The sequence below is a fragment of the Tiliqua scincoides genome, chromosome 1 (assembly GCF_035046505.1).
Source record: "Tiliqua scincoides isolate rTilSci1 chromosome 1, rTilSci1.hap2, whole genome shotgun sequence".
In the NCBI taxonomy this organism is placed as follows: Eukaryota; Metazoa; Chordata; class Lepidosauria; order Squamata; family Scincidae; genus Tiliqua; species Tiliqua scincoides.
In genome coordinates this window covers 19,271,994-19,416,172 of record NC_089821.1, presented here as the reverse complement: position 1 = coordinate 19,416,172, position 144,179 = coordinate 19,271,994, and the positions used below count along the sequence as shown (strand labels likewise).

Sequence of the window (144,179 nt, the reverse complement as noted above, 5' to 3'; positions counted from 1 at the left end):
AAGAAGTCCTGATTGGCAGTTCGGTCTCTTTCCCAGTGCAAAATGCTTCCGCAATGCTTTCTGGTGTGATGCAGGATCAAGGAAGTGGGAGGGAGCCTCAGCACAACCCAGAAAATGCTTCCAGGAGTGCCATAAACTGCCCTCTAGCCCTCCAGCTTGCAGCGCTAAGGGGAGCTTTTTCACTTTTCCCCATATTTTTAAAGGGACTGATTTTTTTTAAAAGACAAATATGTGGGTTCTAACCCGCAGATTCAAAGGATGGACTGTATACTCTCTCTCACAATCATCCACAGAGGCTGTTACAACATAAGCAAACAAATGTAATGTTAAAAAAACTTACTGCATGAATTCATAGTCATAAAGAGAAACGGAAAATAGGATTAAATAAGTTCCATTCCAAACCCTGGAAATAGGAAGGCTGTTGTCCCTCGAACAGCCCTGAAACAGCAAATCATTAATCAGGCATATTTTTTTCTTTTAATTTGCACAAATATGAGAAAAAGCTGCACCAGGGCAATGCCAGTCTATCGTTCGTTCTCCGAGCTCTTACATGGGGAAAAAAAGCTCTGTCAGTTTGGCACCTTTGTAATCCTGCATAGAAAAGGCCTGTACAAGCTGTACAAAGGTGATATGAAGAGAGACCCTGTTCCTCTGTCAGCATCTTCACAATATCCCCAAGTGTCTGGAAATGATGCTGCCTCAGTCTGACTCAAAACAGAAACCCAAACTATTCCATCAGCAATTGCAGAACCTCAAACTATTCCCTTCTCAGCTGACTTCAGGAAAATGTGGAGCCGAATTAATATGGAACAGGCACAGAGGAACCTGAGCTTTACAGGAAAAAAATAGCCCAGCAGAACAAAAACAAAATTGGGACTCGGTGACTTGCCTGGTGACGTCGCTTGACTTATTTAAAGGTTTGTGGTTTCAGAAATTCTTAAGCAATGGTTCTTGCACCAAATCTTTTCTGTTAACTGTAAGCATGATGACATTTTATTAATGAAGGCTTCCTTTCTCCAAAGTCTGACTTCTTATTATGATCTATTGCCATGCAGTCAAAGACTGATGGCTTTTTAAAAATAGATCTTTAGGAGCAAGAAGAGAGGGCCAAACTGAAATGCGGCTAACTTTTTAAAGTATTTCCTGCATCCACCAAACGAGCCCCCTTAGTATCACCTGGGTTTCAAAACTGCTTTCTCTAGCTATTATCAAACTATTTCTCCCCTTGGGATGCCTCAATCTGCAGGTGAACTGTTGCACTGCTGTCACCATTAGGAGATGGGAAAGCAGTAGTGCCACAGAAACTGATGAAAGCCCTCTACAGATCAGTGCAAAATAACTCTTCAGCATATCAGAACCACTTGGGAGGACCAGTGCATGCTGCACCTGTAAACAATCTCTATTAGAGATCAACTGATGACATGAGATTGAGCGATTGGTTGCTTAGCTAAGCTTACAAGCCAACAGTGCTTCATGTTCTGCATTTCCCTGTAAACCAGGGGTGCCCAAAACCCGGCCCTGGGGCCACTTGCGGCCCTCTAGGCCTCTCAATGCGGCCCTCAGGGAGTCCCCAGTCTTTGGTCCTCCGGAGGTTTGTTGGAGCCCGCACTGGCCCAATGCAACTGCTCTTAGCATGAGGGCAACTGTTTGACCTCTCGCGTGAGCTGTGGGATGAGGGCTCCCTCCACTGCTTGTTGTTTCACGTCTGTGATGCAGTAGCAGCAGCAAAGGAAAGGTCAGCCTTGCTTTGTACAAGGCCTTTTATAGGCCTTGAAGTATTGCAAGACCTTCATTCATTCATATAAGTTCGTCTTTGATATATTCATTTATGTAAACGTGTGTAAATTTATTCAAATTTAAAATGTAAATTAATTCTTTTTTAACCCCGGCCCCCCACACAGTGTCAGAGAGATGATGTGGCCCTCCTGCTAAAAACTTTGGACACCCCTGCTGTAAACTAAAGTGCACTTACAAACAGGAAACCCACATTCCACATGGAATGGAATAAGTACAATACATGGTAGCCCTTCTTCAAGTCAGTGAAGGAGCTAACACTCAAATACAGCATCCCTATAAGGCAACATGTTCCTATATTGTAATGGATGGGCTCTGGTTCAGAGAACGCAAAGCATCTCAGGCTCAGTCCCTGCAATCTCCAGGTCAGGCTGAGAATATCTCCTGAGAATATCCCTAGAAAGCCACCACATAAACTATACTGATCTAGATAGATCAACGGAATGACTTCATAAAAGACAGCTACCTGCGCTCCTGTATGCTCTACTTTAGAAAAAAAATCATATAAAGTTAGACCTCAGATTAAATGAACTTAGGCCACCTTGAACCTCTCAGGTGAAATGTCTCATTGATTTCCCCATAGTCTATTTCTCCTCTTTCTTTCAAATCTAGGTTACCTCTGATTAATTTCAGAGGATGCACAAGGGACTGCCCTATTTCAGTAAAGATTCTGGAACTACTGAATTTCTTATGTCACAGAGGCACTTACTAAATGCCCTTACACAAAGTCTCACTCAGTTTTATTCAAGAAGGGTCCTCTTTAGGTAGGTAGGTAGATCAGGAGAATGCACTCGCCGTGCCAGAAGCATGACTAGAGGGTCTTCCACAGTGCAAGTCGGAATAATATCAAAATGTGTAGCTCAGTAACTAAAGATGTCCCCAAAGAGATCCCCTGATTTCCAATCAGGCATATGCTAGGAGAGATCTCTAGCGTAATAATAAAAAGGCCCCAGAGATTAGAAGCAGAATGCTTTCTGTGAGGACAGAACCACACTGACAGAGACAGTCTTCAGAAAAAGTGAAGGGGCTGCTTTCTATTAAGCCTCTCAAGGTTTCCTTTTACTGCCAGTACCCAAGTTTTTACTCCCTAGGCTCACAGTAATTATGTGTTATATTCTGCCAAGCTAGAGTTCTCAAAAGCCCAAGGCAAAGCAGCCAACAGGGTTTTAAACCTTTAAATTTCAGATCGCATTTGTAATTAAAACATTGTTCCTTGCAAATGCTCCATGCTACCTAGAATGAAATTTACTCAAATTGGCACGTAAGCTCCCAAGCAATGATCCATAGGAATCTCTAATGAAAAACTGAAGGAAATACCCGTTCTGTCCCCGAAGACACATGTACCACATAAAGCAAAATTCTCTGATACCATTGAAAAAAATGCCAAGAATAAAGGCTACTATGGTACCTGGGAAAGGATGCTACATCAAGTTCATTCCCATGTATAGCCCAAGCCAAAACAGGTTCGATACCAAATAAGTCCACTGTGATCGATGTTTACTCCATGGTACATGAGCAATCTTATCCACATCTAGAAGGAAGCAGGGCATGCATAACTGTGACACAACCCCCCCCCCCCCCAAGGAATGGGTGCAGTTAAAACACCCATCTAATCTGCTCAGCCAACAATGCAAGAACAAATTCAGAGAAGGCAAACTTGAATCCAAGCCTGAAGAAATGTCCATTCAAAACAGGCTGAATCTCTATCCGTTGCACACATACTAAACCATGTGGGAGCCGCTTCTACCATAGGTGCATGACTGTCTTCCAACCATACAGGTAGGGCAAATCCCACCAGCCTTTCCCATTCAATCTGGCAATTCCATGCATCTGGCCAGGTTAGCCTCTGATTAGGAAACCTTCATGATCGGCACTGCTGTCGCAGCATTCCCATACAGTAAGTAGCATGTAGAGTTCTTACAAGGAGAGGTGACTACCATTCAGCTAAGGGCCTCATAAGAAAAGGAATGAGTGTCCTATAGACAGATCACAGTAAAACATGAAGAAGATTAGCAGTAAATGACTAACAGAGCAGAGGCAGAAGCCTGCTAGTCATGACCTAGGCAGAACACTGTGGAACAGAGGCCTCTGTTGCAGCTGACGGGAAACCGCTTCCTTCAGAATTCCAGGGTAAGGAGCATGGTAGTCTTCATTTTTTCCCCTGAACTGCACTGTTCCACGTGCCTTGTGGTTAGTGGTTTAACATTTTTTTTATTGCAATCTCACGTTGTATTAAAGTGAGGCAGAACATAAACATATTTTAAATAAATGCAGAAAACACAGAATTGCATATGGACATGAATGAGCAGGGGACCACTTTTGGAACCAACCCCAGCCTCCCTAAACACACACACACACTCAACCAAAGACTGCCAGGAAGTGTTGCACCTCAAAATGTGGAGTTTAAAAACAAACACACCAGTTCTATAGCCTTATTGAGTGACTTATCACATGTCAAGTCTTCTCCAGATTTTGCACAGGGAAAATTTGCCTCTAGCAACAGCAAATTTAAGAGAACTGCAGATCACTGCAAAATAATGTGTGGCAGGCAGAATGAGCACTTTATAGGCCAGCATGGCCGCTGTGAGCTTCTATTTAGCCCCAAACCACAGCTGAATTTGATGGTACAATTATTTCATTGGGAACTGCTGAATGATGGCAGCTCATATGAGTAAAGAGGTCTCTAAGGGAGGGCCACCAATGAGGAGCTTGGAGTCCTCCAGGGATTCAGGTGTGACCTTCGCAAGTCTTCTGCTCCCCATTTAGACAGATTGGAATTTGTCCTGAAAAATGTTTCTTTCTTAGCCAGGTGGTTTGAAATAGACCCTGGGTAATGCTTCCTGAGCCTTACAGACTTATTTGAGGCACAGCTCAGTGATACAATACACACGTTACATGCAGAAGGTCCCAGGTTCAATCCCTGACATTTCCAGATAAGAAGGCTAGGGAAGACCTGCATGAGATCTTATTATTGTCTATTCTGAGCTGTTGCCATCTACAGTAGACAACACTAGGCTACATAGGCCAAAGTCCTCAGGAAAAAAAAAACTGCTTCATGGACATGCAGCACTGCTTTCTTCAAAAGAAAGTTATAAACATCTTTCAAAAAAGTAGTAATTCCTAGAACTTGCTGAGAAGAAGAGTATGCTGCAATGTATGCGCTACATCAAAGCACCCTCACTAAGTCACCACTCAGGTACAAATTTCCCTTGTGTTATAAACTTTCACTCTCCTAGGCCCAAATCCTAACCAATTTTCCAGCACTGGCATAGCTGTGAGAAATGGGTTGTGTGCTGCATCCTGCAGTTGGGTGGCAGTCAGGGAGGCCTCTTCAAAGTAAAGGAATGTTTGTTCCCTTACCTTGGAGCTGCATTGCCCTTATGTCAGTGCTGGAAAGTGGGTTAGGATTGTGTCTGTAGTCCTCCTAACACTGTCAATTGTATTTCTTAAGTTCCTGTGGCTCACACTCCCTTAGCCCACCTTGGAGTCATTGCTACCATGATGTCTTGCTGCAACATAGAAAGATCTGTTAACAGGGTGATAACTTGGACTATGCTCCCAGATATCAACTCATCGGTTAGTCAAGATTTTGGTATACAAATGAGTGTGTGTGGTATATTGACTGTCACTGGGAAACACACTTCAGGATCTTTATTTACAAGGCATTTGGCTTAGCCATTATATCAGATCAAAATAATTACTTCCTTGCCAGAATTAACTACTAGTTCACCAATTAATTGAAGAAGAGGAAGAAAAAACACACACTTTAGAAGAGTTAAGCTAAGACTTTGCTGCTTCTGCTGCTGCTACCGCTGCTGCTCCTGGAAAGACTTGGAATCTTCCCATGGCCGGGGTCCTCTGATGTTCTTCCAGTCATCAAGGCTGGAATCTTTCAACTTCTGTAGGGAAAAACACAACAGAAAAATAAAAAATATACTATACAAACTGGAACACATTACCTGAACATGAAATCTCCAAGACGTTCTTCAGTTTTATCTACGATATACAGGTTGAGTCTCATTATTCACCAGGGTTCCATTCCCAGAATTCACATGGATGGCAAAAATCGCATTAAAGCAAATCCATTTAAAAAACAATGTCCCTTTGCGAGGCAATTTAAAAACAGCCTTGCTTGTCTTTGTGATGTAAGACAGAGTCATTAGGCAGACAATCCAACAATCAGCCTTGCTCCAGACACTTAGAAAGGCTTCACTCCAAGCCAACAACCCGTCCCTTCACCCAGAGCAAAGTGATATCTTTCTTTTTCCACAGGTGAAAAATCCATGGATAATTAGGTTGTACCATGGATAAACCACTTGCATGACTGTCTCTCTACAACAGTAAGAAAAGCAGTTTTTTAAACTGTGATTTTAAAGGGATGCATTTTTTCCCCTTCTCCAGGGATCAGCACATTGCTTCTCATTTGCAGTGGCCATTCGTGCTGAGTCAAATCCGTGTATAAAAAATTCGTGTATAACAAGGTTGGACCTGTAGTAACATTTCCTTTATGAACTGCAGTACCAGTGGGAGTGCCCATCACACTGGGGCATGCAGCAATCTGGTGCTGGCACTAAGTGGGATCTGTCAAATTAGAGGGTCCAGGTACAAGCCTCCAATTCCAATCTTTTTTTGCAGCTTTTCCAGTACATTTGTTAATTTTTTTCCTGTCTCTTGCTTTTGACTTCACTGACTTCTAAGTGAAGCAATATTTGCATGGGATACCAGAAGAAGCACCCTTCTGCTGTTCCCAGGAACAGTATCCCTCTGGAGTGGCCTGGCACAGTGCCAGCACAGCTGGTATGACTGGACGAGGGGAAACCATGTGTGAATGCACACAGTTGTACGAGGATGTTTTTTGTGAGTTGGGCCCAATGGCCAGATTTAAACTGGGTTATGTGGCCTCCTCATTAAAACAGAAATAAGAGTCTTGTTGATTGTTTTATTGGCCGCATACCTTATACTTGTCTGCATTCTGGAACAACTGCTGAGAAGGCAAGACTTTCTAAAATTTAGGTCACAGCCCTATTGCACAGCACAATACATTGTAGCATAGTCCAGTTCTGCCTTTTCCTTCCCTCGAGATGGAGGGTTGGATGGAGAGGAGAAGGAGAAATAGCCTTAGATGGCAATAAAGATAACTGCACAATTTATTCTAAGGAAATTTCTTTGATTGTCATCTTAATACTGCATTAAACTTTGTATGAACAAGTTTCTGTCTTTCGCCAATACTAAAGAGGAACTTCTTCTCAAGACAGCTGAATAAACTGAGGTGGGGGTACAAACTATGAGAAATGATTCTTCATTTCTGCTGGAAGTTTAATGTTCATGCAGCCTTTTTTAGCAGATATATTGTCAACTTAAAAGAGAAAATAACTGAAACTCCCCCTCTGCTATGTCCTGCCCATTGGTCTTCGTCTATGGCAGCCATTTTCAACCACTGTGCCGTGGCACACTGGTGTGGTCCCCAGGTGTGCCACAGGAATTTGGTGGAAGGTCATTTATTAATAGGGACAATGGGAGATGTGAGCCCCCACTGGCAGCAAGGTGTGCCTTGTCAATTGTCAAAAACCTGGTGGTGTGCCTTGACCATTTTTAGTGCCTTGCCAGTGTGCCATGAGATGAAAAAGATTGAAAATCACTGGTCTATAGGTCAAACACTACAAGAGATCCTGAGCAGATGGAAGCAAAGCAGCAAAGAAAGATAATACTGCTAATGAAAATTTAAGAAAAAAAATCAATTCACTATAACAAATACTATGGATTAGAAATTAGGGGTACCTAAAAAATGGAAAGTTGGTCCTCATGGTTTGAAAATATCTAGATGAAGTTTCATAAAAGGCATCCACCTACAATGTTGGTATTGTCCCCTAGACAGTGTTTCTCAAAGAGAGCTCCTAGGAGCCCTGGGCTCCCTGAAAAACCTTTAGGGGTTCCACAAGCACACCATAAGGGGCCGTCAAATTCCCCTTGCCTGGTTTGGTCATCCCTCTCTCCCACCTTCCATGTTTGTTGCTCCCCTTCCTTGTTCACCCCGTTCTGGCTCTTTGCCAGTATTTGGTATTGGGCCTGGCACTGCACCACTCCATGCACATGCTGGAGCTCTGGTGATCCATGAGACCACGCATGCACTAAACAGGTCGCTTGGAACTCCTTTTAGGAATGTAAAGAGCTCCAGAAACCAACAGTTTTAGAACGGTTTTCCTAGAGATATTAAATATTCAATATGGGCAGGAGGTCTGGTTTAGAGAGTAGAGCCTCCGTTAGCCCAAAGATAACATCAGAAGGTCGCCAGTTCAAGGACACCGGCAGCTACCTGAACGGCTGAGAATGGGGAGACCTTGAAGCAGATGACAAGCCGAGCTGAGTGATTCCACCTGCTCTTGGTGTGAGCAAGAAGCATCTTGGCTGTCCTCCATTTGAGAGATGGAGCTGCTTGTCAGCCTGCGTGGGAGAACTGGAGGCCAGAAGTGAGACCAGACCAGGAAGATCCATTCTGAAATGGTGTTGGTTCTTGAAAGAGAGAACCTCTATGATTGTAAAAATCCCCTTGAGGGATTTAGAAACGCCTGCCTACGTAAACTGCCTTGAATAAAGTCAGAGGAGTAAGCCGATGACCAGAAAGTTATTTATCTATTTTTCCAAATGCGAAAAAATGAGTGAGTGTATAAACTTTCAGTCACTAGAGCAATAACAATAAAGGGAGGAGGAAAGTACGGAAGAACCTACCAAGTGTCTCCATTTTTCTCAGGTTAGTCATATAGGATGGGGTTCACCCCACCCCTGTCCTATTTAAATAGCAAATCTATTTAAAACAGTCAGAAAAAGGGTAGGAAAGGCAGTCCAAGTTGGGCCAGTCTCCCAGTGATCCAGCAACATCACCTTCTAGTACCTATAAGGAGGGAAGGGGTATTCTAAACCCCAGCAAAATTGGGGGTTGGAAACAAATGACCATGTCTCCATTTGCTACAGCCTTATACAGTCTTTATACAATGAAAACACAATACAAGTTCCTCTGAGTACCACTGACTGAAATAGATAGAGATAAGCCATGGCCTGACAGTATACTTGACAGAACTGACACTGTGGGGGGAAGTCTATGCAAGCCTCTGAGACAGGTGAGAATCCAGTAGAGGCAGGACTCAAACATCATCCTAAAGTGGGTTAGCTTATAGATTCATTACAAGTAAAGGATTGTTAGTTGCAAGGAGGAGGAATCACCTCTGTCCAGGGAGACCCTAGTGTATTTTGTACTTTGTAAGTCAACAGACAGCACAGAGTCAGGTGCCATGCAGTCACAGTGGCATTATACCATACTATACTATTTCAACTCAAAACAAAAGGACTCAGGAATTAATGACTTATTTTTGTTGCCTCTTCTCCAAGTTTTCAGAAATGTAGGACAGCCTTTTTTTCCCCATGAGACATTCTCTTCATAGGCAACAGTCCTAGATTCTTAAGGTTTCTTTATGAAATGTGTTGATCCACACATTTGCAGGTTCAGATAGAATGAATGAGAAAAAAGGCAGTCAATGCTTTCGCCAAGACAGAATCAGGGCAGGCCCCAGAGTCCAACATGCTTGTTGCTAAAGTTTCCACCTACCCCAAAGAAAGAGTTACCTGGTCTATCTTTTCCAGTGTAAATTGGTCTACATTTTCCTTAGAACTGTTGCAGTTTTCCCATTATTAATTTTCTTATAGGAAAACCGATGGAAAAATGGAAGAGACTATACTCAAAACACAAAAAATGCAATTCATTAGAAATTTTAAAGGTGAGACATTTGGGAAGTGTTCAAGCATGTTACTTCTGTAAGGCTCTGCTGAGAAAGGCACAAAACTGGCAGGAAAAAGTGGGGGCTAAGACATACCCAGCCTACTGATGTAATATGTAAATTTACATGTAATATGTAAATTTACTAAGTACCCTGCATTTCAGAGAATGAGATATATAAAAAATAGAGAGTTGTAAAAAAAGAGAGTTTAAAAAATAGAGTAAAAAATATAGAGAGAAAGAATGAAGAGTTTTCTTTATTATTTAAAGCAAATGGTACAATACGGGCAAATATATTCCATATACCTGCCTTGCTTTATCCCACCTCATATAATGGACCACAGGGTCTTAGCATAAAATTCTATGCTTTGCATTTTTACAATCAGCATTACAAGGTGCATCCCAGAAGTGGAGCTACTTTCCCATTAATTCTGGTGGCACACAGAAACAGCAATGATTTATTAGGCAAATGGGACAGCAAGGTCTAGCTAGCTGCATGAGAACATACATGTGTGAGCAGAATTCTTAAACAGTGGGGAGTACTGAGGGGGGAAGTAGCTTAGTCCCAGAACACGAGAGACAGACAGAACTCATGACAGACCTGAAAGTGCAGTAATTTGGTATATAAATATATGCGCCAACTGAAGCCTCGCTAGGGACCTTGAGAGAACATCAATATTGGAAGCAATGTTGTATGGATAAACAGAACACCACACACCTTATACAATGCAGCTTTGTAATTATTCAGCAGCAGCAGCTCCTTCTTGAAATACATGCCTCTAATACTAAGTTGGAACTGTCGTTTCCTCTCTCTATTTGCCATCTCCCACCTCCTGCTCAGTTCAAAAAGGAAGCTTTAAGCCAACATTCTATTCCGATATGGGTGGTGCTATCAGCACACTGATGTTCTACTTAGGTAAGGGGGTGGCGGTGTCAGTGTGAACGATGGTATCAATACAGATAAGAGCTATATTAATGTAAGTTTCTTATAAAGAGAAGCTAAAAAGAAAGTTCAGCAATCATCTAGAGCAGTGGTGTCCAAATTTTTTGGCAGAAGGGCCACATAATCTCTCTGACACTGTGTCAGGGGCCAGAGAAAAAAAAGAATTAATTTACATTTCAAATTTGGATAAATTTAAATAAATGAATATATTAGAGATGGAACATATGAATGAATGGAGGTCTTGGAATAGTTCAAGGCCTATAAAAGTCCTTGCACAAGGCAAAGCCAGCCTTTCCTTTGCTGTTGCTGCTGCATCACAGATGTGAAACAGCAAGCAGTGGAGGGAGCCCTCATCCCACAGTTCACATGAGAGGTCAAACAGTTGACTGAGAGCTGAGAGCAGTTGCATCAGGCCAGTGTGGGCTCCAGCAAGTCTCTGGAGGGCCAGAGGCTCATTGGAGACTGGGGCATCCCTGAGGGCCACATTGGGAATCCTCAAGGGCCGTAAGTGGCCCCAGGGTCGGTGTTTGGGCACCCCTGATCTAGAGGGTGTGAGGATCCTATCTTGATGCTGCATCTGCATCTCAAGATGCAGTATACGCATGCCCCAAGAGCCATAGTTTCTAGTCTCACTCAGTAAAACTGCAAAAATGGCACTGAAGAAGTTTTTCCCACAAGTGTACAAATGCAAGAGGGATCTGAAGGCCTTAGGAGTGGACTTCAACAAGTGGGAAACCCTGGCCTCTGAGCGGCCCGCTTGAAGGCAGGCTGTGCAGCATGGCCTTTCCCAGTTTGAAGAGACACTTGGCCAACAGTCTGAGGCAAAGAGGCAAAGAAGGAAGGCCCATAGCCAGGGAGACAGACCAGGGACAGACTGCACTTGCTCCCAGTGTGGAAGGGATTGTCACTCCCGAACTGGCCTTTTCAGCCACACTAGACGATGTTCCAGAACCACCATTCAGAGCGCGATACCATAGTCTTTCGAGACTGAAGGTTGCCTACTGAATACTGAATGTACACATTGGGGGGGGGGGGGAGTGAGAGCGAGAAACTTCCAGTTCTTGCTTCCAATAAGAACTGGAAGCTTACCTTACTGCTGGACCTTACTGCAGGACTGTCTATTGAAGAATTCTAATATTACTGCAACAATACTAAACAGTAAATATTTTCTGTTGAAAAGTTATATATAAATACGTACCTTTATTAGACTGTTGGAAATTTGCTTCTGACCTTTAACAAGGACTACTACTAAAAGTAGTAAGTCTATCTACTCAATAAATGAGAATGGGATTGAACAAAGTAGTTTCATTTAAAAAATTTTTTTACAGCAACTTTAAATATAATTTACTTATGCAGTAACAAGGTGTGGTAGATTATCAAACCAGCATGCATTCTACGTACCAAGCATAGATGTATGTTTCTGGCTTCTACTGGAAATCTTCCCTTTGCCACTTAAGGCCCAGTCCAAGTATTTTAAGAGGTAATGGAACTTCCACAGCCCAATATTCTACCCCAGGTATGATTTCTCCCAATGTTAAGCTGGTATCGATTGCACAGGAAACTTGCACAACCCTGTGTTTTTTGTCCATCTGATGCAAAATTACTAATTTTCAGACTTACTTGGAGAGCATCTTCAACCACACGTTTACCAATTTTGAGTTTTCTAATGTGCTAAGCATGTGGGGCTTGACTTCATGCCTTCCTTTGAGGGTCAGAGCTATTTAGAAAAACTCTTAGATACCAGTTTCTGGCAAGAGTGGGGCCCTGTGTGGGTGAGAACACATCGTCCATAAAAGAAAATTCCCTGCTTGAAATGAGAGAGGACTTTGACAGTAGCAGGCAAAATACTGAGAAGTTCACTATGAACTAATATTTTCTCTCATGTTTCATCTGTACTGTGGGGCAAGAAAATTAAATATGTCCAACATCTTGTGGGTTTATAACTCAACTTCAATGTATCTGCCTGAATCCTCTTGATGCCAAGGCACACTCAAATCTGGAACAATTCCCCTCTACTTTGAGAGATGTTCGAGTTTGCCCTTAGTGGATTACAGCAGAGCATAAGAATCCTTTTGCCACTTCTGTGCATAAGGTACAGCTCTTGTAAGAGTAACCTGACTGGACCTTTAATATTTTGCTATGCCATTTTGCCATCATTGCTATTGGTTTTCCCACAAGATTCAAACATAATTCTGGCAATTTAAATAGTGTAATTCAAGCAGCTACTTAAACAGGGTAGGGAGAAAGCACTGCATATCTTGAGTACACACAACATTCTGAGTCAAGTTTAAAAAGCGAGAGACATTCTTCTTTTCATTACACGATGATTCCTTCACATAAATAAATCATGGCAGAATTACAAAATGAACAAGGGAGAAAAGACAAAAGGCTCCCCAAAGGCAAACAGAACTGTGTTAATGGAATTGTGACTTATGGGTCTGGAGCAGGCATTTTCAGTCCACTTACTAGAATAACAGTTTCTGTTACCAGAATAATGCAGAATGAGTATCTTCTTAAGGACAGCAATGCCCCAGACTAAGCTATAATTGTGCGGTTATATTTTTCTCCGTCAAAGTAAGCTGATAGTAGATATCAAGGGTTTTGATTTTTTGAAAGGCTACTCTATAGAAAGAATATGCAAAAGTAGATGAGCACTGGGTTGGCATTACTGTGTACGCCTCTATTGCCGATTGCGCTCTGGGGTCTAGACTTAAACAATGAAGAGGATGGAAAAACAAGACAACTGTCCAAGTACAGAAAAAGGCTAAAGACCTATCCTTTTTTTTTAGAAAGGAAACAAAACTCTTTTCTAGTTCTAGAGGCTTACAAGTAATAATTAGTAGAACAATCCTAACTTCTTAGTAATATTCATATACTAAATAAATGAAAAAAATTTATTTCATTGCAAAGGTACATATTTCATATGTACATATTTCAATGTTGTGTGCTGGAGCCATAAAATCTGAAGTGCCACAAGCAGTCAGAGAGGTTGATAAATTAACAGCCGGTGTCACGAAGGCCATCATCTGGTTCTGCAATTAGCCACATGGATCCCATCAAAAAGGCTCGCAATATAAATGGAGACACATGTACATTCCAGCCGAGACCTGCAATTCTTTCATAAACTAACCACAGGAACAGTAAAATTGCATTTGCAGGTTGTACTTGGCAGACGGTCATCAAAGAAGGGGTGTGCCTTGCATGGCTTTGAACATTCAAAGCCCTTCTTTTGGCAGAAACAGTCTGCTTTTACTGGATGGCAATGAATCAAAGCCATGGCTGGTTTAATTTTAGTTATGGGCAGAAACACCATATTATCACTAGGGCAGGATGAAAAAGAAATTGCTTCAGTACCAGAGCAGGCAATGAACTATACCTCATATTCTGATTCCAGTGTCACTTGATTCTTTTTTATTCTCTCTTCCAAAGCTGGGTCAACCTGCAAAATCCATTAAAAGAAAATATATATAAATGTACACATTATCAAATGCATTGAAAGTTTGATGACAAAAACAAAAGGTTAGATTCTGAGTATTCCACAAATATAAATGCTGTTCATGCAAGCAGATGGGGCAATTTTTTGCCAATCACCACTTCCTGCTGCATTACACTCAGTTCTGGAGCAGATATTTAGGAAGTGCAGAGGGGGAGGGGCAGATGTGTACAAATTGTGCCCTCCACATGTGGATGAAATTCCATATGCAGAAGAAATACATAGTAATCAACTCAAAATTTTTGAAGATTTTCACAGCAAGAAATGCTTCCTCGATTCCACCGTAATGTGCACCAAGGGACCAAAAGAAGAGCTGAATCCCTGCAGGGTCTAATTCTATGTGATGGGCTGGCATAGAATTCCAACTGGCTCTTTGACTCATAGATTCTGGCAAGATCTGTAGACCAGAGAGGCTCGTGAGGAATGCTCCTCAGTGTGGAGGTTTGTGCTTTGTCACCTTGATTAACTCAAGCAGTCTCAAAACACCACAAGGGCAAGAAAGAGGACAGCAGCAATTTTCAACCTTTTTAATCTCACGACACACTGACAAGGTGCTAAATTGTCAAGGCACACCATCCGTTCTCTGACAATTGACAAGGCTCACTGCACCCCTAGTGGGTGGCCTCACATCCCCCAATGGCCCTACTAATAAATGACCCTCCTGCGACACATCTGTAGACCACTGGTGGCACACCAATGTGCCAAGGCTAGGGGCAGTCTAAAATTTGCTAAACACCATGACTTAAAACGAAACTGGGTTTTGAAAGTCACAAAATGCTCTCTTTAATCCAAGAAATAAGCCGAAATTTACCTTCTTATTGCCTGCTGATCATCTGCAAAGCGTCTGCAGATGGTCTTTAATGCTTGTACAATTTCCAAGCCTTTAATTACCCTTGCAGCGGTGCTTTTCTCCATTTGTTTTCCATTTCATTGTTTACATCTGTCGGCTGCTATCTTTTCTGAGAATGCTCTTTATCTCCCAATCCGGAAGAGCCTCTTTGTAACCTTACACTGCAGAGGGCAGTATAAAAGCTTGTATTGCAGGTTGTTGTTTATTTTGTTGCTGTTGTTTTTGAGGTAAGCTGGTTTTCAAGTGCTTCTGCATGTATTTTGGAAGGTTTTGTATTTTAAAAGTGCTAATGATTATTTATTTATTTATTTATTTATATCCTGCCTTCCCATGCCAAAACAAATGCCAAGGTGGCTTACAAAGCATTATAATAAAGTACAAAGTATCACAACAGGTAAAAAGAAAAGAAAAATCAAACAAGGCATTAAAACAATAATTTTAACATTACATACTGAAACGTAAACCAACAGAGAGCAAAATCTAATAAATATCATTGGGCCAATGGGGGACAAATTAGTCTAGGGAAGCAGTCAAGTCACAGCCATTTTTCAAAGACAAATGCCACAGGGCAAATATCCACTCAGCAACCGAATTCCAGATAAAACAGGTATGTTTTGAGCCTTTGCCAAGAAGCCATGAGGGAGAGAGTTGTTCTCAGTTCCCCTGGAAGGGAATTCCATAGTCGTGGTGCCACTACAGAGGTTTGTCCCCAAGCTGCCATCCCCTCTCACTTGGACAGAGGCATCACTTGTAGAATAGCCCTGTCAGATGACCTAAGAGAGCAGGCTGGAATGTATGGAAGAAGGTGGTCTTTCAGATAGCCTGGACCCAGATCATGGAGGGCCTTATATGTTAGAACTAGCACCTTGAATTGGGATCAGAAGCAAATGGGCAGCCAGTGTAGCTGCTGAAGCAGTGGTCCAGCAGAGTCATATCATCTAGACCCTGTAATCACCCAAGCCACTGCATTCTGTACTAATTGCACTTTCCGAACAGTTTTATAGGGTAGCCCCACACAGAGTACATTGCAGTAGTCCTTGAAGTTACTAAAGCATGGGTCACTGTAGCCAGGTTCCAACAGCTCAAGCATGGTCTCAGTTGGCACACCAGCCTCAGCTGGGTGGATGCACTTCTAGCAACTGCTGCAACCTGGTTCTCCAGAGAGAGCTGAGAGTCCAGAACTCCCAAGCTGTGCATCCATTCTTGCAAGGGAATGCAGCTCTGCTTAAAGTGGGTAGATGATTTAGTACCTGCAAAGAGGATTTATTGAACAGGAGAACCTCTGTCTTTTCTGGATTCAGTTTCAGGTTATTGGCTTTCATCAGTCCCTAGTCACATTCAGACGGCGCCCCAGGACTTCCACAGTGATAGCAAGGAGAAATACAGTAGGGTGTTGTCTGCATGTTGGTGGCACCGCACTCGAAATTCCCAGATGATCTCCCCTAGCAGTTTCATGTAGATGTTAAAAAGCAAGGGGGATAGGATAGACACCTGTGGCATCCCAAACTGTAAGAGCCAGGTTGCTGAATAGGTGTCTCCCAGCATCACCATCTGGGACCTGTTAGATAGGAAAGAGTAGAAGCATTGCAGAGCAGTGCCCCCAAGCCCCATTTTGGCCAGCTGATCCAGGAGGATACTGTGGTCGATGGTGTTGAAAGCTGCTGAAAGGTCCATCAGGACCAGAATGGATGCACTACACCTATGTAAGCTCTGGCGAGGTCATCTATCAGAGCTCTAGCTCTGTCCCAAAACCTACCCTGAAGCCAGAGTGGAAGAGGTCCAGATAGTCCTTCTCATCCAGGAACCCCTGGAGCTATGACGCTCAGAAGTGATCACCCCAGGAGGACAAACATCCCAGTTCTGTAAAGACCCAGGCCCTCTAAATGGCACACTGGAACTTTAAGAAAAGTTTGTAGAAAAGCCTGGCGCCTAAAAGATGGCACACATTCAAACGCTATGGGCCAAACTTTGCATTACAATGGAGATCCATAAATTTAACTCCTGTCACAGTTTTGTTCTGCTAAGAAGTGGCCACAGAGGTGGGGAGTGACTTAGATTAAGATTATGACATATGTGGGTGAATGTTAATATCCCAGTGACAATAATCACACACATATCCTGAAACTGCTATTAGTTGAAGGGGCAAAGACTTACAAACACAATATGGGTGCCTGTAGGTTTGCCCCTCTATGACTCATAGTAGCTTGGAGGGGTGATTTTCATTGTGGAATTGGTGCAGGAGGGGGCCAAGGATAATCATTCGCCCTTATGTTATGGCCCCAATCCAGACATCTCCTTACAGCTACTTTTAAGCAGAAGAAAAATATGATGAAGATCCATCACAGATCCACATAGTGTGTAGATGGCTGAAACACTATGGTAGCAGTTCATCTTAGTCCAAGAATAATGTAATCACAAAGCAATGCCTAAATGGCATGAATGGAAGTCACTGTTCTCTGGTGGAAAATAGCTTTGGAGAAACAGAAGGGGAAAACACACAGACACAGAATGCAGGACTCCAAAGTAGACTGGCAGTGTCACTATCATTTAGCAATCAGAAAGAAATGTTTGTCTGAAGTCAGACGAGGGATTTTTAAGGGCAGCATTTCCATCAACCATTGCACTGAATTCATCCTGTGTTGTAAAAAACACTGCACAGCCACAATGTATTTTTAGATACTAGTCGGTAAGCACACATTTTTGAGGGGGGGAAATGACTGAGAGTCACAACAAAGCTAGTCTGATGTGTTTGGCTCTAGTATTGATATCCCAGAACATAGTACAAAAAGAAATATAGTCAAGAAGGTCAACCATCTCCTGCTCCTAACTAGATACCCCCCTCCCCCCCCCCCGTCCAAATCAAGTCATTTCAGTAGACTTTGGATTGCTGTCAAGTCAGCTGGCAACTTTCAAACCAGAGGCTGGCAATCACTCATCAAATATTTGTATTACAGAACTTGATGCTGTAAAACTAATTATACTGCTGGACATTTTCAGAACATTAAGAACAGTTATTTACTCACCAAAAATAATTATTTATAAATGGTGCTATTTAAAAAAGAAATTCTGCTTCCTTCCATCATATGCAAATATAAAAATGAGCATGAAAATGAATCCAGTTTTCACCCTGGAAATGGAGGGTGAAAGTCTTTCTTTAAAGCCTTTCCTTGCTCCAGTACAATGTCAATGGAAGCATACACAGAGTGTGTGGGAGCGTATCTTAGGACTCAGCAGAGACAGCTATTACAGTGTGCTTTTTATCTCAAGGTTTGGTTTTGGGGAGCCTGGCACAAATGGGAACATGACAAGGATGGAAAAATACAGTAAGCAGAGACAAAAGTTGTCAAGGGACCTTTTTCAACTCAAATTGGGCACTTCAGCCACCTTGGGCATGTATTCCAGCAAGGGAAAGATGGGGTATAAATCTTTTAAATAAATAAATAGGGAAGGGGCAAGAGATTTCTCAAATCCACACCACTCTCCACTTGTTCTTTTTTTTTTTCCACTGCCAATTTTATTGCTCTCCTAGATCTTCTTTCCAGTCTCTCCAAAGATTCTTCTGTACCTCTTTTTTCCTCCAAGAGAGAAGTGCTGCTTCCTTCTCCCACCCCTTCATTACTGTAATGGTGAAGATCTTGGTGAAGTCCAGTCCTAAGCTCCCCAGAGGTGCCGGGTACAGCGACATCAAAATGGCTAAATCTGCAGCAACTATTTTGCAGCCTGACTTAGGGCATAGGATCTGGTGGAGGAGGCCTCTGCCGATCAAACCCCAATCCTGGGCCAGTCCCACCTCCGCCTTTCCCCCACTCTGGAACGCATCCCCACCCCCTGAAAAGTCACATTGCCAGGTGTGCATTGCTGACCACCGGCAGCTTGTCACAGGCATCCTCCTTGCACTGAGGTCCAGCACTTACTCATGCTGACCCAGCACCAGTGCTCCTTCCTCCCCAAGTCCCACAAACATGCTTTATGTGTTTGTTGCACCCAGAGCCAGTGGTATACCAGCACTGAGGAAATAGGAATGGACCCAAAGCAAATACAAAATGTGGTTGGTTTGTTGTTGGTCTATTTATTGTTTTTACCTTAAGGCATGTCCATTTTCATCTTCATTCATTCACCTTTAAAGAGCCCATCATAGCATTCCACCTGCAAATTCTATGTTCAGCACGCATCTTTCCAAGACCCCTTGTAGGACTTCTATGTTTTCCATTCTCCCATCAGGTTGAGGCAATGAATAATAGTAGCTGAATATTATCTTTTAAATGTAGTGAGCACGAAGCACTTAATTGCAAGCTTAATCATTCAAAGCAACTCCATATCATTTTCACTCACAATGAACATAATTTTACCAGCCGACTACTGCTATCCCAAATATGCATGACCCAAAGTTCAGCAGATCATCTTTCTTATATTTTGTGAACCTAGTAATACGATTGAGTTAAAACAGCTTGTTTATAGAGTACAGATGATAGACTGATTTTTCTTCACCAAAATACCCAAGTCCTCCTAAGAAAAAAGGGTAAAACTTGAATGTGTCCTAAATATTAATAAATTCCACAGTGTATCATTTTTCTATGTCATACTTAGCTAGAGTTTTCTGTTTTCTGTTGCATGGTGCAGAGTTGTCGATCCGCTTGTCGGTTTTCACCCTAAGCCCCATGCACCCCATGAGGTTAACAGACCGTGGCGAGGCAACACCTTACTGGCTGCGGACTGCCCAGCTTAAGGCGGACAGTAGCTGCCCAATGAGATGCAATGATCTCTCCCACCGTCGGAAGCAGCCCCTGGCATCACGTTCTACGTCAATCGAGCGAAGACTTATAACCGGTAAACTGCTGCTTCCCGTGTTGTGCCGACGCCGTATGGCGAAGTTGGAGTGTCCTCTCCAGTGCGCGAAGCCTGGTAAAGAAGGTATGGAGGATATGCTGTTACCCTTGCAGCAAATCCCCCCTCTCCAAGTTGCTGGAATGGTCCAATGGAAAGGCAGAAGCCAATACGGTTGGTTCCAGCAGCGGCGCAGGAGTTGCCAGAATGTTCAGCCATGTGTTCAGCCATGAAGTGTTCAGGGACTCCGGCTCCGGATTTTGCCTCGAGGTTGACTCCTGAAGCCTTTTCCATAACTGGATGTAGCCACAAGGCAGTGGAGATTTGGGATCAGAGTTTTCCTTCTCTCAGATGAGCTGCCTTCCCAGGCTGACCAGTCCCATCTACCCGGTGGCTGTTTAGTCGCCTCTTACGGCACGTACAGCCAAACTGAGGGTCTGTTCTTATCCCCAGCCCCTGGGGGATGACGCAGGAGTGGAGGGGCAGAAAGGAAGATTGTGGAAGCAGGGATGGTGCTAATGGAGGGTTGCAGAGAGAGACGGAGCAGGGATGGGGCTAATGGACGATTGCAGAGAGAGAGGAAGCAGGGGTGGGACTAATGGATGATTGCCATGAACATTTCAAGAATACTGTTTACAACACCTTGTTCATATTTGGCAAGAAGACCAACAAGACGGCAGATTGGTTTGAAGCCCACTCTGAGGAGTTGACACCAGTCATGGAGGAAAAGAGGAGAGCTCAAGCAGCATACAAGACCTGTCCCAGTGAGTGCAACCTGCAGGTCCTCCGAGCTGCTCGCAGCAAAGTCCAGCAGGCTGCCAGGAGATGTGCCAACGACTACTGGCTCCAGCTCTGTTCCGAGATACAGATAGCAGCTGACACGGGCAACATCAAGGGGATGTATGACGGTATCAAGCAGGCCCTAGGTCCAACACAGAAGAAAATTGCCCCTCTGAAGTCTGCAGCAGGCGAGGTCATCCAGGATCGGGCGCAGCAGATGGAACACTGGGTGCAGCACTACTCTGAGCTATATTCCAGAGAAAATGTAGTCACCGAAGAAGCGCTGAACAACATTGAGTGCCTGCCTGTGCTGGAGGAGCTTGACAGTGAACCAACCCTAGAAGAACTTCACGTGGCCCTGGACTCCCTTGCCTTTGGCAAGGCACCAGGAGAAGACAGCATCCCTGCTGAAGTCCTAAAGTGCTGCAAAGAGATCATCGTCACTGAGCTGCATGAAATCCTCTGTCTTTGCTGGAGAGAAGGTGGAGTACCTCAAGACATGAGGGATGCAAACATCATCACGCTGCACAAGAACAAAGGCGACAGAGGTGACTGCAACAACTACCGCGGCATCTCTCTCCTTAGCGTAGTAGGAAAGCTGTTTGCCCGAGTTGTACTAAAGAGGCTCCAGGTACTTGCAGAGAGCGTCTATCCAGAATCGCAGTGCGGATTCCAAGCCAACAGGTCCACCACTGATATGGTATTCTCCCTTTGACAACTGCAGGAGAAATGCAGGGAACAACGACAGCCACTCTTTATAGCCTTCATAGATCTCACAAAGGCTTTCGACCTGGTCAGCAGGGACGGACTCTTCAAGATTCACCCCAAGATTGGATGTCCACCCAGGCTCCTCAGCATCATCAGATCTTTCCACAAGGACATGAAAGGCACTGTTGTCTTCATGGCTCCACATCAGTCTCCTTTGACATCCGAAGCGGAGTGAAGCAGGGCTGTGTTCTTGCGCCAACCTTGTTTGGGATCTTCTTCGCTGTCCTGCTGAAGCATGCCTTTGGAACTGCAACAGAAGGCATCTATCTCCGGACCAGATCAGATGGAAAGCTCTTCAACCTCTCCAGACTTAGAGCAAAGTCCAAAGTTCAGCTGAAATGTCTGCGTGACTTCCTCTTTGCCGACGATGCAGCTGTCACTACCCACTCTGCCAAAGATCTCCAGCAGCTCATGGATCGTTTTAGCAAGGCCTGCCAAGATTTTGGACTGACAATCAGCCTGAAGAAAACACAAGTCATGGTTCAGGATGTGGACTCACCTCCCTGCATTACAATCTCTGAGCATGAACTGGAGGTTGTCCATGACTTTGTGTACCTTGGCTCAACGATCTCCGACACTCTTTCTCTCGATACCGAGCTAAACAAACGCATCGGTAAAGCAGCTACCATGTTTTTCAGACTCACAAAGAGAGTCTGGTCCAACAAGAAGCTGACGGAACATACCAAGATCCAAGTCTACAGAGCTTGCGTCCTGAGCACACTTCTGTACTGCAGCAAGTCATGGACTCTTCGCTCACAACAGGAGAGGAAACTGAACGCATTCCACATGCGCTGCCTCCGATGCATCCTCAGCATCACCTGGCAGGACAAAGTTCCAAACAACACAGTCCTGGAACAAGCTGGAATCCCTAGCATGTATGCACTGCTGAAACAGAGACGCCTGCGTTGGCTTGGTCATGTTGTGAGAATGGATGATGGCCGGATCCCAAAGGATCTCCTCTATGGAGAACTCGTGCAAGGAAACGCCCTACAGGTAGACCACAGCTGCGATACAAGGACATCTGCAAGAGGGATTTGAAGGCCTTAGGAGTGGACCTCAACAGGTGGGAAACCCTGGCCTCTGAGCGGCCCGCTTGGAGGCAGGCTGTGCAGCATGGCCTTTCCCAGTTTGAAGAGACACTTGGCCAACAGTCTGAGGCTAAGAGGCAAAGAAGGAAGGCCCATAGCCAGGGAGACAGACCAGGGACACACTACACTTGCTCCCAGTGTGGAAGGGATTGTCACTCCCGAATCGGCCTTTTCAACCACACTAGACGCTGTGCCAGAACCACCATCCAGAGCACGATACCATAGTCTTCCAAGACTGAAGGTTTCCAATCCCCTTGTTTTACGCTATGCAGAATAATGTTCTATGAGCCCTTTGTGCCTTTTTGTGCACTCTTTCATGGTTTTTCTTTTCCAACCCCAGCCAAATTGGGGGGAAGGGGGGAACAGTTAGAAACCTCAAAGGTATTAGACTACAAGTTGAGACTCATTATTCCCCAGGGTTCTGTTCCAAGAACTCATGTGGATGGCAAAAAATCCACTATAGCAGTGTTTCTCAAACTGTGGGTCAGGACTCACTAGGTGGGTCGCGAGCCCATTTCAGGTGGGTCCCCATTCATTTCAATATTTTATTTTTAATATATTAGAGTTGATGCTACCATGGTATGTGACTGTGTTGGGGGAAATGTTATAGACCTACACTTCTAACAAGCTGCTATAAATATTCTTTTGACAATTCTTTTGACAAATGGGACTTACTTGTGGGTAAGTGTGTGTAAGATAGCAGCCTAGGATTGTCAAAAATTTTCCTGCTTGATGATGTCACTTCTGGTCATGACATCACTTCCAGTGGGCCCTGACAGATTAACATTCTAAAAAAGAGGGTCCCGGTGCTAAATGTGTGAGAACCACTGCACTATAATAAATCAATTTAAAAATAAAGTCTCTTTGCTCTGGTGATTTAAAACAGCCTTGCTGACCTTTTGAAATACACACAGAGGCAATCAGTCTGTCTCTAGGCACTTTGGCTTTACTAGGAGGCCGGGGTCTCCCACTTAACCAGGAGCCCCAGCAAGGAGGAAAGTATGGAGAAGGTGATAATAGCTGCCATTTAGCCTTCTTTCACCTGATCAGGGGGAAAGGGGGAGTGAAGCCTGCAGAGAGAATGATTGATGGATTGTCAGTCGGATGCCCTCTCTGGCATTATTAAATGACTGTTTTCCTTTAATTTAAAGGGTCCTCCTCATCAGCTTTGAGATAGAAAAACCTGTGGATACTTAGGTTATACCTGTAATCACATGTATGACTCTCTCTGCAACAGTAAAAAGCAGTCTTTTAAACTGTGATTTTAAAGAGGTGCATTTTTTCCCTTCTCCAGGGATCAGCACATTCCTTCTTATTTGCAGGGGGTCATTCGTGTTGAATCAAATCCATGTATAAAAAATCTGTGTATAAATAGGCTGGACCTGTATACATGACCAGCTTTACAACTGTAAAAAGAAAGAAGGCCTGCACTACAAAAGGCAGACTAAAAATCTGACTTAGATGGAAGCTGGAACCTCCTGAGCTAGAAATTATTTTCCTTTTCAGCTTTCTTTTTTAACCCTCAGCTACACACCCAGCTTCCTGCTCTCCTCATGTATGTGGTCTTGCACTAGAAGGGTGAAAGGGGATCTACACCATAACTACAATTTAATATACACCTTTTAAACAACAAAGGTGCCAATTTACATTATAATTTAACATGCTGTGTTCCACTATCATGTACCATTATGTGTTCCATGATCATGGAAGCCACCACAAGATTTCAAACATCTTACATCTACATCTTGACTAATGGAATTTACCCTCATGGGACAACAACACAATTTTATTTCTTCATTGATTAATCCAGGCCTTCCTGCCTCTAAAGAGACCTGCCAAAGAATAAAATCACAAAAGCATACAAATCCAAAATCAACCCAAGTGAATAAAAGAAACTGATATTAAGGTTGCAATCCTATACCCACCCACCTGGGATCAAGTTTCATTATTAATGGGGCTTACTTCTGAGTAGACATACATAGGGTTGCACTATAAGGAAACCACAAACTACAACAGTGGGATTAAAATTAACAAAACCTCAACTTCATTGAAAAAGTGTTCATTAGGAGAGGAAGAACTACCAGTGATGGGACCAAATAGACCTATGACCAAAAAGTCCTTATCACAAGACACACACCCCACAACCAAACCTCAAAAAGGGGACCGTGGAGTAGGATCCCGCTGTTGAATGAAGTGTATGGGCAGAGTCATGCTTTGTTACTTCATGCAAATATTGCCCATTCTAGTGAACACATGTGCCATTAGCACTCGCTAACAACAGCTAACCTTACATGTTGAACAAGCAATGTTGTCATCATCAAGCTACAGAATGACAACAGAGAAGCTGCGCAGGGCTTGAGTTTCCAGCTGTGAGGCCACACAGCTTAGAGGGAACACTGCTTCTGAGTACAGCTGAGAAGTTCAAGCAGGATCAAGTGCAAGTCATTACAGCAGAGGACAGCTTGGCAGAGCAAAAGAGACACTGAACAAATCAATCTGCTTTGCCTTCTAGCCGCACTCAAGATGTTGAAAATCCAGATCAAAATTTGCTCCTGACAAAAGTCTTCAATTCTTCCTCTATTCGAATGAAAAACTGACAGTATTCAAATGAAAAACATGGCAGCATGGCTGAAACAATGAAGGAAAGCTTAAGCGGAAAGTGAGGATGGGGTGGCAAAATATTTATTACAATTACTGAATTGCTCCTCCTCTCCCTGGATTCAGAATGACAAAATGGAAGAGGCCTTGATTTTATTTTTCACCTTGTTGCAGCCAGCTGGTTGGCCATGCTGCAAAACCAATCTGCATCTGAGTCTCTCCCACTAAGTGTATGCACTACTAGGCAAGTAAAAGCATTGAGTGCTACTTCTGAAATTGGGGAGACTGGGCCAGAAAGAGAGCAAGGAGAAACTAAAATGGAAAAAGAGTAAAAATATAAGAACACATTTTCTTAGCATCTTAATTTACCATCTTTCCCATTCAAAGTTTCCCATTCATGACACCATCTACGCTGTTGTATGTAAAACCAAACCAGAACGGTTTTGATAAATGCACAATTGGGAATTCTGCTTTTCTTTTTGGAGCTCTGCTACTGAATCACTGGTTGATTCATCCTGAATGTAATGGAGGCAGATGGGGCAGGGGAGCAAGAAAAGTAAGATACCTATGTTTAAAATATTAAAAGACAATTCCTCAAGGTGCCTTTGTAAAGCTCTTTAATATGCTGTACCTGTTCTTTTACAAACCACTTAAATAGCCTGAAGCACAAGATTTAAAACAAAATGCCCTCAGGGCTTTGGCTAAAAAAAAGTAAATGTTATATAGCGCACCACTTCAAAATTTTCCTTCTTTTCTTCTATTCTTCAAAGAGGGTATAATTATGAAAAAAATCCACTATTTTCTGCTAAGATTTGAAGACCTTAAGATATCAAACATGCAACTTGGAATCCCATCTGCTGCATGTTTTTACAGAGGCGCTTGCTGGGTCATCATAACTAGCATGTGATAACTCTGTGTTTTAAAAACTCTGCAAATCTACTTCCTACATATTCTTGATGCTCACTAATCATTCAGGTATTTGGTCATGTGTATTCAAAGGTGTCCTTGTCTTCCAAGATTACAAATCTCTTGAGCTCCAGTTAAAAAGAACTAGACTATGTCTAGTCTATGAACAGGGCAAGTCTGTGATCAGTTAGAAATAATGGGGCAATTTCTAGGTGCCACCATGAGTTCATCAAGAACAAGTCATCTCTTTAGAGTGACTATTCCGATAGATTGTGGGAATGCCACAGGCATAGCATACCTAGGTTTCAGTAAAGTATTTGAAAAAATTTCCTATAATAATCTTGTGGATAAAATGGTGAAATGTGGGGTCAGTGGTACTATTGTTAGGTGGGTTCAAATCTTGTTGAACTATTGCTCCCAGCAAGCACTTTTAAATTGCTCTATGTCAAGCTGAGTGGAGCACTGCAGCGCTGTGTCTTGTTGCACAGGATGGGGGAAACCTGCCTTGGCAGCAGCATATGTGAAAAAGTCTAGGTGTCTTAGGACCCAAACTTTCTCACGCCACCTAATGGCTGCAAGCCTCTTACAATAGCACTGACTGCCATAAAGTAGTCAGTGCCTGTCGCAAAAGGGACTCTGACAGTATATGAATTAGCATGCTGCTGGGAGTGCCGGCGGAAAGCCTTGAATCTTCCGATCCCTGCCACCAGAGGATCCCCTGCTCACTGGAGCAGGTACAATGACGGAGAGGCAGGAAGGTGTGGCGTGAGGGTGAAACCGGGAGGGGGAAGGCGAGACGTAGACAGAGGATGGTCAGATCGGATCCTGGGAGGGGGTGGAATTGGCAGTGATAGCACAATGGATATCCTAACCTCCTTCCCAGGCTCAGTCCCGTGGCATGGGACTACACAGACTTACAACAGCTATTTAGCTGTCATAGGTCCAGGTTGACCCACCCATGCCATAGAGGCTTATCTCCGGATAAGAGAACAATTGTTCCCTTACCTAGAGGAGACCTCCTGGACTGCCCTCCTGCCATAGAATACAGCAATCGCCATTATGGTACTGCTGCATCGATGGATGGTGGGGGGATAGGATTGGGCTGTTGGTGATCCACAAACTGATCATGTGCACCAGTGTGATGAGGCAGCAAAAAAAAAAGTTAATGAGCTGCTGGACTGTATTCCCAAAAGGCACAGAGTCCAAAACTTAAGGAATAATAGTTCCACTATCTTCTACACTACTCAGACCTTGGGGTGGTGGTGGACAAGTCAATGAAAGTGTCGACCCAATGTGCAGCAGCAGTGAAGAAGGCCAATTCTATGCTTGGGATCATTAGAAAATGTATTGAGAACAAAACAGCTAATATTATAATGCCGTTGTACAAATCTATGGTAAGGCCACACCTGGAGTATTGTGTCCAGTTCTGGTCGCCACATAAAAAAAAAGGATATAGTGGAAAAGGTGCAAAAGAGGGCAATTAAGATGATTGCTGGGCTGGGGCACCTTCCTTATGAGGAAAGGCTACAGTGTTTGGGCCTCTTTAGCCTAGAAAAGAGACGCCTGAGGGGGGACATGATTGAGACATACAAAATTATGCAGGGGAAGGATAAAGTGGATAGAGAGATGCTCTTTACACTCTCACATAACATTAGAAGCAGGGGGCATCCACTGTAATTGAGTGTTGGGAGAGTTAGGACAGACAAAAGAAAATATTTCTTTACTCAGCATGTGGTTGGTCTGTGGAACTCTTTGCCACAGGATGTGGTGATGGCATCTGGGCTGGATGCCTTTAAAAGGGGATTGGACAAGTTTCTGGAGAAAAAATCCATTACAGGTTACAAGCCACGATGTGTATGTGCAACCTCCTGATTTTAGAAATGGGCTATGTCAGAATGCCAATGCAAGGGAGGGCACCAGGATGAGGTCTCTTGTTATCTGGTGTGCTCCCTGGGGCATTTGGTGGGCTGCTGTGAGATACAGGAAGCTGGACTAGATGGGCCTATGGCCTGATCCAGTGGGGCTGTTCTTATGTTCTTATGACCTCACTTGGAGCACTGCATTCAGTTTTGGACAACACGTTTTAAGACGGACTTTGATAAGCGGGGGCAGGTTCAGAGGAGAGCAACTAAGATGGTGAGAGGACTAAAAACCAAGTCCGATGATGAACAATTAAAGAAGATTGGTATGTTTAGCTTTAGAAGAGAAGACTAAGGAGAGATATGGCAAGCATTTTCAAAAATCTGAAGGGCTGTCATACAGAAGGGAAAGATTTGATCTCTATCGCTCCCAAGGACAAAACTAGAACCAAAGGGTTGAAATTACAGGAAAAGCAAATTTAGGCTAGACATGAGGAAGACCACCTTAACTGCACAAGTTATCCAGCACTGGAACAATCTACCTTGTGCAGTTGTGGGTTCTCCCCTGCTGGAGGTGTCCAAGAGAGGCTGGATCACCTTTCAGAGATGCTGCGGTTGCCAGAGCTACACAGGGGGTTCGACTAGACCCTTCCAAGAAGGACCCTTCCAAAATTCTATGTTGAAATGACACATTCCCAGGAAGCCATGCTTCTGCATGTTCACAGAAAGCCAAATAGAAAAAAATCAAGAGATTAATTATATTATCAGAACATAAATAATTACTGCAAGACACAAAGCAGCGCTACGAGGCAACCTTCATTAATTTCAACATGGTGCCAACATAGGAGCTCTTTGGAAATTTGGTTTTGCTCTGTTACATGACACATACTTAACAAATTAGGGAAATTACGTTCAGCTATCTGGTTTTGTACTGAAAAGTTGCTCAGTGCTTCAGTAAAAGTTATCAGGTCTTTAATCCAATTTCAGAACTTTACTGGAAGAAAATGCAAATTTAATTCAAGAATTTAATGCTAACAGCCAAAGCAGCTTCTACACTGACATCTAGTGAATTTCCATAGCAATATGACTGAACAATTTAGAGTGCATTCCTAAAGTGACCATAGGCCAGTGGAGGCCCCCTGTGTCCACCAAGGAGTGTTGTGAATGTACTGTAAAGTATGCTCGCAGTTACTCGAGAGCTGACTAGGTTGGTGCAAGGACATGCCCTGGTTGGCCAGCACTGAATTCTACCCTGGAGGAGTAAGCTGGAGGTGGTGAGAAGGGGTGGTGAGAAGGTGTTCTGGGGAGGGGAGAGGGCATTTCTGAGCAGGGAAAGGGTGAAACAAGGGGATCATTGGCCCGGGAGGGGAGTGGGACCAACCATGCAGCACAGGCCATATCCTAGCATCCACTCCTGGGCCCTGCAGCCTTACATGGGCTGCTCAGATTCACACTTTCACTGGTGCAGATCTGACTAGCCCCATAGAGGTGGCTAGGGGGAAAACTGTCCCCTTTCCTTGAGTTGCTCTCCAGCCATCTCCTAACCTGCACTGGATACAGTGCAGGCCACTCAGCTTGTCTGTTCCAAAGCAGGTTAGGATTGGGCTGGCCAGCATTTACACAGTGCTTTTCACACTCAAAGTACTTTATAAACATTGTCTTATAAATCTCATCCCAATTCCCTGTAAAGCAAAATGAATAAAAATGCATGTTTGTATTGCTCTATTTGTATTTGTAAAAATAACATACTTTCTTGGAAGCAATGGAAATGCCTTTTGATTTCAGTCAATATTCCAGTTACTCTGAGAGTGGCATAAGAAATACCTTGAGATCAAATAACTCAGGGCCCAATCCTACCCTTTTTGTCACCTGTCAATGCACTGGTGCCAAAATGGCGACCACTGCATCCTATGGCAAGGGGCAGTTGCAGAGGTCTCCTCTAGGTAAGGGATTGTTCCCTTACCCAATGGTAAGCTTCTTTAGTATGGAGGGGTCTATTCATGCCTGCGACAGCTATTTTTGAATGCAGGGCTTAGGATATCAGTAGCACTGGCACTACAGATCCTGACCCCTGCCAGGATCCAATCTGACCATTCCTCCCCCCTCCCCACCTTTGTGACACCACCTCCTCCTGCCTCTTCAATGACTTACCTAAGTCATCCAGGGGCAAAAGATGCACTGTCGCTGGCCTGCCTACTGACACTGCCAGCAGCACAGTGTTGGAGCATCTTCTGCAACAGGCACTGACCACTTTATGTCAGTTAGCACCACTGCAAAGGAGGAACCAACGTTGTGCAGAGCACTGCAGCAAGTATAAGACTGGGCCATTTAGTTATTTGATTTTTCTCTCTAAACCGCTTTGTGAGCTTTTGGTTGAAAAGCGGTATATAAATACTGTTAATAATAATAATAATAGGGTTGTCAATATAGCTTGCATTCAAAACATTACTGGCAAAATTGCCAACGTTGTTATATATGTTCTCAGCAGGTGCACTAGTTAAATTAGATCACCATGTTCAGCCTTTTTGAAGTTTTCTACTTATGTGAAAACAGGAGAATTGAAAAAGTATGAGACAAGTGTAGTGCCAGATTTTTATATATACAGTATATATTTGTAATAATGATGCGGAATACTGTGACCTAGAAAAGAGCAAATACCTCATTCTAGAAAAGGCGCTGAAGAACAGAGTGGTCAAGGACCCTGTCCATGACTGCAGTTGAGGATACTGCAGCACAACAGAAGGCTACTACTGTGGCTCACAAACACCAGGAAACTCCTCGCCAGTTTCCCCACTTAACAGGTGGATTATCATAGTTGGAGCCTGACAGTGTGCAAACAGTGCGGGAGCACTGTATTTAGTCTTTCTGTGAAATGCAGGGTTTGGACAGGATTCTTTAAAAACCCTGCAGGGGATAACTTTTTCTCTCTTCTAGACAGTGGGAATCAGCACCAGTCAGCCATGATGCCAGATAAAGAGTAGGATGTTTTAAAAATCACAATCCATTCTCTTGCACCTATTATCACCAGCGTCCTGAACAATTTGAGACAGTTGTTAGGGTGATTACACAGAGAAGGACAGGGCTTCTGTATCGCCACTAAGGGAGGACAGTTTGGGAGGTAGAGCTTCTCAGGCAGGTGTAAAAAAAGCCACACCCGCTGCCAAAATTCACTCGTCACACAACTAGTTGTGCTCTAGCATTGATTTACTACACTTTACTTCTAGTACTCCATGCAACAAAGTAGATTGACCCATCATAAATGTTTCTGTAATTGCAGCAGTTGGAAAAATGAGTTCTGGAATATCACCTAGGAATTCATATGCATATGGAATAGTCCTCTGTTGCAACTCCATCATCATACTGAAGTAATTTTGAGGAGTTGCTGCAAATAATGATCCATCACTAGATTATTTGAAACAGCTTCATTTTGTAGTCAAACTACAGGTCAAACCTCTTTATTCGTAGGTGTTTTGTTCCCCAAACTCCCGCTGATAAAAAAACACTCACATTAAGCAAAACCAGAAATGACGTTTTTCCAGCTGTGACAGAAACCTGCTGTAAACAAATCCCTATAACTATTTTAAACAAGAAATACATGTGCAGAGGGCAGCTTCCCTTACCTCACGCAGCAAACTGGCGGGCAGTCTCCCGGCACTCAGGGAAGCTATTTCCAAATAGCTTTGGAAGCTTTGCAGGTGGCTGGCTGGTCCTTCATCTTGTGGGTGAGGAGGAACCAGAGCCGGGCGAAGCCTCCTCACCTCAGTGTTCTTAAGGGAAGGGAGTGAGCCCCCAGGCAGGCAGGCAGGCATGTAGGCGAGGAGACTGGAGGTCTCAGCCAGTCACTTGCAGAAGCGCCCCAGGATGTCTCTTTAAACTTTGCTTCCAGTAGAGGCCGCTTGTGAGGAGGGGGCAGACCCGTGAGAGGTGCAGAGCAGCGGCAGCAGGAGTGAGGGCGAAGGGGACCGAAAGGCTTTAGGAAAGCACAGCCTGGGGGTGTGTGTGTGTGAGAGAGAGAGAGAGAGAGAGACCGACCAGCAGTAACCACAAAGCGTGGTAGCTCCTTTCATGGGGCAGTTTCCACAATGGAGGGGGGGAGCTAAACAATTTGGAAATAGCTTCCACAAGTGCTGGGAGACTGCCCACCAGCTTACTGCGTGAAGTAATGGAAGTCCACACAAACACTTATTTCTTGCTGACAAACAGTTAAAAGAACTTTTTTAGTAGCTCCACGTGGGTGGCCATACGCGTTGAGTCAAATCTGCGGAAGAAAAATCCGCTGATAGTTGGACTCGTCCTGTATTTTGACCTTTCTTCTTGTCCTTGGTTTTTTTCCTAGCTAGAAACATTAGCTGTTTACCATCTGTTCGGTTTATCATCTAAACCAGGGTTTCTCAAAGTATCACTCACCGTGTGAACTTAGCATATGTTGGTCCATCGCGCAGCGGTGATGTCATCACCACTTACTTCTGGGTTGAGAGGCCTGCAAGACTGAGACACGATACATCAAACACCGGTAAGAGGCTCAGAGCAGCCAGGCAGTCAATTTCAAGCATGCTAAAACAGCGTGCAGAAGCTCTGCCTGCAAAGGCAAGCCTCCTACTGTTGTTTGGTGCATTGCATCCTGGTCTTGCTGCCAGGCGGCAAATGTCCAGCGGTGCTGTGCATATCACCAGACACCACCTCATGTACCAGCTGCAGAGAAATGGTGATCTAAACCAAAGTTTATTCATCAGATGATCCTGAACGTGCATGGTCTTCCCTCAGCTTCCAATGCTTCCTCCTCCCTTCTTTGTTCGCCAGAAGAAGAGACTAAAAGCCCCCACTTTTTGAACTAACCACAGTTCCTCCTTATATCCAAACTCAGGAAACTGCGACTTGCTCAAACTGCACTTTCTTAACAGACCAGGATATGTAAAGACAGTTTTGCTTTTCGTTTGTTTCAAACATTTGTTTCTACCTCTGTGTATGACCTTGATTATACCAATATTTTCACACATAATGTAGAGAGACCACCACAGCTGCTTGCATGCCAAGGCAGAATGAGTGACGCAGCCCTTAGTAACAGCTACATGATGTACAAGAAGTCCATAGATTCTTTAATCCTCCCTGCTGTGGTCTAGCATGGATCAAAAGTAAGGTTCGAACAAAGTCTAGGATTGTTTCCCATAAGCAAAGCTATTTATAATATTATCCAATTCTATACCAGTCAAAATCAAAAATGTATATTAATTATACAGTTGCATCAAATCTTCTACCAATAGGACCATGCAATAAACAAACTACCCTGAAAACAAAATTTGTTTAAATTAAGCAAATTACTTTTGCTAGTACACCCTGATGAGCAACACTGAGAAGTTTTTTTGTTTTGTTTTTATGAGCACTCATAAATGTGCAATCGCTCACAAACTAAATGCTAAATGACATTATAAAATGATTCTTTAAAAAATGTTCAGGACTTGCAGCCAAGCTGACTCACGAATGTATTTAGTCTCTGAAAATCAACTTACATAGAGAAATTAGTAAAAGTTTGTCTTCATTAAAGTCAGAGCCCAGGCCTATCTGACCTGCTTAACAAGAAGGGGGTGGGAATGAAAAGTGATCATCATCAATCCCTTGCCACATGAAGTCACTGTGATTAATTTACCGAAAGTCAATTAAATGGTTAGACAAGACAGCTTAATTATTCTGTAAAGTTTAGCAATAGACACCACAATGCTTTTAATTTCCTGCAGGCAGATTTTACCCACTGCCCTAACTAGAAAGAGTTATCCATTAGAACTACTTCTTTATGAACATGTAGCTGGTCAGTCAACAGGTTGGTCTGACTGTTTATGAAATGTTTCACAGTATTAGAGAAACCTATGTAGGTTGTGCCTCATTATCCACTGGGGGTTCCATTCCAGAACCCGAAGTGGATTAAAAAAAAATCAGTAGATACCAAATCAGTGGAAAACATAGCTTTAACGACCCACTTCCAGGTTTCTTGCTTCTCCATTGATCTCTCCAGAATGCATTAGTCTAGATCAGGGGTGCTCAATACATTGATTGCGATCGACTGGTCGATCGCGAGGCACAATGAGTCGATCGCAGGCTTTCCTCCCGTCCACGCATCCCTGGGAGTGAGCCCCGTTGACTCTACTGGGGCTGACTGGTGAGTAGACCTGGAGAGGAGCCGCTGGCAGGCTTCTCTCCCATCCACGCATCCCTGGGAGTGAGCCCCGTTGACTCTACTGGGGCTGACTGGTGAGTAGACCTGGAGAGGAGCCGCTGGCAGGCTTCTCTCCCATCCACGCATCCCTGGGAGTGAGCCCTGTTGACTCTACTGGGACTGACTTACCTTTCCCCTGTTTTTGCACTGGTATGTATGGAGATCTGCCCCCCCCCCCAACTTCCATCTGTTGGTTCTGTGTGCAAGGGGTTTTGCACTGGTCTTGCTGTGATGTCTATATAGAGATCTTCCCTCCCCCACACTTTTCCCCTGTTTTTGCACTGGTCTGTATAGAGATCTGCTTCCCCCCCCCCCACACACACACACACTTGTATTGGAATCGAGGAAGATCTGGTGAGGAGGTAGATGTGGTGTCAGCGGTGGCCCCTTTAAGGGTAAGGCCTGGGCATCCAGCAGAGTGTGCTGCACAGCTGCAGCCACTTGAAGGCAATAGGGCCCTCAGGGATATAAGAGCACCTGAGGCAGGAAGGGCTCCACTTATTTATGTGAGTCAGCCTTTTCCTACATGAAGATCATTAAGTCCAAGTACCGTTCCACCATGATTGATGAACATTTGGAAGTGTGCTTGAGGCTGGCTGTCAGCAGCTACTGTCCAGACTATGCATCCTTGGCTGATTCACTTCAGTGCAAGTCATCAAAGTAAACTCAAGTAAAGTGGTGCATCGCAAGACGAATGCCTCGCACACCGAAAAACTCGCAAGACGAAAGCGTTATTGCAATTTTTCTGGTGACTCGCAAGACGAATTTTCTATGGCCGTGCTTCACAAGATGAATTTTTCTATGGCCGTGCTTCGCAAGACGAATTTTTAAAATTAAAAAGTTGAAGTTTTGTGCTTGAAATTTTTGAAATCCTCAGTACAGTATGTATGCCTTTAAAGAGCACTTAATAAACACTTTGTAAACCAAATTTGACTTTGTTCTGACTTTTTTTGCCCATAGGAACGCATTAATTAAATTTCAATGCATTCCTATGGTAAACCACGCTTCGCAAGACGAAATTTTCGCAATACGAAAAGACTTGCGGAACGAATTAATTTCGTCTTGCGAGGCACCACTGTAATTACAAAAAATGTTTATAGTTAATTATGTTGTGTTGTGCAATATTGGCTCATGCGGTTATGCAAGGTACACCAACATACATTGTACGCATAAATGTTATATGTTATGATGGCGCGAACACTGTAAAAAAACTCTGGTAGATCTCCAGGCCTTGCTGGGTTTCAAAGCAGCTCTAGAGCCAAAAAAGTGTGAGCACCCCTGATCTAGATGCTATACTGCTATACTGCATTAAGCCAATAGATGGGGTGAAGAATGGAATCTAATGGAATGAAATATCATTTCATTCACCCCATCTAGTGGCTGAATGGGGTATAGCATCTGTACTAATGCATTCTGGGGTGACGTGGAGGAGCAAGAAACCCTGAAGTGGGCCTTTAAAGCTATCTTTAATCCTGAGAAGCTTGCAACCAATGCGGTTTAGCAGCGTGAAGGTAGGAAATTGGACTTTGGTGCTTTTTCCCTTGGTACAAGACATTTAAAGATGGACCCTAGCATCAGTGGTGAATCAAATCAGTGTATGCCAAACAGTGGATAGCGAGGTCCCACCTATACCTCTTGTTGTGCCAGATCTCTTATTGCGCCAGACCATCTGTCTACCTAGCCCAGTGCTATCTACTCTGACAAGGAGCAGCTTTCCAGGGTCTCCATGAGCAATCTTTCAAGCACTTGCTACCTGATCCTTTTATCTGATGCCAAAGAGTGTGAACCTAGAACCTTCTTTATGCAAAACACTCCACCACTAAGTTTTGCCCTCAAGAATGGCATCATAGGTTGGCCAGACTAGACACTGGTGGAGAGCTCACATCCATCAGAGAGTCCACCTGGTCAGGTTGATCCTGAACAACAGTGGCAGTGATAGTACCCAAGTGGTGGATGGAGGTACTGGGGAGAGCTCAGTGAAAAACTTTGCCCCAGGACTTCTGCAAACTAGTGCTAGCACTGCGTGACCACTCTCCCTGTATACCTTATCAATGTCCAAGAACCTTCCATTTTGATAATTATTTCTTATTTCTATACTTATCACATTGTCCTCCAGGAAGCTTTGTCCATATCTTATTTTCCAAAATTTGTCAAGTTTGTCAAGTTAAAAATGACAGACAGCAACCATTTTCATACCCTTCTGGTTCATTAAACTGAACCAACTCAATCTGAAGTCAAGGCCACACAGTGCAACCTACAAACAATTTCTGAGGAGCAGCAGAGTTTAATGCAATTGGCTCTCAGAACAAAGTTCAAAATTGTGTTTTACACTCTAAGCACTGCTATAAATGCTTTCTTTTTTTCTACATCACTCTAAGAGAGCAAGGAAAGGTTTTTGTTCTTTTGAAGACTGGTCCTACAAGATTAAGTCTGGAAAAAACCAGTCAAGCCTTTTATTTCTAATTTATTATGTTTCTTTTGGACTTTACCTCTTGTGTGCACTTTTAACAGAGGTAACAGGACCTCTGTACCTTCAACAGACATACCAAGGACGAAATCAAACACACCAAAAACATTCCACTTAAGGGCACATGAAAGTCAGGGTTCTTAGCCAACCACTTGGAGTGCCCATGAAAGAATGTTTTTTTTCACCCTATACAGCAATAGTGAGAGATAATCCTCAGGTGCTTCTTCTGTTGGAATTGGGGGAGGGGCTATTTTTCCCTCTCTCTCCTTCCCTCTGCAGCCCCCTGAGCTCCCTTCAATATCTTCTCTTGAAGAAGAACAAATATTCAAGGGGAGCAGGGGACTGCAGAAGGAATGGGAGATTGGAAAATCCCTGCCCCCCCCTGTGTCATGCCAAAAAGAAGAAGCATATAGGATACAGCCAATTCTAAGCATGTATTATTTCCCACAAATGTTGGCACAACCCCACGTATGCAGTTTGTCTTGTCCCCTTAGATCAGGGGTGTCCAAAGTTTTTGGCAGGAGGGCCACATCATCTCTCTGACACCGTGTTGGGGGCCGAATTAATTTACATTTCAAATTTGAATAAATTTACATAAATGAATATATTAAAGTTGAACTTATATGAATGAATGAAGGTCTTGCAGTAGTTCAAGGCCTATAAAAGACCTTGCACAAAGCAAGGCTGCCCTTTCCTTTCCTGCTGCTACTGCATCACAGACGTGAAACAACAAGCAGTGGAGGGAGCCCTCATCCCACAGCTCACTCGAGAGGCCAAACAGTTGCCCTCACGCTGAGAGCAGTTGCATCGGGCCAGTGTGGGCTCCAACAAATTTCTGGAGGGCCAGAGGCTCATTGGAGGCTAGGGGCTTCCTGAGGGCCACATAGAGAGGCCTTGAGGGCCGCAAGTGGCTCTCGGGCTGGGGTTTGGGCACCCCTGCCTTAGATCATGTGTTTCAGTGGAAAGAAGAATTCAGTTTACCTTACAGTGGAGCTTATGCGCGTCGTAACGAATCTGGGTGAACTCACGGAGTCCAAAAGACCCACCAATTATAAGCAGCTGAAATATATGGAGGAAAAAAAAACACCACACATCAGGAAGGAGGCAAAGCAGAATGCAAAACAGTAAACATTGTTGAGAAGCTGGCCTGCTGTACAGACGTGTATATCATGAATAATATATATATATAATATCATCAAGATAATATCATGATTATTCCTCAGTATTCACGAGATAACACATGTGAAGTATTTAAGTAATCTAAAAGCTAGCATGATACAGATGTCCAATATGCTATTACAGGACAATGACTCAGACTTAGTACATACGCCATGATGGTCTTCCCAGTAAAGATATTAAAGTCAGAGCTCAATCATGAGTTAACTTAGGTTAACTCTTACTGCATATGTAAGAGGAAACAGCATGGTGGATCCTGCTCCAGGTTTGCTTGGACTACCCCTGAGCATGTAACTACGAGATTGACTAGTAACTACGTAGATTGACTAGTGGGTGAGGCATGTATAGCTTTCATTCACAAATCTATCAATGTTTCTCATTTTTGCACAAAGGACTTTAGAAATACCAAACCTTTCTAAATGTCTGCTGCTTCCAGCTAACATAACTGTTACGTTATATTTCCCACCCTTCATCCCTGTTTCTCCTTCATTTAGCAGCATTAAAGGAGCCTTAACTTCAGAGTCCTGGAAATTGTTCTCACCATTTTCAAACTTTTAACAAGTGAGGCAACAATACTCAGTAGGCTTATTCTAGTGCCAAGGTGAAAAGGACCCAATTAAGTTTTTGGAACAAGGCAGTAGATTGGAACCAGAATTCTACTGTATGTTATTATGTAGCTGGAGAAATCAATCCCTGCTGCACCTATATCTTCATTAGTTCCGTTGCTGCGGGCTCCAAACCACTGAGACTTATGAATAGGAGCAATAAAAAGGAGGCAAGGCCATCTCAGCATGAAGAAGATAATGGAGTGACTTCTTATGAAAGAAAGATGTCATAAAATGCAAATACCCTTTTTAAATTTTTGACCTTTATCAAGCCCCAAAATGCAGAGGAAAACCCAAAGATCAAAGATATTAATACCTCACTAGGGACAGATCTCCGTAATTGGGAAGTTCCATGTGTGATCAGATCTGCGAGTCATGAGAACAGCCAAAACCCATTTAACAAAGGGAGAAACGACTGACAAGTCTCCTTCTAGATTTAAACTCAAAGTGCTCAGGCAGTCCTGAATGTACTAGCCCAGTGTTTCTCAATCTGTGGGTCATGACCCACTGGTGGACCTGATGCTCACTGTAGCACTGCAAAGCATTACTGGAAGCCACTGGAGGTCACTTCCAGGTTGCACCAGGCCCACGGCTCATTTCATTGGCCTATGGCCCCCAGAATGCCATATGGAAGTGACTTTCAATTTGCTTCTGTGACTTCTGGGTTGCTTCTGCAAGGCATTCTGGGGCCCATGGAGTGGACATGGACCCAGTATGGCCTCCAGTGGCTCCCAGTAATGTTTTGTGATGTGACAGTGAGCATCAGGTTACAAGCCAGAATGAGGATGAGGTGGGTCACAGTGGAACAAAGTTTGAGAACTGCTGTATTAGTCAGTTATTTGATGAATGTGATATAACCTTTACTATTAAAAAGAACTATTTCTGTACCAAAAATATCCACTTACAAAGATTTGGTGCTACCCAGCAATGACCACCAAACAGGGTTTTAGAACAGAATATTTTTTGAGAGTATACTCTCCTTAATTTCTTTAATAGCTTGTATTGGCAACCTTCAGTCTCGAAAGACTATGGTATCGCACTCTGAAAGGTGGTTCTGGCACAGCGTCTAGTGTGGCTGAAAAGGCCAATCCGGGAGTGACAATCCCTTCCACACCGGGAGCAAGTGCAGTCTGTCCCTGGTCTGTCTCCCTGTCTATGGGCCTTCCTTCTTTGCCTCTTAGCCTCAGACTGTTGGCAAAGTGTCTCTTCAAACTGGGAAAGGCCATGCTGCACAGCCTGCCTCCAAGCGGGCCGCTCAGAGGCCAGGGTTTCCCACTTGTTGAGGTCCATCCCTAAGGCCTTCAGATCCCTCTTGCAGATGTCCTTGTATCGCAGCTGTGGTCTACCTGTAGGGCGCTTTCCTTGCACGAGTTCTCCATAGAGGAGATCCTTTGGGATCCGGCCATCATCCATTCTCACGACATGACCAAGCCAACGCACGCGTCTCTGTTTCAGCAGTGAATACATGCTAGGGATTCCAGCACGTTCCAGGACTGTGTTGTTTGGAACTTTGTCCTGCCAGGTGATGCCGAGGATGCGTCGGAGGCAGCGCATGTGGAAAGCGCTCAGTTTCCTCTCCTGTTGTGAGCGAAGAGTCCATGACTCGCTGCAGTACAGAAGTGTACTCAGGACGCAAGCTCTGTAGACCTGGATCTTGGTATGTTCCGTCAGCTTCTTGTTGGACCAGACTCTCTTTGTGAGTCTGGAAAACGTGGTAGCTGCTTTGCCGATGCGCTTGTTTAGCTCGGTATCGAGAGAATGAGTGTCAGAGATCGTTGAGCCAAGGTACACAAAGTCATGGACAACCTCCAGTTCATGCTCAGAGATTGTAATGCAGGGAGGTGAGTCCACATCCTGAACCATGACCTGTGTTTTCTTCAGGCTGATTGTCAGTCCAAAATCTTGGCAGGCCTTGCTAAAATGATCCATGAGCTGCTGGAGATCTTTGGCAGAGTGGGTAGTGACAGCTGCATCGTCGGCAAAGAGGAAGTCACGCAGACATTTCAGCTGGACTTTGGATTTTGCTCTCAGTCTGGAGAGGTTGAAGAGCTTTCCGTCTGATCTGGTCCGGAGATAGATGCCTTCTGTTGCAGTTCCAAAGGCCTGCTTCAGCAGGACAGCGAAGAAAATCCCAAACAAGGTTGGTGCAAGAACACAGCCCTGCTTCACTCCGCTTCGGATGTCAAAAGGGTCTGATGTGGAGCCATCGAAGACAACAGTGCCCTTCATGTCCTTGTGGAAAGATCTGATGATGCTGAGGAGCCTGGGTGGACATCCAATCTTGGGGAGAATCTTGAAGAGGCCGTCTCTGCTGACCAGGTCGAAAGCCTTTGTGAGATCTATGAAGGCTATAAAGAGTGGCTGTCGTTGTTCCCTGCATTTCTCCTGCAGTTGTCTAAGGGAGAATACCATATCAGTGGTGGACCTGTTGGCTCGGAATCCACACTGCGATTCTGGATAGACGCTCTCTGCAAGTACCTGGAGCCTCTTTAGTACAACTCGGGCAAACAGCTTTCCTACAACGCTAAGGAGAGAGATGCCGCGGTAGTTGTTGCAGTCACCCCTGTCGCCTTTGTTCTTGTACAGCGTGATGATGTTTGCATCCCTCATGTCTTGAGGTACTCCACCTTCTCTCCAGCAGAGACAGAGGATTTCATGCAGCTCAGTGACGATGATCTCTTTGCAGCATTTTAGGACTTCAGCAGGGATGCTGTCTTTTCCAGGTGCCTTGCCAAAGGCAAGGGAGTCCAGGGCCACGTGAAGTTCTTCTAGGGTTGGTTCACTGTCAAGCTCTTCCAGCACAGGCAGGCACTCAATGTTGTTCAGTGCTTCTTTGGTGACTACATTTACATTAATAGCTAACTATACAAATAGTGTATGCATGGTTTGTGTTCTCTTTTGATTTACTGCCCTTTATATGTTCTAGTTTACCAGAATAAAACCAAGAAGCATTTCTTTTAGTAACCCAGTCATTGGGACCGAAGCAGGTGAACTAGGAAGCTTGCCTCTAGCTTGTCTCTTGCTTCCAAATAATGAATTTGATCAGAAAGCAATGTTTAATTTTGTTAGCTCCACTAACCTCTAGCTCAGTGGTTTTCAACCTTTTTTGTCTCATGGCACACTGACAAGGGACTAAAATTGTCAAGGCACACCATCAGTTTTTTGACAATGGACAAGGCACACCACGCTGTTGGTGGGGGGCCCACATCCCCCAAAGGCCCTATTAATAAATGAACCTACCCAAACTCCCATTGCACACCTGCAGACCATTCGAGGCACACCAGTGTGCCATGGCACAGTGGTTGAAAATGGTTGCTCTAGCTTATCTCTTTCCCAGTTTGTAAAACTTGTGCTGTAGAGTCAAGCAGCCCAATCCTGAGCTGCCCTGAGCACCCAGCTTGGCAATACTGAAAACGGCTGCCGCTGCATCCTATGCGCCCCGAGCTACGATGGGCAGCACCTTAAGGGAAGCAGCCCCACAATGGGGCTACTCACGTTACCGCCAACCTTGTAAAGGTGTTAGTGTAGGGCGCCAAGCCCCGCATGAATACCTTGTATTGGGTAGAGTAGAGCTCCACGGGACCCTCTTCCCTCCCTCCCCCCAGCACGCTTTCCGCCCACCCTCTCCCCGCCTCCCGCCTCCACATCATGCCTCCTCCCCTCCCTCTCTCCACCCTCCACCTGCCTTCCCCCTCCCCGGAATGCCTCCTCTCTGCCCCCGCTTAACGTGCTGCGGCTCTGCGGTCTATGAGACCACCAAGCAGCGGAGGACAGTTGCCTGCCTGCTAGCCCAGCTCCAGCCAGTACTAGGCTAGCACGGGCGCTGGCCCAGCAGTAAGCCTCGAGGACGTGCTATATGGCACGTTTGCGACAGTGCGCTCTGGTGGAAAGCCGGAACGCCGAGCTCAGGATTGGGTTCTAAGTTCACAACAGTTTTTTCCGATTGGCTATAACGATTGGCTCTAACTCGTTAACCAATTTCACCAAATAGAAATTGACTAGACTTTTTTGTCTGGTGGCTCCCTTGAACTCCTGGGCCATTGGCCACGGCTACCCATTAGGGCTACAATCCTATAAATTTTATAGGGCAGTAGGTTTTTTGTGAGGATTCTACGACTTCCCTGGTTGGTTTCTACCGCTCACAGTTTGGGATTCATTGAAATACACCAGAGAAAATGACTTTTTGTATTATTAAAGAGCATGAAATGAAACATGGTGTGCCCAGTCCAAAGACAGTAAGGTGTGCTTAAGCCCAGGACTGGCCCAAGGCCTTGTGGCACCTGAAGCAGAATGCCACCTGCTGCCTCCCATCCCTGGTAATGAGCCTGTTTTTGTTCCTCTATCACTCTCTAACCCACTGCTCCTCTCTCCTCCACAATTCTGCTCTGTCCCCCTCTTCCTTTTCCAATTCAGGGAGTTGGAGGAAGAGGATCAGTGAAGGCAAGCAGGCAGATGGAGGTGGTCACTCCCTGCCAATCTGCTCCTTGAGATGACTGCTTCGGTTATCCTCATGGGTAGGCTGGCCCTGCTTAATTGAAGTCAGTGGGGCTTATGTCTTATTTTGGCAGTGGTTTGACCCCCTTCCAGACCTAAGATGAGCCATTCAGCTCAACAAGCAACATGGAGGTAGCCCTTGTGATTTACTGAATATGTATTGCTTCTCAATACCTACATCTGTGCTCCTTGCTTTTCTGTCTTTCTCCTTACCCCTTAAAAAAAAAATCCAAAGTGTCCTGCAACTGGTGCAAAACACTTCAGTAAGCTATATAAGAAAGAGGTAATGATCCACCAATTTATAGGCTACTAATCACTTTGGCTATCGTGCCACCTCCAAATTCAGTGGCAGTATACCCCTGAATACTAAGATATGTCTTTCTCTCCTGCTTGCAGGTTTCCCAGAGGCAGCTATGAGCCACCATGGGATGCTAGACTAGATGGGCCTTTGGCCTGATCCAGTAGGACTTTTCGTCTTATTCTCCGGACGGTTGCCATTCATTTTCTTACATCATGCCTTGCATTTAATGCCAGGTAATAAACGTAAGAATATATTCCTTGCTCTTTCACATTCTTCTGAACCACGATTGCCACTTCTTTAAGAAGCAAAAGGGGAATTGACTTTTTGCTTGTTTTCAAGTTTCATTTACAAAGTATATAGCATAAATAGCCCACTGGCTAAACAAAGATTGAGCTACAAGAAATCAGTCCAGCTGGCTAAAAGGACACAAATGGCAAATTGACAGGAAAGAACTTTCAAATGGAATCTTCCCTTAAAAGGAAGTCTTTGAGGAATTTATGCCATAACTCGAACCTAGTTCTATACAAACCATGACCATATTTACTGATGAATGTACTGGCAAGTGTACACAATAGCATCACACATCAATCATAGCCCTCCAACAATCCCTAGGAGTAGTTTTCGGGAATCTTCTCTCTATGACCCACATGGGTGCAGTCCTAACCAGTTTTCCAACACTGGCATAGCTGTGCCAGTGGGGCATGTGCTGTATGCTGCAGTTTGGGAGGACAGTCATGGAGGCCTCCTCAAGGTAAGGCAATGTTTGTTCCCTTTCCTCAGAGCTGCAATGCACTTACCTTGGTGCTAGAAATTTGGTTAGGATTGCGCCCTATGGTACTTACAAAGTTGTCATCTCACATAATCCACTTTCCCTCATCCAAGGATATAACACATTTTGTAATTTTGTGTTGCTGTAACTGTTAGCATTCTCCATCTTGGGTACCAATATGTTGGGGCTTGTCCTCCCCCCCACCTTTCAGAGAAACAATATTATGAGGGATCTGTTAAATTTTGTAGACTATGTGAAGTGCAGTAGGATAATTAAATTTTGAATTTCTTACATGCAGAACTATCTCACTTGGACTCTTATCTTGCTACTATAAAGCAACAATGACATGAGTATAATGCTGCATTTTTCCTTTTTACATCCGAAGGTCACCTTTAACAACACACAACAGTAATACTCGCACCGCTCTTTACAAACTGTACTGGAAGCAGGCCAACAGCCCTGCTATCTGAACCATCAAGATATTCAAAATGGATTTTTTTCAACATTTCAGTGAGTTCACACATATAGACACACACACCAAAAGCAACATTTTAATGAAATTATATATGCCCAGAGTGCAAGATGGAATGAAACATGGGATGTGACATCGAGGCACCATCTGTCACATATGCTCAGCAGCCTTGGTAAGTGTTTCATGCAGGAATTGACATTAATTTCTCCTTAAAAGCATTCTGAAAAGCCACTTGCAGTTCCTTCACTGAAAAAGCATGTTAAGCAAACTAGATGGCAAGGGGCCGGCTGTTCATGGAGGACATTGGTGTTCATCACCATCAAGAACCCTAAACTCTGATATTCTAAGAACTCCTTGTCCTACCATAGATTTTGACCTCTTCAAATTATTCAACACAATCTACAGCAGCCAACAAGCAGTAATTTCTCCAGTACTGCCTAGCAATTTGCTATGTGAGATCACCTCTGTTGCCAGAGAAACTCATTCTGTGCTATAGCACTGATTCTGAAAGCCAGATTACAAAATTACATTCCCTTTGTCACAAATCCCTAAATTAATCACATCACAATATTCACTGTTGGCAACACAGATCATGCACTGGTGAAAAGAAAGCAGGGGAAATGTTATGAAGTGTTTAACTCAAAGAGGGAATATGATAATTTTGAAACCTCTTCTTTTAAAACGGCTGCTACTGAAGCCTCCAGCTATGCATTCTGCAGCAGCAGAACTAGAACAGTCAAATGAAATATTCTCTTTTTACTTCACAGCGATGGTGGTGAAAGCGGTTTTGGGGTTTTCCATAAAAAGACAAACACACACCAAACTGCTGCGTGTGCAGTTTAGAGGTGGTGAAAGGTACCATTTTTGACGGCCCAGGAAACTAGAGCCTTTATTTTCCCCAGCCAAGTACAGTACAGCAGTGGCAGTAGCATTAAAAGATTCTGATACAGGTCAACCCCAGCTCCAACCCCCAAAGAGTCCCACTCTTTCAGATTAAGATTGTAGGACTTGCTTTTTAGCAAAAATAAGTGTTCCAGATGTAGCAGAATTTTTGTTTTGTGTTGGGCCATTCTCTTGCTTCAGGAACTTAAATGCCAACAAAGTATTTGTCCATGAAACTTGCCTTGTAACTGCAGAAGGCAACAGCCTTCTAGAAGTTTCCAAAGCTTGAGCACGATGAGATGAGATTTCAGAAATGTAATTATCCTCTTACCCAGTCACTTGTCTCCTTTAAATGAAGAGTGGCCAATACCTGTATTCTCAGAAGCCACTGCAGTGGTCCAATAGGCCAAAATTGTACTTTGCCATATAAGCCACGCTGAGAAGAATTACAGAGACATTATGTCCACACACAATGTTGTTAACATCATTGCCTTCCTTGTCTTATAGCACAGCCATTGAAAAAGATTACCTGTGTACAAAACCTCAGTACCACCTGTGGGGCTCTTGACTCACGCATTCATAACAAATTATATAGACAAGAAGTAGTAACAGAAAATATATAGTATTGCAGGGCATGATGAGAGGTCCACTACCTTGGAAGGCCTTGATACAAACAAAATGTGTTGTCATTCCACTCCACACCTCAACTAGAGGAGTCCTTGTTGTCAGACTGAGCTTTTATTATTTTGACCTTGAGTTATTCAAAATTCTGTGCCACATCACAAAGTCTTATTAGTTACAGAACACATTTCTCCTGATATAATGCAGGGTAAGCAGAAGTTTGGAAAAGGAAAAGCATATACGTTAAACAAGAAAGAGCTAGGTAGACCTGTCTGCCTTATTCTTGATAGTTGTTTCATCCCCAGGATCCCCTAAACACATAGTGTAAAGAAACTGGTGGGTCTGGTTTACAAGTATTTCTGAGCAAGACAAGCATGCAGCATTACTCAGGAGATCTGCTAGACCTGTGACTCCCACTAATATGAAAAAAAGTTTATTATGCTCCTGATTTCAAGAGAAGACAAGTCTAGCCAGAAGCAACCAATCCTTGAGAAACTTTAATGTAAGAAAGGGAAACATAACTGTGAATGTAACCTTGTAAGGAAAGGAATGTAACCTCTCCATCTATCTTGAATGGATAGGTGCAAACATTAGAAACTGCATATTGCTGCACATAGGACTCCATCCTGACCTGTATGTAACCTAGTTGCTTGAACTAAGGTGCAGAATGCAAACTGCATGAAGGACCGTTAACCACTAGGAGGGTTACAGTCAAGTTTTCAACATGGAAATAAAGGTGGGCAGGTATAAAACTCTATGGGAAGCACACACTTTAAAAAGTTTCCTTTGGCCAATTAGGTGTATTTCATATGGATGAGGGAGTACAAAAAAAGATATTTTGCAAAAAACAGTCTCAAAAGAGAAGGCAGCCCATATGTTCCATAGTGCAAGCGTGAGCAAAAATGGCTCCTTCAACCAGACTGTTGTCATTTTGCATTACACACAGTGCTTGCCCAGGTCAGATAACAAGGGAATTATACCAGATGCAGCTGTTTGAAGATCAAGACTGCTGTGGTGGGTCAAGAACAGCTTTCTTAAAAATAAGACTGTCTCTTTCTCCCCCAGAGCAAGTTCCGTTTTAAGAAGTGGATTATTTGTGATCCTCTTTACCTCAATTCCAAATACAACCACTCTTCTTCTTTTTTTTTAATCAAGAGCTGTTGCCATTTGAAAACTGTTATTTCTTCATACGATAAAGAAAAGAAGCACCATACGCTTCCAGGCAAGGAAGTAATATTCTCTCTTGCCATCAAATGTTCCATGTCGTGACAGGACAAGATAAAGAATTCATGTTATAGGGAGCTCACCAGCCTTGGAGTTTACAGTGTTACTGCGCCAATTCCATCTGTTAGGCAAATTAATTTCTTGGCCAGTGAGATGCACTGCATGGCAAGAGAGCAAGCTGAGGCCAACGCTGTAAAGTAGGCACATTCTGGAAGGAAAAAGGGCGCAGAAGGAGGAAGAAAGTGCAAAAGAGAGGAAAAGGGGAAAGAAAAATGGGATGACAGCTATACAAGTTCTTCTGAAAGAGAGACACTAGGGAGCAATCTTCAAGGCCCAAGAATAGCTTCTTACCAACTTACTTACCAACATTCATCTCTCTCTCTCTCTCTCTCTCTCTCTCTCTCTCTCTCTCTCTCTCTCTCTCTCTGAAAACTGGCAGAAAACCCATTAGCACCACTATCTTTGTGACATATTTGAACAGCAAGAGCATGTTGTCAGTTTTTAGCAGAAACCTGTTCCTCTGCTATGGAGCATCTTTCCCTTGGGCCCTAGGGAGTTCCTTTGTATAAACATTTTCTGGTGACAATGATCTTTCAAGTTTGTGCTAGCAACTCACTGCCAATATATAGTACTATTTCTTAATTTTTATGTTGCCTTTTTTTCTCCAGAATTCTCCACTCTGAACTTAGCTGAAAACCCAAGTAAGGTCTGACTTTAATCTTTCCTTTTCCAACAATAAATGTTGGTGTGTTTAGTGTCATACATCCCTCTGTATCCACTGTCCTTTTACAAGCTTGTCAGTTATCAATAAGTAAAAAAGACAAAACAGAAAAATTGCAAATGAAGGTCTTGCTAAATATAGGAAATAAAATGTGATCTTCAACAGTCCAATTTTTGGGGGGTGGGGGAAAAACAACGAGCAACATACATACTTTGTATGTATGTAACATACATACATAAAAGTTATTGGGACAATTTTCTGCTAGAAGAAATATCAAGTAACTGAAGTCACTGACAATGTTGAGGGAGACAAAACCTGCCAACCTGTCCTGCAAATGCCTTACATTCAGCGGGGTTTTTTCCCCATAAAAGTGAATGGCTTCCATTTGTTTTGAGTGCAAAATGACCAAACAGCAGTGTATGAGCACCCTCTTGAGGGCAAGAGAACTGCAGCAGCACTGAGAAGCTAACAAATAATCTATAGATGAGCAACTAAATATGTATGAATTCTAGTTCCCTATAGAAACCGGGAACTCGAATTCATATATATTTAGTTGCCCATCTTTAGATTATTTGTTAGCACCAAGTCTCTCTATATATGGTACTGAGGATTTTATTTGTCTGAAAGAGATTCTTTTGAACACCTTACTTAAATGATTTTACTACATCTGATATTTAATTCTACATATTTGAGGAAGGGATTCAACGTTGGTTTATTGCACTAGTACAGGGGTGCCCAAACCCTGGCCCAGGGGCCACTTGCGGCCCTCGGGGATTCCCAATGCGGCCCACGGGGAGCCCTCAGACTCCAATGAGACTCTGGCCCTCCAGAGACTTGCTGGAGCCCATGCTTGCCCGACACAAGTGCTCTAAGCATGAGGGTGACTGTTCAACCTCTTGCATGAGCTGTGGGATGAGGGCTCCCTCCACTACTTGCTGTTTCACATTTGTGATGCAGCAGTGGCAGCGAAGAAAAGACCGGCCTTGCTTTGTGCAAGGCCTTTTATAGGCCTTGAGCTATTGCAAGACCTTCATTCATTCACAGAAGTTCCATCTCTAATATATTAATTTATGTAAATTTATTCAAATTTGAAATGAATGTAAATTTATTCAAATTTATGTCAGAATGCCAGATGCAAGGGAGGGCACCAGGATGAGGTCTCTTGTTATCTGGTGTGCTCCCTGGGGCATTTGGTGGGCCGCTGTGAGATACAGGAAGCTGGACTAGATGGGCCTATGGCCTGATCCAGTGGGGCTGTTCTTATGTTCTTATTAAATGTAAATTAATTCTTTTTTTCCCTGGCCCCTGACACATTGTCAGAGAGATGATGTGGCCCTCTTGCCAAAAGTTTGCACTAGTAAAACTGCAGGTAAGTAAACAGCATTGGAGAATCAGATGTGCTATTATAAAGACTATTATGCAGCTATCAATATAAGAGGTAAAAGGAAAACTGGTCTTTCTGTCCTTTGAAACGAGGAGGAGGAATGTCAAGAGAAGGGAGAGGGAAGAAAACATGAAAATCTCATTCAGGCAGTTCAAGAGACATCCATGAGGTCATAAGAGTTCATCCCAACACCCAGATAGATGTTACCATCCTGGTGCTGCAGAACTTTACACCTGGAAGCACACAGGCTGTTAGGTGTAACACAGGTGTGTTACATCACTCACCTAAGTTCATGATGACTTATGCTACACACCGATGTCTCATACAATGCCAAGTTCATCACTAGATGTCCAGATTGGTCAGTTGTACTGCAAACCTACCACTTCTAGTTCATTTCACTAGAGCAGGGCTCTCCAGACCACAGCCCATGGGCCAGATCCAGTGCATTCAGCTCTCCCTCACATTACTGGCACTTACTGTTCCGTGGGGGAGCCTTGACAAAGTGCCTCTGTTTACCCCCAATTTAAAAAGATTATTTGAGGGGGCTGGGGATAAGAATAGGCCCTCAGTTTGGCTGTACTTGTCGTAAGAGGCGAATAAACAGCCACCGGGTAGATGGGGCTCGTCAGCCTGGGAAGGCAGCTCATCAGAGAGAAGGAAAACTCTGATCCCAAACCTCCACTGCCTTGTGGCTACATCCAGTTATGGAAAAGGCTTCAGGAGTCAACCTTGAGGCAAAATCCGGAGCCGGAGTCCCTGAGGCAGTTCATGGCTGAATACAGTCATGTTCTGGCAACTCCTGCGACGCCGCTGGAACCAACCGTATTGGCCTCTGCCTTTCCATTGGACCATTTCAGCGACGTGGAGAGGGGGGATTTGCTGCATGGGTAACAGCCTATCCTCCATACCTACTTTACCCAGGCTTCGCGCACTGGAGAGGATACTCTGTTCCAGAACCACCATTCAGAGCGTGACACCATAGTCTTCTGAGACTGAAGGATGCCAACTCAATTTGAGGCTAAGAATATACCAGCATTTTGTTTCTATTCCTGGGATGGAATTTTCCCCAAAGAGAAAAACAAGCAACTACCAAAATTTCAGCTAGTTTTTAAAAAATTAACATGTGCTATTTTTACATTAAAACACCCAAGCAGAAATTGCAAAACAATCAGCAATAATGAAAGAGTTTCCAGATAGTGTGTTTTAATTTTATTAATTGCCAATGTGTCCTTCTCTTAGTGAGCAAGCATAGGTCTCTTTTTTGGGGTCTAAACTCATAGGTTATATTAACAGGCAGTTAATGTGAAAATAAAGTTAATAGGGCTCTGACTACATTGATACAACAGTTTACTGTTATGTTGCAGTAAAATTGACAAGGACCTTTATAACTTAATTTCTCCACCAGGAATAGAGAATAGAAGTTGGGTGCATTTGAATGCTTGTTCTTTTAGGAGCTATATTGTTAAAACCTGTGTGTGGTTTAGCTGTTGCACTCTATAGAAAGCTTCTAAATAAATAATCTATTCTTATATCTTTAGAGATTAAAAAATGGTAGGGCAATGGAGAAAATTATGATTTCTAACTGATTACCCAAATCTATGGAACTGTACAAAAAGCCCACATTGTTCTGAAGTTTGATATCAAAGTCTGAGAGACCCTTTTCCTTGCCTGCAACACCCCAAAGTGACCCTGCCTGCATTGCCTCCACTGGCAGGGCTTTGGCAGGAGAGGTGCTGGGTCACAATCCTGTCCACACTTACCTAGGAGTAAGCCACATTGACTATAATGGGCTTACAAGGCTTGGTCGCACTCTTTCTTGAATACGTGAGCAGGCAAGTGATGCTTTTCTCTTCCCCCACCCCACCTCCTCCCCTCCTGCACACACATTCCCCCCTCATAACTGCAGTTAACCCCTCTCTTTCTGCCCTGCCCTCCCCTCCCTCTTCCCCACCTTCCAAAGTCCAGAGACAGTTGCCTTCCATTCTTTCTCTCTCCCCCCCCCCACCCCAGGGAATCCTGGTGTGGAATAACCACACTTTCCTGAGAGTAAGCCCAACTGAACAAAATGGAACTTGCTTCTGATTAGACCTGGTTAGGATTGTGCCCTTAGTTATATTAATTAAATTAACTGTAACATAATAATGTAATTAAAAACTAGTAGTGTGCCTTGACAACTTTAGTTCCTTGTCAGTGTGCTGTGAGCTGAAAAAGGTTAAAAATGGCTGTTTTAGAGTCTTCTACAATTCATTCATTCTTGAAAATGTTACACATATAAACACACAATAGCATGTTTGATTTTTTTCCCCAAGCAGCTTTCACCCAGTGTGTCACTACTTCCATGAACCAAATTGTATTGTATAATTATGGATTGTATTGCACTTCCCAGTGCAATTACTTTGCCACATCTGTTCTTATACTGTTCAGGGATGGTTGTGTGTTTGTACATGTACATGTGCTTTTAAGAGAGAAGGTTTTGTGCTACTTGCCTCACTGGACTACTTACAGACACTACTGTAAGAAAAAATTCCAGTACTAACAATGAAGGCAAGTTTGCAAACTGACTTGTAGAGAAAGAATTTCCCTCAATAAATGTTTGAATCTATGTATCGAGTGCGGCATCCATAGTTGCTTCCTGCCTTTGGCATCTCCCAACATCCCCAAAATTAACGGTGAAACAAGATTTTCACAAGACATTTCCATATAACAGTGGTTCTCTCTCTCTCTCTCCCCCCCCCCAAGCAATATATCCAGCCCCCCTGTTATAATTGGGTTCTCCCAGTATGATAATTGGACCTTCTCATATCTTGAAAATATGAACAAGATTTACACATTTTCTCTGCTGTTATTTGCAGCTAATGAGTTTCTAAGTGAAAACAAAGTGCTTATTACTGGCCATCATCTGCTTAATGATGTCACTTCCAGCCCTCAGTAGGTAATGTGAATTTAAATTCCGCCCTCTATATGAAACAAGTTTGACACTGCTGCTCTACCACCTCTACATGCATGAATTTGTCTCTGCTGAGACTATACCACTGATATCACCTACCTCTAGTCATGAGAAATCCCTGAAAACATGATATATGGCATGAAGTACTCCAGCCCAAAACACTATAAAACTCATTCATTTCAAAGCATGTACTGTCACATAACACATTTAGAACTGGAGTGTAATCTCCAGCAGCTGGTAGTTCTAATTGCATGCCCCCATGATTCCAGCAGGGCTTCCTTTTAAGTGAAGGCACTTGGGAGTGGCACCTGAAGCACAAAGTTGTTGTACAGGTCACCTAAAGCTCGAAGGGTTGCAAGGTTTTTTCAACTCAGAAAGCATTTTCATGTAGGAAAACATAAAACTTGTATGAAGATGCCATACGCACTGGGGAGCTTCACTGCTGATCCCCATTGCACGCACAAGCAGCAAAACAGAACATAGAGAAACCTCACATATAAGTCCTCTCTTATGACAATTCCCTAACTAGAAATAGACCCACTCCAGCTGGTGGTAAGACCAGCGATGCAATGTGACAAGCAGCAGTAAGAGGTTCAGCTCAGCATGCAGAGCTCCATAGTGCACTTGAAAAAGTCTTCCTGTCCTCCCTGAGCCTCTTACCAGTGTTTGTCGTGTTGTGCCTGGCCCCCCAATCTGGAAGTAACTGGCAATGATATCTTTGCCAATTACTTCCGGAGGTACTTCCAATAGGTGGACCATGCACAGTGGGGGAAAAACATTGAGAAACGCTGCCCTAATCCAATATTTTGTTTTAAAGCACAGTGAGCCAGATGCTTCTGGGAAGTTTGTAAGCCAGAGCATGAAGGCAGCAGCCCAAACAAATGCCAGAGACAACAAAAGCAGCGCATAAGAACATAAGAAGAGCCCTGCTGGATCAGGCCAATCTAGTCCAGCTTCCTGTATCTCACAGTGGCCCACCAGATGCCTAGGGCAGCACACAAGAGACCTGCATCCTGGTGCCCTCCCTTGCACCTGGCATTCTGAGGTAGCCTACTTCCAAAACCAGGAGGTTGCACGTACCATCACGGCTTGTAACCCTGATGGGCTTTTCCTCCAGAAGTTTGTCCAGTCCCCTTTAAAAGACATCTAGGCCAGACACCATCACCGCATCCTGTGGCAAGGAGTTCCACACTACCCAGTGGGATCCTCCACACCCACCCAGACATAAGAACCTAAGCTCTGCAGGATCAGGCCAAAGGGGACCCCCCTAGTCCAGCTTCCTGTATCCCACAGGGGCCCACCAGATGTCTCCTAGACCACACAAGACCACAAGAGACCTGCATCCTGGTGCCCTCCCTTGCACCTGGCATGTCATAAGAACACAAGAAGAGCCCTACTGGATCAATTCAAAGGCCCCTCTAGTCAAGCTTTCTGTATAACACCAGCTGCCTCAGGGAGCACACAAAACAACAAGAGACCTGCATCCTGGTGCCCTCCCTTGCACCTGGCAGTCTGAGGTAGCCTACTTCTAAAGTCAGGAAGTAGTTAAAGGCTTGTAACCTGTGCAGGACTTTTCCTCCAGAGATTTATTCAATCCCCTTTTAAAGGCATACAGGCCAGATGCTATCACCGCATCCAGTGGCAGGGAGTTCCACAGCCTAGAATTGTATTCTACAATGCTATCGCTGCATCCTGTGGCAAGGAGTTCCACAGCCTAGAATCGTATTCTACAATTCTGTCACCACATCCAGTGGCAAGGTGTTCCACAACCTAGAATCAGATTCAATGATTCTATCATCATATCCAGTGGCAAGGAGTTCCACAAACTAATGACATACTGGGTAAAGAAATGTTTTCTTGTGACTGTCCTGACACTCCATCCTAGTGGATGTCCTCCTTTTTCCCCTTCCAGAGGGGGGAGGGGACAGCTGAGCTATTCACAATAGACAGTGTCATGTTGGGGGGGGGGCCAAAGGTTGAGTTTATCCAAGCCCAGGCAACAGGATAGAAGAGGCGTCAATCAGAAGCGGAGTTATTCTCCGCCCCCTCAGAAACGCAGCTTATTATAAGGAAGGCGGGGCCATTCGAAGCTCCAGTTGCTAAGTGATGGCTGGCCAATCAGAACTCGCTCGTTCCTTTCCCCACTTCCCCTTCTTCAGCCCAGGCACGAAACAAACGGATTCTCTCTCAGCTTCTGCCACCTTGCGTCGGCGTCCACGTCACGTGACTTCAATGAAGGGCGTGGCGTGAGAAAAACCAACCGTTAGACCAACAGTCTTGTTTTGACCGTAACGGTCATGGGAGCGGGATGGGCTTACGCCTCTCTGTCAGCCCACGTGACTGCCACTGCCTGGGGCTGCGACCACCTCGGCCGATGGGAGCAACGCTCCGCCCCCTCCCTGGTTACTGAGTCTCAGTCTCACTCCCACCCGTCCACGCGCTCACCATCATGGGGACTCCGTACTGGAGCGTCTTGCTCTTCCGCAGTGCTCGCAGGGCAGCCATGACAGCTGTCCAGTATTATGAGACGCAGACACCAACGACTAGGCCCATTCCTAGAACACTTCCGGTTGCGCCTCACATTCGTGCCCGGTTGGGCGCCTGGCCCGCGGCAGCCAAGTTCCGCTGCGCAAAAGTGCAGTCTCAGAGGAGACTACCAGCTCCTCTGCCTGCAACGGGGGGAAGGGGGAGGAGCTTCTCTGTCTGAGGCGTGGCAGAAGTACTTGGTGATGAGGGTCTTATTTGTGCCAGGGTGCACCACCCTCTGAACATGTGCAGAGTACTTTCTCCATATAGTAGCCACAGCCCTGTCCACACTCACCTGGGAGTAAGCCCCACTGACTCTAATGGGACTTACTTCTGAGTAAACCTGCATAGGATTGGGCTGACAGCCAGGTCCCAGGCACTGTGGCACCCCAATGATAAAGGATGCCATGTTTAAACAGCTACATTCTTGTTATTAAAAATTAAAAACTGATGGCTGCAGTCACCATTAAGGAGCTTCTGTGGGGGGCAGACAGAGTGGATGGAGGGTGTTCTTTTCCCTCTCACCCCACACCAGAACCAGGGAACAGCCACTGAAATTGAGTGTTGGGATAGTCAGGACAGACAAAAGGAAATGTTTCTTCACTCAACATGTAGTTGGTCTGTGGAACTCCTTGCCACAGGATTGTAATGCAGGATCAAAAGAGTCCATTGACACCAAGCTAAGTTTATTAGGAGGAATGGAACCTGAATCAAACCATGGAAAGAACTTGTTTCAAATTACCCCCAAATGAGACAGGACCTAAGAACATAAGAACAGCCCCACTGGATCAGGCCATAGGCCCATCTAGTCCAGCTTCGTGTATCTCACAGTGACCCACCAAATGCCCCAGGGAGCACACCAGATAACAAGAGACCTCATCCTGGTGCCCTCCCTTGCATCTGGCATTCTGACATAACCCATTTCTAAAATCAGGAGGTTGCGCATACACATCATGGCTTGTACCCCATAATGGATTTTTCCTCCAGAAACTTGTCCAATCCCCTTTTAAAGGCGTCTAGGCTAGACGCCAGCACCACATCCTGTGGCAAGGAGTTCCACAGACCGACCACACGCTGAGTAAAGAAATATTTTCTTTTGTCTGTCCTAACTTGCCCAACACTCAATTTTAGTGGATGTCCCCTGGTTCTGGTATTATGTGAGAGTGTAAAGAGCATCTCCCTATCCACTCTGTCCATCCCCTGCATAATTTTGTATGTCTCAATCATGTCCCCCCTCAGGCGTCTCTTTTCTAGGCTGAAGAGGCCCAAACGCCATAGCCTTTCCTCATAAGGAAGGTGCCCCAGCCTCGTAATCATCTTAGTCGCTCTCTTTTGCACCTTTTCCATTTCCACTATGTCTTTTTTGAGATGCGGCGACCAGAACTGGACACAATACTCCAGGTGTGGCCTTACCATAGATTTGTACAATGGCATTATAATACTAGCCGTTTTGTTCTCAATACCCTTCCTAATGATCCCAAGCATAGAATTGGCCTTCTTCACTGCCGCCGCACATTTGGTCAACACTTTCATAGACCTGTCCACCACCACCCCAAGATCTCTCTCCTGATCTGTCACAGACAGCTCAGAACCCATCAGCCTATATCTAAAGTTTTGCTTTAGATATAGGCAGGCCAAAGGCTGGAGGCTTGATGGATGTTCCCCTCTGGTTCTCCGCTCCAGCAAAAGGCTCTCTTGGGGCTCCTTCCAGCTGCTCTGTCCTCAGCTCTCCCTCAGAGCTCAGGTTTCAACTCCTCTCTGCAGCTTGGTCTCTCCCAGCTCGCTCCTCACAGGTTCTCTTCCTAGAGGTCTCTGCAGCTTGCTTCCAGCTCCTTCTTTGCAGATGCCCCCCCCCCAGCAGCTCTTCCCTGGTGGTCTCTCATCCTGCAGCTCAATCTTAAAGCTCCTCTGGGCAACTCTTCACTTGTGGTCTCTGAGCTCTCTGTGCTGGTGCAGCCCCTTTTATAGCCTCAGTGACTCTGCACACAGCAGCCCTCTACCTGTCCTCCTGTGGTACTGCAGCCTCCCGCCCCATCCCCCCACTGCCCACTATCCACCCCCATAATGCCCCCAGCACTGTTCACTGTATTATTATTATTAATTAATAATACTGTTCACTGTAACCAAATAAATCAATGGATACCAATCAGTTTATACCGGGGTCTACCTGTATTTTTACTAAGAGAGCAGAAAAAGTTACCATGAAACCTGGAGCTAGTGAAAGCTATTTTAGCACAATTGCTAAGAACCTGAGCAGGGCTGGAACACAATCTCCTGGTTCCTGAAGGGGTAGACCAGGAGTCTTCCCCTTTACCTGCTGGTTCGCTAGTTTACCTGGTGGTGCTCTGATCTTCAACCTATTTCATTCCTGTAAGTTGTTATGACTACACAACTGAGGCTTTGCAACCCCATTGGGGTCCCAACCCCAAACTTGAAGTACACTGGTCTAAGAGCTCACTTCCACCCAGGATTAGGGTTCCAATAATACAGTATAAAGTCCAATAGATGTAGTTTTGAGGTAAGCCTGGTTCCCAGAACCTCACTCTCTTTTTTTTTTAATTAAAAATTGCCAGCAGCATTAATGTCAAAAGTGTCACTGGGTATTTGTCATATTTTTCTTGGGTTTATGGCAGGTATTAGTTTGTCTTGCACAGGCAATTTTATTTCTTTTCCCTCACTCAGATCCATGGTGGTCCTTTCCCCATTTTTGTTCTGCAGCACAGCACTTTTATTAACACAGTGTGGTGCTAAACAGGCAGTATGGATGGAAGGTTTTTACATAATAAATGCCACCTGTTTTGATCAGCAGACTTCCCGTGAAATGTGGTTTCTGAAAGCAACTTTGTATGCTGTTTCACCTCAAAAACGACTCCTATGTTGACAATTGGAAGGTTAAAAATGGACATTGAGTTCAATTTGGAGTGAAGAGAAAGCTGCAAAGTTAAGACCCCTGTGACTGCCGCAAGATCAGGGGTGGTCTAAGCGAATCAGTCACCTGAATCCACCTCTAAATTCTGCCACCCACCTTCCCAAATTCTATTTCCCTACTCCACAAACTCACGCCTTTGCTTCTTCTACCTTTGCTCCTCTGCCACTTTTTTGTATGTTGATGGCTAGGAGAATCCTTGGAGCAGAAGCTCTTTGCTCCCAACTTTTTCTTTGCTGACCACTTTACAAAAGTGATGTTGAAGTGGGAGCAGGAGGAGGTAAGCTTTCCCCATTCTCATCTTGTGCTGTTTCTGAGTGTGTGATAAGCAGATGGGGCAGGTAGGTGGTGGGTGGGTGCAGGGTACAGCGCATCCCATCCCAGCTTGCTGCCTTCTCCAGTTTGCCACCTGCCACAGAGGTTAACCACTGAGCTTCAACTTGTCTGGCAGGTGGGCTGTCCCTTCTCAGGATTTGCAAATAGTGTATATATTATTTGACTTCCTGTTACTACCTTTTCGGGTAAGTTTAATTTATTAACACTGAAGTAATAGAACCATTTTAAGAACATAAGAACAGCCCCACTGGATCAGGCCATAGACCCATCTAGTCCAGCTTCCTGTATGTCACAGTGGGCCACCAAATGCCCTAGGGAGCACACCAGATAACAAGAGACCTGCATCCTGGTGCCCTCCCTTGCATCTGGCATTCTGACATAGCCCATTTCTAGAATCAGGAGGTTGCATATACGCATCATGGCTTGTAACCCGTAATGGATTTTTCCTCCAGAAACTTGTCCAATCCCCTTTTAAAGGCGTCCAGGTCAGACGCCATAACCACATCCTGTGGCAAGGAGTTCCACAGACCAACCACACGCTGAGTAAAGAAATATTTTCTTTTGTCTGTTCTAACTCTCCCAACACTCAATTTTAGTGGATGACCCCTGGTTCTGTTGTTATGTGAGAGTGTAAAGAGCATCTCTCTATCCACTCTGTCCATCCCCTGCATAATTTTGTATGTCTCAATCATGTCCCCCCTCAGGTGCCTCTTTTCTAGGCTGAAGAGGCCCAAACGCCATAGCCTTTCCTCATAAGGAAGATGCCCCAGCCCAGTAATCATCTTAGTCGCTCTCTTTTGTATCTTTTCCATTTGCACTATGTCTTTTTTGAGATGCGGCGACCAGAACTTTGATTTTCTCCTTTGGAGAAAAGGATTTTCTCCTTTGGATCTATTTTACATTTAAGGTATATCCAAAAATATATTAGGGTGATCTATTTATGTGATGATCCCCAACTAAGATGGTAGTTTGAGTGAGTTGACAAATTGGTATGGATTGCCTTGCACCCATACCTTTTCATAAATGCCCACAGCCTGACCAACCATTGCCCCATTGTCCTCTTGTTTGTTCAAGTGAGCAAGAGGACAATGGGGCTTACTTCCTCCTCTAGCACCCCTGCCAAAAATAGCAACAACTATACTGAAGGAGGATGTAAGGGCTGCTGCGATACTGTTCCCAATGGCTTTCCAAGGAGAGCCATCTGCAAGAGGATCAATAAGTCCCAACCTCCTCTGCTGCCCATACGTCTTTAAAATAGCCTGGGTGTGGAGGATCTTGAAAGTGAAAGAGAACCTCTTAGTCCCTGCCTAACCAGTTTTGAAATGTGGACAATGGAGTGGTGGCAAAGGGAGGCTGGGCTCCTGCCCATAGGCAGGAGTGTGCAGGCACCCAAAACAGAGTGTCAACAGAATTTGGCATACCATTCCAGTTTCAAACAGGCTTGAGTACAATCTTACTATTATAATTACAGTGCATACATATTGGCATGTATCCAGCACATAAGATTTTAGCCAATTAAAAAAAAATGTCTGCAGTAATTCCAAGCCTATCCTGTGAGATCCAGTTGATGTTGCCAATGAGGGCACTATTGTAGTGGATGGAATTATTTAAGTCTTGTCTGGACGATAGTTATTGACTGCCATGGTCCTAGCAGGAGAGATCTATAAATTGCTTTGTGGTAATTATATGCACAAGCGCTAGGCTTAGCCTTGGTGTGTTGGCAACACTGACAACAGTCACGCCTGCGCAGAGAGCAAACTCTCGGCCTTGGTAATATGCTGACACTCTCTCTAAGCCCAGTGTCTGTAAACAATAAAATGTTATGAAGAAGCGTCCCTTATCTAAGAATGTGCTTTGTGGTTAGCTAAAAAGCCAGCCGGTTGATGCCAGTGTAAATCTTAGCAACCTGCAGTAATTTTCCTTATTGCATAGCTTTGCATCATGTGTTTTGAGAATGAATAAAAGTCTGAGGAAGCTAGCCGGGAGAACGGACTTCTCTCTCGATCTCATACCATCCTACTTCCGGCTTAGCTCTTCCTGCATCAACCCTCTGAATGAATGTCTGCTGTGTCTCATTCATTTGTTCTGCTCCTCACTGCCCCTGTTTATAGTCTAAACCAGGGGTGCTCACACTTTTTTGGCTCGAGAGCTACTTTGAAACCCAGCAAGGCCCGGAGATCTACCAGAGTTTTTTTTACAATGTTCGCGCCATCATAACATATAACATTTATGTGTACAATGTATGTTGGTGTACCTTGAGCCCCACTGAGTATAACAGGACTTACTCCTGAGTAGACATGCCTAGGATTAGGCTGTGAGGCTGCAATCCTAGCCACACTTACCTGGGAGTAAGCCCCATTGAGTACAATGGGCCTTACTCCCGGCGTTTCCTCCCAGAGGCACCTGAAGGGGGGGGGTTGGCACTCCGCGATCTACTCATTTTGCCACGCGATCTACTGGTAGATCGCGATCCACCTATTGAGCACCCCTGGTAAACATTCTCAGTGCACTCTGCACTCCCACCAGGCAACAAAGTCCAAGCTTTGTGTGCCTCCCATAGCAGCGTTGCACTGCTACATTGCTTAATAACGCAATGATGTTTAAAACCCACCTGTGCCCGTGGGTGTGCATGCAAAACATATAGGTGCTTCCTGTAGGACATATGGGCATCTAGATGGCATCTATTGGCCATCTGTCCAATAGATGGGCAGCTATTTTGCTGGCGCAGACTTGAGAAGCCCCGTGTCGAGCTTTCGAGGCCAACATGGGGGATAGATTTTGGAAGCAGAGAGGCCTCCATCGGTCCCATCCCCTGCCTGCCTTCCCTCTACCCAGGAATGTCTCCCCCACACACCCCTGCCAATCTACCAATGCTCCTGCACCATTCAGCACTTACCTGCTCTCCACCAGGGAGAGGGTCAGGGCTCTGTCTGCGGCGTCAACGGGGTGGCACAGTGCTATTTACTCTCTGGGTGGTGCAAATGTGCCTTATGGCAAGTTTATGACACACAGCGTCATTGCTGGAGCCGCAGCACCGGTGCTCAGGCAGCATTGGGTCAGGCTGCCCAAGGGTTATCCTTGTTAGTTCCACACCACTCAATGGTTCAGCAAGGCTGAAATCGTCTCCCATTGGTTCTTAAAGTTTCTGTTTCTATGTCAGATGTATGTCTTTTATCCTTTTGCATACAACAAATATCTTCACATAAGCATTTCAGATACTTCAGCTTTGATAAATAGATTTGAGCATTGCATTGGTGTTTCTCCAGCAGATGGCATATTCTTATACCATATGTCAAAGTAATAGCTTCTTCTGTTGCTTGCAGAGTATTAAGAAATAGAAATTATATTGATTGACTCAATTTTTGATACATTAATATTGAATTAATGCATTGATGTTTTTCCAGGCAGTATTCCATGGGTATAAGATGCAGGTTTGGGACTACAGAGAACTCTTCACCAAACAGAATGTTAAAAAGCACTGTCTTGTGCTGCTTTTGAACTGCTATACATTTTTATCAATGAAAACCAGACTGTGGAGAGTACAAAGAAAAAGCAGAAGTGTTTTTATTTGCCCAGCAGAATTCAACTATTGAGAATGGAGATTTGCAATGCAGTATCATATATAAAGGTATGGCTATTAATTCTTCGACCAACAGCTTACATTAGCCAAAGTGATGATTGAAATACACAGTGCCTCTCATTATAGACAATATTTTCTGACTTGTATACATGTCTTGCTTTTGTTGATTTGTTTTTTTCATTTTTACATAAAAGATTTGTTTTCCTGCTCAAGGAACTTTACAGAGTTAAAACAAGATAAGCATAAACAATTAATAAGCAAGGAATTAAACAATAAAAAATCCATACATTGAAACAATAAAAAGACAGTCTAGCAGTAAAAGGGAGCAGTTCAACCAAAAGCCATTTTATACAAAACAGTAAAATGGATCCTGGGTCCACTCAGACCTGCCCCAGCAAAATCATTGGGGCAGGTCCGAGTAGAGAGTGAGGACTTAAACAAATATTCCCTTACCTGAAGCAGACTTCCAGGACTGCCCCACCCCTGCAGAATGCAGCATCTGGTCCAGTAGTGCAGCTGCATTAGCAGGGGTAAGGATTTAGGTAGTACTGGGCTGTTTCTTCCTGTTCTTTGGAGAGTGGGCTTCAATGACTGGTTTTGTCTTGGCAGTCACACCAATTGTTCATTTCTTTTTCTTTTTCTTTTTCATAATAATTGTACAATAAGCAGAAGGATCAGGAAGTAACTCTTCTTTGGCATACTAATGGGGTGTTATACTGGAACTACATAAGGGTCTTGGTGAAACCAGGCTGCAGTTTCTCACTGAGATTCTCTAAGTAGAAATTCCTATTTGAATTCTCTTTCACCTGATGGATGGTGTTTCCTTAGCAGTATATCAGCCAGAAACCAGATGTCAAGAAATGGAAGAAGCTTGAGTGAGTCATTCCGGTATAGGACAAAAGCTTATGTGATACATAAAAAGGGCAGGTTTTGTGCTGCAAGGGAAAGCAGTTGTCTTGCAAAGGGCAGGTGTGTGGGTTGTTGTCCTTTTCATACTTCCTTCTGTGTTGTTCAGCTAGCTTCTGGCTCATTGTGATGTGTTGTCATGGTGTGTGGAGGCAATCTTATGCACTGCAATGTGCAACTTGTCAGAAACAAGACAAGTATATATCATTTAATATATCGTTGTTGAAATCTGAGCTGTTCTAAACCAGCTCATAATTGTAGCTTTTTGTGGAATATTTGGCTTCTACATGCACTACCCCCACCCCCAAACTATCATTTTACTACACATATGCAAAAGAGGACAGAGCTTGAAGCAATATTGCACTGGGCTTTACATAGGTGTGAATGTGCTCACCAACCATAGACCTATGATATGAAATCAGGAAAACATATATTATGGGCGGGAAGATCTAATGCATCCCAGTATACTTTAATGCAGTTCTTCTCAAACTTTTTAGCAATGGGACCCACTTTTTAAAATGACACTCTGTTGGGACCCACCTAGCTTTGCGAGACTTTAAAAAAAGGTGATCTAGAAAGAAATAATATATTTATTCATTCATTCATTTACTGGTAATATTTTATTTATTTGCAAAAGGAAACTTGATCAATTTCTTGTAACGAGGCAGCCCTAATGAATAGCCTCAAGGCTTGAGGGGCATGGTTGTGTGACCCAGCCTTCATCTGTCCCTACTACCTGTCATTGATGGACTTGGGGGGGGGGGGAAACACATCAGAAAAAAGACGCTCAAATATTTATCTGCCCATATTTACACAGCTTGCAAATTCGGTTCCTTGCAAACTGCAGAAGCGCAGCTCTTTGCAGGGCAGTTAGCAGCTATCTGATTTTTTAATAGCCTCAAGGCTTGAGGTGATTAGGTGTCTGATCTTTCCATCACCCATGTTTTCATTGGAGGCTCTGCAGGACCCACCAGAAATGGGGTCCCAACCCACCATTTGAGAAACGCTGCTTTAATGGATCTGAAGTGCCAGGAAAATACCTACTCCGAGAAAAGTTAGCTCTACACCTCCAACTTCATCAGGCAATTCATGAACAGGGACTGAGCAGTATTTCAACCAAAATCAGCCACAAAAAGGAAGTTGCCCCACCCTCCGTGCCCCACAAACCCCTTGTCCAGCACAGCTTTATATGGGATGGTTGAACACTGGCAGAGCAGCACTGGGGACTTTATTACATCAGCATGTAGGCTTTTAGCCTGCAAACACCTCAATGGCAGAGCTTCCAAGGACATTGAACATACTATATGAAGCTGCCTTGATCCATCTAGCTCAGTATTTTTGACAGTGACTGACAGCAGCCCTCCAGGGTTCCAGGCAGGGTGCTTTCTCAGTCCTTCCAAGGGATACCAGGTACCTTCTGTGTGGAAAGCAGGCACTGCATCACTGTGACAATCGCAAGCATTCAGTAGATACATCCTCCTAATCTCCCTTATCCCTTTTTGGAAGTCTTGGTAGCTGCTTTTCAGTTGCATCTCATTTCATTTGCCCAGAGCTCTGGTTAGCGGTGCAGCTTTATATGAGTAATCATAAACACTCACTAAAAAAACACACACCAGCAGTGATGATGATATAGTGTTCTATGACAACGCCTGTTTATGGAACAGCTTTTGTCCTTTTCAAGGTCTAGTCTAATGGGTGACTCAAAACCAAAACACAATAGGAGAAGAAGAAAATAAATGGCACAGCAGGGCACAGACGAGCAGAGCTAAGCTGAGTTTTTGTGTCACTGGGCAAAAGAAGTCCATTTACAAGTGCAGTTGCTGTGGTCATGGTGTTGTGTCGAGTGAAGGGATAGCCCTCTCTTGCCTTTAGGTAATAGCTCAAAATGTTTCCTTAATGGACGAGAAGATGTTTTTCCAGTTTCAAGCTCAAGAGTGTTCCACAGAACTGTTTTGAAGGCGGGCTGATTGACTAGCTGAGACACTGATATTTCAGTCAATATAAACCACAAGGCTTTAGGAGTCCGCATACAACAGCCATTAGTATAGCAAGAATACTACCTGGTCAAATGAGAAGGAAAGAAAAGTTTCAGGCATAAAACTGCTTTCATATAGTTACTTTGTCCAGAAGTGGTAGCATGTTTGCTATTGATATCACATTTGACTGAGCATGGGAATGTGCCAGTTCCCATGCTAACTGGGGTTGATCTACAGTAAATAGCTCCACCTGTGTGCAGTGAGAAGAAATAGGGAACATGGGGCAGAGGAAGGACAGAAAGCACACCATCCATAAGCATTTCTTGCCAAATATTCACCTCTAAACACCTCTTCCTTGGAGGGACATAGCCAGGAAACAAGGACTAGATCCACCAGTGTTCACAACAGGAAAGGATAAGGGTCAGCATGAGATACCCTACCATGGTAGGGATCAACATACCTTAGGTAGACCGGGCAGTCCAACAGGAAGATGACATCATGTTCATGCTTCTCCCCACTGATTCTTCTACATGGGTTATATATTCGCATAATATAACCCATGCATTGGTCTTATCCATACAGTAGCTGAAAATTCAGATCAGTCATTCCATGGGCCACAGTACAGAGTCAGACACTCAGAGATCCTTAGAAAAAGTGGAAGCTGAGAAACAGAACATGAGGAAGGAACATGGGAAAATATGTCTGGGTATGTTGAAGAAAGTTGAATGGTGGAAAGTGGGAGGCTGAAACCCCATAGACACTTAACTGGGAGAAAGTCTCACTGAACTCAAAGGGGCTTACTTCTGAGTAGACATGCATAGAGCTGCACTATAAGGTTGTAATGTTAAGTGGTCTCAGTGGGACTTCTGAGTAAATATTGCATAGAGAACTTGTCCATTGGGACATTTGACTCCAAATTGTGACTACTTTGATCAAAAATCTCAAGCAGGGGCTTTTCCCAACTCTGCCACCTGGAACTCTTTAACAAGAGATTGAACTGTGGGCCATAGGCATAGAACCCAGGATATTGCTCTAGTATGGCAGCGAGAGCCAAATCTGCTACACAGGCAGCACCCTCCCTAGTCAGATGCATGAGAGTTGCATTATGCAAACCAGATACATGGCATGGACATGGATGAGAAAGAGGTGAGTACGAAGCTACCTGAATCCCTATGGAACCACCAGGAATGTAGTCTGGTGGTGGGGGGAGCAGAGCTCTGGGACATCTTCTGTAGTAGATGTGGAGATGTCATCAGCAGAAGTGCTCAGGTACTGCCTCTGAATTTTTTTTTTTCTTTCTTCAAAAGACCTTAGCTGCTGAACAAGCTAAGCAGAATGAGAAAAGTGCCCAGGGGTATAAGTTAATGTCTAAGACAGCGGTCAAGTGGTCTCCAAAGTGGAGACCACTGCGGGGCAGTAAAGCTTACCAAGCCACCCAGGGGCTTCTTGTTCACACTGCAGATCACCCCCAAACTTGACACTGACCAGCTGCTTCTGAGTTCTGTTGCCCTAACAGGCTTTGCACCCAGATTTCAAAGTATGCGCTAGTGGCTGGCACAAAGGTCTGGGGTGACCTGCAGTGTGAAAGAGAGGACTCTGGGGAGGATGGTAAGCTCTGTTCACCCAGGGGAAGGACCGCGGCAGCCACTAAATCTGGCCCACGGGCTGAGATTTGGTGCCTGCTGGTCTAGTAGACCATTGTCTTTACCCAGGGCTACCTGAGAGAGAGCTCGTCACAATGCCACGTGTTCATTGTAGCTCATATTGTTGGCATCCTTAAGTCTCAGAAGACTATGGTATCGCGCTCTGAATGGTGGTTCTGGAACAGAGTGTCCTCTCCAGTGCACGAAGCCTGGGTAAAGTAGATATGGAGGATAGGCTGTTACCCATGCAGCAAATCCCCCCTCTCCACGTCGCTGAAATGGTCCAATGGAAAGCCAGAGGCCAATACGGTTGGTTCCAGCGGCATCGCAGGAGTTGCCAGAACGTGACTGTGTTCAGCCATGAACTGCCTCAGGGACTCCGGCTCCGGATTTTGCCTCGAGGTTGACTCCTGAAGCCTTTTCCATAACTGGATGTAGCCACAAGGCAGTGGAGGTTTGGGATCAGAGTTTTCCTTCTCTCAGATGAGCTGCCTTCCCAGGCTGACGAGTCCCATCTACCCAGTGGCTGTTTAGTCGCCTCTTACGACAAGTACAGCCAAACTGAGGGCCTATTCTTATAATGCCAGAATCCTATTCAAATTTACCTGGGAGTAAGTCCTCTTGAGCACAGTAGTACTTATTGGCAACCTTCAGTCTCGAAAGACTATGGCACAGCGTCTAGTGTGGCTGAAAAGGCCAATCCGGGAGTGACAATCCCTTCCACACCGGGAGCAAGTGCAGTCTGTCCCTGGTCTGTCTCCCTGGCTATGGGCCTTCCTTCTTTGCCTCTTAGCCTCAGACTGTTGGCCAAGTGTCTCTTCAAACTGGGAAAGGCCATGCCGCACAGCCTGCCTCCAAGCGGGCCGCTCAGAGGCCAGGGTTTCCCACTTGTTGAGGTCCATCCCTAAGGCCTTCAGATCCCTCTTGCAGATGTCCTTGTATCGCAGCTCTGGTCTACCTGTAGGGCGCTTTCCTTGCACGAGTTCTCCATAGAGGAGATCCTTTGGGATCCGGCCATCATCCATTCTCACGACATGACCAAGCCAACGCAGGCGTCTCTGTTTCAGCAGTGAATACATGCTAGGGATTCCAGCACGTTCCAGGACTGTGTTGTTTGGAACTTTGTCCTGCCAGGTGATGCCGAGGATGCGTCGGAGGCAGCGCATGTGGAAAGCGCTCAGTTTCCTCTCCTGTTGTGGGCGAAGAGTCCATGACTCGCTGCAGTACAGAAGTGTACTCAGGACGCAAGCTCTGTAGACCTGGATCTTGGTATGTTCCGTCAGCTTCTTGTTGGACCAGACTCTCTTTGTGAGTCTGGAAAACGTGGTAGCTGCTTTACCGATGCGCCTGTTTAGCTCGGCATCGAGAGAATGAGTGTCGGAGATCGTTGAGCCAAGGTACACAAAGTCATGGACAACCTCCAGTTCATGCTCAGAGATTGTAATGCAGGGAGGTGAGTCCACATCCTGAACCATGACCTGTGTTTTCTTCAGGCTGATTGTCAGTCCAAAATCTTGGCAGGCCTTGCTAAAACGATCCATGAGCTGCTGGAGATCTTTGGCAGAGTGGGTAGTGACAGCTGCATCGTCGGCAAAGAGGAAGTCACGCAGACATTTCAGCTGGACTTTGGATTTTGCTCTCAGTCTGGAGAGGTTGAAGAGCTTTCCGTCTGATCTGGTCCGGAGATAGATGCCTTCTGTTGCAGTTCCAAAGGCCTGCTTCAGCAGGACAGCAGAGAAAATCCCAAACAAGGTTGGTGCAAGAACACAGCCCTGCTTCACTCCGCTTCGGATGTCAAAAGGATCTGATGTGGAGCCATCGAAGACAACAGTGCCCTTCATGTCCTTGTGGAAAGATCTGATGATGCTGAGGAGCCTGGGTGGACATCCAATCTTGGGGAGAATCTTGAAGAGGCCGTCTCTGCTGACCAGGTCGAAAGCCTTTGTGAGATCTATGAAGGCTATAAAGAGTGGCTGTCGTTGTTCCCTGCATTTCTCCTGCAGTTGTCTAAGGGAGAATGCCATATCAGTGGTGGACCTGTTGGCTCGGAATCCACACTGCGATTCTGGATAGACGCTCTCTGCAAGTACCTGGAGCCTCTTTAGTACAACTCGGGCAAACAGCTTTCCTACAACGCTAAGGAGAGAGATGCCGCGGTAGTTGTTGCAGTCACCCCTGTCACCTTTGTTCTTGTACAGCGTGATGATGTTTGCATCCCTCATGTCTTGAGGTACTCCACCTTCTCTCCAGCAGAGACAGAGGATTTCATGCAGTAGTACAGAGGATTTCATGCAGTAGTACAGTAGTACTACTAGTAGTACTACTAGTACTACTAGTAGTAGTAGTACAGTAGTACAGTAGTACTTACTCCTGGGCAAACATACATAGGTTGCCCTTCTAATATACATTGCACGTTTATTTGGAATAATAAACCTCCTTGCAACCTCCTGATTTTAGAAATGGGCTACGTCAGAATGCCAGATGCAAGGGAGGGCACCAGGATGCAGGCCTCTTGTTATCTGGTGTGCTCCCTGAGGCATTTGGTGGGCTGCTGTGCCATACAGGAAGCTGGACTAGATGGGCCTATGGCCTGATCCAGTGGGGCTGTTCTTATGTTCTTAATTTTTAATCCCATTTTTCAATTTGTATACAGTTATTCTAAAACGATTGCAGTGTTCTCCAGGACTCTGGGATGAAAAGAGCTAGATCTTCACATGAAACCCTATACTGCTCTGGACCAGGGTATCTTAGAGATCGCCTGCTCCCGTACAATCCGGCTCGTCCTCTTAGGTAATCAGAGAAGGCTTTTTTACAAGTGCCGCCGCCTAGGGAGGTACGTGGGGCGGCTGCAAGAAATAGGGCCTTCTCAGTAGTGGCACCAACGCTATGGAACTCCCTTCCCCCTGACTTAAGAATGGCTCCTTCTCTTGAGACCTTTCGGCGAGGCCTGAAGACCCTTCTGTTTAAACAGGCCTTCTGAGTTCTCGGCCTTTTAACATCTTTTTAACATCTTTTAATATTTTTTACAGGCCTGATTCTTTTATGACTTGCTGCTGCTCTATGCTCTTTACCTATTTTTTACTCTGACTGCTGTTTTTTTATGATGTGTTAATATGTTTTTATTTGTTTTTAAATTATGTTTTTAATATGTTGTAAGCCGCCTTGAGTCCCTTTGGGGAGAAAGGCGGGATAAAAATAAAGTTGTTGTTGTTGTTGTTGTTGTTGTTGTTGTTATTATTATTATTATTATTATTATTATTATTATTATTATTATTATTATTAAATATAATAAATTTGAAAGTAGGAATAAGCTGCAGGAGAAGAAAACACTCTAATGAAGAAATGTTTTCCCCCTCCCGATAGTCTTAATGGGGTATGACTATGCTGGTGCCAGGGTGGAAAAGGCAGCCAGGAAATGTGTCAGACCTCCACCTACTTCCTGCAGTAGGTCATCCATCATAAATCCTAGTTCTATCAACTGAATGGTTTCTCTATTCTCTTTTCATTTTTTTAATTTAAAAATAATTATTTAAAGGATGACAATATCCATATATGTGCATTTTGAACTGTTGTTGCTGTTAAGTTGTGTCCGTGACCCCATGGATCACAGTCCACTAGGCCCCTCTGACTACCACTGGTTGGCAACCTTCAGTCTCGAAAGACTATGGTATAAGCCTACAGCACCCGGTATTCCCAGGAGGTCTCCCATCCAAGTACTAACCAGGCCTGACCCTGCTTAGCTTCCGAGATCAGTCAAGATCCGGCATGTGCACTACCAATAACTTCCGGACTGTGTCCAAATTCATGTTCATTGCCTCCGTGACATCTCAACCTCTGCCGTCCCCTTCTCCTTTTGCTTTCAATTTTTCCCAGCATCAGGGTCTTTTCTAAAGAGTCCCTTCTCATGAGATGACCAAAGTGTCTCAGCTTCAGCATCTGTCCTTCCAATGAATAGTCAAGGTTGATTTCCTGTAGGATTGACTGATTTGATCTCCTTGCAGTCCAGGGGACTCTCAAAGTTCTTCTCTAACACCGTAATTTGAAAGCATCTATTCTTCGGCGCTCAGCCCTCCTTATGGTCCAACTCTCACAGCCATACATTACTACTGGGAAAACCATAGCTTTGCTATACAGACCTTTGCTGACAAGGTGATGTCTGGGCTTTTCATTAAGTTGTCTAGGCTTACCATAGCTTTCCTGCCAAGAAGCAAGCATCTTTTAATTTCATGGCTGCAATCTCCGTCTGCAGTGATCTTGGAAGATCACAAGAAGATAAACTCTGTCATAGTTTCCATTTCTTTCCCTTCCATTTGCCATGAGGTGATGGGACTGGTTGCCATGAACTTCATTTTTTAAAATGTATTTTGAACTGTAGGGACCCAATATCCATGGATGACATTTATACATGATGAGATGTATTTTGACATCAGGAGCAGGATTTGAATTCCAGTTATATTTACATATCCACTATTTTTTAAATTTCATTTTATAAATATGATACACCCTACCTTCTAAGACAAAATCTTCGCAGTTCTGTGGGTAGCTGTCATGGCATCAGGAACTGGTCTCAGCCTAAATTCAGGTTTATCTTTCAGTTTTGGATGTTTGCGAACTACCTGTACTCAGTCCTCACCCAGGTATGACTTAAAGTCATGTGTCATAACTTTATGACTCATGAATCATTGAACCCAAGAGATTGCAAAGCTGACCTGAGAATGTCAGAAGCAACACTGAACTGCTAATAATCCTTGAGAGCAATAAAAGGACAATTAAGACAGCATCCCTGCTGAAGTCCTAAAATGCTGCAAAGAGATCATCGTCACTGAGCTGCATGAAATCCTCTGTCTCTGCTGGAGAGAAGGTGGAGTACCTCAAGACATGAGGGATGCAAACATCATCACGCTGTACAAGAACAAAGGTGACAGGGGTGACTGCAACAACTACCGCGGCATCTCTCTCCTTAGCGTTGTAGGAAAGCTGTTTGCCCGAGTTGTACTAAAGAGGCTCCAGGTACTTGCAGAGAGCGTCTATCCAGAATCGCAGTGTGGATTCCGAGCCAACAGGTCCACCACTGATATGGTATTCTCCCTTAGACAACTGCAGGAGAAATGCAGGGAACAACGACAGCCACTCTTTATAGCCTTCATAGATCTCACAAAGGCTTTCGACCTGGTCAGCAGAGACGGCCTCTTCAAGATTCTCCCCAAGATTGGATGTCCACCCAGGCTCCTCAGCATCATCAGATCTTTCCACAAGGACATGAAGGGCACTGTTGTCTTCGATGGCTCCACATCAGACCCTTTTGACATCCGAAGCGGAGTGAAGCAGGGCTGTGTTCTTGCACCAACCTTGTTTGGGATTTTCTTCGCTGTCCTGCTGAAGCAGGCCTTTGGAACTGCAACAGAAGGCATCTATCTCCGGACCAGATCAGACGGAAAGCTCTTCAACCTCTCCAGGTTGAGAGCAAAGTCCAAAGTCCAGCTGAAATGTCTGCGTGACTTCCTCTTTGCCGACGATGCAGCTGTCACTACCCACTCTGCCAAAGATCTCCAGCAGCTCATGGATCGTTTTAGCAAAGCCTGCCAAGATTTTGGACTGACAATCAGCCTGAAGAAAACACAGGTCATGGTTCAGGATGTGGATTCACCTCCCTGCATTACAATCTCTGAGCATGAACTGGAGGTTGTCCATGACTTTGTGTACCTTGGCTCAACGATCTCCGACACTCTTTCTCTCGATACCGAGCTAAACAAGCGCATCGGTAAAGCAGCTACCACGTTTTCCAGACTCACAAAGAGAGTCTGGTCCAACAAGAAGCTGACGGAACATACCAAGATCCAGGTCTACAGAGCTTGCGTCCTGAGTACACTTCTGTACTGCAGCGAGTCATGGACTCTTCACTCACAACAGGAGAGGAAACTGAGCGCTTTCCACATGCGCTGCCTCCGACGCATCCTCGGCATCACCTGGCAGGACAAAGTTCCAAACAACACAGTCCTGGAACGTGCTGGAATCCCTAGCATGTATTCACTGCTGAAACAGAGACGCCTGCGTTGGCTTGGTCATGTCGTGAGAATGGATGATAGCCGGATCCCAAAGAATCTCCTCTATGGAGAACTCGTGCAAGGAAAGCGCCCTACAGGTAGACCACAGCTGCGATACAAGGACATCTGCAAGAGGGATCTGAAGGCCTTAGGGATGGACCTCAACAAGTGGGAAACCCTGGCCTCTGAGCGGCCCGCTTGGAGGCAGGCTGTGCAGCATGGCCTTTCCCAGTTTGAAGAGACACTTTGCCAACAGTCTGAGGCAAAGAGGCAAAGAAGGAAGGCCCATAGCCAGGGAGACAGACCAGCGACAGACTGCACTTGCTCCCGGTGTGGAAGGGATTGTCACTCCCGAATTGGCCTTTTCAGCCACACTAGACGCTGTGTCAGAACCACCTTTCAGAGCGCGATACCATAGTCTTTCAAGACTGAAGGTTGCCAATACATCCCCCTCCCCTTAAAGAACAGCTTAAAGTAATGGCAAACATCATACTGATTTATAGTAAATATTGCTCAGTGAACTTGGGCAGGAACAGACAGCGTGGTGCCAGTTTGGAGGATAAACAGAATAGCAGACACTGTGGAGTCAGAAGCCCAGGGGAGCCAAAAAAAAAAACAGAGAACATGACTGATTCTGGACATGACCATCTGGAATTGCAGAGCTTCCATTAATTTTCAGTTCAATAGTTTACTCCTCAGATTTTTTAAAAATAATTTTTTAAAAAAACTACTTACTGAAGAGCTGGAAGTCTTTATGGTGCATGTGGGATAGAGAGGGATTATTTTCATATGCAGAATAAAATGCAATCTCCATACTGCCCAGGTAGTATCTTCACTACCGGTGCACAAAAAAAAAGAATATATAAGGTTGCATTCTTAGCCAGACCATTAGTCCATCCAGTATTGTTTATCCAGCAGCTCTTTGGCATTCCAGACAAGGGGCTACCCAGCCAGTCAAGAGATAGTAGCTGGGAGATTTTGTGTGTGTTCTACCACTGACCTACAGCCTCATCCCCATGGATCTTAATCCACCCACCTCCCAGATACCTGTGTTTTTTGGAAATGTTTTGTTCTTGACCTTGGCTATGTTCTGCACCACTGCTAAGAAGATCAGACAAAGGGATTTGAAGGCTCTGCTCAAGGAGGTGAATTAGAACCTATGTGGTGCAGCAACTAAGGGGTGGATCATGACTGATCAGATTTAAGACTATTTGATTGAATTGGGCCAGAAAGAAACATTAGCAATATAAGTGGGAGAAGTGGGCCTTAAGTGGTGGTTTGTGACTAGAGTGCAGCAGGACCAGTGGCGTATCTAATGATCGTGTAGCCCGATGCCAAGCTCAAAATGTTGCCCCGGATGTGATGTCACAACCGGAAATGATGTCATGCCCAGGCTTTTTCAAAAGTAAAAAGGCATCTATCTGCTATCTGGGGTCAAAGAAGATTTATAGCCCTCCCCCCCAGACGAAATAAAATTAATTAAGTAAATAAATAAAAAGTGTGCCCCTGGTAGGTTCAAGACACTGTGTTGGGGTGAAGAGGTATGGATATTCTTCTCTTGCTAAATATAGGAGGGGCAGCTCTTGAACAACAATCATTCTGATAAATCAGTTCTGAGTAAGAAAATCCACTTTTCTATAAGTTCTATAAGTTCTATAAGGCAATTGTGTTTTCATTTTCTGGTTAATTGGCCATAACTTTCGATAGAATACAGATATTCCAATGGGGTTTGTTTCATTGCATTCTACATTAAATCACCTTTCCAATGATATATAACATGGTGGTATTAATGATATATGCCAAGATTTTCACAATTTTGGTCCCTAGTGTCAAGCTCAGCTTGTTGCCCCCCTAAAGCTTGATGCCCGGTGCAACTACTACCCCCTGTACTCCCTTAGCTATGCCACTGAGTAGAACACTTTGTTCATTTGAACACTTGCTCTGCATAGCAGGACTCTGTGAATTTAGTTATGTTTTAAGTAGTTTGATGATTTCTGCTACCTTTAAAAAGTATGTTTCTTACTCAGAGGGATTTCCCCTTACTTACTAACATAGAAATGCTTTAAAAAACTTTTAAGTACATTGCTGAAGTGTGTGCTTACTGGTTGACCAGAGGGAATTGGGTTACCCTGAGGAACTGTTGGAACGTTTGGGTAAATTATCTGATAACCTGGTGATTCCCCTCCTTCTGTCAGTGGCCTGAGCCTTAGGGCAGAGAGGCACAGACAAGTAGGGGGAGGGGGGTGTGCTTGGAGGTTTGCCGGGCAGATAACATTTTAAGGAGTTGGGGTTTGGGTGCAAAAGCTTGGGAACTGTGTAAACTGCAGTCCCTGTTGCCCAGGAGACCCTGGATGCCCTTGGTCCTTTGGGGGCAACAACATTACATCCAACTTTCTCAGTATACAAAGCACTTCATGTATATTATTGTTTGATGTAGGCCTTGCAACAACCCTGTAAATAGTACGGTCATCATACCTGTACTGCAGTTGAGGTTGGAGGGTTGCCCAAGGCCACCACTTAAGATTACAGCAGAAGCACAACTTGAAATGAGGAAATCCAGATTTGTAGGTCAGTCCAGTTTCCCCTGGGGAAACAGTTTCCCCCAGTTTCCCCTGGGGGCTGGGGATAAGAATAGGCCCTCAGTTTGGCTGTACTTGTCGTAAGAGGCGACTAAACAGCCACCGGGTTGATGCGACCCGTCAGCCTGGGAAGGCAGCTCATCTGAGAGAAGGAAAACTCGGATCCCAAACCTCCACTGCCTTGTGGCTACATCCAGTTATGGAAAAGGCTTCAGGAGTCAACCTCGAGGCAAAATCTGGAGCCCGAGTCCCTGAGGCAGTTCATGGCTGAACACAGTCTCATTCTGGCAACTCCTGGAACCAACCGTATTGGCCTCTGCCTTTCCATTGGACCCTTTCAGCGACGTGGAGAGGGGGGATTTGCTGTATGGGTAACAGCCTATCCTCCATACCTACTTTACCCAGGCTTCGCGCACTGGAGAGGACACTCTGTTCCAGAACCACCATTCAGAGCGTGACACCATAGTCTTCTGAGACTGAAGGATGACAACAACAACAGGTCAGTCCATTATAGCACAGAGAACTGTACTATACCAGTTCTCATAGCTGTCCGCATCTAAAAGTCTCTTGGAAGTTCAGGGTGATCAGGTCCCAAACTGCCAACATTCTCTGATTGCACAACTCACAATCAATGAACGCACTTTATCCCCACTGTGGTCAGGTGACAGGGCAGTATACTCAGGGATAGGAAGACCTCATCACATAGGTAACTACTAAGATGAGTCTCCTTGACTTCAGGAGGATCACTCTGTATTAAAAATTTAACAGGGAAATCAAGGCTACAATCCTATGCACACTTTCCTGGAAGTAGGCCCCACTGACTATAATGGGACTTACTTCTGAGTAGACATGCCTAGGATTGGCTCTAAATTTTTTGGACTTCTGGGATCTGCGTTAAAAATAGACTTCTTCTGTGACATATCTGAAGACATGAAACTGTCATCATGAGTCAGACCATTATCACTCCCCAGCCTGTAGGCTCTTGTTAACATTGAAGAACATTTAATTTAAAAATGGATAACCTTCATGGTTGTACATGGAAGGCATAACTTGGAGCAGGCATGGAGTCTTTCTTACCCAGGCACAGGTGAGATTCATACACATGGTACAAGTGTATTCTTGTTCATACACTTCATACACATGGCACAAGTCCATGTGTATGAGTTTCATACACATGGCACAAGTCCTCTTTCCTGCCACTAAAACCCAGAAAACAACATTTTGGAAATAAAAGAGATATCGAAATCATAGTGCAAAGCTTACTAAACATTAAAAGCTCTACTTGCTGGAACACACTGAAAAGGCACATTTCACAGATGGAACTCTGGTCTGATCCAGCAAGGCATTTCTTAAAGTTTAGGGCACGGAAGGCTATTAGTGACAGCTCTAATAAAGCTGAATACATGGTGGTAGAATTTTCATTGTGGTCGTTAAGTACTGAACAAGTTGTTCTCTCTGTTGTAAAAATTGTAGGAATTGTTTCTCCAGCAGTTTCCCCATGCTGGTGCTCAGAGAATAATTTCTTTAAGCATGAAGATTTCAAATGGTAGCTGGAAGAACACCAAGGGCAGCCTCACCAAACAACCCCAACCCCAACTGGGTTGTTAATTCCATTCTAAGGGGAGGTTCCAGGTCTTTAACATGTTATGGAGAAATTCAAGAAGCTCAGCTTTACCCTTCAGGGCATTCCAGTGATGGGGGGGAAAAAGTTGCATCTTTGAACCTTCTCCATATTGTGTGGAGGTTCAAGGCATGGGAACCTCTACTCTAGTATGAGGTACAACCATAAATAAAGCTCTCTTATCAAATAAGTCAAACCACACAATCATTTTGCTATTGTAGTTTTGCTATTGTAGTTGAAGGGTAGTGAATCCTTCAGTCTCTTGTACAATATTTTAATTCACACCAAAAAAATGTGGAGTGGTAGAACGGCAGCACCTTTCATTTATCCTTCAGACAACTTAGAAACTAGTGATTATCAGAAAGACGAGAGAGAGAGAGAGAGAGAGAGTTAATGGGAGCTGGTTGCTGGTCTTGGGGGTGAGAAAATTAAACTCTGGTTTCAGTTTGCTATTTTGGTGCTCAGAGGAGGCATACAGTAGGTAGGATGCGGCCTTGAAGGAACTGAAGAAAAGGCGTTCTGTGTGCAGGCTAGGAGAAAACAGATTAAAAGAGTTCCAGCCAAGGAACTTCTCAGGATGGCTTCTCTTGTGTGCCAGAGAGTCCAGCAGTTTTGTTGGTTTTTTTTTATTGAGGAGTGCATGCCGGCCCCAGATGTCACACCCCACACTCTTCAGTGTGATGCTAGTGTGACAAGTCACTTTGTGATGCCACAGGAGTGGTTAGAAAAAAAGGCAAGGTGTTCATCTCCTCATTGAACAGATGCTTCCGCGTGTACACCCCCTACCCCCAATGTTCTTGGGAGAAGACAGAGAGCTACAAGAAGCAGAAGGTTGACAAAAATGAGGGAGCACACTCTCTGAGGGCAGGTTGCCTGAGAACAGTTCAGACCCTTGTGTGTCTGCAGGTTCGTGAAGGTCCTGAGGCGGAGGCAGCAGCAGAAGTGGATGGAGAATCGTCATCGGTTGTGTCTCCCTGCTCTTCCTTATGGAGGCCAAGGGTGATGTGGCTCTGAAGAGCCGCTGGAGTCAGCCATTCCTTGGGGAGGCAGCTTTGAAGGAAGGGAATGCAGGAGCTAAAGTAGGCCAGGCGATTCACCCAACGTGGGATCTCCTTCCCACACAGGATCTGTAGGGTTGACAGAAAAACAACACAATGTTGTTAGGTCATGTCTGTTTTAAGATTATTATTCAGTCATCAGAGCCTTCTCATGACTCCTTCTGTTGTGATGCAAAAAAGACTGCAAGCATTGGCAACAAAGCACACAGACAAGCAGAAGCATAAAATAAACTCTCATCGCAAAGAGGGAATAGGCTGAATGGTGCCCTGCCAGCATTTTGGATCGCTCTCATTCTAAATTATGCAATCTCCAAGACTCTATAACAAAGATTTCTGAGAAAGAAAATATACTCATGTCATTTAAATATGAAAGCAACCAGAGTTTCATCTTAATACAATTTGCGTGATAGATTTGTTCTACAAATACCTAGGTGGTGGTGTAAGGAGGAGGAGAATGCAGACATCCTGGTAGTGTACAGAAAAAGCAGAGGCCTACAGGAATAAACCTAACAAAGTTGGGCAAATGGCAAAATGCCATAATAAAATTCATTCGGCATGCAGGCTCTAGGGACTGGATGGCCTTCATCTTGCAGTGCTGAGAAAGCATTTCTGAGCATGGGAAATGAGGACGCATGGACACCATCTCTGTGTTGCGTATTGCAAAATGTTAACCTAAGGCAAGCAGGGGTTGGGGGGCAAACAAAAGCTTTTAAAAACAACCCAAGAGCAACTGCCTAGAAACTTCTGCAGTCAAAGAGCTTTCTGCTTTGCAAACAAAATTGATTGCAAGGTCCTGCCCCTCTCATTTTTGGAACCCAGATTGAGTCTATTCATGTAGGAGAATGAGGTGGATAAGTTCTGGGATGACAGACTGGACTATGCAGGGGTCTCGAAACTTTTCAACTGAAGGGCCACGTCAGATATCTGGCACAGTGTCGAGGGCCGGAAAAAAAATTAAATATAAAATTTAAATAAATACATTAGAGATAGAACTTAAATGAATGGACTCAAATGTCCAGGACTTCTCTAAGCACAAACACAGTCCAAGAAATAAAGCATACACTTAAATGGACCCCCACCTCACAAGCACAACTCTTGTTGTGTTTGGTCAACTGGGCCAGAGGCTCACAGGGGATCAGAGGCTGGCCAAAGGCCAGATAGAAGCTCGCTGCAGGCAGCATCTGGCCCTCAGGCCAGGGTTTGGAGACCTCTGGACTATAGGAAGGAGATGTCACTTTTGAACGCTTCCTCTTGTGATAAATGATTTGCAAATAAAAACTAGCAGAAAGGAGCATTCTAGCCCAACTCTTTGCTTGCATTTCCACAAATGTGATTGGTCAGTTATTAACTCAGCCTAGCCAATCAGGGCTCAAATACATTGCAGTGGCCCCAGAACATAAGAACATAAAAACAGCCCCACTGGATCAGGCCATAGGCCCATCTAGTCCAGCTTCCTGTATCTCACAGCGGCCCACCAAATGCCCCAAGGAGCACACCAGATAACAAGAGACCTGCATCCTGGTGCCCTCCCTTGCATCTGGCATTCTGACATAACCCATTTCTAAAATCAGGAGGTTGCACATACACATCATGGCTTGTACCCCATAATGGATTTTTCCTCCAGAAACTTGTCCAATCCCCTTTTAAAGGCGTCCAGGCCAGTCGCCATCACCACATCCTGTGGCAAAGAGTTCCACAGACCGACCACACGCTGAGTAAAGAAATATTTTCTTTTGTCTGTTCTAACTCGCCCAACACTCAATTTGAGTGGATGTCCCCTGGTTCTGGTGTTATGTGAGAGTGTAAAGAGCATCTCCCTATCCACTCTGTCCATCCCCTGCATAATTTTGTATGTGTCAATCATGTCCCCCCTCAGGTGTCTCTTTTCTAGGCTGAAGAGGCCCAAACGCCGTAGCCTTTCCTCATAAAAACGGTCCCCAGAAAAACGGACTCTGCTGCATCCCTATACAAAACACGTATGAGCACCAATATCTGTATGATCTTCAAGAGTTTTGTTCTGTGGCTGAAATGCAAACCAGGCTCACCATACAATTATGCTTTTTAATGCGTGGATGTCCTTGGGATGGAGGGTTTTAAGTGCAGGGAACAGCTGCACAATGATGGAGAAGGTAAGAAGTAGAACTCTGGGGAAAATGGGGTTATAATTAACAGCCCAATCCAACGTAAATCCCCACATGGCAATGCAGCAGCTCCAGCGTGGGCTATGCTGCATCCCACCAGGGATTTTGGCTGTTGGAGGTCTTCTCAGGGTTAGGGTATATTTGTCCCCTTGCCCCTGGTAAGTTCCAGCAGCCACAATGGATCAACTCGGACTTGGATATTGCTGCTGCAAGCCTGCATTGATCTGTGCAGGCAGATAGGGCCTGAGAAGGGTGTTTGGATTCAGTGTGCATCAGTATCACCGATCTCACCCCCTCCAGGGCCCAATCTGCCCTCCCCCACCCACTGCCACCCTGTTCCTCCTTCCCCCACTCCATTCAATCCCTTGTAGTAAGATGGGTAAAAATCCTGAAGGCAAGAAGTTAATATAATAAAATAATTTAAGTTTGAGAAATATCCATTTCTGCTTGACAACATACCTTTTCCTATTTCATGAAGTTTCTGCAGATTAATTACTATTCTTCATGTGAGAGCAGATTTCAGGCAAATGTTCAGGTTTGTTTGGAATCAAAATCTGTATGGGTAATTGAGCTTTTGAACCTATGTGGGTACCTTCAGAACTGGCGGAAATTTCTTTTGGGTTCTGAATGCTTCCTTCTTCTCATCTCAGGATGTTTTCTTTTTAAAAATGGTAAGTTACACTGCTAAATCCCATAAAGTATAGAGCAGAGATATATGTTTGTAAATCAGTGTGGACATGTGCCAGGTAGCCTCAATTTTCCATGACTACCCAGCACATGTCTACTGCATGTTTACAAATATGTGCCTCTCCAATCTTTACAATGCTTATCACTGTAAACACCCCCATATACACACTCACCCATATAAAGTATGAATTGACCCTTAAAAAACTAGGTCAGTGAGCCTTCAGTAAGAACATAAGAACAGCCCCACTGGATCAGGCCATAGGCCCATCTAGTCCAGCTTCCTGTATCTCACAGCGGCCCACCAAATGCCCCAGGGAGCACACCAGATAACAAGAGACCTGCATCCTGGTGCCCTCCCTTGCATTGGCATGCTGACATAGCCCATTTCTAAAATCAGGAGGTTGCACATACATATCATGGCTTGTAACCCATAATGGATTTTTCCTCCAGAAACTTGTCCAATCCCCTTTTAAAGGCAACCAGGCCAGATGCCATCACCACATCCTGTGGCAAGGAGTTCCACGGACCAACCACATGCTGAGTAAAGAAATATTTTCTTTTGTCTGTCCTAACCCTCCCAATACTCAATTTTAGTGGATGTCCCCTGGTTTGGGTGTTATATGAGAGCGTAAAGAGCATCTCTATCCACTTTATCCTTCCCATGCATAATTTTGTATGTCTCAATCATGTCCCCCATCAGGCGTCTCCTTTCTAGGCTGAACAGGCCCAAATGCCGTAGCCTTTCCTCATAAGGAAGGTGCCCCAGCCCAGCAATCATCTTAGTCGCTCTCTTTTGCACCTTTTCCATTTCCACTATATCCTTTTTGAGATGTGGCGACCAGAACTGGACACAATACTCCAGGTGTGGCCTGACCGTAGATTTGTACACCAGCATTATAACATTAGCTGTTTTGTTCTCAATACCTTTTCTAATGATCCCCAGCATAGAATTGGCCTTCTTTACAGCCGCTGCACATTGGGTCGACACTTTCATCTACTTGTCCACCACCACCCCAGTCTGGAGCCAATGAACTGTTTGTGGTGCTGAATCATCAGATTGCTAGCACAAATTCCTTACTAGGATTACTTACTCCAGCAGCTAAGTGGTGAACTGGTAGCTATAACATTTTAGAACTTATGACCCAATCCAACTGCCATCTGTCAGTGTAAGGTCTGGGCTGCAGGCTTCTACACTGACAGGGCTGCTTGTTGTGCCTCCATATGTGGAGATACACTGGGTAAGAGGCACTTTTTAAGTGGGTGCTCTTCTTTTATTTAGCGGAGGGAGAGTAACTGGCCCTCCTCACCCCAGCACTGTCTTTTCTAGTGGCTGTCTGCTGGTGTTCTTTTGCATCCTTCTAGATTGTGAGCCCTTCTGGAACAGGAAGCCATTAGTTGTTTGTTTGATTTTCTCTGTAAACCACTTTGTGAACTTTCCGTTGAAAAGCGGTATATAAATACTGTTAATAATAATAATAATAATAATATCTTGAAGACAGGGTTGGGCCTTTAACCCATTTTTGCCCAGCCCACAGGTGTACACATTTGATCCCTGTTGCATATAGGCAACGTTGGGCAAAAATGCTTTAAGCTATTGATGAAGGCTGAAAGGCACAGGAGATCTGGAGGATCCTGCTAACACAAGCACTGGTCCTTTGCCAGGACCCCAAATATTCCTAAATTGTGGCATTCCCAATTCCCATTGACATGGATCTAACAATCCAAGATATGTGGGTAGGAAATTACCCCAAAATGTGGTGTCAGCATTACAACTGATTAGTCAGTTACCATGATAAGTCCTACTTATCTGCAGGTTTGGAATCCACAGATTTGACCCAATGCAGGTTCCCAGCCCCCATCAGGAGGGCCCACAGAGGACCTCCAGACACAACCAGGAGAACACTTCTGGTTGCATCTGGAAGTCTTCAGTGGGACACCCCCCCCCCCCAGATTTTAATTTCCACGTATTCTGGTATCTGCAGGGAGTCTGGGAATGAATCCCTCACGGATACTGAGATCCAACTGTATATGGTGAAAAAAAAAATGTGTTGGGCTTGTACTTAACTATAATGTTTTGGCTAAGTATAGACATACCCCATATATAAAGTAGTTTTCAGGTTGCACAGTGATTCAGCTCAAAAACCTAAGTTTCCTGTAAATATGAAACAACTTCACCATTCTTTGAATAATGACCCCTACAGCTCCTCCTACATGCCGCAATCCCAACTGGGAAAGAATAAAGCAGATAACTGCATGAGATAAAACCCAGCAAGCTTTTGTACTAATAATAGAAAAACAATTGCAATTTCTGGCAGTAGCTAAGTGTTTTGAAAAAACCCCATTACTGCAAGAACAACTGAAGAGCAAAATACGTTGGCAAAGAAATGTGGTCTGCTTTGGGAAATTTTCAAGGAGGGGCTGAAGAACCAAAAATGGGTTAGGTGCACTGGATGAGGTTCAAAAATTAATCAGATTCCCTAGGAGCCCAATCCTATCACCCGCAATTGTCTGCCATGCAGCCATACCAACAGAGCACACCCTGTATGCAATGGTGGTGGTGGTGGAGTTATCAGATAGCCTGGGAGAGGTAAATAAAAAATTAGATGTAAAAAATTCTGTACTTACCTCATGATAGGCCACCTATTTGCCAGTGGGTCTCCTTGGACCCTAGCCATGTATTTTGCTGGCATAAATCCAAGGAAAGCAGGGGGTGTGTCGAGCTTGGAAAATGGGGATAGCATCCTGGTACATACCCCTGCCATTGGGATCCACCCCATCCAGTCCTCAAACCACCCCTTCCCTCCCTGCTTACCACCTCTACTCTCCCCCAAACTTCCCATGACCAACCCCTGCCCGTACCCTACCTGCTATGACATGGGCTGGGTGTGTGTGTGGTGGATGCATGGGGCCTCTAGCCATTGCCACCAGTGGCCACAATGCACATGATGGCAGTGCAACAGTTGCACCACTGTTGAAAGACTTATGGCAGCAAGTTGGGAGATCTGCTGCATAAGATCTGTATAGGATTTGGCAGTACTGTAGATCCATCAACACAGGAAACTCCTTTCAAACAGATGACTGGCAGTCCAATCCTAGGTATTTTTCACTGAATTACTGAGTTCAATAGATCACCCTGGTGGTTGTCCATAGGATTGCTGCCTAACCATTTGGTCATGAAAAATAGCCATGGACTAGCCTAGGGTTGCTATCTTCAGGCTGCTTTTTGCTGCCATGCCTCCCAAGAGTACTAGCTTCTGGCCTCCATTACTACAGTTGCCTTGAGATCCTCAGTCTGCCATCTTTTTTTGCTCTGGCTGATGCAACTTCTGATACCAGCTTCCTTCTCTGGGCTGTCTCCCCCAGTCCCCATGTTCCTTGATGATGTCATCAAGCCTTAAATACTTTTAAATAGTATTAAAAGATTCCTCAGTTGCCTTCCTTGCTTAACAGAGTCATTCCAATCCTTAAGTAATCACAAGAAGGGCAAATCCTGTAGCTATATCCTTTACATTTTCATCAGAGATACATTCCTTGCATTTAGTACACCAAACATCCATGGATGACCATGGAAAGGAAGAAATTTATCTTGTGAAAAAATGGATAAAGGTAAAAACAAGCTTATTCTATGTTCTAGTATTAAAAGAATCAAAATCTTCCTGCAGAGTGTGGAGAGATCATCACCTCCCTAGAAAAACAATGACTAACCACTCCAAGTAATTTAAAGTAATTAAGCTGTAGCATCTGCTTATATGAAATTTCAACATACCTCCATATTTTTAGATAATCGGTTCAGCTTTTGGATTCTCAGGTGGCTTTTACTTCTGATTATTACCAACCTTTTGTTCTCTTTCAGATCAATTAGAAGAACCATTGGAACATTTTTTCTACTACCACATGTAAATTGACACAGACTCCTGTCTTAAGTTTAACCCAAACCCCCCAACCCCCGACTTCAGCTTTGCAGTAGCATCCCTCCAAATCAACATCTGGAAATGCTCAAAGTTCAAGAAGCCAAATTCTGCAGTTCTGCCCTACATTATTTCAAAATTTATCCAAAATGTTATGTCTGCTCTGAATGTTGAGTTGTGGTTCTAATCTGGACTAAACTAGAACTGAAGCAAGATATAAAACGGGCAGCCCAATCCTGCCTAAATCCCTGCATGGTGATGCAGCAATGCCAGTGTGGGCTGTACTGCATCCAGCAGGGAGATTTTTGGCTACAGGTCTCCTAGCAGTCCGGAAAAGAGGTTCGGATATAGCACCCAACAGCATCACTGATCCTGCCCCTATCCCAGGCTCTATCTGCCCAGCCCACCATGCATAGCTGCCCTGTTCCACCTTTCCCCTGCCTGTTCAGTCCCCTATCCCTGCCCTCTCTCTGCCCCTGAGTTGGACTTACCTGCTCCAGCAGGCTTCATGATGAGCATCAGTGCCAGCAGGAACATTCCGGCCTTCTTGCTAGTGAACCTGGGCCTTGCACTGTTGCAAAGCACTTTACAGCACTTTTACAATAATCCAGACCAGTGGAACATGTGTTCTGCCAGCGCAGCCCTTATTGTGATTGGGCTGATATTCTGGATTTGTGATCCAGATGAAAAAAAAAATTCGTATCAATATGTCAGTGCCTAAAAGAAGTTAAGAAGTGAATACTATCACTAAGATACCCATGTTTTCTACAAGTGACTTTATCCATCAAACTGAAGTAGGCAAATGTAGGAGTAAGAAATCTTCAGAACAATAATTGCACTTAAATCTTGTACTGAAGTGCAATAACTGCCAGCTTAAAATACATCTACTTGATTCTTTGTGTGTGTGTGTGACAATTTTGTACATGTCTTGAGATGCTTAGCTCTCTGTCTCGATAGCTCACAGAGACCGAGAGGAGAAGAACTTACCTCACACCTACGCAGCCCAATTCTACCTTCAAGGCCTCCAGAGAAGATGTCTCACATTGGTTTAGGTATACTTGACTATCAAACCTATTAAACTACACATAAGTATTGCGGCTGAATGAAATAAAGCCGAGGCAGCCCAATCCTATGCTTCCTGGTGCCTGGAGGAACAGAGGCACTGAAATGGCTACTGCTGCATCCTGCAGGCGTGGGGAAGCTGCTGGAGATCTCCTCGCTGGAGGTCAACTTGGGCACCCAATAGTCTCATCCCCCTCCAAGGCCAGCACTGCCAAGAGGCGGTCTTTCTTACCTCCAGAGGCTATACGGCATACTCCTCTGGGCGCTGGGCCCAACTCTGCCACTCCCTCCTCCCACGGTGCCATAAATGTGCTTCATGGTACATTTACGACACCTAGTGCTTGCCCCTTCCCCTGTCGGTTGATGTTCCCCAAAGCTCCTCCTAGCCTGCTGTTTTTACGCTGCTAGTATCCTGGATCCAAGCTTACTTTGTCTGAACTCCCCAGGGATAAAAGCAGCTATGGGATATGTGTGTGCGTGCACACGAACTTGTGCACATGTGTGGTGTTAGTGGAAAAGCAGCTGGCTGGGGGACAGTGAAGCCAAAAGGACCATCAGGACTTCAGTATATACGCAGCTATAATGCAATGTGAAGAGTGTATAGCTGCTAAGGACTCTGTAATTCTTTCGCTTGTGGCCCCAGAGGCTGCTAAGCAGGTCAGAATGACTGATTTGGCCTTTCCCTCTTTTCCCCTTTCACTATGTTTAAAAAAAACAAAAATGCTGCCATTTCACTGCAGCCATGAGACATATACATAATTTGGGGTAGGGGGTGGGGAGCTGCTATGAGGTAACAGCAACAGATGACCTTTTCTGTAACACTTCATTTCACTTGCACATATGAATCTGAAAGGTATCTCCATAGGGGGCACAGAGACAAATCCTTCCTTTCTGTTTTTCTGTTTCTTTTTTGAAGAAGAAAGTGCCAGCTCTTCAGTCAGAGTCACCCTGCTCTGTAAACTCAATGAGGATGTCTTTCAGATAATGTGCAGGGGTGGCTCCTAATCAATTTCCTCATTATGGAGGCTTCATCTTGAGGATGCATCACCCAGGAGGCCAGCTGGGAGCGGCAATAAGGGACTGATGAGTAATCAGTGTTAAATTGTATGTCTACAAAAGGGAGCTGGGGAAAGGATTTCTCCACATCAACTGACCATAAATGGCCTTACGGTCAAAGGTCTTGTGTAGAGAGTTTTTGTTCCTAGGCAATTTTTTTTTTAAGCGCAACAGTATGAATAGTTTAGCACTTAAATCACTGAGAGGGGGCCCAAATCACACATCCATTTCAGGGTACAGCAGCAATGATTTGCCTCTTTGTTAACGTATTTCTTTTATGGCTATGTTCGAACAGCGATCTGTCAAAACCACAATGCAGCGGAACATTAGCGTAGGTTTAAAAAGTGACTGTTGCCGGTAAGCCACTGCTAAATTTTGGTTGAACTGCTCGCATGGCATGGAATGCTCACAAGCATTTTTGTACAGAGTGGGAGGCAGTCAGCAGGTGACTGCTGGCACACTTACCTGCTCTGACCAGAGCAGGGTTGGGATCTGGCAGTGCCGAGTGACACAGGTCTCCACACTGACACAGCTGGCTCTTGAGTAGGCACAAAGGAGCCTTACAGCACATTTGCAACACTCTGAGTTGGCACGGGGACAGCCACGCTGGCTCAACTGCAGGTTTTGATTGCACCATAAGTCAAGTCACAGAGGTGGAAAGAAATACTGGGATCCCAGTAATACAAGGGGAAATATTGCCTATTGGTACATACGCCATGGCACCTGCACAAACCACTAGTCCTTTTACTCAACAGGCCCCATTCAAGTCTTTCCTTAGTATTTCATATAGGTATATTGTATGAATCTGTACATGTATGCAGTTCTTCTCTGTGCCCCCCAGAGATCAGAGGTGAAGTGGGTGGCGATCAGAAATAGAGGGCTACAACCAAGAAGACTTTGACCCTGGAATGGTTTTCCCAAGACAGCCTTACCTGTTTTTTTCAGTGCCAGGTAAATCCTTTTTTGTTTTCCCTGGCTCTTTAGATATATTTGAAGTCAACTGATTTTGTTTACTGTGCTGCAAAACTGAGTTGTCATTGTTTCAATGATTTTGTTTTGTTTTGTTTTTGCTTTGTGTCTGGTCCGTGCATTTTAAATCTTTCTTCTGTAATTGCTTAGGGAATCTTCTTTGGCTCAAAGAGTTGGGGACTAAATACTCAGTATAAATAGATGAGATATTTTATGGAGGCCATGGCAGAAAATAGTTACCTGTAACTAACTTCCCATTATTTCAGCTGGACTGTGAATTCACAAAGAAACACCAATGGCCTATGAGGAGGAGGAGGAAGAGGAGGAGGAAAACCAGCAAGGCAAAGAGTCCCCTCCGCTTGGGGATGCCTTTTTAAGCTAAACTGTGTTCCTTCCCTGCACAATACTAATACATACAAAAAAGTGTGGTAAGTCATCTTGAGCACCTCACCAATGGGGATGGGGAAATACAAGATATAAATATTCCAAATAAAAAAATAAATTATAGACCAACTACCATATTGGTACTATTTTGGTCAGTGGCATAGCTAGAGGGGTGCAAAGCACTAAGTTTTGCAGGGAGCCTCACTGCAACAAGCAGCCCCTCCCCCTCCCCTTCCAGGTGGGGGAGCAAAACAGAGGCCAAATGGAGGCATATTATGGATAGTAATTCTGAAATGATGCTTTGATAAGAAGTTTGTTCATGGCTGGACGTGTGTTAGTCCAAACTGTTGCACAACTACTGTTGTAGATCCTAAAAGTATTACACAGAGGGGAAAAAACAACAGAAGGAGAGCCAACCTCTGCCAGAGCAGCTGAGAAGTGATTACAATTCTTATGCATGAGATGATAGGCATTGCCTTTGTACTCCTTGCCCAGTTCCTCCATGATTTTATCGACATCCTCTTCTGTGAAGTCTGTGGTGCCCAAGGCAATGGATTCTCTGGTTCACAAAAGAGACATTCAAGAAACAGAAACATACAGTAAGGTATCATGGAAAAGGCTGAGGTGACACAAGTGAGAGACATTCTTCACATGGGGTGTCATCCGAGTAAAAAGTCAGACCACAGCCAAAGCACATAGAGACGTAAAGTGGTTGTAACCATCCTAGGAATCCTATGGGCTTCCATCCATGGAATCCTAAAGACAGTAGTTCTGTGAGAGGAAGGAGGAATTCTCAGCATCTCAACAAACTACAGTGCCCAAGTTTCGTTGAGGACACTATGCCCATTAAGGTGAAAACAACTGCAAATAAACCACAGAGGTGTAATTGCCAATAACAGCAGAGAGACCAAGAATGGAGAGGGACTGTGAACTGTCAATAAACCACAGAGGTGAGCTCCTGAACTCTGATAGCTTTATGTGAGAAGAAGCTTTGTCAGCCTTTGTCCTAACTCTAGATCCTATTGACCCTACCTATAGGTCCTTACTGGCTAACAAAGTGTCCACTTACATGAAGCTACCAGAGCTGGAAAGAGCACCTGTGCTTATTTACAGTTTATAGTTTCTCTGCATTCGTGAACTCTTTGCTGTGACTGGCAACAACATGGCAGCCACCTTTAACTGTTGTCGGAAACATAGTAACACCTTAATTCATTTATTAGATGATGCATCTAGCTTATCAAACTCAGACCACAGGACATCTGTGAATCTTTCAGGCACCACAGAGCTTATTCAGCCTATCTCTTGCTGCTGATTATGACAAGAGCCTTGGCTTTACAGATGCCTGAAACAAGGATGACTGAACGGAAGCAGCTTCTCCTTTCCAAACTCCACTCATATATACATTCAAGGGCCATCATTGAAACACAACCAAACAGTTACCAGGAACTGAGGAATCATACAAGCCGGGGGTGCAGCTGATGGGAAGCGGGACATGGAGCTCAGTCGCTTGTCCTACAATGATGTTATCAGCAGGAGCACTCAGGTGCTGCCATTGAAATGTTTTTCAAAAGGGCCTCAGCCAAAAAGAAACATCAGGCTCACCAGGAAGCAAACTGAAACATTTGTCCAGGGCACCTGTTGATATCGAGGCTGTTGTCTTTCCCAAGAGATAGACAGTTTGTGGCTGATGTTGCACTAAGGGCGCAAACCTAACCAACTTTCCAGCACTGGCCTAGCCGCAATGCAGCCCCAAGGTAAGGTAACAATCATGCCCTTACCTTGAAGAGGCCCCCTTGACTGCCTCCCCACTGCAGGATGCAGTGCACGCCACATTGGCACAGCTATGTCAGTGCTGGAAAGTTGGTTAGGATTGTGCCCTAAGACTTTAGACCTATGCAAATTTACTTGACTGGGAATATGAACCTGGGTTCTAGTCATTCTAACCATCATAAAACAGGTTCTGGACTGTCTTCTGGAGGGCCTTAACAGCCCAATCCTGAGCTGCCAGGCACCCAGAGGAACAGCGGTGCCAAAATGGCTGTTGCTGCGTCCAATGGCCACCTGGCAACCACTGGCAGCTCCTCAGGGGAAGGAGACATTCGTCCCCTCCCTCTGAGTAAGGGACGAGGCTCCACAATGGGGCTACTCACGTCTGTGCCGGTTATTTAGCTGACGCATAGTAAAGCAGACCTGTGTCGGGCCAGGAGGCCAACACAGGGTTCTGGATCCTCTGCCAATCCTGCCCCCTCCTGCTCCACCCCTTTCCCTGCCCAGAAACGCCTCCCATGCCCTGCTCACCTCTCTGCCACCTGGAGCAAGGGACAATCTCCAGGTGACATGGCATGGGCCTCCAGCCTTCAATGGCTCAGCACGGCATCGTGCTGAGCTGGCACCAGCTCTGACCTGGTGCTGAGTATTGCTGATGTGCTTTGCAACAGATTTGCAACACTCGACACCTGCGTTGGCTGTCTGAATCAGGCCCTAAGTCTCAGGTTGTCTTAAATGATGCTCTTAAAAATAAGAGACGTACAACAAGAGGAGGAGTCTGAAAATATTCGGAACATAGGCAAGAAGGGAGAAGAGAATGAGAGGATGAAGTCAAAAATGGATTGTCCCATTGACAGTACTTGAAGGGCTATAGGGTAACAAATGTGGGGGAAGAGAAGGAAGAGCCCTTACTTGAACTTAAAGGTCTCGCCAAGTTCTACAGCACTGCCCGGTGTGATCTCAAAAATCCCACTGAAAGGGTAGGGATGCCCTCCATAGGCAAACTCTGGCAAGGAAAAAAAGAGAACGTAAGTGATAACATGAAGGCCACATTGGAGAAAAGGCCACAGCAGCTGTCTACAGTTCTGAACATTACACTGGAGCTGAATGCCTTCTCGGAAGTGATTTCATTTAGACCTCATTCAACGCCAACTTTCTCCAGCAAAGGGCATTGGTACAAGGAAAGTTCACCAGCTTATGTGGTCTCTGCCAGTGCAGGTCAGAGAGAAATGCTGGACAGGCCCTGTGTGCTTTGGACCACCTAGCAGGAATATTTCATGTTAATGTGCATCCTGCACCAGAGGAGGACGTTGGTTAGAGTCCTCCTCATTTCTGCAATACTGAAATGCAGTAACCCAGCTGTTTATAGCTGAGAGTTCCTACTTAACAGAGGCATTTGAAACTGAGGTCAGGTCTAGGCCTAAAAAGAAGCAACAGCTTGCCTTGCAGGTCGTCTACATGGAGCCATCAGCAAGGGATGTTTGGCTTCAGATGAATGACTATATTTTTACGTTTAGTCTGACACCTGAAATTGACCCCATAAATAACAAGGCTATTACAGAGCTGGTAAAGAGATAATGATATTATTTCCCAGAAGTGCTCACTTTTGAACTGCAAAGATCATGCACCATGTGCCAGTCAAATATGTTCATGGTTTCTGCTCTAGACTAGCATGAGCCTTCTTAGTCTACTTCAACAGCAGACTATGTGATAAAACTCTTCCTAGACAGTCTGCCTGTCTACAGATGACAGATCTCATAGTGGGGGATGTCTAGGAAGAGTCATTGCAAACCATCACCTTGTGATCTGCTGTTTATGGCTTGTATGGACTGGTCACCATCCTTGAATGGCTGACATAAACCAATGACAAAAGCAATTATGGGGTTGTGTTCCTGTTAGAGAGCCAGCAGGACTGAACTTTCTTCTAAAACAGCGTTCTCCAAAGTGGAGACTCCTGTGCGCCAGTAAACCAGTCCCTGGTGCAGACAGTACTTACCATTCCGCCCGGGGGCCTCTCATTCACATCACAGATCACCCCTGACCTTTGCACCTGCCAGGCACGCAGGCCCGGAAATCTGGGAGCAAAGCTAGCTGTGACAAAAGCAAGCATGAAGATCAAGGGTGCTCTGTGGTGCGAACAAGAGGCTCAGCTGTGGAATGGTAAGTGCCATTCATGAGGGGGAGGGATTTGGCAGGGCACTGGATCTGGCCCATGGGCCGGAGTCTAGAGAGCCCTGTTCTAAAAGCTCTTCACACATTCAAACTCTTCTTATCCGGCAATATGGGACCCCACTTAAACTTTATTCTGTCTGCCTGCCTGTCTGCCTGCCTGTCCTCTTCTCTTCCCACCATTGCTCCCCCATGGAATGTTAAGCGCCGTTCCCTACTTGCTATTCCATCTCTCAAAAGAACTTTTTTTGACATAGTGCAGGGAACTACCAGTATAGCCCACTTTCTGATGCAACACAGCTCAGATGTGGGCCATGATTTGCCCAGTCATAAATTATTTTTGTGCGTATGCTGTAGGCTATCTTCCAACAATGAGGAAATGGAATCCTCTTAGCATTTCTCAGCAACCCCAAGGATTTGGCTAATACATATTTAACTAAGTTAGATGAAAAGTTCCTGATGAGGGATTTTCACTTCACAGAAGAGTCTTCTTTCACGAGAAGAGTTTCCCTCGTGGAGGGGCCATAACTCAGTGCTAGACTGCAGGGTCCCAGGTCCAATTCCTGGCATCTCCAAGTAAGGCAGAGAAAAATCCGTGGAGAGCTGCTACCATTCAGTGGGGCAATGGCTAGATGGGTCAAGAGCCAGACTCAGAATTAGGCAGCTTCCTGTCAGTGACATAGCTAGAGGGGTTGCAAAGCACTAAGTCTTGCAGGGAGCCTCAGCAAGCAAGCAGCCCCTCTCCCTCCCTTTCTGAGCCATTCCGGGTGGTGAGAGCAAAACAGATGCATGGGAGAGAGGCTGCTTGCACACCATGGTGAGGCTCCTTGCAAAACTTAGTGCTTTGCACCCCCTCTAGCTACACCATTGCTTCCTGTGTTCCACTGGGGAAAAAGTTTTAGTTGACAAAACAATTTTTAATAGTTTATCTCTTGAGCTCTTGAGTTTTGACAGAACTGCCAAATTATCTTGGAAATATAACACAGAATCACTTACAGTTCGTACCATTTAACTTATGTCTACTTGTGTCTACTACATTTTTTATTTATTTTAAAAGATTTCCCACATCTCTACAAGATTTAAGATGGTTCACAACAGAAATTAAGAATACAATAAGAATATAATAAAAAATAATACAAAAACAAATACTCATCAGAGCACACTGAGCATACATCAAAAGCCAAGAGCGAAATTAAAACACTGTATAGTACAATCAACAGAATTGGAGGAGCTTGCCTGCACAGGCATGACTTTAGCCATCTCCAAAAAAAGTGGGAAGGAATTTCATAGAGAGGGGGCCATCACTGAGAAGGCCTTCTTGCATGACCTCACAAGCCACACCTCTCAAAATAGTGGGACATACAAAAGAGCCTTCCCAGAAGACCCCTGCAAACAGGTAGAGTCGTGTGGAAGAAAGCAGTCATTCAGGTACCCTGGTTAGTGGTTTCTGACTTTTTGAGCTTTGAAGATCATAATCTTGAATTTCACCAAATGCAAACTGGCAAAAGCACAGTCTAAACCAGTAAATAATGGGGTTGTCAACTGACCAGAAAAACAGCCTGGCTAAACGTTCTGCTTTCAGTCCCATTGCCAGAAACGCAAGAGATGTTTCAGTGTTTTTTGGCAGTACATCTTAGGTGGAAGGGCAGCTTTTGTGCTGGACTCTGTCTTTGGACCAAGCAGAAAACACTAGCCTCTGTCTCCTGCCTCTGCTCCTCAACCTGCTCTGCTCCCTTAGATTCAAAGAGTTCTGCCACTTGGCCCTGTCCAGATACCAGATTGTTTTGTATCAAAAGGCAGGAAGGCTAGGTAGTTTATACAGCCAATATAACATCAGGTAGATTTTGCATCCATGATAGTTCTATGAAGCAGAGAGCCTCCAGCTTGTTTAGGACTTTTAAGTCTGGTTAGCATCTAACGTTCTTACAACAGCCATTAGATTCACAGCCTAGTCCTACTGGGCATTATGACGACAGATCTCATGACCCACCACAAAAGTGCCACAGAGACACTGTAAATGTTGTGCTGCTGTCTTAAATGTTGGAGTCAGAGACAGATCTGGCCTGTGTTGGAGCAGGTAAGATGCCAGGGAGGGCGGGTTATGGGTGGTTCGGGGCAGGGAGTGGGGGAGAGCAAGGAGTGGTTTGGGTGCAGGAGAGCATGGACCCTGGCAGCAGCAGCCACACCAGGATCCTCTCCCTATTTTCCTGGCGCATGGGTGTGTGTCTCTTGCCTCTCCTCAGACTTGCGCCAGCAAAATAGCCAGCATAGACCAAGGAGCTCTATGGAGAGGTAATTAAATATATTTTTACTGACTTCTCCTAGGCAGTCTGGTCACACACTCCCCTCACCATAGCATGCTGCGTGTGCTTCAGCTGCATAGCATCACATGTTGGGAGATAGGATTGGGCTCTGAGCCAAGCTGGCTTCCTCAGTGCCATTCAGAACTTTTGAACCTGAAACTGGCTGTTAGGAAATGGAGGGTGTCGTTCTACGGCAGTGGTGTGGGTCTGGACCCACTGGTGGGTCGCGACCTGATTTTTGGTGGGTCACCGAAGTGTGATGGAAAGATCAGATAACTAATTGCCTCAAGCCCTGAGGTTATTCAAAAATCAGATATGGTAGCTGCTTAATTACCCTGCAAAGAGTCAGCTGCTGCAGTTTGCAAGATAGCTGCTAACTGCCCTGGCAAGGAACTGAGTTCCTGAAGTTTGCAAGCATGTGTAAGTAGAGAGAGAGAGAGAGAGAGAGAAAGTTTGAGGGTCTTTTTCTGGTTATTATTTATAAATAAATATTTCTAGACCTCTTTTTTTTTTAAGTCTGGTAAACCTTGGTGTGTTCCGATAGAGTGTTGTTTTAAAAATGGGTCCTTGTGCTAAAAGGTTTGGGAACCACTGTTCTAGGGTAAACCATTCAAGCTGACTCCCAGAGACAACTCAAGAACCACTGAAGACTAATTGTCTTCAGCAACTAAGCTGGGCGATTTCTTCAGATAAAATTATCTTTACTGCTGTCCATGCAGAGTGCCTCACAGAAGTTGTGCTTTGAAGGTCTTGCTTCAATTTCTTCAGCAGCATCCAGTCTTGGAAGGCATCCGGTTCCAACTTTAATGCATGCCATTATCTCCACAGACATTTCCCTATTAAAAATCCTGCCTTAATGCAAAGTGTGGGATCGCATCATTACCTCCAGCCCTACACTACACTCCTATGATTTTTTTCTTAAAGGATGGCAACTGCAATGTGCCAGGCAGGAGACAAACACATAAGCAACTGGGAAGATACCACTCATTGGAAAGGCAAACTTCCATGCCATGTCAAAAAGAAACACAACAAGTCTCCCTTTTCTGGACAGTTTGGAAGATCCCACCCATTTCCAGCCAAAATTTACAGAAAGCATCATACCTCTGCCATAGATCTCAATGCCAGAATGGAAGACTCCAATACCCAGCGTGGACGTATATTCATTTATCCAGTACTAGAGAAAAGGGGAAGGGGGGAGACAGATTTGGAAGCATTAATGGAACAGAAACCCACATTCTTGGATGGTTAAGTATTCATTTAAATGTAGATATTGTCTCTCACCTTATCCTGAAGGTACTGAACGGGCTACAAAATGTTTTTAAAAAGTCAAAACAAGCATCTAAAATGTATAGTATCAGAATAAAGTTGTACAAGACCCAGCAATTACTTCAACAGCAGTGTAATCTTGGCCCCTGCATACTAGCCGTTGGAAGGTGTTCAAATTCATCTAGAAGAATTGCTCCCTGACTTTTGGATGCTTGGACAGATATTTGGATCACAACTGAGCCAGGATGATGATGTAGTGATGTGTAGGAGAGCCAGGATGGTGTAGTGGTTTGGGAGGTGGACTTAGACCTGGAAAATCCAGGTTTGAATCCCTCCTCAGCCACGAAGCTTCCTGGCTCACCTTGGGTCAGTCACTTTCTCTCAGCCTCACCTACCTCACAGGGTTGTTGTGAGGACAACAGAAGGGGAGCAGCTGTTCACACCGCCCTGAGCTCTTTGGAGGAAGTGCAGTAGAAAAATGTGAAAAATAAATAAATAAAACTGAGACTCGGACCCATGAAGTCACAGAACTGAGTCCGGACGCTGGAAGTGGTGGCAGGTATTCTGGTAGTGGCAAAACAAGGCCGTTTGCCCCTGAAACTTGGAGTGGGTCCTGCCCCACCATTTCAAGTCTCAGTTGTAGCCTTAAGTCCTACAAACAGGCTTCTTCAAAGATTCTCAGGGCACTGAACTCGAATCACAGAACTAATTTCAGCATTTATCTGGAGATGCTCCAGAACGCGCACAGTGCTCTTGCTCACATACAGTCAGCATATTCATGTATCTTTTCCAGCATAATCAGCTCAAGTTGCTTTTCACGGATTCCCCGCTTCTTTGTCTTCATTGGGATTTTCCGCCATCTGGAGTTCGTCTCTCTCTGTCCCTGGGTGGCCCTGACATCACCAGTGTGTTCCTAGTGGATCTGCTTCGTCCACTTTCCTTTCCCTTTTGCTTGCATTATTGATGATTCTGCCAATCCTATTAGCTCTCTGAGTATCTGAAGACGCATTTTGAATGAAAACTATAGTCCCATATTTTTTTTTAAAGAGTTGCTTTATTCTTATTCATCACTGGACTCCCAAAGGTGACTGGAAGGAGGACAGTCAACCCTAAGCTCCTAATTCCAAAATGCAGTGCCAGCAATTTCCCCCAGTGCTGCAAGTCTGTTCCCCTGCCAGAAAGCCCCTTAATGCTCCTTGGTCCCTGGCTGGAAATCTAATGCTCCCATTTTAGGATGAGTGTTGGCATATGACCTGAGCCTCTATGGGCCCAAGCCCATCTGTCACCTCTTTCACAGTGCTGCTAATCCCAATATGCCCCTTATTAGGGAGGCTTCTGCAGGGACTCTGCCTATATGAAGCACAAAGGAAGGGAATAATAGAGAGCAAGGGGTGCAAATAAGGCAATGCAAACTCTGTCTCTTTAGGGGCATTCACACAGTACCTCTCCTGGCCAAGGAAATATAAACACACAGGACTCACACATGTGTGGATACACATACAGTGACAATAAGAGTCACTTAGGTGTCTCGCTTATTCTCCTGCTTTCCTAACATTAGCACATGGAATGAGACAATGTGTCTGTTTGATTTTGTTGCATTTATTCATTGTATGCTTTATTGTAAAGCGTGTGTGAGTTGCCTTTTCAATTTAACAAAAAGACAAACCCTGAGCATTTGGTGACATGCAACAGAGTCAAAACATTTAAGCAGAAAACAAATGCTCCAGTCAGTAGGAGCAGAAGTTGTCGGTAAGTAACAAGCTTTGCCTGTTGTAGGTCAAACCAAAAACTAGTTGGGGAAGATCAGCCTGGAGGAAAGGCGCAACCTTCTGACATAGATCACAGCTTAAGAAAGGACACAGTGCACGTGGGGGAAGCAAATGAGGCTCACACATCCACCTCAGCTGCAAAGCAAGGTAAATCATCTGGGTATCCACTTGTCCTCCCTTCACCCCATGCTGAAATTGCTGCAGGAGCGGTTCAGGGGTATGCATGACTGAACTGAACTGGCCCTTTGGAGCAATGCGCAGTGAATCTCTGGGGGCAGCTGCTCTGCCACATTGCAGCACGCAATTGCTTGGTGAGCTGGAAAAAGAACAGAGGGTTTTTGTTTTTTTAAAAAAAGAGGAAACCCACAGCAAATGGGTGCTTCTCTGATCTACGTAGGGTTAAGAGTAACTAGTAGTGCAGCCCACTTTTAGGAACTTCCATGCCATGTGGAGATAACTGTGCTGGTGTGCTGGTGTGGCCTCAGGTCATACAGCTGACAGAAGGAAACAAGGGCAGGGCTGTTTGTGCACTTTGTGAGACCCACTATCCGGACTCCTGCGTGGAAAATAGATTCCTCTTTGTTGTCAAGATCCAAAGTATGGGAGAGAACCATGTGCCTCATCCTGACCTCTTCTGAGGAAGCCTTTCACTCCTTTGGGCCTCCTATCTGCCTTTAACTCATTTCCTTTCTTGCGCTTTATTGCCTGTCATTTTCCATCCTCCTGCCAGGGGGCTTGGAGTGGAAGCTCTACCTCTACCCCCAGGGAGTAGGATCACAGCAGGAAATCAGACAAGCTCCTGGTTGAATCAACTTAGGATTCATTGGACAACTGGGCAGTGGCATTGCTAGAGGGGTGCAGGGGGTGTGGGCTGCACCCGGTGATGCACATGGGGGATAACCCCACTACTGGCCAAAAATTTTTAAATCTTGGTGTTTTCGAATAATGCCATCATTTCATGCAGAATGCAATGAAATAAACCACATTGAAGTATCTCTATTCTATCAAAAGTTGTAGCCAAAAAGCCAGTGGGGCAGGGCAATAGTGCATCACCATGCCCTGCATGGGAAGAGATTCATCATGGGGGTGACACTGTCTTCCCACACTGGGTGACGCAAACCCTAATAACACCACTGCAATTGGCCACAACAACAGAAAAAGGCCAGGCCTCTTGACTGATGGTGGAAGGGGGCAGTGAAGGGGCAGAGGTTGGGCGGATCAAGTGGTAGCCACCAGATCCTAATCCCCTTTCCATACCCAATGCCATGGCAAGGGTCCATCCATGCAGACCTGAGTAGAAACCCCCCCCCCCCCAAAAAAAACCCACAGGCGCTTATCCCCAAGTAAGGGAATGATTGTTCCCTTACCTACAGCAGACCTCCTGGACTGCCCCCACTGCAGGATCCAGTGGTAGCCATTTTGGCACTGCTGCATTGGTGGGGGAGGGGGCTGGGGGACAATAGGATTGGACTCCAAGCCTGTTCTATAGTTTAAACCTCATCCCTGGCTGCAATCAAGTTATGCTGAATGACTTAAAAATAAGCAACCATGGCCACTCTTTAATAAAAAAAAAAAAAATCAAAATCACAGAAATATACCACACTGAACATTTGAAAGCAAGTGTGGGGTAAAATGTTTGAAGGGCTCAGAGTTTTAGGCTTTTTATTCAGTCCACCAATGAAATAAAAGCTTGAAGTGGGATATGGATTTAGATTTGGATTCCAAAGACCTCCAAGAACTTCAGATTCAAGAGAAGCTCTAAACTGCATCTAAACTAGTTGATTGATTGCAACCTTTGTTGGCATAAACTCTAAACTAGTTGCAGAGCTCTGGGTCCAGGATAATTGCTCTTATTGCGCTAAAGACCTCGTATTATTTTGCTATGGATCATCTGCATTATATTTCAACAGGCCTGGAGCCAAGGCCAACTTGAGAGTTCTTGGCAATCCAAACCTAGTTTGCCTTCCAAAGAAGCATCATTGCACTGAATGAATCACTCCGTGAACAGTCACATGGGTTCCGAATGTACTGTCTGTCCTGATAAATAGAGCCATATTCACTGCACGAGGTTTCAGGAGGTCTTATGCAAAAAGGAACTCAGGCATCTCCAAGGGGGAGGGGGGGATACACAAGATGTCCTGCATTAGGAGAAGCACATCTCCCCATGGGGGACACATGATTTGCTCCATTGCATTGAGACTTGAAAGAAACAGCACAACATGCAAATAATGATGAAATCTAAATAGGTTTTTATATCGTAAAGCAGCTATGGGAAGTGGAGGAGTTCGGGGGGGTCATTTGCAAGTCTAGTTATGCGTGTAGAACCCAATGTGAGCTCTGGAGGGACAATTGTGAGTGGAAAAAAGAATTTGGTGGCAAAAGCGTTAAACACATCATCCCACAGCCTCTTGCTCAGATTTGCAGCTCTTCACGGTTATTTTCATTTTAAAAAAATGATCAGGGCTTAGTCACATGAACACATATGTTGCTCCTCAGGAACATAGAAAGAATGCGTGTGAGACCTCTGGGCATCCAGTATTTTTGGTTGGCAACCTTCAGTCTCGAAAGACTATGGTATAAGCCTACAGCACCCGGTATTCCCAGGCGGTCTCCCATCCAAGTACTAACCAGGCCTGACCCTGCTTAGCTTCCAAGATCAGATTAGATCAAGCATGTGCAGGGTAAAGTGACTTTCCAGTATTTTTAAATGCATGCAATGCTGTTGAGATGTGCTGCCTGAAGATGGGTGTTTCTAAAGCCTGCTGGACACAAACTATGCTGCTTCACCCTCTGTGGGAAGGTGATCACATGCCTGTGCCTACAAACAAAATAGATGTGTCATGGAAACATACTGAGCAGGTTGGACTAGATGACCTCTGAGATGCCTTCAAATCTAGTATTCTATGATTATATGAGATGCTAGACCCTTTTCTCTGGCATTTTATAATTATTTGCAGAGCTTTATTTTTAAATTTGGAGAGCAGTCAGTCATGGGATGTGCCACCTGCACGCTGAAGTGGTCCAGTTTTAGGAATGGTTTTATCCTGATTTGTGGAATACCAGTCAGTAATTTTCATTCCCCTAGAACTGCGGTTTTCAAACTCCCAGGGAAGTGGAGCACGATCGCTCCTGCAGCCCCCCTGAGCAGTGCAATCCTGCTGCCTCTTCCCTGCCTCCTGGCTGCCCTCACCCCTTAAGGGGAAACAGGCCACGGCCCACAGGCCGGGGCATCGCGATGCCCCAATCTGAAAAGCCCTGCCCTAGAATAAGGTTCATTTGTCCAGCTTTAGAGAAACTGGAGGAAGACGGGCCCCACGTGATTATGGACACAGGTGTTCAAGAATGCATATACAGTGCTCAGTGTTTCTCAAACTGTGGATCGGGACCCACTAGGTGGGTCGCAAGCCAATTTCAGGTATATTTATTTTCCATTTCATTTTATTTTTAATATATTTGACTTGATGCTATCATGGTATGTAGCTGTATTTATATACTTTGAACAATGATAGTCAATGGAGAGTCCTCCTGGATAAGTGTGGATAGGACTGCAGCCTAAGATTGTCAAAAAATTTCCTGTCTGATGATGTCACTTCTGGCCATGACATCACTTCCAGGGTAATGACATCACTTCCAGTAGGTCCTGATTGTCATTCTAAAAAGTGGGTCCTGGAGCTAAAAAGTTTGAGAACCACTGCTGTACAACCACAGAGATGCACAATTCACACAAAGCCCGGGAAAATCTAGTCTTGAGAAGAGGGTTGAAAAGGAGCCAGAATCATTATTTGGGCCAGCAACATATTGGTTCAGTGAGCCAATTTGCCTGGGGGGGGGGGGAGTGTCAGGGAAGCAGAGCATGAGGACAGGGGTAGAGTTGCACTGTCTCACAGTTCCAACCTTCACTTCCTTTGATTGATCCTGAAATGAAAAATGAGGTCATGAAGAAAGAAGAGAAACTGCAGTCTCAGAAAAACAGTGTGTTTTCCTAAGAGTCATTAAAAAACAGCTCTAATTCTTACTTGGGGCTCTTAAGAAATAAACAAAAGGAAGACAACACACACATTTCATCCTCTGGGCTTCCACTCAAGAGGTAAGGATTATTGGATTAAAGCAGATTGCTGGAGGAGAGGCACATTCTAACAAACCTTTTCAAAACATGCCCAGATCTTAACATGCTGTGTTCTGCTATCCAAGGAAATAGTTTTCTGCCCATTAGGAGAGTGAAATTTGGATACCAGCTGAGCTGCAACTTCAGTTCAGCTGGTTGCTTCAGCTGCAACTTCAGAAGCTCATGCATGCTCCTTGGTTATTGCAAAAAGAATATTTCTTTACCCAGCGTGTCATTAATCTGTGGAAATTCTTGCCACATGATGTGGTGATGGCACCTGGCCTACATGACTTTAAAATGGGATTGGGCAAATTTAGGAGGGAAATTCCATCACCAGTTCCAAGCCCTGATGGGTAAATATAACTTTCTGGTTCTAGAAGTATAGTAGGCTCTCTGAATACCAGATGCAAGGGAGTGGCAACAACAGATCTCTTGTTGTATGCTCTCTGAGGCATTTGGTGGGCCGCTGTGAGATACAGGAAGCTGAACTAGATGGGACATTGGCCTGATCCAGTGGGGCTCTTCTTATGCTCTTAAGTCAGCTTCAAACCCTGTTGTTCCTTGTCAACTACTACCAGCTCGACCAATATATGTATACTTAAATAAGCCCCTCTGGCTCCCCAGCCACCTTCCCACCAGTCAACACTCCCCAGGGAGCACTTCCTGCCTCCCAGGGAGCTCTGGGGCTTGCAAAAGGCAGGTGGACTTTTCCCACCAATGTAAATCCTGGAAACTTGAATTTAAACTCTGTGCACCACTGCATTGCCCTAACCTCAACACACCAAAGGCCATCTGACCAGTCTGTGAGTGATTGCAGACTAGCACGATGGTTTATTTATTTAAGTTGCTACATTTATAGAACACTTTTCTGCCAGTCCACTAAAGGTGCTTACAATTTAAAACAATGGCATGAAATCTAATAAGTATTTTGCAGAAGGGTGAAAATAGGATGGAGATGGAAGGAAATTCCTCATTTACATAATTATTAAAATAACCAGGTGGAATAGCCATGGAGGACTCATGGCACGGTGACTTCTACCCTGACAATGTAATAAACCATTTGTAGGCTTTCTCATGAGGAAGCTGCTTGAACCATTCACTAAAGAGGCTATAGCTGCTATACTATATCTCCAAAACTAGACGTGATGGGGAAAACGGATGCCATTTTTGGAATCAGCACTCCAAATATACCCAGGAATTGGTGTAACGTTTAAGGAAGCAAAATGTGTGTTGGCCTGTGTAATTGAACTACTTTTTTTTAACAACTTACTGGAAACACCCAGGGCATACAACTTTGATTGGTTTTGAAAAATAAAAATATAGCAAGCACAGCTTATTTAAGGTCCTTCTCATCCTGAGGACTTCTGAATTGACCTCTTAAAAAGACAGGACGCCGCATCAACACTATCATGTGTCTTTAGACCATTCTCTGGGCTGCTATACTCCCAGTCATTTGTCACTAGTTCTTCCGTCATGATGAATGGCTGTGGCTCAGTCATAACACAAAGGAAATGGATCGTCTGAGTTCCTCAGCTCTAAATAGGCAGCTCAGTCCTAACAGCGCATTATGCTACTGGAACAAGCATTCTAGTGGCATAACACACTTTCTGGCAATCGCAAAGGTGATGCACCAGAGCACATGAGTTGGCTGCTGCCATAAGCAGTGAGCGGCCAATGCTGACAGACACCCACCACCAACAGTAAAACTGCACAGGGGCCAGGAGGGAGCAGAATGGGAAGGAGATGGGGCAGAAGAAGGGGAAGGAGGAGGATCAGATCAGATCTGCAAAGGGGTTGGGTTCAGTTGACAGTGGTGCCCACCAAATCCTTACCCCCTTCCTGGACCTGATCCACCTTCCCAGGTCAACGTGAATCTGTGCCAGCAATATCACTGGCACTGGTCTGAGTTGACCCACCAGGTCAAAACAGGTTTAACCTGGTGGAAAAGAACAAATGCTCCCTTATCCTGAGATCTGCAGTAAGTAAGCATTACTTTAGCCCATTCTTTTTCACTAGCACTACTTCACTACTGGAATTTAATAAAAGAAAACAGATCCAGGCAGTTTAATTTAAGTGTAGCTGGTCTGACTGTTACAAATGTAACCTGAATTCACATTAGGATTTTCAATCTTTTTAAAAATTCTACTGGGTTATAGGAGAAAGAAAAAAACACAGAACATCATAAATGATTTCAGATTATCTGAATGGTAGTTGTAATTATCTAAGATATCTTGGGGATAAAAATCAGGAATACCGTATAATGAACATTGGGAGGGAGGGAGTTATTTTATGGGCTAGTCCCCCCCCCCCAAAAAAAATATTCCTGTTGATTCAAGGTAAAAAATATGATCTCCTTGGTGCTAACAACAATGGGACATTATTGACAAAAAGCAGTATTTATTCCTCACAAACAGAACTATTTGCTGAAGGTGACAATTGGCATTTAGAAACAACCATATTGCGTGATGTAATTTCACAGCTAAGCACTACAACACTGAGGATGTGGCAGCCTGGGAGAGGGCGGATCAGTCAAAAAGCAAATTTTCATACGGAAAATCTTGTGGTACAGATCTGGAGGGAGAGGGGATTTAAGGACATAAAGTCCTCAGCACTGCTAAGTAACACCTTCTTTCTCAGAAACCGGGCAACACAGAGCCACTCTAACATAATCAGAGGTAGACTGCAATTAAGCAGTAGTTCGCATCAGCGTATTGTAATTTGCTCACTTGAATGGTTCACCATGAGCAGTGGTGTAGCTAGAAGTGTGCAAAGCACTTAGGTTTTGCAGGGAGCCTCACTGCAGCATGCAAGGGGCCCCTTCATCTCCCCTTTGGAGCCATTCCAGGCAGGGGGAGCAAAATGGAGGCGTACACCCACCTGGGATGGTTCCAAAGGGGAGGGAGAGGGGTCCCTTATACCCTGTGGTGAGGCTCACTGCAAAACTTAGTGCCTTGCACCTCCTCTAGCTATGTCACTGACCAAGAGTCCAGCTTGCTTCCAGTCCATAATAAGCTAATCCACTTTAACAAATGATAATATGCATACCCACTTCTTTTACAACTCTTCCCGTGGTCTCCTATTCTCATCGCTGACCACGTCCAGTATTGGCAACCTTCAGTCTCGAAAGACTATGGTATCGCGCTCTGAAAGGTGGTTCTGGCACAGCGTCTAGTGTGGCTGAAAAGGCCAATCCGGGAGTGACAATCCCTTCCACACCGGGAGCAAGTGCAGTCTGTCCCTGGTCTGTCTCCCTGGCTATGGGCCTTCCTTCTTTGCCTCTTAGCCTCAGACTGTTGGCAAAGTGTCTCTTCAAACTGGGAAAGGCCATGCTGCACAGCCTGCCTCCAAGCGGGCCGCTCAGAGGCCAGGGTTTCCCACTTGTTGAGGTCCATCCCTAAGGCCTTCAGATCCCTCTTGCAGATGTCCTTGTATCGCAGCTGTGGTCTACCTGTAGGGCGCTTTCCTTGCACGAGTTCTCCATAGAGGAGATCCTTTGGGATCCGGCCATCATCCATTCTCACAACATGACCAAGCCAACACAGGCGTCTCTGTTTCAGCAGTGAATACATGCTAGGGATTCCAGCACATTCCAGGACTGTGTTGTTTGGAACTTTGTCCTGCCAGGTGATGCCGAGGATGCGTCGGAGGCAGCGCATGTGGAAAGCGCTCAGTTTCCTCTCCTGTTGTGAGCGAAGAGTCCATGACTCGCTGCAGTACAGAAGTGTACTCAGGACGCAAGCTCTGTAGACCTGGATCTTGGTATGTTCCGTCAGCTTCTTGTTGGACCAGACTCTCTTTGTGAGTCTGGAAAACGTGGTAGCTGCTTTACCGATGCGCTTGTTTAGCTCGGTATCGAGAGAATGTGTGTCGGAGATCGTTGAGCCAAGGTACACAAAGTCATGGACAACCTCCAGTTCATGCTCAGAGATTGTAATGCAGGGAGGTGAGTCCACATCCTGAACCATGACCTGTGTTTTCTTCAGGCTGATTGTGTCCAAAATCTTGGCAGGCCTTGCTAAAACGATCCATGAGCTGCTGGAGATCTTTGGCAGAGTGGGTAGTGACAGCTGCATCGTCGGCAAAGAGGAAGTCACGCAGACATTTCAGCTGGACTTTGGATTTTGCTCTCAGTCTGGAGAGGTTGAAGAGCTTTCCGTCTGATCTGGTCTGGAGATAGATGCCTTCTGTTGCAGTTCCAAAGGCCTGCTTCAGCAGGACAGCGAAGAAAATCCCAAACAAGGTTGGTGCAAGAACACAGCCCTGCTTCACTCCGCTTCGGATGTCAAAAGGGTCTGATGTGGAGCCATCGAAGACAACAGTGCCCTTCATGTCCTTGTGGAAAGATCTGATGATGCTGAGGAGCCTGGGTGGACATCCAATCTTGGGGAGAAACTTGAAGAGGCCGTCTCTGCTGACCAGGTCGAAAGCCTTTGTGAGATCTATGAAGGCTATAAAGAGTGGCTGTCGTTGTTCCCTGCATTTCTCCTGCAGTTGTCTAAGGGAGAATACCATATCAGTGGTGGACCTGTTGGCTCGGAATCCACACTGCGATTCTGGATAGACGCTCTCTGCAAGTACCTGGAGCCTCTTTAGTACAACTCGGGCAAACAGCTTTCCTACAACGCTAAGGAGAGAGATGCCGCGGTAGTTGTTGCAGTCACCCCTGTCACCTTTGTTCTTGTACAGCGTGATGATGTTTGCATCCCTCATGTCTTGAGGTACTCCACCTTCTCTCCAGCAGAGACAGAGGATTTCATGCAGCTCAGTGACTATGATCTCTTTGCAGCATTTTAGGACTTCAGCAGGACTAAACAGCCACCGGGTAGATGGGACTCGTCAGCCTAGGAAGGCAGCTCATCTAAGAGAAGGAAACTCTGACCTCAAACCTCCACTGCCTTGTGGCTACATCCAGTTCTGGAAAAGGCTTCAGGAGTCAACCACGAGGCAAAATCAGGAGCCGGAGTCCCTTAGGCAGTTCATGGCTGAACACAGTCACGTTCTGGCAACTCCTGCGACGCCGCTGGAACCAACCGTATTGGCTTCTGCCTTTCCATTGGACCATTCCAGCGACGTGGAGAGGGGGGATTTGCTGCATGGGTAACAGCCTATCCTCCATACCTTCTTTACCCAGGCTTCGCGCACTGGAGAGGACACTCCAACTTCGCCATACGGCGTCGGCACAACACGGGAAGCAGCAGTTTACCGGTTATAAGTCTTTGCTCGATTGGCGTAGAGCATGACGCCAGGGGCTGCTTCCGACGGTGGGAGAGATCATTGCATCTCATTGGGCAGCTACCGCCCGCCTTAAGCTGGGCAGTCCCCAGCCAGTAAGGTGTTGCCTCGCCACGGTCCGTTAACCTCATGGGGTGCGTGGGGTTTAGGGTGAAAACCGACAAGCGGATCGACAACTCTGCACCATGCAACAGAAAACAGAAAACTACTGCCCTAAAGCTGGGCACCTGGAACGTTAGGACAATGACACCTGGCTTCTCTGATGACCTGCAAGAAATAGACGACGCACGCAAAACAGCTGTCATCGACATGGAGCTGAGCAAACTGCAGATGGACATCGTCGCCCTTCAAGAGACTAGGCTGCCAGATTCCGGATCTGTCAAGGAGAGAAATTTCTCATTTTTCTGGCAGGGAAAACCACCAAACGAAACCAGGGAACATGGCGTTGGCTTTGCGGTCAGAAATACCCTGCTGAAATCCATCATCCCACCTACTGTGGGAAGTGAAAGAATTTTGTCCCTGCAGCTCCAGTCATCAGCAGGACCTATCACTCTCATCAGTGCTTATGCACCGACTCTGTCGTCTCCAGCAGAAGCCAAAGACAAATTCTATGATGACCTGGCCACCACTGTCAAGAAAATCCCTGTAAAAGAGCCATTGTTCATCCTCGGCGATTTCAATGCTAGAGTTGGTGCTGATAACAGTTCATGGCCCACTTGCTTAGGTCAGTTTGGCACTGGGAGGATGAACGAAAATGGACAACGCCTGCTAGAGTTTTGCTGTCATCACGGTCTCTGTGTCAGCAACACATTCTTCAACACAAAGCCCACGTCCATTGCTTCACTAAACCTCGAGAAGCTGATCTAGCACCCTCAGATTTTTCATTAGGCACCAAGAACCTTTTGGACTTCCCTCATCATAGCCTGACTGACAACCTGTCCACCTGGTGAAAACTCAAATTGATCAGCTTCCTGTGCCAGAGGTCAAGTGACTTCCTGTGACTTCTGAGGTCAACCCAGGTGACACATGTCTACCCAAATGATACATAAAATATGCAACATTCTATCCAACCCGTTGCAGTGACAGCTTCTTCCGCCTGCTTTTGCGCTTAGCTGGGAGTATAAGAAGGTTCTATGTGGCTGTCCCTTGAATGATGGAAGGTTTGTGTCATACTATGGATGCAAATTGTATCTGGTACTAAAGGATAATAGTTTTGCAAGTGCAACAACATTCTTTGATTGGTGTCTGTGGGCTGCCTGGTATTATGCACCTGAACACTTTTCAAAACTGCAGCAAGACATTCTAGGAATAGCATAGCTGTCCCTAAATGCTCGATGTCTCCTCCTTCCTTCTCCCTTGGGCAACATCTAATACCATAAATTCATTATGTGATGTCACCAGGCTGCCAGTTTCCTTGTCCTGCAAATGGCTCCCAGTGAAGTGGAGTGGGGGAAACTCACAGCACAGTGGTGCCATTTGATTTGTTTTGCAGGGCTAGATATTACCCAGGGGGAGAGGAGAGAACAAGACATGGAGCGGCTACAATTGGCAATAGCCATGTAATGTATAGTTCCAGCCTGCGTTTCAGGCCAGTTCACATCAGTATCTGACAGCCCAATCCTAATCCATGCTGGAACAGGCAGGCCAGGTGGCCTGCCCCATATCCAGTGCAGGATTGGGGCTGGCTGTGGCTCAACCCAGGGCAAGGGGAACTGATTCCCCTTACACCGGGTAATACTGCAACAGCCCCAATGCAGCTACTTTAATTTGCGCAACCTAAAGAGGTGGTGCAGATCCAACCAGCCCAGCGCTGTTCTGGGTTGCCTGGGAGTGGAGTTAAGATCTAGCCTGTGCCAGATCCTGGCTCCATCCCCTCCCAGGCCCATCCCACCCATGGACCCACCCACCACCCACCCTACTCCTGCCCAACTTTCCTCCATTCTGCCCTCCCCTTGCCCTCTCCAGACTCCAGCACTGGCCTGACTTAGTCAAGGTGCACTTATCTATCTGCCAACACGATGGCACCGGGGTCAACCTCCTGAGGCTGTTGCATGTCTGTGCGCCAGCCTTCCAACCCTTCAGGTGGTGCAAAAGTGCCTTATTGCACTTTTGCAACACCTCCAGGCCAACACAAGGGACTTGCGCCATCCCACGAGCAATTTTGGATTGCGCCCTGAGCCTCTGCTCAGTCACCATCCTCTTCTTGGACATACAGTATATCACAGCATCACAATTAATATAGGAGCCTACAGGGAAGTACAAACCAAAGCCAGCACCAATAGGAGAAAGACACACTTTTTTCTATTGGCCCTAAGTCAATGGGCCAAACTAGATATGATGTGGAATGCCCATGAAATTCCTTGATAGTTTTTTTTTTTCCATTTTTTTTAAGTGAAATGCAGCCTTGCAAATCTGATCAGCAAATTGGGGTGTTCACTGGGGATTTTTTTTTCCAAATGGGACATTCTATGAAAAGCAATGCACTGTAGATCAAAAGAATCCACACTTGAAATGTCTCTTTGGATATGTAGCTGGACTAGCCCTGTTGTTCTTGACTTAGCAAGAAATATACACATGGAAGGCTTCTTCCATGCAAAGATCTTAGGTGGATCAGGCAATGATGGGGAGCGGGTTAGAGCAAGGAAAGGAAGAAGAGAAAAAATGTGCCCTTTTTGCCTTGCTCCTGGAACATAAGAGAATAAAAGGTAGACATAAACCACATTTGTTTCCTGCAGGTCGACATTGTACAGTACAACTCTAGCTCTCCAAGGCCTCCCTCAGTGACATGCAATTATTTTGCAGCGAATTTTTCTACAGCTTAAGTATACATTTCCAGGGTCGTTGAAGCCATTACCAGCAGGAAAAAAATCACTTATGGAAATTAAAAAGTGGAAGTGAAGACCAATTGCATACCTTTTGACACATTAAGCACTTTAAAAGAATTCCCCTTTGTCTCCACCTCTTTTGCTTGCTGGAATTGATAGTTGCCTCTATTCTTCTTCTTGAGGGGTCAGATTTATCCCAATCAAACAAACATTAAAGTCAATGACAATGTATACTGTGTTCCTACTGGCATGGAAAGTGAACTGTCCTTATAGATCATGCAGACAGCAATTCCAAGAAAATTTCCTTGCAGCCATTAACAGGTCTTTGACAGGATGATGTTCACACCTTCTCTGGGCCTTTTACAACAGTGGAACTTTGGTTCTGCTCTTGTAGAATGCCCTTAGGATTGGGCTGTAAGTTACCACCAGCTAACAGAATTCACAGTTACCCTTCAGGGCAGGAGTGTCCAAAGTTTTTGACAGGAGGGCCACATCATCTCTCTGACACTGTGCCAGGGGCCGGGGAAAAAGAATTAATTTACATTTCAAATTTGAATACATTTACATACATTTACATAAATGAATATATTAGAGGTGGAACTTATATGAATGAATGAAGGTTTTGCAATAACTCAAGGTCTATAAAAGGCCTTGTGCAAAGTAAGGCCGGCCTTTCTTTCACTGCCACTGCTGCATCACAGACGTGAAACAGCAAATGGTGGAGGGACCCCTTGTCCCACAACTCTTGCCGAAAGCAGTTGTGTCAGACCAGCACAGGCTCCAGCAAGTCTCTGGAGGGCCAGAGGGTCATTGGAGACTGGGGGCTCCTCACAGGCCAGATTGGGAGTCCCTGAGGAAATGTATAGAATTGCAGCTTTGGGTGCAGAACATTGTTCCTGGATGTCTCTTATAATTCTCCTTATAGGAAGATGTGATAGATCATTATGAGCATGGAGGTCACTCATTATCAGGGACTGGCATAGCAGAAAATGAGCTCTCTCCTATTCCTCCTCTAGTAGAGATAAGTGTCATAATCAGGAGATCAGCCTTTATTTGCATATATCTAGACACATGACCGGGGGGGGGTGCGGGGAGCAATTTTCCTCTTACCATTTCAACTTGAAACTTGTGCTGCAAATGCACAGGCACCTGGAATGCATAGTAATCAGAGGTTCGAAATGCGTGCGTGCGTGCTTTTAACAGATGACATTACACCGCCTCGAAAGGTATTCAGATACTCCAAGGGAGAATCAATTAATTTTCTCTCTGTCACACGTAGGATACAGGGCTGGAAAGAGACATTATGTCTTTGAAAACTGAACACCAACATTTTGTCTTTCTTGGCTCCTTGAAACCAGTATCCAATGCACACAACAGAGATGGTACTACCTGGGAGGCAAAAATCATATTATTGTATAGTAAACTGAAGGACTGAAGTATCTTTCTGCATCGGGCCATAGCTCCATAGTAGTCTTTTGTATGCAAAAGGTCCTAAGTTCAGTTTCTGGCATCTTTGGCTTGTGGTGGGAAAGATCCCAATATGAAACCCTGGAGAACCATGTAGGCAGTACTCAGCCTGATAGACCTGTGCTGGGACTTACCATGAGGGCAGCTTCCTATGGCTACAAAAGCAGTTGCACAATTTATGTTAATTCCCAGGGGAAGACGTTTCTGCTGATCACTCACATATGCACGCCTCTGCCCTCTTCCTTCCCCGTTTCTTCAGAGATGTAGTGAAGCATGCTACTTTCCTACAGCGCACACGCCATTTCAGGATAAGCAAAGGGTACACTTTTAATCATGCTCCAGATACTGACTGACAGCCCAGTCCTGAGCTTCCCAGTGCCTAGGGCTGCAGCGATGCCAAAATGGCTACCGCTGCATCCCATGGGATAGGAAAGCAGCACTTGGGGCTAGCAACCAGGCACCTCATTTTCATCTCCTTTGCACGCTGCATAGTTGAAATCAGCCAGTCTCTATTCAAACAACCCAGTTAAAAAGTGAAAAACGGAGGGATGAGCTTTTTTTCCTTTCTGTCAGTGCATATTCAGATGGGGAGAAGGTTTTCAAATTTGCCCTGGTGGTTCCAGTGGTTGAACTAAAGCCTGGTAGTTGCCTTGGAATTAAAGAACACAGAGGCCAAGGCTGATATCTTACACATAAGCCCTTTCTTAGCCTCTCCCCGGTCTGCAGTGTCTCCGCATTATTTTGGCCATCCTGTATTCCACAAGCGCAGAGGTCAGACCTGCCAAACTGTGATGCTTTCAGTCAGGTTGTCCATGCACTTCTGGGCAATACCCAGGATATGTAACAGTCCTGGCCTGCTGTGCCTCAGCAAAATGAGAGGAGAAGGTGGGGGGCCATTCCTCGTCCCCATTGCTGGCTGTCTCACCTCTTGTTTCCTGCTTGCCCTCTTTCCCACTCTTCATGCCGGGTGCAATGGAGTGCACAGTTGCATGAGGGAGAGAAGCCCCCTCATAAATACTGCCACTGAACAACAGCCCCCTACTCAAAACACTCCCATCCTTCAGCCCAGCCGTTTCCTTTGACAGCAAGGAGCGAGAGGGGTGAAAGTAGATGATACTTGAACTGAACATGAGCAGTAGTAAGGGGGGAATTTTTTACTCACACACATAAAGGACACAGAGGGGCACATAATGGACATAGCTCAAATGGGTGCTGTTTGAAAATGAAGCACCCCTTGAGGATCTTCATTCCTCTGCTCTTTTTCGGCCATTGCTAAGTCTGGTCCAACTATCTTCTTAATGCAGGATCTGTCCCTTCTGACATTGGGTAATTTGTTTCCCTTGGGCTTTTGAGTCCAAAAGGTCTGTCCTTGAAAATCTACTTCAAGAGGGTGTCAAATTTGCCCCTCAGCCTGGCACCTGAAAAAACCCTCCAACCACCCTTGTAGTGTGAGAACGGGACACGGCTAGTGTTGTTCTTTGCCATTTGTTTTTCCTGAAGCACAGCACAGCCTTTGGGCTCCCCATTGGTTAACTATATTTAATTCACCCCCCTTGTTAAAGCCCTCCTGAAAGAGGTTCTCTTTTATTCCCATGCAATCAGCTTCTTGCTGAACAGGCCCACGCACCTGTTCGAGCTCTTTGTCTCTGCTGCCCTTTGACCATGTACCGCACTTTGAAGCCTTTCGCTGCAACATCTTTCTCTTTCATTAGCAGAGAGATTCCCTGGGGCAGAACAGCTGGTGCTGTGACAACTGAAATGTGATTGCAGAGAAAGCTACTTCACCACATGCACATGCAGCCATCTAAAGCAGCTTTAATTTGCTTCCTACTCCTTGTTTCAAGGAACGGCAGAAAGTGAAGGCCAAAGCGTAATATACAGGTCGTGTCTTGTTATCCGCTAGGGTTCCATTCCAGAACCCTCCATGGATTAAAAAAAAAAATCATTGGATAAAAAAACAGGAAGACCTGGAGAAGGAGGTCCAGGAGAAGACTGGGATTGGGGAAGACTGGAGACAGATTGGGGAAGACAGATTGCAGCAGTCCCGACAGACAGAATTGGAGCAGTCTCCTCCAACATACCTTTACCTCCTACATGAGGACAGTCCCAAGAGACAGCCCCACCCAAGCCAGAGAATATTGCTCTGCCCCTCTCCTCAGCTTCCAAGGCCCTGCATGAGCACTCCTGTCCTCCACCCAACCCCAGGACCATGACAGCCAACATCTACATGAACATTCAAGGACCCTCTGAGACAAAACATTTCTCAGAGGAAAGGGGTGGAGGCAACCACCCCTAGTAGCTGCCATTCATGTATTGGTCCTCAATGAGCTTCATTCTTTGCCAGAGCATCATATAAGCCATTCAGACAATAACATTCAGCTTGCCCTCCTTTGGTTCCCCTCTAACATGTCTGAGTCATGTCTGGCTAACGGGGCTCTTACTTCCCTTGAGCTTTTGCCAGTCAGTTACCCACCCCCCTTGTCAGCAGCCTGCCTCCAACTGATCTCTGTTTCATGTCTGCTTCCAGCCCACCAGCTTGTAGGCTTTTGTCTCTGAGGGAACTACCTCAGATCCTGACAGAGGAGCTGTCTGTTCATCGGTGAAGGCCAAATGGCTCCTAAAGTGACTGAATTTTGGCTGTACCTGCTAGCCCTCCCCCGCCCAACATACACGGATAACTGAGGTAATGTATGTGAAGTGCTTTGAAGCTGCCAAAGTGCAATATAATGGCTCTGCAATTAAATAATTAAGCGTTTTTATAAGGAGGCTTTGATTGTTCTGAATTAAGTCTGCCTTCCCTTCTCCAGAGATACTGTCATTAGACTGATGAGCAGGCTGTCATTCAAAGAACTTGCTGATGAGGAAATAGGATGTTATTGTTAATTTAAGATTTGTTCTTTGCCTGTCCCCCAGGTTCAAATTGGGTTACAGTTGAACAAAATGTTATTTACAGGAATACAGACCTAAAGAGGTGTACTTGGGGGGGGCGGTAGGGGAGTCAGGGTGGAGGGCAGCCCCAGGACTTCTCCTACTATATGAGCAGTGACACCCATAGCATGTCTGAAGCACTCAGGTGCTACCTTTGCAACTTTTTTGAAAAGACTTTACCAGAGAAGAAGCATCAGGTTCAGCAAGAGGAAAACTGAGAAACTTGTCTAGGGGGCTATAAGTGCTAGTCTGCCCTGATCCCAGCTGAAGATGGATGACAGATGGAGAAGGGGTGCAGATGAATTGATGGACAGAGGGGGCAATGTACAGAAGGCTAGAAGGAGGTAAAACTAGATCATGCAGCTGGGGGGGGACGGGGGGCTTACTTACTATACTGTGCTGGATAGAAGGTCCCAGGAGACACAGCCAGCCTTCCCTGTAAGCAACCATGTAGCTGTGCAGCTTACACGTAAGCTTACACTCCCTTACCCCGTGTAATCCCCAGGTGGTCCCGATGGGCCTCCTTGAATCTGCACCCGCTATCGAGCAGGAGCAGATTCGAGGAGAACTGTGTTGGGTCTCCTGGGTCGGGGGTGGCAAAGCCTGCCAGCATCTCTGCCCCCTCCTGCCCCTCCCCTCCCCCCACCCTGTAATGCTTACCCCGCCCAAACTTACCACCTGGTGCTTGCCCAGAGCTCCAGGCGGCAGTCCTCCGTCCTTCTCCCAACACTAGCTCAGCACGGGCTCACGCTTCGTAGCTCTGGTGCCAGATTGGCCCAGGCTGTTGCAGGTATGCCTTACAGCACGTTTGCAACACTGTACACTGGCGCTGTGCCAGTGCAGGCCACATTGGATCGGGCCCTGAACCATCAAGGAAAAATGCAGATTTTTTTTCAAATGCTGAAAAATACCAATCATCTTTATAACCTTGACAGGTGGCTATAGGGTGGAAGGAGGTACTGGGCCTGACAACTGTATGGGTTGTGTGTGTGTGTGGGGGGGGGGGAATTAACCCTAATGATTTGTAAGAGCAAATCCATAGCAGGGAGAAGGATTTGGACTTCTCCTCTCTGGACAAAGATGAACGCAAGCAAATGCTTTTGCACGCAATGTCCAATTGGGCAATTATAATTTAATCAGGAAAGACCTTGCTGTGACTCATCCTGCAAGGGATGCCTGGTGTAAGAACAATCTTGCTATTTCGGTCAAGCAAGCAACCTGTCTTGCTCTGCACAGACACAGCAAGCAATGCTAGAGAGAAAATCACTATGGCCATGGTGCATTAACAAATTGCAGCATCCGACTTGTTTACTCCTCCTGGTTTTCTAAAGTGGAGAGAGGCAGTGAATGCAAGGAGGTCAAATTTTTCGCCCATTTATTTGGGTAAGACATGAATACTGGATGTGGGTTTTTTTCCTGGAGGCTTGAAAGGAATCGTCAATGCCCATGCCTCTTTCTGGGACTAAAATCCTTGTATTGTCTCAAGGGGCACTGAGGGGCTCAGAGATACATGAAGCTTCTTGGACTGCCTCAGCATACGACCTGGCCAAGTGCAATTGTATCTCATTACCTCTCTGTAAGGTACAAACCACTGAAACCAGCAAAAGATCGTGCAGTGATACAGTGCAGTCTACAGGCCTGCTCCCAGTCTGCTTAGCATCTCATTGACTTTGATGGTATTAAAAAACCAAATCATGTGCAGGATTGTAGCACTTGTGGTAGGACCCTTTTAATTAATTGATTGGTTAGTTGTTCGGTTGATTAACTTGCCAATGCTCCCATGATTTTATCTTTCCTAGATTTCCTTTACACCAGAGGCCTTCAGGCAGGAGTCTTTGTTTATTTTTCTAATTGCAAAAGACCTAGTTGTTGAGACTATTTTACTATTACTGCTATTTTTATTGGCCTTTCTACTAATAGACACAAATGGTGCTTACAGGCCTTCTGGGTACCTTTCAGCTTTAAAGATGACATTAACTTTTTATTAGAGAATGCATAGAGATCATTCCTTCTTTTGTGGCTGATATTTATCACCGGCTTCGAATAATATCACTGCTTCTCTTCGAAAAGGGAGCTAAGTGAAGCGTCATCACTGTTCATAGGAATCTAGTTCAAGGTTCAGAACTGATGGTACCAAAAAAAAATGTTTCCTATGAGATAGAATACAACAACCTAAAGTACGGATCTTATTTGTAGGATATTATTGTACAGTATATCAGTTTATCTGCAAAGCAGATTATTCAGGCAGTAGCAGAAAACTAGCTTGGGAAATTAGAGTGGTCATTATATGAATTGGATGCTAGTCAGTAGCATTCCGGGGGGGGGGAATAAAGCGCTATGTTCTTCAAGTGCCTGAAGGTGCTGGATAAAGTAGCCTTTGCCCCTCGGCTTCAGAGTCATTCACAGCTGTGAGAGCAAAGCAGAGGCATCTCCTCCAATTTGCTCTCACTGCCTGAATGGCTCTGATGGCAAGGGGAAGGGACCGCTTAACACAGTACATTCAAGTGCCTGACAAAACTAGCACTTTGCCCCCCCTCTGGGAACACCACTGAGATGTTTACTTCTGATTGTCTCATTGGAGTCAAGCCTCAAAATGTATAAACTAAGTAAAACTTTTCTTTTCTCTCACCTACAAATTGTTCAGTCAGTCTGTGTGTTTGGTCACATGTATGCAGTGGAGACAAGCAGTCACATGAGGGATTTACCTGAGATTTTGACATGGTGCTACTTTAGGTAACACCACCCTCAGTGGTAAGGCTTACGACTGTGAGATGCAAGGTCTGTCTGTGGTAGCACCTCTCCATGGGACTTTGCATAAGAGATACCTGTATGACTTGCTTATTGACCTTGCTTAGAAGGTTCAGTAATTTTGACAATTTGCTGTCTGACATTGCAGCTGTGATTTGTATTTTTCTGTTATCTGTGAAATGTATTGGTTCATTTCATTGAATGTAATTTTAACTTATTAGCAGTAGTAGATGAAGCAGGTGCCGGGGGGGGGTAGACCCTAGGTACCAGGCTGCAGTGGGGTATCAGGGGCTGGTGGCATGCACGGAGGGCAACCAAGGCAATGCACTGCCCCTCCATGGTGCTCAGTGTATTTCCAAGGTTTGTTTGTTGTGGGATGAACACAGTGCTCATTGCTGGAAGCGGCCCTCTCACCCTCCTTTGGCTCCAAACGACTCCCAAATGGAACCATTCCAGAAGCGACGACTTGCCCAGCACAGGGCAGAGGTGACATGATGACATGGGGTGGTGGTGATGTTTCTGCATCACAACTTTGCTTGGCCCTGGGAGCCAAAAGGCTCCCATATGCCACTGCTTATTAGTCCCCTTGAGAGCCTTTTTGGCTGCCTGGCTGGGTCAAAATCATAGAACGAATCAAAAATACTATAAAATAAGTCAAAGTAGTGCCTTCAACATTTTGTTTTAAGCTGCTCCATTCTACAGACAACTGCTGTATCTACAGTCTTTCTATCTATTGAACACCTTATTTCCATCACCTGAGCTGAGCTGCTACAGAGAACCTTCCCAGCCTCTTCAGATTAGAGTGGGGATGGGATGACTTCAGTTTTGCAATGTAATTTTATCAGTTTAATACGTATTTTGTGTGTGCCACCATGCAACTGGGGTGTAAACACTTGTTTACATGTATATAGAAAATAGAGCTTAGCTTGCTTATACATGTTTAGCAACATGCAAGCAGAAGTTGTCATTAGTTACAAGTGGAAAAAATACCCTCAGGGAATTGTGCACAGTCTGGAGAAGAAAGTCCATTTATGTTGTTACATGCATGTAAATTTGCCTGTTCACCACCCAAGCCTGCATAAGTAGCTCAAACACACATAATCTGTGTGGGCAGGAGGTCTGGCTCAGTTGGTAGAGCTGCCACCTTGTATGCCTGAAGATCTGAGGCTACCAGTTCAAAACAACCAAAAGTACCCGAGAACTGACGACATGCTGAGATACTAATGAGCTGACCCTCAGTGGCAGAGAGGAGTTGTTGTCAAGTGGAGCGTGGGAGGCGAAGGGCCAGAGAGAGGCCAGACCGGGAAGGAATCCAGCTGGAGTTCTATGAAAGACTAGAATTATTCAATTGTCAAAATCCCTATGGGGGTTTAGAACAGGCTGCCCATGTAAACCGCTTTGGATTAAAGTCTGAGGAGAAATCTGACGACCAAAGAAAGGCGGTATATAAATACCTGTGTAAATAATCTGTGACAGTCCCACTTAAGGGGCTATACGCTCAAAACATGCCACTGTACCCAACCTTGCAAATGATGGTGGTATCTAATTCTTTTTAGCAGCAGTGATATTTCGACAACATGAATGCTGGTGATTGGTTGCCAGGCAATGTTGCTAAGCATGAGCTTTCCATCTGCAATAGAAGAACCATTGAATGCAGCCACCCACACCATGCAGTTTGAAAGTCAGTGAGAACTGATATTATACCCCTGTATTTTCATCTTTGAGTAGCTGAGCCACCTATAACTTCAGAAAGGAGAATTTGCCCAGTCTTCACATACCTATTAATCAACTTCTCAGAAAAAGAAAAAAAAAAAGCTTCAGAGTCCTCGGTCAACATCCAAATACAGTAGAACCTCCAAAATTGACCACCTCTCTATATTTACCACCTCCTTAAGTTGACCTAATTTTCACAGTATGGGCGGACACTGCATATACACTATGGGAGGCCAACCTCTCTATATTGCCCACATCTGTAAGTTGTATCTTGACCACTTTGATCATTGCACAGAGTATTAATTTACCCTCCGTAAATTGCCCACTGAACACTAACAAGGAAGCAAGACCACAGTTAGTAACATCCAGAAATGTAAAGATGAGTACTTTGAGAGATACAGTAAGGAAAACGGAGGTCTACAGCAGAAAAGAAAGAAAACTTTGCTTGATGAAGTAAATGAAGCTACTTTATGCTGGTTCAAACAAATGAGGGCAGTGAACGCCAGAATCTCAGGGCCAATGATCCAAGAAATTGCTAAGACGTTTGCGCAGGAATTTGGGGTAGAAGATTTCCAAGCATCAAGTGGTTGGCTTGAAAAATTTAAACTGCGACACGAGATCTCCCAGAAAGTCTTGTGTGGTGAGTCAAATGAAGTTCTGGCTGAAGTTGTTGAAGAATTCATTACTAAGTTCCCGGACTTTGCAAGAGGCTTCCAAGATGATGACATTTTTAATGCTGATGAGCGTGGACTCTTTTTCAAAGCAATGCCTGATAGAAGCCTCGTCATGAAAGGTGACAAATGTAAGAGCAGAACCTGCAATGAACCTGATCCGGAAACAATATTCCAAGCAATATTGTCCGAAGTACAGACCAGCAGAGAAGTGAAGGATGCACTCGGGGAAGAAGAAAGTGAGGATGGCATGGACGCAGATTCCAAAGAAGGGGATGTTGGGCATCTGATAAAACAGTTGAAGTCATATGCCGTGAATAAATGTCCAGGCATGTTGAATGGGATAGCCAGCATTGATAGTGCATTCTCTTCTTAGCTTGAAACACACAAAAAAGAAGCAAACCAGGATTGACTCTTTTTTTAAAAAAGAATAATAATTCACATACAGTATATGTACTGTAGGTATGTAATTCTGAATGCATTTTTTTTCTATATCTTCACTGTATATATTTAGGTATGATATCTGTAATAAAGACTATAAAAATATTTTAAGTACAGTATTACATATTTTTCCATGTGTTGACCGCCTCCCTATGTTGACCAATTCCTCCAGTCCCTCGGGTGGTCAACTTAAAGAGGTTCTACTGTAGTGATTTACCAACTAATTAGAGATCAATTATATTTAGGCTTCCCAATGCTTGTGATTAGCCTGGTCTCTTTTTGTCTTGGAGTGAATCTGGGTGCATTGTGACTACTGCATTTTTAGCTGTTGGAAACCAGCGTGGTTTCTTGTGAACTTCCAGGCAGTGACTGGAGGGGACCTGATTAGCTGTCTTGTCAGATGGATGTCCATAACCATTAAATGTCATCATGACTGACAGTGCAGTCAAAAATTCTTGAGTGTGCAAAGCCCAAGCCAAACACATGAAAGAGAAATATCATTTGCAGAAAATGTACTTTCAACCTGACATCTACTGCAGGAGATCAGAGATCCCCAAAAGATCCCCTTGCCCATGAAAGGCAAGGTTTGGAGGAAATTGTAACCTATCTAGGATTGCATCTCAGCCCTGAAGGCCAAGGACACCTTAACTGGTAGCGACCTTGATAGGAACCCCAGAGCCTTTGGCACCCGAAGATCAGGCATTTTCAGAGTCAGAGCAGAAGTGATTTGGTCAGAAGCTCAGTCAAAGTTTCTCTAATTACTACATTTATTCTCAATAGCCTAGGTGAGGAAACTCCTCACCAGAGTGGGCTGGAACAAGTGCTTCTTAAGACTGCTGATAAATCCCCACATCTTGTGTCTTTAAGAGTCGTGTTATCTGCAGAAATGATCAGGGAAATCTTTTCATGGCAGGCCATAAACATCACAGATTTTTTGCTTTTAAAGGCACAAAAGCCAGGACTGGTACAACACTTGATCCTTCAGGACAGTATAAATTACCCTTAAACCTCCCTTCTAGTGTGAAAAGCTTGAGGTGCCACGAATCCCATGAACAGGGTCGCTACATATTTTTCTGGTGCTTCTCCTGGGCCTTCCCTGACAGATAGCTGTATATATCCAGTGAATCGTTTTGTAGGGAGGAACATTCCATCGTTTTAGTTTGGCATGCAGTTTGAAGTGGTACAGTCCTGACCCAAGCTGACCACTTCCTCTGTGAGAACCAGACCAATGGTGAGTATCATCCATGCAGGTTGCCACTGTATTCTGTTGCTAATCACATTTAAAGTGGCTCACTCACTGCTTGCTAGTAAATTACCAGGTCAGTCAAATAGAAGGGGGGGGAAGCACCCAGTACCAAACCTGCACAGCTCAACTCAGCCAGTGTGCTGTCATAAAATCATAAAAGCCTGTTACTTTTCCTGTGATCTATCACAAAACACCATTGGATCAGAAAGGCACAACCACTGCCACAATCCTGTTTTCTTTGCAGGCCAATTTAGAGCCCAATCCTATTCAATTTTCTAGTGCTGGTGCAACTGAGCCAGTGGGGTGTGCACTGTATCATGTGGTGGAGGGGCAGTCACTGGGGCCTTCCTAAGGTATGGGATCATGTGTTCCCTTACTACAGGGCTGCATTGTGGCTACACCAGATCTGGAAAGTTGGATAGGATTGGGCCCTGAAATGGCACATCAAATTGAAAAGACATGGTTCCCATTTTCAAAGTTCATTCAGAGATGGCAATTAGCCCATCCTGGCTGATTATGGGCCCAATCCTATCCAATTTTCCAGTGCTGGTACAGCCATGCCAGTGGGGCAGGCATGGCATCCTGTGGTGGGCAGGCATTCACAGACGCCTCCTCTTGGGTTGCATTGCAGTTGCACCGGTGCTTAAAAGTGGGATAGGATTGGGCCCTATGTCTTCCATATCACAGCACCCTGGGAAGCAAGAAAGGATGGATCAATGAGGCAAGAGGTTCTTAGCAACTGATTGGGAAGGTGGATCTGTACCACACTCGTGGCGAAAAAAAGGCAATGGTTGCCCAGTTTGACAGCATCAATGACATTCTTCTGGCAGTAATGTCATACACATAAAATGACAACCTTCAATGTTGTCCACAACTTACAGTGATGAATCAAGCCACTCAAGAAAGTGGAAGACATGACTTTCTCAAGGAGCCAAAAAAAACATGCATTGATTTTCCGAAGCAGCCCCTATTACAAGCTGTTGGCCGCCAGCCACTTGGATGACAGAAGACAACTGATTACAGGACAGCTGGAAAATGCAGAAAGCCACAGACCCCAAAGTAAACTAATTACATCCTGGCAGCCATGCTGAAGGCTGGCAGGGTAAGAAACGCAGTTCCAACAAGCTGCTTCTAAACAGTGCAGCATTTGAGCCTCCATTCACTCACCCTAGCACAACTCCTGGGATTTCAGTGGGATTGCACTGGGATAGAGCTGGCACTGCTGAGATGCAGCCATTGTGCTTATTCTACCAAGCACACAGAGTGTAGACCAAATTGGGTCTTTGATCATGGAGGCCATATGCACTATGTTTGGATAACGGGGCCCAGTTCATTAGTGTGTTGTTACTTGCACACAGTGCTGGTGTCGAGTTACTGGGGACTTTGGGGCAGAGCTGCATTGGGCCTTCGCAGTAGCTCCCACTGACACAACACTGAGGATTTTAGAATCCTCAGTCAAGTGGACCTTCTGATAGGTGTGGGTCCTTGACCAGTACCCTACTTGGCAACCTTCTTTGTTGCCAGGTACCCTAAGCCTGTTAAGTGCAAAATGCAAAAAGTGAACTGAAATAGATATACAACACTTTATATGTCCTGGCATGATAAATATAAAATAATAATAATAATAATAATAATAATAATAATAATAATAATAATAATACAGGTATTTATATACTGCCTTTCTTGGTTGTCAGATTTCTCCTCAGACTTTATTCAAGGTGGTTTACAAAGGCAGGCTGTTCCAAATCCCCGTAGGGATTTTTACAATTGAAGAAAGGTTCTATCTTTCAAGAACCACAACATTTCAGATGGATCTTTTTGATCTGGTATCACATTCTGGCCTCCAATTTCCTCCCATGCAAGCTGACAAGCAGCTCCTTCATCTCTCACATGGAGGGCAGCCAAGACGCTTCTTCGCTCACACCAAAGAGCAGGTGGAATAACTCGGCTCGTCAGCTGCTTCAAGGTCTCACCATTCACGGTGCCGGTGGCCTCGAACTGGTGACCTGTGGGTGTTATCTTCAGGCAAACGGAGGCTCTACCCTCTAGACCAGACCTCCTGCCCTCAAACAACTGCCTCAAACTGCAACTGCCTCAAAATGCAAACAACTGCCTATCCCCATATGAATGTGCTTAGTTTTTAAGATAGCTTGGAGGCCCATCCTTGGAGGTTGGGAAGGTGGCTGCTGAGGACTGGGCCTCCTGTATGGTGACCTTCTGGCTACAGAACACTCTCCTTAGTGACATTCACCTGGCACCAACTTTGACCAGCTTTAGGTGCCAGATTCAAATGATTGAACTCGTCTGTGCTTTGATCATTGATGGTTTTTACTGTTGCAATAGAATATTATTGCTCTGTGGGTTTATGATCGTCTTACTGTTCTTCTCTGCTGTGTTATTGACCTGCTCTTTTTATTGTGATATTGGAGATTATGGGATCTCCATATTGTGTGTGTGTATTCTCCATTTTTATTGTGTGTGTTTATTTTAATTGGAAGCCACCTTGGGAGTTATTTTAATAATGGAAAGGCCAGATATAAATAAAATATCAACCCTAACTGTTCTCTCCATTGGTACTACAAAAGTGCTCCATGCCATCTACTTCTTGGATCAGATGTTTTAAATAGAATATACTTTTCCAACAGCCAGTAACTCTGATCTGCAGGGGTATAACCATCCTGCATTATGATTGATAAAACTGTGCTTGTCTTAAGGGCCAACCCTGGACATTGGAGCAGTATGGCAGCATGAGCCCAATCTCTACACAGGCTGCAGTCACATAGATGTATTATGGTTGCATTATGCCAACAAGTTGCATGGCACAGACACAGATGGGAAGACACGGAGGAAAAGGAATTAGCAGGAAGGGGTACAAGCAGCCATGAAGGCTGCTGTAATCACTGGTGAACCACCAGGGGTATAGTCAAGTGGGATGGGGCGGAGTCTATATAAAAGTATATACAAAGGTCTGCATATTGGGTCATTGGGTCATATTGTTAATTATGGATGTTCTCCCCTCCACTCAGCTCACATACACACCTCTCCATTCTTCTCAAGCCCCTCCCCCCCAAAAGTTACCTCTGAGAAGGGGAAGGGCTAGCCAACAGCAGGGAGTGCTTGCTAGGGATAGGAGATACAATGCCAGCCTCTCTTTAACTGAAAATGACAGCCATGGGAACACCATTTCTTGCTAGAGATCATGGAAATTGAATTGGGGAGCAGAGGAAATAATAAACCCCATGCCCTTCAGCTGCCATTCCTCTGCCTCCCAGTTCAATTTGGATGGCTAGGAAACAAACTCCACACTCCCTGCTAGGAAATGACACTCCTGAGCATGTGGTCCGCAGCAAGCCTCTATCTGGCCCGCGACCAGCCTCTTGTCCCCTGAAAGCCTCTGGCCCACTTGACTGAACATGACAGAGCTGTGCTCTGATTGCATTTGGAGGGTGTTCTGAGGGCCGGAGAGGCTGAGTGAATGAGCCCACTCGTTCATTTATTCATTCATCTAAGTTCCATCTCTAATTTATTTATTTAAATTTTATATTTAATTTTTTTTCCGGCCCTCAGCACTGCGCCAGATATTTCATGCGGCCCTCTGGCCAAAAAGTTTGGAAACCCCTGTTCTAGAAGATAGAGATGCCATTGCAATACTGACCCCTTCAGTGTCCAGCTTCAGTTAGTCACCCAGTGGAACAACTACTCTCCCATAGATTTTTTACCTGAACAGGAAACTTCTGTTCTCCAATCCTATCTTGTGCTCATTTAAAAAAGAAGAAAGTCGTTTAAGTAGTGATGTATTTGCATTTATTGAGTCATCTGAGCCCTTGCGAGTTGGTAGTTCCTATTTCATATAGCAGGAAATACACCTTGCACATGCAGCTCTCGCGCTGGCTGTTAACATTTCTTGAATTCAAGGCACTTCTGATAGTACAGGTCCAGCAGGGCGAAGCTAAATGGCCGTAATCTTTGAATACACAAAGCTTTATGAAGCAGCGATTTCATATATGCACAGAGGCCCTTAATTGAACTTTTGTCCTCAGGCTAGCTTTCCTGTGACTAAAGTGCACTCATGTGCCACAGGAGGGTCATGTCCTTCATCAGACAAGACAGAGCTTTAAATTAATATTAATTGCCATCCCCAGATGTCAGCCTCCAGCCCAACTGCCACCATGCCATTAAACCTGCTTGTAACAATGATTTTGCAGCCACATCTCCCCTTCCCCATGAGATACAGTTATTGCAAAATTACTCAAATATGAGGAAGCTATAGTCTAAACCAGGGGTCTCCAAACCCCTGCCCGAGGGCCAGATGTGGCCTGCGGTGAGCTTCTATCCAGCCCACGGCCAGCCTCTTGTCCCCTGAAAGCCTCTAGCCCACTTGGCCAGACACGACTGGAACTATGCTCTGGTTGCGTCTGGAGGGTGTTCAGAGGCCAGAGAGGTTGAATGAATGAGCCATTCATTCATTTATTCACTCATCTAAGTTCCATCTCTAATTTAGTTAAATAAATTTTATGTTTAAATTTTTTTTTTCCAGCACTCAACACCATGCCAGATATTTGATGTGGCCCTCTGGCCAAAATGTTTGGAGACCCCTGGTCTAAACTCCAGGGAGGCATGGGCAACAGGCATGATTTGAGGTACCTATATAGCTCATGTGCACTTGTTTAAGATCCAAATATTCTCCATTTTTCTATATATGAGACTAGACTTTCAGAGAGTAAAGAAAATGACAGGTTATATGATGACAGTTTGACCCAGTGGCTCAGAAACAAAATAGGAATTTTTTTTTTAAGTACCACATTTTCATCTCTCTTTTCGAATCATTCTTATGACACCAAGAGGTTGACTGCATGAAGGCAGGAAATCAACACTTGAGCACATACTAGGAATTGTTTTGTGTTTGTTTTTGTGTTTTGTTTGTTTGCTTGCAATGAAATGCCTGGTACCCAATCTTATGGGCCTCAGTGCCAGCGGTATGCTCACACCCCCGGCACTGGGTGTTGCAGACATGCCATAAGGCATGTTCCCGGCACCCAAGGAGTAAGCAGCACTGTGGGGGAGGCCTGCGCCATTGAAGAGGCCCCAGCCACTGGCAGTGGAAAGGTGAGTACCGGGCCGGGCGGCGGCGTGGGGCAGCAACGAGGAAGGTGGGGGTGGCTTTCCTGGGTGGGAGGAAGGTGGAGTGGGACATAGGACTGGCCCAAGAGGGGGGTGAGACTGGCAGAGGCCCTTCCATCTGATCCTATCCCCTATATCGGGGTTGGAAGCACAACATAGGGCTTCTCAAGTCTGCACCAGCAATTTAGCTGGTACAGACTTGAGAAGCCCCATTGTGGAGGTTTAACTTTTTTGTATGGTTACCAATAAGTTTACAGAGATCTTATTGTAAGACTCATACTGTATTTATTGGATTGGTTGAAAGTATTATTTCTGTGTACTTATAGACAATGATGATGATGGAATGGGATCTTAGCCTAACTGATTAAAAGTCTATTCACTGCTTCATTTCTTCACACACTGCTTGGAGTTACAATCTAGCCAAAGTTAAGCATTACATGGTTCAACGGAAGAGATTTAGGACCTGATCCAACATGATGAGCACCAGGCCAGCGCTAGTGTACACTGTTGCAAATGTGCCATAAGGCACACCTGCAGCACTCTGTGCCAGTCCAACACCAGAGTTGGTCTAGCATGAGACTACGTTGAACCAGTACCGGTTGGAGGAAGGAGGACCGCCACCCGGTGCTCCGAGTGAGTGCTGAGCAGTGGAATGGTGAGTGGGGGGCGTGGGGGAAGCATTCCAGGGTGGGGGGAGGATGAGGGAAGGAGGGGGTGAGCTCTACTAGATCCATAGCCCCACGTCGGGCCTCCCAACCTGACATGGGCCTGCTTTACTCTGCACTGGCTAAATAGCCAGCACAGAGTCAAAGAGCCCATTACAGAGCTTTTTCCTTTACCCAGGGGAAGGGGTTGAGTCTCCTTCTCCCAAGGAGACATCTGGAGCCACCGCCAGCTGTCTGGCATCCACTGGATGCAGTGGCAGCCATTTCAGTGCTGCAGTAGCCCTGGGCACTGGGCAGCTCAGGATTGGGCTGCCTGGATGCCTTTAAAAGGGAATTGGACAAGTTTCTGAAGTAAAAATCCATTAGGGGGTACAAGCCATGATGTGTATGTGCAACCTCCTGATTTTAGAAATGGGCTATGTCAGAATGCCAGATGCAAGGGAGGGCACCAGGATGCAGGTCTCTTGTTATCTGGTGTGCTCCCTGGGGCATTTGGTGGGCCGCTGTGAGATACAGGAAGCTGGACTAGATGGGCCTATGGCCTGATCCAGTGGGGCTGTTCTTATGTTCTTATGTTCTTAACTCTCACACTGAAATTAGCAAGAATTCAAAGTACTTAACTTTATCTGGATTGTGTCCAAGGTATTCACAGTTTGATTTTGGTAGAAGATACAGTTGATACTTCCTGCATCACATGAAGGAATCTGGGCATTCTGTATTCAGTAGGCATTCTGAATTTGATGGACTATTGATTTGGCCAGAGCTGTGATTGTTCTCTAGTCAATGATTGTTTTAGCCTGAAGGGTAGCATTTTATACTTGACAAAAGATGTATCAAAAGAGGGAGTTTTCACAAAGGAAGAGAACTCATTGGTCACAGAAGAATGCTAATTGGACTGTATTCCACACTCTTGCTACAGCATGCTGCTTTTTCTCTTTCACCTTTCCTGAACTTGATAGACTTTGGCTGTTATAGTATTCATAGCATACCAGGCAATCATAATTCTCTTTTGGCACAGGGCCAGGATTCTTTGACAAGGCACCATACAATAAATTTTTAGGCCACTGTCTTGGCAATATGCCTCCACACATTTTAAGAATGTGTATATTAAATTTATATATAAAATTATAATTTATGATTACAGTAATATTATATTAAATTTGTATTATTATTAATTTGGGACAATTCAAGTTCCCTATTTATCACTTGCTTATCACCATCTAGAAGGACCATATACATCTGAGAATCTCCCATTCATTGTTTACATGTTTGTTTAAAGTAAAGAACATGTACTTTTACTGAGTTTGCGCTTAGTTGGTAGTGGCAGGACTTGCAATGTGAACTGCTTTTTGGCAGGAACCAGGCTGAATACCCTCGCCGCACCAGGACAGCACTGCATCCTGAGGCCTTGTGGGTACTCAAAATGGCAGCCTCCAACAGCTGACTTTCAGTTGTTGCTTCTGCTGCCACTGGTAGTAAAAACCAAGCAAATTAGGATTTTTAAAATTTGAAGCAAGTGCATGAAAATGAATGAGGCACCCAGATGAATCCATTCATACCCACCTGTTCCACATCACAGTCATTTTTGGGTGTAACACACAGAGACTCAACCAAATGGGATCAATTTGGTTCTGTTTCCATTCTTTCCAAAATGAATACACTTCCATTGTGGGTAAGGATTCCCCATCACAAAACACCAAACTATAGAGACAGAAAATCCTCCCATGTGTACTTCGGCTAACAATTGCAGAGGAAAAGTCAAGCACCAAATACACCACTAAAGAGGTTTTGCGCTCGTTTTTATAAGAAATCCTTTGAGCTTGAATTTGAGATATGGAGCTTAGGGAGAACTTTACCCTATAATTTAGGCTGTAACATTCTTGTAACAACAACAAAAAAAAATATGATGCCCATCTAACACCTTTCTGAGAAAACCAATGGATTTCTTTTCGTTTTTAATAAAGAAGAAATCATGTATAGTGTTGAAATGTATAGTAAAATCATGTATAGTATTTCAGAAACGTTGATGTTTCTTGAATTGTGCTTCTCTGCAGAAGAGAAACGTTTCTGAAAGATTCGCTTCAGAGCTGCCAATCAGGTTTTCAGTTTGGGAGTCAAAAGGTCTCAGTAGTTTTCCACTTGCAGGACGTATACAAAAGGAAGGAAATCCTCAGTTTGAGAAAGGATGTGGGAACGGATGAAATGAGGCAGAGAGATGCTGGTATGGCATGTGCCAGGTTAGTCCAGCAAAAGATACTAAGAGTCCAATCCTATGAGTGGGCTTGGGTGTGTGCTACCCAGGTAATTAACATCCTGGAAGTGCCATAAGGCACTTCACAGTGGCCCAGTGGTAGTTGCCACCAGCGCTGAGGCTGGTGTGGGCAGGCTCTGGTCTCTCATGCCAGAAGGAAACTGAGTGGCCACTGAATGGGATAAGTGCAGTGCACCATGCTGGGGAGGTGGGGAAGGGCAGAAAGGGGGCAGAGAGGGGATGTTTCAGGGAAGAGGGAGGGCAACCAAGGGGTGGTTCAGGCCAGGGAGGTGACAGCAGCAGAAGCTGCCACCACATGCTGCCGCACTTCCCACACCGGAAAACCCTACATGAGCTACGGAGTCTGCACCAGCTGTTGAGCTGGTGCAGATTCTAATAGACCCATAGGGGCTACCTGGGCCTGACATGGGGTATGGGATCTGATGTTCCCTAACCCCAAGGAGACCTCTGGCAGCCTCTCTGCCTGTGCAGGATACAATGGCAGCTGTTTTGGTGCCACTATATCATGCTGCAGGTGACCTGGACAGGATTCGGCTACCCATGAAGCCCTCAAAGAGCTTTATATTAGTGTCATGCTGAAATGTCAGTTTCACATTACAGTTCACAAAAACAACAGAGGGAAAGTGTGGGTTAGGCAGAACATGTTTTCATCAAATCTTTTAAAATGGTTGGCAACCTTCAGTCTCGAAAGACTATGGTATAAGCCTACAGCACCCAGTATTCCCAGGCGGTCTCCCATCCAAGTACTAACCAGGCCTGACCCTGCTTAGCTTCCGAGATCAGACAAGATCAGGCATGTGCAGGGTAACAGTTGCTGCTAAATCTTTTAGCTGTGTTTAGAAAAAAAAAATTTTTTAAGCACTCAGTGATTTACAGCTGGCTGACTGGGAACTTTGATGGGATTTTGCCCTTTAAAAGCCCACTCTCCTTTCCTAAATTTAAATGAATGCTTCAGCCATTGAGCAACTTCACATAAACTGAGCCTTCAAGTGTCTGCAAAGTTTTGTGTTAAAACAACAACAGCAAACTATATTACTGATGGCATTGGAAGAGTGGCTTAATCAACAGAGTTATGAAAAGTTTGAAAGTGCAGTTTGTTTAACTTCTCAAAACATGGAAATGGCAGCAATCCAATTGATTGAGAGCAATCCAAGGAGTACAAATGGTTTCATTATAGCCCTGCTCCCCATTTGGACTGTTGTTACATCTTTACTTTAAGCGATTCCCAACAGAAAACAAGTAATTTAACTTTCAGATATTAGCTAGTTCTTCCATTAACATAGTCAACGTCACTATCCCTTAAGGCTACAACCCTATATAGGCTTACCTGCGAATAAGTCCCACTGAATTCAATGGGACCTGCTTCTGAGTAGATGTTCCTAGGAGCATTTTGTAGGTTGCCTACAACTTACAATTCCTTGGCAGATGCTCCACGTGATAGCTTTTCTCATACAAGAAGTTTCCTTCTCTATATGAGAATCCTTGGATGTTTGACATAGGTGGAATTGGGCATTTATGGAAAAAGTCAGCTGCTGGATCTAATTTGGCAACAAAGTTGGTTAAAACTGTGTGATCTGCTAAACATTTTGATTCTTGGATTGTGAAACACAGTGTCAATGAAGATGCAACCGTACTATATCCAAGCCAATACTTATACTGTGCAACCGTCTTCAAAAAATTCTCAGTAGTCTGCAGGGAACTATGAATGAAATGTAACATTATCCTTGGAGCCTTCCTGTGCCTTGATCAGTGTCAGAGCTTGCTTTTGTTATTGGCCGTCATAGAAATTATCTCTCCCACACACTCAAGAGGCTGGTACAGAAAACTACTACAAATTAATGTAAGGAAGTGCTTCCCATGCATCTCACTTATATGGCACTGAGGTAGAGGTTCCACTACTTAGGCTGCAATCCCATGCCCACTTGCCCCATCAATCACAGCAGAACTTATTTCTGAGTAAACATACACAGGATTGCATTGTCAAAACACTTTGCTTCTCCAGTGACAATATTCCTCATGAAATACTCCTAACTACCATTGAATCAAGGGCTTTCCCCTTACTTTACCCAATGTGGAATATTTCCCTATGAGCACTTACTTGGGAGTACAGTAAACCCTGCTGAACTTTGTTTGGCTTTACTTCTGTGTCAATGTACATATAATTATATTCCATAAGGAATCAGATTTCCATTGTATACTAAAGTGTGCTCTCTCTCTCTCTCTCTCTCTCTCTCTCTCCAGACGTCCCTGGTCTAGGACATTTTAATCTACTAGAAAGTCAAGGGCATCCAGCTCTAAGCTATACTATCACATCTCTCACTGCCTTTCCCCATCCCATCCCTAGTTGGGCTTTTGTAAATTTTTTAAAAAATCTTTTCACATGTGATTTCTCTAAAATCCTGTCCTAATTTACCTTTAGCCTACTCTTAAGGTTGGTGGGGGTGGCGGGTGGGAAGCAGCGGTAGCCAGCATAGTTCAGCCTCAGGAACTGCTATGGAAATTCAGCCAGACCAGTTCTGTTTTGCTCATCCAAATAGACTCTCTTGTCCAATCACATCCTGGAATCGTCTCCCTCGCCTCCCGCCCTGAACAGAAGCATCTGATTGTTTCTTACTCACCATGTCATAAACATTCAGAATCACCGGTTCATTTGCCATTGTGGATTGCAGAGGGGGCTTGATTTAAGCCCTTAAATCCCTGCCAGATGTATCAAGCCCAAGATAATGCTTGCTTGCTTGCTTGCTTGCTTGCTTTCTTGCTTTCTTGCTTTCTTTCTTTCTTTCTTTCTTTCTTTCAAAATAACCTTAGGTGCTGGGGGGAAAACTCCCACACTACACGAAGAGTCAAATGCAGGAGGAATGTCAGGTTCAGTGTTGCAGCCAAAGTTTCTGGGTCTATGCTCCTTTTTTTCCCAGCAGGACAATCAGTCTTTTACAGATTGCAGCTCACTGATTTGTGGCAGCATTTGTACAGCATGTTCAAACCAGTCCCCTTATACTAACTGCAAATCCCAGCCACCTCCAAATGCAAGCTTGTTCACCTAGAGATCAGACTTTCTTCTAAATCTCCCAGAATTGGGGGGGGGGGTGGAGAAGAGGAGGGAGAAGAAAGGATTAACTTGGGTGGGAGGGTATTGGAATCCAGAGTAGCCTTTCAACCAAAGTATATGTATTTAAACGGAGCTTCAAAAGATGAAATGACATGGGGCTGACGTGCTTTGAAGAACTGGCCTGAAGCAGAGATCAGCACCATATCACTAGGCTAGAAGATCACCCAGATGCACAAGCTACCCACGCCAATCGCTGTTACACAGATACAAAACCTCTTAGCTCAAATCAAAGCATGACTCTACGGTCCTAGCTTCTTTGGTTCTCTGGTCTTGCCTTGCCTTGGGAAGGAGTTAATCTGGGTCCAGAAGTTTGCCTCTCCAAGCCTTGACTCCACAGCCGTTCTGTGGCAAGTAAACTCACTCTTAGGGTCATGTGGGGAAAAAAAAGCAGGGGAAAAGCTGAGGTGCTGTAGTCGTTTCAGCCTCCAGAACAAGTCCCCTGTAAGGCAGTGAGTTGAACGGAATGTGTCCCAAACCATTAGTTCAACCGCTGTGGGTCAATGGGAAGAGGAAGGGGAGCTGTCCAGGGCGCTGAAGCCACTCGCGCGTCCATCCCCAAGAACGATGCTCTGGGTACCAGTCCGGCAGAATTGCGTGGCAGGAGCTGTCCAGGTGCTGAAGCCAGGACGGCTGCGACCCTGAAGAATCGGAGCGCCCAGCCTGGGCTCTTCTCAGCGCTTTGCACCGGAGCCTTAAAGAGCCCCTCCGTTCTGAATCAGGGCGTCCTGACAGCAGCATCCCCCCATGGCTGGACACAGCGGGAGGGTACCACTCCATCTTTGCCTGAGATGATCCATCTCCGGAGGGAGACGTGGAAGCAGCAGTATGAGGGCAGTGATTACTTCTTGCATCAATAGGTGGGGAGGGGGTGCTGATGTGCTGGACTTTCTCCTGTCCCGCTGCTAGTTAGAGCTGTGGCTTCAGGCAGCCCGACCAATTCTTGCTGGAGACTCGCCAATCTCATTCAGCTGGGACCTGGAGGCCAGGGGAAATGGTGAGACCCATTGCGGTAGATGCCTTCCTGGGTTTCCTTCTCGCTCTCCCTCCCCCCAAAACATCATGGGATGTACAGCCAGGGGAGAGGAAGAGGGAATCCAGGAGGGGAAGGAGGAGGGGTTGTGGCCAGTGAATTTCAGGGAGGGGAGGAAGCTGACCTTATCGCTGGGAAAGTGCAGATCCTGCTGGAGTAGCCAAAAAAGGGAGCTGGGATTACCTCATCGGGTTTGGAGGCGTAGCTGAGGCTCTCTGCCAGCTTGCAGCCAACCACATCTGAATGAGAATTGCAGAGAGCCTGTTACATCAGCATAGCCCAGCATTCCCCGGTCTCTCTCTCAGGCAACAGCTGAATGCTTTCCCCAGCTGCATGCAAATCATGAGAGAGAGAGAGAGAGAGAGCTACTTCCAGTGGTGGACTGACAAGATCCAGCAAGCATACATACTGAATTTGGAGACATAAAAGCTCTATGAAAACGGCCATTCTTGCCATTGCTGAGAAAGAGAGGGGCTATTTTATTAGTGGGCTTTTCTACAGGAAGCACATTTCCCTGAATCTATGTGGATTTTAGTTGATGAAGGTAATTTTACATCCCACCACTTTAAAAATTGAAAGTATGAGGGTATTTTGTTCTAAGGGTCTGAGTAGTTTGAAATGTTTGCCTACAGGCCACCAGAACATGTTTTGAGGGATGTCAGATGGTGTGGGGGTGGGGGCACATGCATATTTGTGCATGAGAGTGTGTGAAATGCATTTGTGTACATCATCCATTCAGTCTGTTCAGCTGTTCTTGGAAACCAAGGCTGCAACGCACCTCCTGCTGAGCTCAATGGCAGAACTCCCACAGACTGTAATAGAGGTAGATTCAATCCCAAATTGCTACCATTTTGACTGATAGTGGCAACATCCCATTGCTTCCTTCTGGACAGAATCATTTCCTTGCAGGTAATAATTTGGTTTCTGCTCCCTGCTCTTTTTACAACTGCTGGAAGGGTTGTTTTCTTCAAGATCATCTTCATGGTGGCACAGGTGCTCAAAATGCATCCTAAGAGTGAAATATTACTGGTAGCCTGAGAAAATGTTACTCCTGCAGCTAGCCATCCCCCTGAGATGGCAGAGGAAGGGCTCAGCCAACCCCCTACAAGTCACTTAATACACATGGACTTTCTTTGGAGCTTTCTAGGGAGCATGAAGGCAGCAATAGACCACACTTGGTACAATTTATTGCAATGTTAAGTGTTGTTGGCATAGTTTCTGTGCATCCAAACTCCCTTAAAACAGACTTTCTGCTGAGAGAAAAGTCTAGTTTTGCCTGGGGGAGAAACTAAACAGGATCACAACAAATATTCTACTCTTCAGACCTAATGCCTGGACTTCCATGGGGGCTAGAACAAATTGAGTATGCTTGATTTTTAAGAAGAAAATATTTTCAATCGCAGAGCATTCTGGGGAGATGCTGGGAGTAGCTAGGAACCTCTGCATGACCTGGAAGTGAGTCATTAGTGCTATTTTTAGCCTTAGAGGCTTGAAAACAGCACCGTTTCACCATGTGAAGGTACAAAATGCAATTTTTGCACCTTTTTTTCTTTTTTGAAGGCATTTTAATGGCAACCCCGGTATCTGCTGGCATTCAGCTAAATCTGAGGATACCAGATCCATGGATACTGAGGTCACACCTGTATTCTTAGGAGCACCATTTGGAACTCAAGGATGGGACATGTATTAAGACTAGAAAGGGCAAGGCCTATAAAATCTAATCCACCTGACATTCAATTAAAACAACTAACATTTTAAAAAAACCATGAACTCAGAAGGCTATGTTTTAGGCCCAGGTTCTCCATGGCTTTGTCTATTCCCCTTTTAAAGCCACCCAAACTAGTCACCATCACCATATGTTTTGGCAGTGAATTCCACAGGGTAAAGATGCTCACTGTGAAGTACTGCTTCCTTGTGTCTGTTCTAAATCTCCTGCAGGAAAAGAATTCCTCGCAATGGGAAAAATAGTGATAGCGTTAAGTCCACCCAAGAGAGTTTTTCCTCAAGCCCAGTTCACAAAACCATTCTTATCACATGATAGCAGCAACCATCATGTATCAGTTTGGCAGCATGAAACAGGTGCAACATCTTGAAGAAAACTGGCTTATTATGCAAATGCACACATTGCCAACTGAAGCTAGTTTATCTAGGGATTGAAAAGGGAATAGAATATCTACCATGGCTGGCTACTGCAGTTGATCATTTGAGCTCTAGATAGTTGTTGTGTTAGTGCAACTATAAAGTGTAGTTATTCTGGATGATAGTGTAGCATGGAAAACTTAAAGGGTTTCAGAACCAGGTTATAATACAGTGTAACCTTTTGATACAGCAGACAAGGAATACTGAGCATAGCTAGAGAAGGTGCAAAGCACTAAGTTTTGCAGGGAGCCTCACTGCAGCATACACCTCAGGTTTTGCTCCCCTTCCCTGCCTGGAATGGCTCTGAAGGGAAGGGGAAGGGGAAGGGGCTGCTTATACACTGCAGGGAGGCTCCATGCAAAACTTAGTGCCTGGGAACTGATACTGAGTTGGTTGACTTGGTTGAGAGCAGAGTTATAGTCAGGAAACCAGGCCAGTGATTGAGGGGGGAAATGCCAAGGGAGGGAGAGGGGTGACTGCCTTAAAATATTTCCAACCAAACTCTACTTCCTTTACTTTGAACATTGAGTCCAATATCATGAACAGCTTTTGAAGTCTGCAGCAATTTCAAAGTTAAAGCATTGACTATGCAGAATGGTGAATCTAATATCTGAAAAAGCCTAAGCCGCATTTAGCTCATGGAATTGGCTTAAAGGTTTTTTGTATCTTGGCCATTATTATTTTCATCCATCCTTAGAAAGTATAACAAAATCCTTGGATTCCCGAGTAATGGTTTTTGCAGTCACCAGGCAGTCCAGTCCTAACCTGCCCTGGAGCAGGCAGGCCAGCAGGCTTGCCTCTCCTCCAGAGCAGGGTTTGGGCCAAAAGTGGCTCAGTCCAGAGCAAAGAGAATCGCTTCCACTGACCCTGGATAATGCTGCAGCAGCCCCAGTGGGGCTTCTCGGATCTGTGCCACCTCAAGGTGGCGCAGATTCGAGTAGCCCAGAGCTGCCCGAGGCTGCCTGGAAACAGGCACAGGATGCAACTTAAGTGCCAGATCCTGCCTCCACCCCCACTCAATCCCCACCCACCCATGGGCCTGTCCATCACCTGCCCTTCCCCCACCCCAAAACACCTCCTCCCTGCCCGCCCCACACATCCCCAGACCCCCGCGCCAGCCTCACTTCTCCAGCACGAACTTACCCTTTCTCGTCGGTTCAGAGGCTGGATTGGGCCTCCTTGGGCATATGCACTGGCCAGGCTGATTCTGGAGGAGGTGCAAACATGCTTTATGGCACATTTCTGACACCCCTAGGCCGGCATAATGGTCTTACACCAGTCCAACACAATCTTAGGATTGCACTCTTATTCTCCTAACATGAAGGATCTGTTCCCTTTCCCATTTTTCATGCTCCAATATGAACCACTCCCCCCTCCCTCCTCTCCAGAGTTATATGCTTGAAACTTCTCAAATAGACATTGTCATTCTGAATCCTGCAGGCTTCTCTGACTTTCAAAATGACAATGTTGCCGTATGTCAAAATGAATCTTCATAGATTTCTTTTCTTTCCTGGGACAGTTTTGAACTTTCTCTTCTCGGGTTAGTCCACACTTTCTTGCTCTGAGGCTTTTGCTGGGAACATTTTTCATTCCAGAGAGGGAGAATTATTTAGGAATCAAATTATGCGCACTCAAGCCTGCATATTAACCTGTGAGAATTGGGAAGAGCATCTGGTCATTGCATTCAGAGCAGATTACCATTCTGATAGGATGACTTTATTCATAACTGCAGCTGCCTTGGTGCTGCTTTTTGACTCTATGTAGAATCACAATGCCTTTTTTCTGCATAATATAGTTTCAGCAGTCTGCCTTCATCTACCAAGGAAGGCAGTGAAGACTTGTCCACACATGGCTCAAATTTAGGCAATCAGTAGCAGTATTAAGTGCATCCAGTCCTGTAGCCTCAACGTCACAAAACTTGCTCTGGTCCTAGCATCTCTGAGCATAAGCAAAGTTCCAGCATGTTTCAAGCCAAAAAGATGGATCCAGTGGCATAGCTAGAGCGGATGCATAGCATTAAGTTTTGCAGGGAACTTCACCTTGGCATGTAAGGGGCCCCTCTCCTCCCCTTCTAAGTCCACAAGGCGCTGGGAGCAAAATAGAGGCAGTTGCTCCCACCACCTGGAATGCTTCCAAAGGGGAGGGGCCCCTTGCATGCTACGGTGAGGGTCCCTGCAAAACTTAGTGCTTTGTACCCCTTCTAGCTATGCCACTAGATGGATCAAAGGACCCATGTCTACAGTCTGTTTTTGCTGGCCAGCAGCCTGCATTCCGGTTCCCACCATTCCTGCCAAGTAGACTGTGTCTTATCAGTAGAGTAGCCTAGCCACGCTTGAGAGTTCGGTGTCTCCTTTGTTTCCAGCTATCTCTGTTTACTGGCTGACCAAGCTACTAAGACTCCTATCGCTACATTTTCGTGTAGCCAGCTGTAGCTCCAAGCAGTAGATAACTCAAGTGTATATATGCCATGCTGCTTCGTTTTGCCCTTTGAACTGGGCTCTGCGTCAAGTGTGCCTGTGACTTGCCCCTGCCCGTTTCCAGTGCTTGTAGCACATAAAATAAATAACTCCTTATTAAGCCATTTCTGCCCCAACATTGCATATACCTACACAGCAGGGATCAAATCAAACCTGGTTCTGCCTTAGCCTCACATCCCCTGAGCCAGTTCAGTAGAGCAGCATCCCAGAAAGTAAGTCATTGTATAAATCTGCTCTTCATCTCCACCTGCTGGTAAACTGAAGTAAATCCAATGGCCCTTTGCTTCTCCGTTAGGCAGGAGTTGGTCAACACAAAAAACAAAACTGTGTAACATACACGAAGCATTTATAACATACACCAGCCTCTGTTTGCCAATGCATTAAATATAATTGCAACGACAGTGATATCTTGCAATGGCAAACACTTCTCTCCACTTCGATGCCACATTGATGAGACATACTCCTGGCTAAATGAGACTAGGATTGCAGCTGTATTAAGAGAGCAATTTGGGTCAACAAGGTGTCTTAGAAGAACCATGGAGCATGGAAAGTTTAGCATCCCATGAAAGGCTTTTCCCTCTTGAAAATATGATCGTGGGTGGGGAATGCCTAGGAGTTGTTGACATGCTGGTGGTTCGTGAACAACAGAGCATGTGAATGTGAACCACGGCCACTACTTCCCAAAAGCCATTTGGCAAGTTGGGGGAACCATGAAGAAGCAAACAGCAGTCAGCAGCAATATGACAGGGCATTGAATTGAATCAAGTGCCGGAGTATGTCCTCTAATACTAGGGGCTGATCATTTTCAGTTTTTGAAACCCAAGAGACAGCGGTATAGCACTCTTAAATGGAACAAAGATTATTTGCTTACTTTGAATAAATTCAGATTTTAATGTGATACGCAAGAGTAAATATATGATCAAACAAAGGGTTGCAGTGTTTCTATCCAAAGGGTGGATCTAGCCATATACACAAATTCAATCTCATCAGTTGCATTTAATGTTAAATTCAGGGACGTGCAGAGCGGGAGCGGCAAGTAAGGCAGAATCACCCCATTGTTGTCTGTGGAAAAAGCACTGCAGCTGCCCCACCTGCTTACTCCTGAGGAGGCCCTCCTTATTCCAACTTTCTTGGGTGTAAGGAGAACCTCGTCGGGTATAAGCAGGTGGGGCAGTTGCGGTGCTTTTCCATGGACTATGATGGGGTGGTTCTGATATAAAACTAGTCATTGAAGCAATAATTTACACATCCAACAGCCCCAGATTCATTCAGATGCAGTCCCCTAAAATCTGCCAGACATATTTCCATTTCTGTCTTCATCAATGGCTATTGTATATAGGATATCGGTCTTCCATTCATCATCACTGATGTCTATTCATGAAGAATCATGCCTCTCTTGTTCACCTGTGGAAGAACTGTTGCTTCTCAAAAGTGCTGTAAAATGCTGGCATCTCCAGGCTACGGAACAAAATGGGACTCTAGCCCAACCCTTCAATGTTAGGAGAACTTGTTATCAGTGGATGCATATCATATTACTGACTACACTAGAACAAAACTCTTCTTGTTCACAGTGTATTTATCAGCAATTAGGTACACACTTTTCTTTGTCCGCACTCAGTTGTCCGCACTTTGTCCGCACTCAGCTTTGCCTAAGCAACCAAATACATTCTTTGGTGGTTGTTGGCCACACAAGCTGTCCTTCCTTATTCACCCATTTTTTTGCCCTAATGGCATTTCTGATGCCTAAATACTTCTTTTCATTTCTTTTGCCTTCTTTGAGCTTGTGCCTGAGTAACCGACAGCCCAATCCTAACCAGCTTTCCAGCGTCGATGCAGTCACAATATAAGGGAACAAATGCTCCTTTGAGGAGGTCTCCATGACTGTCCTCCCCACTGCATGATGCAGCACATGTCTCCTTAGCATGGCTGCATTAGCACTGGAAAGTTATACAATACAACACAATACAATAATACCTTTATTGGCATATAAGCATAAAAATTACAACAGTCACTAAATAATAATCGACCACTGAAAAAATATACATGATGGAGATGGGAAATAAAAATTGATTTAGGAAATGGAAGATATTTTAATAATTAGGGATAAAAACCTGGCAACTGCTAAGGTAATATCTGCCTGATTATCACTTAGCAAAGCGAAACAGGGATTGATAAATGGAACAGTAGGATGATGTAAAAAGGGATCCAGAAACAACTTACGAAGTGGACAATGCACTGGACAGTAAATCAGGATGTGCTCCAATGTGACAAAACACTGGAAAGTTAGATAGGGGTGTGATCCTGCCAAGATTGAGCCCTTCCTTATTGGCTCCGTGTTGCACAGACTTATGGTCCAAACCTAAACCCAGCATTTGTTCAGGATGTGCACATTCACAGAGCTTCAGCTCAGGGCAATTCTGTTCATTCCCACTACCAGCACTCTGTGGTACTCTGTAGATTCACTGAGAAGCAGCTTATCAAGTTCATGAGAGTTGCCTTCTAACCACAGAGGAAATGTGAAACACACCTCCAAAATTTGGCTATTCCCACAGCACTAGATGCAATTTCAGAAAATGAACATGCTTGTTCTTTTGTGACCTCAGCAAACGTCTCTGGGTGCTTATATTAAGCAGGGGGGTTGACTAGATGTCCTCCCAGGTCACTTCCAATTCCATTCCATTTAGTTCAAAGAACCGAAAGAGTATTTTACAGTACTACTAAATTTGATTATGTTCCCCTTTATGGAGGAGGTGAATTAAAAATCCAGATCAGATTGTTTTTTAATTTGTAATGGATTTCGGACCACCCAAATTCTTGGGAACTGGGGCAGGTGGCCATATGTTAATTGTTCTACTCTATACCCAGCTGCCAAAATGCCTGACATTGCTTTTAGAAGATGTCCAGGCTTGGGCTTTGGGAAAAAAGAGGGGGCAAAATTCCAAAGCACCATTCTGCACACCCTTGCAGTCCTAGTACATCACTAGTGTGCTTAATGATACGATCCTATTGTCTTCTTGTGCCAGTGCAGTACGCACTGTGGTGTGCTGGCACATATGTGCCATAAAGCATGTTGCAACAGCACAGAAAGTAGGGATGCCGGTTGGGAGGCCTGCGCCATCTCACCTGTACCAGTGGATGAAGGAATGTGTGCTGGAGCTGGTAAGAGTTGCTCTGAGAAGAGCAGGGGCTGGGGAAAGACAGGAGGGTATGCATAAAAGGACAGGTGGAGGGCAGATTGGGCCAGAGAGGGGGAGAATTGGCAGTACTGGTGTGTGCCATATCCTAACCACACTTTCCAGGTCAGATCTGCTGACAGCTCCACTAAGACTTGCAACAGTGAATTAGCAGGCGCAGGTTCAAGTAGACCCATTGCTGTGGCTGGGGCTTTCGCTGGGGTAAGGAGACAAGTGTCCCCTTACCTCAAGGAGACCTCCAGCATGCTCAGTTTGCACATATGGCTTCATTGGCGCAGGCATTCAGCATGGCTTCATTGGCACAGGTTAGGATTAGGCTGCTTGAGAGCAAATGCAATCAGTCTTAAAGATAAAGGTGTTTGAAAACGTTTGTTTTACTCAGATCTAATCCCTTTGTGTTCAGGAAGACTTAGGCTGTAACTAAATTAATTTGCTCTTGTTAACTTGTGTGGCTTATTCAGAGACCTCTACTTAAAGGGACCTCTACTTAAAGGGAATAATGGAACATTGTGGTATAGACAGTCATTTTAGTAAGTAAACAGAACAAACAAGTTATGGGTTGTTGCATTCAAAGGAAAGGGAAAAATACTGGCTCCTTTTTGAACAGTTAAGATCCCTTGCGCCACAGCTACTGATGACGTACCATTAGGGGTTGTTGTGGCATATCCCTTTTAAGTGAACAACAACCTAACTTTTCAGCCCTAGTGCAGCCGCAATGTGGCCTTGACCTAAGGGAACAAATGTTTTCATACCTTGAGGAGGCTTTTGTGACTGCCCCACTACTACAGGATGCAGTGCATGCCCCATTGGCACGGCTGCACCGGCACTAGAACATTGGATAGGATTGGGCCCTAAGTCCACCTCCCAAACACTACACCATCCTAGCTCTCACCCTGCATAACAGTTCTGTATGCTGCAGCTATCTACTGCATTCATTGAAGCCCTTGTTACCCATACAGCAGTGCCTGCTTAATGAGTCAGTGCAGCCAGCAACACAACAGGTCATTATGTCTAGAGGCACCAAAGTCATTGCACCCCAGCCCAAACGCATATTCACAGTTGCAATAATTAAGTGGGTTGTTGCTTGCGTTTTTTGGGGGGGAGAAATTATCTCTGAACACCACTAAGGCTCTGAATAAGCCACACAAGTTAACAAGAGCAAATTAATTTAGTATAGTTTGTCCACTGCAAAATTCAGTTCTGCAGATCAGTCCTACAGTACAAAAAACAAAAAACTGTTCTGTTTAGGCTTTGCTTTTCTAGTACTCTGCATTACATAGGACTGAATGAATGCGGTTGTCCAATCGCCATTATGAACAGTGCGTTCACCTAATGGAGATTGGAAAACCACATTCATTCAGAAATATCAATTCAGAGATAACAGTCAGAAATAGGGTCAGGGCCTTTTACTTGCTTTGAAGATTTCTTCCTAGCCGATTCATTTCCTTCCAGGATACTGAGGAACCCTGCTGAATTACAGTCACTGTCTGAGTGTTTGGGTAGTATTCACTGGGGGTATAGTTGTTGAGAAGATTATTTTAAAAGACAGGACTTACCCGAAATCTAGAAGAACCTTAGATTGCTTAGCAAGACTCCCAGGACTCAAAAGCATATCTTTTAATTTGGACAAGTATGTTGCAAACTCCTCTTTTATTTTAATTGGTTGAACTTACCAGTTAACTTACTCATCTCCAAATCCTAGACACCTACTCCATGCCCCAGAAAGGAATCATCTGTCATCGAGTTTGCTTCCCAGTCTCTGCTGCCTGTGTCAGGTGGGTGAGTGGAGGGAATCTAAAATACCTATAGATTTGATTTAGGCACCACCGTTCTCTGCCTGAATTAATCACAAAGTACATATAATGCGAGATTTTGCAGGACTGATTTTGAAAGAAATAAATGTGACTAGTAGATAAAAATTCCTGCCTGCTCCTGTTTTTAGATTAACCTTCTTCACAAGGGCCACATTAAAAAACAAACAAACCCCTTGATTTGAGTGTGACATGTTAAAATACCTCCGGGGAGGAGTTAGGGTTCAGTGGTCATGTACCTGCTTTGTCTGCAGAAGGTCCCAGTTTCAATTCCCAAGACCTTCAGGTTGAGCAGGGAGATGTTCCTGTCTGAAAACCTGGAGAGCTGCTCCCATGCAGGTTGACAGCAGTAACATGGGTGAACCAATGACCTGACTCAGTACAAGGCAGCTTTGTATGTACACCAGTGAAGCTGGCAAAAGTATCAAGACAGCTTCTCATGTTTCATAATTTGAGGGTAATTCCTGAGAGTGACTCCTATATCTGCAAAGATATGCAAATACTTTAGCTGAATGAATAAACCACATGCTGGCCCCCAGCCAGACCCCTTCACTGATGAGCCCGAGACTATTGCCGTTCATGGGTCTGGCTGGGAGCCAGTCAATCTGGTGTGTGTTCTGTGCCAATGCAGAAGTGATGACCAACTTTAATATGCAACATGGGGAGCGTCTCTTCATTCTAGTAAATGGCAAATAGTTGAGCACAGAGGAAGCTCAATGAAAAAGGGGGGAACCACTAAACCCAATACAGAGAAGGTCCCTGGAGACAAGACGGGAAGAGACAAAGGGGAAACTGGCTTGCAGAGGGGATGAGCAAAGCCTTGCAAGAAACTGCTACTTGTGGTCTCTAGGATAGGACTGGGGTGTTAATACCAGAAAAGTGAAAACAGGATTTCAACCCTACCTGAACATGAGCCAGCAGTGTGATGCAGCTGCAAAAAAAGCAAATGCACTGCTGGGCTATGCCTCTACTGAAGAAGACGAGAAGAGACATAGAGTCCTGCACAAAGCGCACGTGGCCTCTGGGAACCAAGTGCCTCAGGAATGAAGTGCCAAGAGTGAGTTTAGCATCTGTGCACGTTCAGCAGCAGGGTGAGGAAGCCAGGGCCTTCACTTCCCTTGAGAAGAGGGGCAGCAAACCAGTGTAAGGTTTTTAAGTACCTCTAAACAAAAACAAAAAAACTATGCAGTCAGGCAGCCAGCAGCAGGGTAAGAGCTATCCAGTGTTTTGTGTGGAGTGTCACATGTATGACTATATGCCTCTGGGGCATAAGTCATGGGTGCGTCCTCGGTGCAAGGAGCTCCAGTGACTCAGGGAACGCATCTGCTCCCTTGAAGCTTTGGTTGCCAACCTGGAACAGCAGAGGCGGGCAGAGAAGGACCATGGGGAGACTTCTGGGGACGATCAGGCTTTGTCCCAACCTCAGGCGTGCAGCTCCTCAGCTGCCCATGTGGGAAGTCTCGGGGCTGGAGGACGTCATCCTGGAGAGGAGGGAAACAATCCCTTAGGGGGGACCCCTTCTTCAGGGGATGGGCCTGTATCCAAATGCACTCAGGATACTCCTCGGCGGGAGGGGGGTCAGGAACTTCTTGTAGTGGGGGATTGGATTATTAGAAACATAGGGGAGGGGGGTTTGCGATGGATGCGAGGACCGCATGGCAACTTGCCCACCTGGTGCGAAGGTTGTGGACACCACTTCTCATCTAGACAGGTTGGTAGATAGTGCTGGGGAGGAGGTAGCGGTTGTGGTGCATGTCAGCACCAACGACGTGGGCAAGTGTAGCCGGGAGGTCCTGGAGGCCAAATTTAGGCTACGGTAGAAAGATGAAAGCCAGGACCCCAAAGGTAGTGTTCTCGAAAGTGCTACCTGTTCCACACGCAGGGCCAGCTAGGCAGGCAGAGATCAGGGGTCTCAATGCATGGATGAGACGGTGGTGTAGGGAGGAGTGGTTTATCTTCTTTAGGCACTCGGGAATGTTTTGGGACAAGCGGGGCCTGTACAAGAGGGACAGGCTTCACTTGAACCAGAATGGGACCAGACTGCTGGCGCATAACATTAAAAAGGTGGCAGAGGAACTTTTAAACTGACCCCTGGGGGAAAGCTGACAGGAACCGAGGGGCATCTGGTTCAGGACTCCTTATCCCTATGGGACGAGGACAAGGAGGCTAGAGAACAACAAGAAATTGGGAATGGTAGCATGATGGGGTTTGATAGACGGTTTGGCACAATGTGAGGATGCAGGGATAAGGGAGCTAATAAGCAGCCCATCCTGGGGCATTCCATGTACAAATGCTTTTATGCAAATGCACGAAGTCTCCGAGCGAAGATGGGAGAACTGGAATGTCTGGTGACTAGGGAAAACATGG

General features: G+C 45.0%; 2 protein-coding genes and 1 pseudogene across 2 annotated transcripts; all 3 read right to left on the bottom strand.

The window, feature by feature from the left end:
• Positions 1–5,573: 5,573 nt before the first annotated feature.
• Positions 5,574–54,515, bottom strand: COX16 (cytochrome c oxidase assembly factor COX16). The gene is made up of 4 exons (XM_066610107.1): positions 54,388–54,515; positions 37,328–37,405; positions 13,882–13,944; positions 5,574–5,693 (listed from the first exon to the last, which is right to left on the bottom strand). The coding sequence occupies exons 1-4, from the start codon at positions 54,445–54,447 to the stop codon at positions 5,601–5,603; spliced, it is 294 nt and encodes a 97-aa protein (XP_066466204.1). The 5' UTR covers positions 54,448–54,515; the 3' UTR covers positions 5,574–5,600.
• Positions 54,516–76,963: 22,448 nt separating this feature from the next.
• On the bottom strand, positions 76,964–130,709 carry LOC136648704 (deubiquitinase DESI2-like). Its single transcript, XM_066624945.1, has 5 exons — positions 130,671–130,709; positions 94,685–94,757; positions 90,024–90,117; positions 87,762–87,903; positions 76,964–77,206 (listed from the first exon to the last, which is right to left on the bottom strand). The coding sequence occupies exons 1-5, from the start codon at positions 130,707–130,709 to the stop codon at positions 76,964–76,966; spliced, it is 591 nt and encodes a 196-aa protein (XP_066481042.1).
• On the bottom strand, positions 128,755–128,874 carry LOC136637597 (5S ribosomal RNA; annotated as a pseudogene).
• Positions 130,710–144,179: the final 13,470 nt, after the last annotated feature.

Coding starts and splice junctions, on each gene's coding strand:
- COX16 (XM_066610107.1), bottom strand. CDS start 54,447: ATGGCTGCCCTGCGAGCACTGCGGAAGAGCAAGACGCTCCAGTACGGA. Junction 37,406..54,387: donor AGTACGGAGTCCCCATGATG/GTGAGCGCGTGG, acceptor CATATATTTCAG/CTGCTTATAATTGGTGGGTC. Junction 13,945..37,327: donor CGCATAAGCTCCACTGTAAG/GTAAACTGAATT, acceptor TGGATTTTGCAG/GTTGACCCAGCTTTGGAAGA.
- LOC136648704 (XM_066624945.1), bottom strand. CDS start 130,709: ATGGCAAATGAACCGGTGATTCTGAATGTTTATGACATG. Junction 94,758..130,670: donor TTCTGAATGTTTATGACATG/GTGAGTAAGAAA, acceptor CCTTTTCTCTAG/TACTGGATAAATGAATATAC. Junction 90,118..94,684: donor CATTGAGATCTATGGCAGAG/GTATGATGCTTT, acceptor TTTCCTTGCCAG/AGTTTGCCTATGGAGGGCAT.